The sequence below is a fragment of the Corythoichthys intestinalis genome, chromosome 20 (genome assembly GCF_030265065.1).
Source record: "Corythoichthys intestinalis isolate RoL2023-P3 chromosome 20, ASM3026506v1, whole genome shotgun sequence".
NCBI classification, from domain to species: domain Eukaryota; kingdom Metazoa; phylum Chordata; class Actinopteri; order Syngnathiformes; family Syngnathidae; genus Corythoichthys; species Corythoichthys intestinalis.
In genome coordinates, this window is record NC_080414.1 from 3,479,699 (window position 1) to 3,623,877 (window position 144,179).

Genomic DNA, 144,179 nt, shown 5'->3' on the forward strand with positions numbered 1-144,179 from the left:
GTGCAGTTGTCCCAATATATAAATGTATGTATGCATACAACAATAACAACAAACAACTCCCCTAAAAATAAAAAAAGTCTAAATACAAGAAACAGCAAAAAAAATAAATATTCATTTACATACAAATAACCAGTGACTTCAAACTCCATGTCAAAAAAAATATGACCTCAAGTATTGTATAAGAAGGATGATGAGAATGAAGACTATTGTCATAGTATTGTTTACAATGACCGCCCTCTCCGTCCCTGCAGCCGTGCATTGTGGGCCATGCGTGAGAATGCGTGTGTGTGTATTGAAGGGTGATTCGGCCAAGGCTATTCCTCTTCCTCCTGTGCCGTGCAGCCTACGCTTTTGACATGCGGATTAAAGGTTGAAAGCTTTGCTCTCGCACACAGCAACCCACCGCCACCCCCTGTCTCGACTGTGGCGCAACCACCCCCCTGACCCGGTTCCCTTTTCCTGCATTTTCAAATCTGCTCGTGTAGCGCTCGGGGCCAAAGCTTTTTCAAACGGCCAGTTTACAGGCTGGAAATACAGGGTTTGAATTGTCACTCCGGCCTCACCAAGAGGCCCTCGGCGAGCGGGGGGCTTCGCATGCTTTAATCACGGCTTAACGTTTCCCATGTGTTGTTTTAAAGCAGTTTTAAACAATCACCATTTCAATACAATCATCTGAATGAGAGCCACCTTTTTTTGCTGAGCGTAGGAGACGTCACTCAGCCCAAGGGGGCCTTGGTGCTCGCCTTTCACCGGATCTCCCTCTTTTTCTCTCAGGAGGAAAAGAAAAAAAACCCCTGCCAATTAGCAAGAGCTTGTCCTGAATTCTATCATTTTACACATTTCCCCAAAACACACACACCACGCGTGTAGGTGCAACCGCAGTCATTTACACGTGTTTCCTGGTGCTTAGCGGTGTGCGTGCTAACGCCTCAACGGCTGAAATTGAAGCTACACACAAAGAACTTGGAGTCACTACATTCATTGACGCTCAAAAGGTTACATTTAGGTTGCTTGATAAATAAAGCTACAATAAAATAGGCTGTTTTTGGTGATTTCTAACAGAACCCTGCATCTTCATGAAAGAATGGCTTCACAAGGTTAAACCTTAAAAGGGATCCACGGAGAGAAAGACTTGTAGTTCTCAAAAAATAAACGTTATTATGAGTTAAAATAATTTGATATTTTTTCGTTTTTATACAATTTGTAATATTTGTTTAACTAGTAGGTCGCCATTGTTACGCTGCCGAGCATAAAGATTATGACTTTAGCAACATAAACATGTTATCTGTTCAACCATTTCAATTTGAACCCAAGAGGATTATTAATAAGTATGACAGCACAGTCGATATTTCACAAAACGAGCAGCAAAAGCAAAATTAACAGGAAAGACGGGATGAAATGAGAGTATGACAAAACCGGTGTTCTGCCAAAACGTCCAATAAGAAGCGAATTTGACACCCAAAGTACTACCGTGCGCTTTCAGCTTGTTTTGTTTAGATGCATACAGACAGAACATGTAAAGATGCCTTAAGAAAATACTTAAATGTAGTAATAATATCAAATAAAGGTGCTTTAAATGCGCAACGTGACTAATGTGGTCAACAGATCAACAATCTGCTTTAAAGCTACCGCAAGAGAACACAATGTTTAAATGAGGTATGAGAGGGAAACACAGGCAAGAAGTATTTTGACAGCAGGGCCGAGAACCAAAAGTGGTATTTGCCATGTGGCAAAATGTATTTTGCCATGCGGCATTTTTTTTTTTTTTGCCATGCGGCAAAACTGATTTTGCCATGTGGCATTTTTTTTGCCACGTGGCATTTTTTTTTGCCATGTGGAAAAATTGATTTCGACACAGGGCTTTTTTTTTTTTTTTTTTTTTTTTTTTGGTCATGTGGCAAAATGGATTTCGAAATGTAGCATTTTTTTTTGGTATGTTGCAAAATGCATTTTGACATGTAGCATTTTGTTGGTATGTAGAAAAATGGATTTTGACATGTAGCATTTGGGGGGGTGGGGAGTTGTGTCATTTTTTGGGGGTATATGGTAGTTTTGAAGGCCATGCACGTCCATGCCATTGACGACTATACACGTCCAAATTTTCCATTCATTTTAAATCGCAGAAAAACTTGTGCCTGTGATTTTTGACCATACACTTTACATTAGAGTGCACTGAAATTCAGCGGACACCCATGTCAGGCTATGCCATTGACAGCTATGCACATCCAAATATTCCATTCATTTTAAACAGCAGAAAACCATGTGTGGCTGTCATTTTTGACCATCCACTTAGCATTACAGCACATTGACATTCAAATGGCAACCAAGTCAGGCTATGCCACTGACGCCTATGCACGTCCAAATTTTCCAAAATCCAAATCCATTTAGCCACATATCAAAAAAATGCCACATGTAAATATCCATTTTGCCACATGGCAAAATAATGCCACATGGCAGAATCCTTTTTGCCACCGGGCAAAAAAAAAGCCATATGGCAAACAAAAAATGCCACGTGTCAAAATCCATTTTGCCACATGGCAAAAAAAAGGCCATATGGCAAAACAAAAATGCCACATGGCAAAATCCTTTTTGCCACATGGCAAAAAAATGCCACGTGGCAAAATCCATTTTGCCACATGGCAAATACCACTTTTTGGTCCTCACTGTCTCTCAATTCTGAGGCAATGAAAAGGTAATAAAAGACTCAATAAAAACACAAATATTTAGTACTCGCCACTTTTAACCGATGAGCGCATGTGTTGGACGTCTTGTAGGAAGGAATTGCAGAACACCGGTAGTGTTCGTCTCGTGACAAACTACGTCATCACCCCGAGCGTCCATAAAAGGTGATGTCAAAACGTAATAAATATTATAGATTTTTTTTCTAATCAATGGCAATATTTTACGTGTTTCTAATAACATATTTTAGCAAAAGAGAACAATTGTGGCGTATTAGAGCCTACAAGTCTGAAAGGTTCCGAGGTTCCCTTTAAAGCGGAAGTTCAGAATTTTTTACATTAGGCTTAATCTTCGAGTTTTGATTGGTCGTTGGAGTTGATTTCAACAAATTCCGTGAAGTTTGTAAAGTATTTGTTCGTTTGAGGCCTCCAGAGTGGCCAAACTAGCGCGAGTCAATTGGCTTACTTAGCATGCTAATAAAAAAACGATTCAGATCTACGAACAGATCCAACATAGTCAAATAATTTCAAAATGCAGATCATTGTTCCAAAGCAATGTTACACCAAACTGCCGTGATTTCATCATTTGTCATTAAATTTTGCAGCACTATTATTTTTAGATGCGCAATACACCACTCGTGCTCACGCTGCATTTGAGGGAAGGCGGGAAGTCAGACTTATCCCGCTTGGATGGTACCATTTGCGACCTCAAAGCGTTCAGAGCGAATATAAACAGCAAAAAAGGGCAATCGGGACAATTTGTTTTTTATTTTGGCAATCAAAAGACATTTTAGCGGCGGCGCTCCAATGATATTTTTTCCAGATTGGAGGTTGGAAACTGACTTCCCACCTTCCTCCAATGCAGCATTAATCTACGAAGTTAACTGAAGGCCGGCAACATGGCGAAATGTGAAATTAGAGGCTGTGGAAACAAACAGAAGAAATGGGTAAAGTTTTTCACTAATTCCCTATGAAGAACGAGGAAATATATGACCTGGTTACTAGCTGCTAGCTACGACATAAACACATAGGTGGAAAAAATATTACCCCAGCAGAGCTGCTGGATTACAAAATGTTGCTGTTCATACCGCAATTATATACATGCAATGATAAGTTTGAATAACTTTTATCCTGAAAACATAGCCAACACTATTGATTGCATGGGTAATCGATGATTTTCATGTGTGCAGATGTTGTTTTTTATGGGCATGCTAAGTCAGCCCAATTGACTCATGCTAGCTTAGCCACTCCAGAGCCCTGAAACTAACAAATAACCAACAAATGACACGGAATTTGTTGAAATCAATTCCACCAACTAATTAAACCTTCGCTAACTCGACGATTAAGTCAAAAATGTCTGAACTTCCCTTTTAATATCAGATTGAATCCTGAATTAAAGTCATTTCAATAATAAACAAGGCTTATTAGAAACAAAACAAACAAATGTATACCCTTTGTATATCTCCTTCGAATTTTGATCAGGCAGGCCGCGGCTCACACAAGACCCCAAACAGTAACAAAGTGCATTTTTCTTTTTTTGTGCTTTGTCCGCTATCCTTCGGGGTGGCCCCTCACCACTGAGACCCCATATTCCAATGTAAACATCGTGGTGTCGTGGAGACTGAGCACTCAGCGTATCCATTGATATAAATTGGGTAGATCGCGTGATGAATTTTAGGTTGTTGTGTTTTTACCACCATGCTATTTTTGATTGTCTCTGTCTCTATATATAAGGCGTGTGTTGTGTCTCAGAACCTCGTGGGCATAATTCACAGAAATGAAAACAAATCCAGTTCACTCACATTCAAAAAAATCTCATAAACCCAGCATATTATATATGAATATTATGTCAAATCTAATAAAGGCTTAACTGTGATAGACGGACATTACGAAACCCACACGGATTCTAAAACTGTACGCTGGTGGACTGTGTTGCTGCGTCTTGAAAGGGTCCAAATGAAATAGATAATAACAGCATTTTGAAATGAATACCATTTTGATAAAGTAGAAATGACAATTTCTGGAGAAATTACGATGGGGCTTTGCTGTAGTAGGTTGATTTAGAGACATTTCGGGGACATGTCCGGTTGCATGGCTGGCAATAGCATGGATTTACTTGGCCGTCAGTTGAATGTCAATGAGCTGTCATGGTACGTTTTTGGTCAAAAAAATACAACCGCACCGGTTTTTCTGCCATTGAAAATCAACGGGAAATTTGGACGTACATGGCCGTCAATGGCATGGACGTGCATGGCTGTCAATGGCATTGACTTACTTGGGCGCCAGGTGAATGTCAATGGGCTGTCATGGTAAATGGTCAAAAACCACAGGGACAAATGTTTTCCGGCCATTGAAAATGAATGGGAAATTTGGATGTACATGGCTGTCAATGGCAAGTTTTTGTCAAATTTTGGGGGTACTGTAAGTTTTTGCCAAATTCTGTATGCATCATTTATGCCGCTTACTGTCCCTGGAACTTTTTATGTGTAAATTTTGTGATTTGGTCAAAAACTGTAGGACAAGTAGCATTTTCCAAAAAAAAAAAAACTGCGTTTACTGGTGAACAGAAAGTTTTTGGGGTTATTTGTTTTTGTTTTTTCCAAAATGCTACATGCCCTACAATTTTTGACCAGATCACATAATATACACATCAAAAAATCCAGGACGGTAAAGGGCATAAAAGTTGTATACTGAATTTGACAAAAACTTCCCCCAAAATTCGCCAAAAACCCATTTATTTCTAATGTCATGCCATCGACAGCCATGCACGTCCAAATTTCCCATTCATTTTCAATGGCAGGAAAACATAGGTTCTATTGATTTTTGACCATTTACAATGACAGGCAACTGGCACCCAAGTAAGTCGATGCCATTGACAGCCATGCACATCCAACCTATTGATGATGATGTAAGTCAAATTTTCAACAGGATCTGATACCGACAGGACGCTTTCCCAAAACATCCACAAATCAATATCATTAGTACGTGTCCCCGAAATGTCTCCAAATCAACAGTAAGTGACCTGATATCACCATGACGTGTCCCCGAAATGTCCCATAATCAACGGGAGGTGACTCCAAAACGCCCCAAAATCAACTAGGCGGTTCTTAGATCTGTTACTACCACAGCAAAGTTCCCATTTAAATTTCTCCAGAAATTTCTAGTTTCATAACGTCATTTTCCAGCACAATGAAACGTGTGCTGTCAATCAAATACATATGGCGGAGTCAGTTAAGGGATTGGCTGGATCACGGAGTCTGGCTAGCTGTGTTAGCATTTGTAACGTCACTTTCAGAGTTTCTCAGAGAAGTTGCGAACTAGTTGGATAATTAAAAAAGGCCTAACGAAAAGCCTGAGCGAGGATTTCAGCAGCAGTGTGTTTTTGATGAGATGCTTTCTGGAAGTTTACCTAATAGTTCATCAATGCTACCAAATGCTAACGACCAGACCAGGGGTCGGCAACCCAAAATGTTGAAACATACATATTGAACCAAAAACAAAAAACAAATATGTCTGGAGCTGCAAAAAATTAAAAACCTTATATAATGCAGCACATGCAGTATGTATATATATTAGCCTACTATCAAAATGACTGAGTTAGCTACAAATACATAATTAGCCTTCATGACTAAATATTTATTTTCCCTGCAGTGCATCCTGGAGAGAATAACTCTGTTGTACGATGCTGCCTCAAATTTAACTTCATTACAATATTAATAAATTAGAATCATATTTGTCCTCCTACAGAAACCATATTAAAACAAAAAATGTATTTCCCTCCCCCATCTTTTTCCATTTTCATTCTTTTTAAAAAGCTACAGCGAGCCACTAGGGCAGCGCTAAAGAGCCGTAAGCAGCTCTAGAGCCGCAAGTTGCTAACCCCTGGGCCGGACGCTACCAAATGCTAGCACAGCTAGCCAATCATTTAACTCATTGGTCCCCAACCTTATTTGCACAACGGAGCGGTGGAATGTATGCCTTTTTTACAATTTTACAAATGAGAGTAATTATAAAATAACATGTCGAGGCTAAAAACGAATATTAAGTGCAGGGAAAATTTCACTCACCTTACACTGAATCATCCTATTTTTTAACAGAGGCCTCTCCTAAAACTTGTCGGCAAACATAATGAGTTCTTCTCCAATTGTAAGAGGTTTCTTAGCTTTAGCAATACGGTTCGCCATGAGGTATGATGCTCTCAGTGCATTTGCTTTTGTTGCCTCGTTTGCTAGCTTTTAGCCACATATTATGCATAATGGAATTGGTTGTAGGAGCGTCTTCTGGCTCAGCAAGTGGCCTTTTCCCCGTAAAAAAGCTGTCCAAAGATGCAGCACACAGCCAGCAGCAGCTAAAGTTACTGTTTACATTGACTGGCGCTGGGCTGCTATAGGTGTGCAAACACCCTAGTAATTGCGGCCAACCACTGGGTGGAGATCTATACAAATCTTTACTCGGATTAGTCTATAGAGTAGACGTGGATATATTGATGTTTCAAGAGCCACAGACCAGATTGCATTTGTTAATAAATTATTCATTTCTCTGCGGCCCGGTGGCAAATGCGCCAAGGACCAGTACCGGCCCACGGCCTGTTGGTTGGGGACCACTGATTTAACTGACTCCGCCTTATATATTTGATTGATAGAAGGCAACTCATTGCGCTGAAAAACGACGTTATGAAATAAAAATGCCATTGAAGAAAAATACATTATGAAAAAAATAATTCTTTTGTGGAAAAACGCTTTTTATCCTGCTGAAAAATGACATTATGAAATGAAAAAAAGGTTATTTTGGGAAAATTATTACGAAATAAAACACTTTTACAATTTAAGGGCTATATTACACAATTTGTTTGTTATTTATGGTATTTATTTCAAAATGTTGTTTTTATCTATTTAATTTGGAACCTTTTGGGGTTCCATAGTCACCACGTCAATCATATTGGCAAACACAGCTCGAGTGTATACAGAAAACGAGTGGCACATAATGGAATAACCCTGATTTATGTGTTGTTTTTTATCAACAAAGCTCGATTAAAATATTATCCTCGTCTTAAGGAATGTCGTGATTTTTTTCAGCCTCTTTAAGACGAAGGAGCACCATACCAGAGAAACCCTGGTATATTAATACAATCCAACAGGTCGAGAAAAATAGGAAAATTGTAAGGGGGAAAAAGTCATAAAAACTTAGGGTTGGTAGCTTTTGTTCGTTTTTTGTTTGTTTTTTAAATATAAATCCACATGAATGAGCCACACAGCGGGCAACTTCAGTTGCCTTCCACTGTTGTTTTCCTCTTGTAGGCTTGAATAGAATTGCAGAAAATTTACAACAACAACAAAAAAACTCACAGGTTTTAAAATGGAGGCGTCTTTTTTTTTTTTTCGTTTTTTTTTTTTAAACGCTGCTCATTCAGTCGGTCTATTTCCCGGTCCTGTGAGCGTGTGGGGGAGGGAAAATGTGTCCGCCTGGCTGCCAACTCCACACAGGGTGAGACGGAGGGGGAGGCCCGGGACCCCTCCGAGAGTTCAGGGAGTAAGCGGGGCAAAGATCCCCGTCGTTGCCAACCACCAGCGACGGCGAAAATGGGAAATTTGCCATAAGGCTGAAAGGCATTTTGGCTCTCCGCGTGGAAGTGTTCGCCCTGCTGCATTTACGGCGGCTCGGGAAATTCTCCGCCGAGGCTTCCTCGAGGGGGTGAGAGGAGGAGGAAGAGGAGGAGGAGGACGTGGAGGAGGAGGAGGAGGCAGCCCTGGTGACCCTGGCTTGTTTTGATTGCGCCCTGGAAAGCCTGGATCTCTCTGAAGCCCCGCACTTTTTACTCCTGGTCTCCTTCTCCTCGAGTTGCTCCAAAAATCCGTGGGACGCATTCTCGGCGGATTTCACATCCCTTTGTGCGTCCGCGCTGCTGGAATATTGGTCAGTGTTGATCGATTTGACGTTTTGGTATTCAAATTCATCGCAACAGTCTTCCACTTTTAATTTCACTTTGTGGAGAGGCTCCAGCGATGGATGAGGAGACGCCGTCACGCAAAGCTCTTCGATTTCGGTCTTGATTTTCTTAAGCGGCGTGGGGAGCCTTTGTCCGGTGCATTTCGGAGGCTCAAGCACCGAGTCAGTGTTTGGACTTTCCTTGTCACATTTGAAAACATCTGAGAGGAATTTTGATCCAGAGTTATTCGTAAATTCACATTTTTCATGTTCATCTTGGCTCTGAGCTGAGTTTTCATGCTGGTTATAGTGAAAAGTGGGCTGCAGAACCAGAGGTGCCTTTATAGGGTTAAGAGTTTTGGCGAGGGTCCCTACCCGGGCCCGCCTAAAGCGGATGCTCTGGACCGAAACCCGGCTGGAAACCGAGCTGGAGTCCGAATGAGAGGAGCTTTCTTCCTCTTCTTCATCCGAGCTGATTTCAGTACTCTCAGACTGAGTGTCATCGTCCTCGGAGCTGCTGCTGGTGGAGAAGCCGGATCCGAAATCCGAGTCGGGGTAGGCCCGTTCTGAGTAGGTGCTAGATTCGGTGTCGCTGCTGTCGAAGCCCGCTTCGAAGTGATGAGGGTGAAGGTAGAAATCCCGGTTTAGTTGGAAAGCATCAAACGCAGCACGGTGCGTAATGCTGGATTTGGGTTGCACGAAGAGTACCGGCGGGATTTGCGGGTGGTGTCTGCTCTTCCAGGGGTGTTTTAGGCCGCCCCCCTCGCGCCTCCTCTTCCTTTTGTGATGAAGGTCGGCTGCAGCCACGGCAGACTGGAGCGCCGCCACGGGAGCGCCCCGAAAAAACGCGTGCCTCTGGCTTAAAGTCACTCGATTCCCTTGAAACTTGGCTGTTTCATAGTTTTTAAAGTGTCTGTGAGTTGCCTTCACGGCCGATCGGTAATCTCGTCCGTGGCTTCTGTGGTAAAAGTGAGGTAGTTTGGACTCGCAAGGCGCTCGCCGGCCCGCTTTGTCTTGCACGCCGTGCAAACTAAACCAAACTTTTTTCTGCCAAAGCTCGGCGTCTAGGATCCCCGCAGACACCAAACCGTCCCCGGTGCACGACGTGGCTTTCCTTTTGTTGTTGCCGGACTTCAACACTCGCTCCGTCTTGCAGGAGAAATAAAGCGCCTCCACGTCCTCGCGTGATATCAGCGTGCACTTGGCTGCGTGGAAAGCTATGGAGTTTATTGCTTTGAGTTTGCGCAGCTCGTCCAGGTCACAGTGGTGCTTCTTGACGTTCAGGTGGTCCATGCGCTTGTGCACGGTGGTGCGTGGAATGTTCTTGAGCAGCTCGGTGAAGACCTGAGACAAGGCGAACATCTGCTTGCCTTGGATAAGCAGGTATCCCAATCTAACTCCTTGCATTTCCTCAAAGCCACACTCCAGGTCTCCCATGTTTTATGGATCAGCTCTAATCCCGATTCATCAGGGCATCTTCGCTCATTCCTCCACGCCAACTTTTGACTGTCAGGTTGAATGAACCGGCGGCGTCCACACACACTCCGGCATGGTGCATGCAGCGGATGCACCCTGCACCAAACCGTGTTGCTACCTGCCTCTGCCGGGTTCCACTCCCCTCTGATCGGCAGCAGAGTGAGGGGAAGGTGTGCACAACTGCTTCAGCCAGACGAATAAAACAGCAAGAGAGAGAGAGGGAGAGAGAGAGTTGTGTGTAAAGGGGAGGGAGAAAGAGAGAGAGGGCAAAATGCAGCTAAAATGCAGCTGCTATTGTGCCTGCACAAATAAAATGACAGCAAAGGGGAGGTGCGCCAGTAGGGAGACACCTTCATCAATTAATGCTCATGGACTCGACGCCTATTGGATGCCCTTGACAGGTGATGCAATAAAAATGATATTCCAACCCCACCTACCGACTTCCACATCCACTTTACAATCACCCGCAGACGATAGTAAATCACTCCCAATCATTGCAAGGATATATTTAAAGGGAGAGACGCGCTAAAAATACATTCCCGCTTTGTATTTCACGATTGGACTCAAATTCTTTCCCTTTGGATTTCCCCTTAAAATATGCACATTCAACTCATGACGAGCGGAATTGCTTTCCCCCCACAATAAGATTCTCGTTGGTTTTTCATCCTTCATATCAAGGGCGTAGGTTTGCATAGGGACGGTATAGGGACATAACACCACCAACTTTTAAGGATGCTCAAATTGTTCCCACAAACTTTTAAGCAACCTTATTTGCATTATAGCATGAGTTCAGTTATATAGGTAATTTAGATTGTCTTCCCATAAATTGTAAGGATCGAATTGACCCTTCACTGTAAAAGAAAATCCCGTGAATTTTACGGGGAAAAAATGGCAGTTCAAATACAGTTCAAATGTAAATAATATCACAGAAAAATCTGTATATTTTACAGTTAAAATCTGTAAAAACAAAAAACAGTAAATCCAACAGCTTTTTACTGCTAATTCAGGATGAACGTGCTGCTTTTAAATAAATAAAAAAAATAAATAAAATTTAAATATATTTATGTTTGTTTTACATCAAATCTCATTTAATCTAATTGAAAATTGCGATTTACTGTAAATACAGCGTTAAAAAACATACATTTACTCGGTTTCAAAATATCATTGCTTTGGTAAATTTATGTTTCAAGTGATGTGTGCAAGAATATCACAGAATATGCTTTTACTTCATTCATCGCCACACTTGAAAAAGACGGATCACATCATATAACATGGACAGCCACCACTCACAGTCGTGGTTGCCTCAACTTCCCATCATGCATTTCTGTCATTACCCAATCGTGAAGGGCGTGTGGCGGAAAACACTCATGTGACTTGAAGTTCTGCTCTATTCAATTCAATTCAATTTTATTTGTATAGCCCTGGATCACAACAAGGTTGACTCAAAGGGCTTTGAGACCCCCAATTTGACCAAATTTCAAAATTGTCCGATATATGCATATGTGTGATACATCATTGGAAAGCTTAAAACCTCTATTTTCTGGGGGAAGAAAAATTTTGAACAGAAATTGTGACATAATTTGTTTAAAAGTTTCAAATATGCGAGTAAATAATTTTTTAAAGTCGTTTTTTAAAATGATATATTTGACATCAATGAATGATTCTAAGCTACAAATGACAGACATTTTGATTAATAAATATAACTAATTACCTTCGTTTTATGGCTGGGTTGAAACAAAAGCGGTTGCACGACGTCTGTAAACGGGGCTTTCCAGGGTAAAACGGACACATTAAAAATAGTTCGGGGGCTTAATGTGCCATGAATCTGCTATGGCAGCATATATTGTTCTATCAAACACAACAGTTGTTTTGGCTTAAAATACAGCAGTTTCTTTTAAAGAGGTGTGCAAGAGCAGAAACTGCTTTTTCAGCCTTGTCTGTGTTTTCCGCCATATAAAAAGGATACTACAGTATATTTACAGTGATAGCAGAGAGTTGGGGCCCGCGGAACGTTTACATCTTCCTGGGGTAAGCGTAACTTAAAATAATTGAGAAGCACTGCTGTCAGGAATAAATTATTGAACAAACTATGTGCAGTTCATGATTTCACGAGTATGGCATTCAAATGGAGCTTATTTCCGTTGAACACACACACTCACACAAACACGCATAGTTTGTATGAAAATGCTTATTTTAATTTTAAAAAGCAGATTCCTATCACAAATGAATGCAGGAATGATTTTAGGATCAGTCAACTATATACACATGAAAAAAATGGTGGAATTACTTGATAAAAATTATTCTAACAATTTGCACTTACTTTTATTAAGTAAATGGGGAGAAGGGGGTGGACCTCAGTTCACTACATTTCTCACAGTTAATTTAACATTAACAGTAGAAAACACATACAGGAGGACCCTTCTTTCTAAGCAGCTTCACTTGAGTTTTGCAGGTTCACAAACAGTTTAATGTTATGCTAAGTCTGATGCAGGTCAGACTTTCAGTAGCAAAATTAGTGGTGAGTTCCCCATTTCCACACATTGATGTATTTTTACATTTCTTACAGTGGCTGCTACTGGCTGAAAAAAAACAACTTCTAATATCCCTGATATCTAATCTCTGAGCAGCTTCCTACTCGAGTTTTGCAAGTTAGCAAACAGTTCAATATGATGCTAACTCTGATGCAGGTCAAACTTTCAGTAGCAAAATTAGTGGTGTGTTCCCCATTTCCACAACATTGATGTCTTTTTACATTTCTTACAGTGGCTTATATTAGCTGGGGGGAAAAAACTTCTAATATCCATGATATCTAATGTGTGTGTATGTGTGAGTGTGTGTTTGTTGGGGGGGGGGGGTGTCAATTCATCAGCCAATCAAATAAGCGTTTCGGAGGGGGGAAAATGGACCGGCACATTCAGCAAGTGAAAAGAGGTACATTTAAGTTTGAAAATAATGAAAATAGTTCACTTAACAATGGTGTCAATTACAACAATTAAAACATAAATGGGAAGACAATCTAAATGACATATAACTGAAGTTATTATATAACGCAAATAAGGTTGCTTCAAAGTTGGTGCATGGGGACAATTTCAGCATCCTGAAAAGTTGGTAATGTTTTGTCCCTACCGTCCCTATGTAAACCTATGCCCTTGCTTTTAATTAATTTGGTTCATATTCATGAGAGATGTAGCCCTGACTTCCGTTCTCCCAATTTGTTTGGTCTAATTAATTTACCGTCCCCAGCAAAAAGTGTACATGCAGGTTATGCTGTTATATCTGCAATGTTGAGACCAAACCTACACCCTATCTTAAAATATTTGCATTTGAATCACATTTTCCTAAACCGTGCACAAATGTCTTCACTTGTAAATGTTGTAACCAAAGGTAAAACACTTTTAATTTATAGATAAGCATTTTCACGTGGATTTGAAATCTCGCAATTGTCTGTTATTGACTTTCGCACGCCACGCAAACGCACACACACATATGGATGTGGTTTTCTCACAAACGCATGCATGCGCACTATTCATCGTGATGCACGCTGAGATATTCACGCAGGTCGAAGCCGGAAGTTGGCACTTCCAATCGGCTTTCGCCTCTTTGCGGGCCTCCGGTGTCCTCCTCACATACCCGCTTGATGTTCCCTCTTTTGTTATGCTCCAAAAACACGTGAGTTCCCTGCGGCCATGTAGTCCACATGCACGCAAAGGGATGGGGGCTATCCATGCATATGCAGTCAGGAGTGGACATATATGCATGCTCTTTGCAATTTACTGCATATCCGCGACCTTTAAATTTGCAAAGATAAATCAACGTACGTGTAGATCGCTCACGGTATAAATATAAAAAAATAAGGTAACTTAAATGCACGTATTTTCACGCATACTAACCATAGCGATATTTTTGGGGGGTGGGGGGGATAAGTGGTGCTATTCAAAACCATACAGTATTTTGGGGGGAAAAAAACTATAATAATGTAAAAATAACTACATGTGATGCTGAGAGTGGAGAACCAAAACGTTTTTTTTTTCATCGTGAAGGCATATACGTGCATGCATCTGCTTGCATTGGACTCTTATATTGTGCATCTCATGCATGCATCGCGGGCATGCATGCGGACATTCACGGATGCAGAGAAGAGTAGGATTTGGGTGCTTTGGTTGAATTTAGATCACAACCGAGCACGTTGCGCTGAACACGGCTATAGAGAGATGAGTAGGCTATACGTCTCATTCGGTGTTTTTGTAATTTGAATGGTTTTTTTTTCAGGATTAAAATCACAAATATTGAGAATATAAAAGTCTGATCCAGCAATATGTGCATTCAACGCAAATATGAAAGACCTGGGCAGACCTCGAAATAAAATCACACGTTTTTTTTTTTTTTTTTTTTTTTTTTTTTTTTTGTATATACTGCAAAAACACACATCCGAAAAACTAGTAATTCTCTGTGTTGGGGTTTAGAATTGACCCGTTTTCAAATTTTCGAACACTAAAAAAATATTTGGTGGATTTGCTTGATGGATGCTTACTTTTATGAAGTAAATTTTATTACAAGCAGTAAAATTTACTTCATAAAAGTAAGTGCAATTTACTACAAGCAGTAAAATTTACTTAAGTGAAAATTATTACAATGATTTTATTAAGTAAATCCACCAATTTTTTTCAGTGTATGCAAAAATCAATGGTACATGTTTTGACATACTCAGACTTGAAAACGGGTCAATCTCGACCTAAAAAACAATATACTGCAAAGGTTTAGTTTTTTCTGGCCACGTTAATTTACAGATCAAACTTAATTCACTAGCAAAAATATGGGCTGATTTTTAACACAAGACCAGGGTTAAATTCCCTTGTTTTCAGTGAAAATCGACTAGAAATAAGTGAAAGTGCTAAAAGAGCAAGTTATTTTAAGCAGTAAATTTGTATTTTTAATCTTAAAAAAAAAAAGCTTGTTTGCCAGAATTGTTCTTAATTCAAGAATAGATATTGTTCAAAACATGATTTGAAAGCATTTTTCTTCTTCTTGATTTTATGTGAAAAAATATATAAATTTTAGATGTATGGCTTAATAAAATCAAATAGTAATGTTTACATAAATGGAATAATCTGACGCATTAATCTGTTAACTAGTCTTTAAAACTCAAAACAAGATGAAGAAAATTATTTGACTAGATTGCAGTACACAATTTGAAACTACTGTATATTTGCTTTTTGCAAGGCACTTAATTTAAAATCATTCACATTTCATTTATTTAGTTTGTTAGTTCACTGCATCCAAAACTACACACACACACACAAAAAAACCCACCTCAAATTTCTTGCAAATGAAAAACCGAATTAAGTAATTTCTTTAAGGAGCGATGACCCTTTGTTATGCAGATTTATTGTGCACCAAATGTCACTTGCCATTGCCGCGCCTTCTCCCTCCGGTGCCTGTCACGGATGTTGGAGGAACGACTGCCCGTGAATGAGAGCTCATCCCCCCGGAGCGCAGTGCGGCGAAGCCCCCGCTGCAGGCTGCTGGAGGTCAGATAGATGCCCTGTTACCTGCAACAACAACAAACAAAAAAAGTGTTATATTTAACAGTTACATGTATTTAAATGTAATTTGAATCAGTCTTGGTCACTTCAATAATAAACCATATACGTTGTGTTTTGCAAATACTAAGTATGAGTGCGTATTTTAATTTGGAACTGAAAGTTACACTTTTCCACACTAGCGTTTCAAACATATCATTTGATAGGCAGCCTGCAGGAGCACATTTGTTTTGTATTGACTAAAATGGGGACTACTGGTCAAGGAGGTGAAGGCACTTGTAAGAGCATAGACTTTTTTATGACACAAAGCCACTGCCCCCTGCCAAAACAATGAATTCCACTCCACCCCCCACCACCCAGGGAGAATGTGATTTTACATGCAATCCGAGCCTGAAGTGTGCGCGGACAGTGGTGGGGGGAGGGTTTGCTTTCACCTTTCACCCTGTCGTGTTGGACCAGAAAAAGACCATAGGTGCATAAGATGGGCCCAGTCATGGTGGGAGCCAAAGAGACAATAAATTTTAAAGAGGAAAACTTTATTTGGAGATTTTGTAATAAAGCTGATAACCTGTTCTACACTGGACGAACTAAACGCACCACAGTTGATAAAACAAAATTCTCACAGTCTCCTAAACTAGTTATTATATAACCAGAGGTTGGTAGAGTAACCAAAAATTTTACTAAAGTAAAAGTACTGTAAAAACTGTGATCAGGGTTAAGTAATATTAGCAACAACAAAAAAAGTAAACTATACTATGCATAATAAAAAAGACCGTGTGCAGTTTTGAATCAAACTGAACTGAATTCACCAAATAGGAATGATTTATTAACTGCATTTTAATCCGGTTTTGTTTTTAAAATAAAATCAGCTAAAAGCCACTGAGTAGAGTTTAATTCACTTTATTAAGAAAGTCAAAAGTGCAGAAAATTGATACATTTTACTCATTAGCCGGTCTTAATTTTGTCAGCAATATAAATTAGACCCCCAGATATTTAGTAAATCTAAATCATTTTTGCTTACTTAGTAACTATCAGCTTTCTTTGTGGAATTGAGTTGGATTTACTTAATATGTAACTCAATATTTCCTCTGCTATTACTAAATCCAACAAATTAAAGATGTTGCTTAACTAACATGTACTTAATTGAGTTGTTTAAATTCAGTTTATTTATTCAATATTTTTTAAATCAAATTTGTAAAACTTAAATTCTATTCAATTATAGTGTCACTTTGTTGCCTCAATTTTATTTTGTTACCATTGCTTAATTTTTTCTCAGTGTAGTGGTTCTTCAAATGATATTACTCAAGTAAAAGTAGTCATCCCAAAAAATGTACTCAAGTACAAGTAAAAAACAAAAAAAATTGGTGAAAAGAACAGCTTGTCATTAGTAACATTGTGAGTAACTTCTTCCGATGTTTGATCCCCCCCACCCAACAATGGTATTTCTTTCTAAAATCTATATTAACTGTTATTATTACTTTGAAGAAGAACCAGATTAAGACTTATTACATAACCGGGGAGGGGGGGGGGGCGTAAATCATTGAATCACGGCGAGAAAATACAGTAATGAAGCATCATTCATCCAAAGCGCATTTTTGCATTCTCGTGGAGAAAACATATTTCCTATCATGGAACTAAAAGGATCATATCTCCGGATTTCCTTGGTCAATCGGTGCCAAATAAAACTGGGAGAGATGTTAACATCGGAGCTTTCGAGTTATGTTGACGGCATCGCTCTATGTCATATACTTAATTTTTTTTACGGTGCTTTAAAGACGCCACTTGATTGAACAGGTCAGCGTGATCATAGAAGGGCAAGCTTTGAGTCTGACTGGTAGTGGAGTGATGTGATTATTGTTTCGACGTCTCATTGGTGAAACTGGTAGTGCCAGATTCTGGCAAAAAACAAAAAAAGTAAAATCTATGGTACCTCTACTTAAGAACGCCTCTACATACAGAATTTTCAGGTTAAGACATGCGTCAATGGGAAAATATTGCCTCTTGTTGAGAAAGAAATTTCAGGATAAGAAAGGCAAAAATACAGTATGGCTGGTACTCACAGCTCCCAGAGTTTATTGAACATAACATACTTATAGCTGCTCTGCCATTGGCTATTGCCTAGTATTCCTGGCATCCAATTGGCTAAGAGAGACCTCTACTGTATGTGTATCTCAGAATCCTCTTCATTTGCCCTTCATGGTCCGACAGCTTTACATGAGTGTATTAACTTTTATTCTTTATTTTTCATTTTTTACATTATTCACAACTCTGATTCATGCTTATTGTACAACGATCTAATTGTAACGTACATTTGGTACACGATTTGATGCATTTTTATTCATTATAAAATATTTATGTCTGAGTTTTGGGGGGCTTGGAACGTATTCGTGCATTTAGATGGAATACATGTCTGTACTTACAGAATTTTCAAGTTAAGAAACTACTTCCAGAACCAATTAATTTCATAAGTAGAGGTACCACTGGACACTGAAAAAAGTAAACATTGGCTCAATTTGATAAATATTGGCTAATCAATCACCCCTACAATTTTACTGCTAAACAGTGTAAACAAATTCATTAACGTACAAATTAATGAATTTACATTGTATTAGCAGTACAATTGTAGGTGTAATTGGATTGTGAATTTTACTGCTTATACAATGTAAAAAAAAAACATTTATTTACATATTAGCAGTAAAATTGTAGGTGTGATTGATTTGCCAATATTTTTTAAATTAATTAATTTACAAACAAATTGATTTATTTACATTGTATTAGCAGTAAAATTGTGTGATTAATTAGCCAATATTTTTTAAATGTTCACCTTTTTCAGTGTATGTAGATTAAAGAGGAAAAACGTAACGACTAGTGTAGCCCAAAGTAGCGGAGTAAGAGTAACGTTTCTTCTTCACAAACCTACTTAAGTAAAATGATAAATATGACTTAGTAAAACTACTCTTAGAAATACATTATTCTCAAAAAGTTACTCAAACAAATTTTACGGAGTAAATGTAACGCATTACTACCCACGTGTGTATATAACCAATGCTCAACAGCCTCCCTGCAAATAGAACAATTGAAAGCAAACACACACACACACACAAAAAAATCATACACTGTATTGATAGACGATTCATTCTAAATGATATTTATATTGTTTGCTCGGCTTTATTTTAACAGACCAAAGAGCCACGGCATTTTTTTGGCATTGCATTAGCGCTACCATGAATCACTCATTAATACTAAAAGCGATTTCAAAAACAAGCACATGACATCTGTTTGTGAAGTGCAACAAACTGTCACTACTCATTTGTTGAGGCTTATGAGGTCAAACTGTGAAAACATTCCTGCTTCTTCGGCTGAGTTCTCACTGCAAACCACACTTTCACACACACCCCGTGCGCACACACACACCCCTACACTCACACGCGCACACACACACAGTAGGAAATGAAGGTGCATCCATGACTCTTTAAAAAATCTTTAAGTCAATTGAAAGGCAAGTAATGACTGAAAAAAATATTGTTTTGTTCAGAAATATTTGATTTGTAAAATGTTAATGCTCACACGCAGATACAAAGGCGTAGGTTTGGTCTCAACTAGTGCTGCAACGATTAATCGATTAACTTGAGTATTCAACTAGAAAAAAAATTTCAAATTAAATTTTGCTGCTTCCAGTATTCATTTAATTAAAGTAACATTGTAATGGTTTGTTTTGAAAGTGTTTGCCTTTAGTTTTATTGATTTGGGTGGATACACTGTCCTCTAGTCTGCCTCATTTCACATGGCTGAATCCATCTGCTCCCTGTTAAGACCAACATAAACAGAGTTTTTGTTTGAGCTAATTTTTTTTTTTTTCAAAATTATCGCATTAACGGGCGGTAATTAATTTTTTAAATTAATCACGTTAAAATATTTGACGCAATTAACGCACATGCCCCGCTAAAACCGATTAAAATCACAGCACACGGTCATATACACTTGTTACTTGTGTTTTTTGGAGTTTTGTCTCCCTCTGCTGGCGCTTGGGTGCTACTGATTTTATGGGTTCAGCACCATAAGAATTGTGTAATTATTGACATCAACAATGGTGAGCTACTAGTTTATTTTTTGACTGAAAATTTTACAAATTTTATCAAAACGAAAACATTAAGAGGGGTTTTAATATAAAATTTCTATAACTTGTACTAACATTTATCTTTTAAGAACTACAATTCTTTCTATCCATGGATCGCTTTAACAGAATGTTAATGCCATCCTGTTGATTTATTGTTATAATAAACAAATACAGTACTTATGTACAGTATGTTGAATGTATATATCCGTCTTGTGTCTTATCTTTCCATTCCAACAATAATTTACATAAAAATATGGCATATTTTATAGATGGTTTGAATTGCGATTAATTACGATTAACTAATTTTTAAGATGTGAAAATTTTAATCGCTTGACAGCCCTAGTTTAAAGGTATATTTAGTCAATTTTTGTGGGAATATGTGTCTCAACCATTTGTTCAGAACATTGTATAAACAAACAAACAAAAAAAAGTTAGTATTTTATAGCATTTAAGCTAGCGGACTTTTACTATGTAAGTGAGCCAATTGTTCTTTTGTTCTACCTAGATTCTTATCTTTTATACAGTTTGAGGCTCAGCTAAGGTATTTTAATATTTTTATGTTCCTTATCCGATTACTTGATTATTCGAACTAACTAGTTCATCGATTAATCGACTACTAAAATAATCAATAGCTGCAGCCCTAGTCTCAACATTGGAAGAGACGATAGAACAGCATACCCTGCATGTACACTTTTTGCTGGGAGATTGGGTGAACGGGGTCAGGGCTGCATTTCTCACGAATATGAACCTAATTCATTGATAGGCTAAATGATCAATACAAAATAAATCTTTATGTATTTATACTAACTTTCATGTGTATTGGTTCAGGTGATACAACGTTCGAATTAAAACCTTTGTTTTCAAGAACTACTAAGGAAACAGTTCGAAGTGCAAGAGATATGCAATAATGGGTCCACTTCTAGGGGACACTGGAGCACCCCTGGACTCAAACTAAAGTATTGTAATATTAAAGTGATTTTGAAAAAAAAAAAAGAAAAAAAAAATCAGGTATCCAAGGACCGATCTACTTGGATAGCTCCTCATTTTATTTTTTAATAAAGGGATTTGCACTCTGAATCAACCGCGTTGCCTTACCGTAATGCACATAATGCAAACAATTATCCAAATGAGGGATGGCTAGCTTGATTTCGTTTAGGGCTGCAGCTATTGATTATTTTAGTTGTCGATTAATCGATAAACTAGTTAGTTGGAATAATCGAGTAATCGGATAAAGAACATAAAAAATTTAAAATACCTGAGCTGAGCCTTAAACGGGATAAAAAAAGGATCTATGTACAACAAAAGAACAATTGGCTAACTTATGTAATAATAAAAGTCCGCTAGCTTAAATGCTATAAAATACTTTTTTTTTTTTAACAATGCGATTAACAAATGGTTCCTACACATATTTCCACAAAAATTGGCTAAATATGCCTTTAAACTAAAATACGAATGCATAAAAAGACATTAGCTCAAACAAAAACCTAGCTTATGTTGGTCTTAACAGGGAGCAGCTGGATTTGGACATGTAAAATGAGGCAAACTAGATGGCAGTGTATCCATCCAAATCAATAAAACTACATGTAAACACTTTCAAAACAAACCATTACAACGCCACTTTAATTAAACAAATACTCGAAGCAGCAAAATTTAATTCAAATATTTTTTTCAAATGGAATACTAATACTCGTGTTAATCGATTAATCGTTGCAGCACTAATTTCGTTGTTCCTTGCAGCGGCTGGCCTGAACGGAGTCGTTTTGCAGGTTAGCAAGTTCACACAGTTTAATGTTATGCAATTGCAGGTTGGACTTTCTGTAGCAAAATTAGTGGTGTTTCTCCCCCACCTCCAAAACATTGACGTCTTTTTACATCACTTATAGTGGCTGCCGCTAGCCGAAAAAAAACTAGTCATAGTCATAGACTTCATAACGATATTGACGGGTCAGATTCGACCTTCACTGCGCCACGCCTTCAAGTAGTGGGCCATCCCACAATCCGCTTCAGTTATTCGCAGTCGGTCGCAGCGACACATACAACGATCAAACACTGGATTTAGGTTTAAAAAGTACAAAAAGCTGGACCGCATACAAACAGGAAGGATTGTCTCAGGAGTGATTAGTTCAAGGATTCAAGGTAATTATTATATATATTTTCTTTTTTTCACCAGAGTTTTCAAAGTAAAAAGCTTTTTGTTGTAAGGCTGCCGCCACATTGTCTAACAGACGAGCATTGTACTTTAACATATTTACGTAAAATAAATGCGAACCGCATGTTTTTGTTGTTGTTGCTTTTAACCAAGAATCGAGACTGTTTTACGTCCATATCTATAAAGAATGCACGGATTTAAGCATTTATTCACAAGAATTTTAAACGCAAAAAGCTGTTTTCATAAGGCGGCCGCTACGTTTACATACTAGCATCATAGTTGGCAATATTCACGTAAAATAAATGCTAACTGCTCGTTTTTTTTTTGCTTTTAACCAAGAATCGAGACTGTTTTACGTCCGTATCTATGAAGAATTCACGGATTTAAGCATCTATTCATAAGAATTTCGACGGAAAAAGCTGTTTTCATAAGGCGGCCGCTACATTTGTTTACATACTAGCATCACAGTTCGCAATATTCACGTAAAATAAATGCTAACTGCTCGTTTTTTTTGTTTTGCTTTTAACCAAGAATCGAGACTGTTTTATGTCCATATCTATAAAGAATTCAGGGATTTAAGCATTTATTCATAAGAATTTCAACGGAAAAAGCTCAGTTTTCATAAGGCGGCCGCTACATTTGTTTCTGACTAGCATCATAGTTCGCAATATTTACATAAAATAAATGCTAACTGCCCGTTTTTGTTGTTGTTTTTTTTGCTTTTAACCAAGAATCGACTGTTTTACGTCCATATCTATAAAGAATTCAGGGATTTAAGCATGTATTCACAAGGACTTTTATCGGGAAAAGTCTGTTTACATATGGCGGCCGCCACATTGAATGACATACTAGCATCGTACTTCGACATATTTACATGAAATAAATGCTAACTGCCCGTTTTTGTTGTTGTTGTTGTTGCTTTTAACCAAGAATCAAGACTGTTTTACGTCCATACCTAAAAAGAATTCAGGGATTTAAGCATTTATTCAAAAGAATTTTCACTGGAAAAGCTCTGTCTGTGATTCCACTCGGTCAGCTTTGACGGCCGCGCCAGCAATGCAGGCCCCCTATTAATCGGCCCAACTTCCCGTCAATATCATTATGAAGTCTATGATGAAAATAATTCACTTTATAATGGTACGGTCAATTCTATTCTTACAACATATGGGAAGACAATCTAAATAAGTGAACTCATTATATAATGCAAATGAGCTTGCTTAAAACTGAGTGGGGACAATTTAAGAATCCTGAAAATTGTTGGTGTTATGTCCCTACCGTCCCTATGGAAACCTACGCCTATTATATTTGTTGTTTTTCCATACTCCTTGTAAGCTTCGCCAAATAATTTCACAATTCCCAGGAGGAAAAAGCTTTTATAGACCAAAGCTTTCTGCTCAGAAATTCATTTTCCTGAGCCATTTTGCAGTAGTATTAACAACAACTCTTAAAAGGACAATTTGGTGATTGTCTGCGAATCTGTCCAATTGAGAAAGAGGTCTGCTTTTTGGAGAAAAATATCCTCTCTGCAACCTGAGGAACATACGATTCGAGCGAACTTTGTACTTAATCAAGTGAAAGTTGTTAAAAAGAAACAATCATTTGCAATTTTCAATGTTTCAGTATAGTTATAGGACGCTCCACAACCACTGCTCCATCCAATGCCTCCCTTTGTTCTCTCCGACTAATAGGTTTTCCCCTGCCACACACAATTCACTTTTCCCCCTTTTTTCTCTAGCTCCCCATCCCCACCCCCAAACCCCTTTTAGTGGAGTGCCCAGTGTCGACTGGAGCATTTGAGCAATTTGAAATTAAAGCAAACAATGGCCAGGCACTCCCAGGGACCTCTCGCTCACCATATTACACCGAGGACGCTCGTGTGCTCTTGCGCATTATTGGCAAGTCATTACGTTTCTCTGGAAACGGAGAGCGGGAGCTCGCTCGGAGAAATCGGTGACGCAAGCAGCAGCTGAGTGCTTGGAATAGCATACAGTGTGTACGTGTGTGTGTGTGTTCTCGAGCATCCTTGGCAACAGCCTGGGATTGCTGTCAAAACAAAAACCGCATGTCTGACTATTTTTATGATAACTTCATGTTAGGCGCTAATAATTAAGGCTGTGTAAATTCCGTTGGCTTGTTTTTCCGTTCCTTAAGCAATCGTGCCTATAATGAAATACCATCACGTAAAATGCACATATTTGTTCTAATTGGGTAAGGCATATAAAGGGAAAAAAACAAATGTGCTATACAGTGGCGGACTTGGCAATTTTGGGGCCTAAGGCGAACATATCCAGGGGCCCTCTTCTTGGGTCAGGGGTTAAAAAGGTGAGAAGGGTGTGGAGGAAATATGTTCCGGTACACTAGGACTGTCCTAAATGACAAATTTTCTTCTGATTAGTCAGCCAACTAGTTTTACGATTAGTCGACTAATCTAATAATTTTTTTTTTTTTTTTTTTTTTTACTAATTTAGCAATGAAATTTTTGTTGACGCTTATTAATTCACTAAACCATTTTGGAACACTTAAATTATTTCATAAAGTACAAATAATCATGTAAATAACAATAATTAATCACAAATAAACAATGACGTTAAATGCTGATAGCATTTACTAGTGCAAAAGAATGGAAAGTAAACAGATTCAGAATATTGACTTTGCCTTTCCAACATTATTCAAAACAATTCTTTAAAAAAAATTCTAGCATTATTATTATAGTATACTACTATATATAATGGTAGTATAATAATTCTAATAATTATTCATTGCCAATCATATTTGTCATAAAGAGTGTCAGGTAACACTTTATAATAACTATCCGTTTTACTAGTTAATAGATCATTAGTAAACTGTTGATAAATGATTTATTGTTGATTTGTGAAGTATTTGTTAACAGTTTGTTAAGCATTTACAGGGTGTTCTTAACCTGAAACACAGTTTGTGTAGAAACGTTTCAAGTTTTTGTGTGTAACGTTTGGCATTTCTATCTTTTGAGGTTAAGAAATGCCGTTCACTTCAAAAGAAAAGGCATTTTGATAAGGCATTTTGCAGGCAGCGCTCATGTTGCACATTTATGAAAATCTGCCATAGAACAAACAAATATTTGTACTTTTCTTTGCACATTTAACCAATAAAACTTATGACCTTCAACATAAAGTGTATATAGTTTTATTAAGATCCATCAACTAGCATGGGCATTTAGAATGGGGTCAACCATATTGGAACACCCTGTAAATAAAAACTGTTAACAAATACTTCACAAATCAACAATAAATCATTTATCAACAGTTTACTAATGATCTATTAACTAGTGAAACGGATAGTTATTATAAAGTGTTACGGAGTGTCATTTGAAAGCTATTCTTAGTGAAGAATCTGTATTCTGTAGTATTTACTCAACATATTATAATATTAATTCTGAAGTATGTGGGATTAACTCCAGAAATTGTTATTTATATGACGAACATGACGTGCTTTTATTTTGAAATGTTCACCGGAGGTACGTTCGCTAAACCGCTAACCGAAAGCTTTACACTCCGTAAAAAAACATTCTTCGTCATTGCTTGTGGTGTCACTAATAGATTTATTTATTTATTTTTGTTAGCAAATGCTGTTAACCAGCTGTTGAGTGTTATAGTATGACTTATTGGAATTGTACTGCATTGTTTCGCCACAGGGAGTGCTGTCGTGTATTTTATGTTCATTTCGAAGAAGAAGAAAGTTAAAAGAGGCATTAGCGGCCTGTTCTCGACTTCTCCCTCACTGCACTTTGGCTCTCATGGAGAGCACGTTCGCTCATGTGTTCGAAATAAACGATAGCCGACGTGCAAATTAGCAAGTGAGCTGCAAAAATAGCGAGCTTAGTGGCGTGAAAAACACGGGAGAGCTAAGTGAAGCTAACGAACAGCTCAGCGGAGCTAAGCGACGCTAAACGGAGCCAAGCGAAGCTAAACGGTGCTAAATGAAGCTAAGCGAATGATACTCAGTCCGTCGTCGTGGAACAGTCCACTGTAGTGCGTGTGTGGGGGGGGGGAGATAATATAAATGCAGCATTCAAATGGCTTTCTTTTTTGTTTTGTTATTTGTTTGTTTGGTATGCTGACATAATTATACATGACGAATAGTTTGGGGTGCTGCTTGCTCTGGTGGCCCAAGCAGCCCTTGCTCGTTGGGGCATAGCCAGCTGGTTGGGGGCCCCCTACTGGTTGGGGGCCGAAGGCGATCGCCTACTTCGCCTGAATAGTAGATCCGCCTATGGTGCTATAGTAATATTTTCTGTAAAAGAAAATGCTCACAACTGTAAATTTAATAAATATATGCATCTACATTAAAGCAAATTTTGTAATGTATTTTATTTAAAGCAACACTAGGTAACTTTTCAGATTTTAGTGACGCCGGGATACAACAAAAGCAGTATTTTTTTTAGGGATGCACGATATACATTTTTGGAAACCGATACCGATATCGATAACTTCCTGCTCCTCAAGGCCGATACCAATATGATAAATATCTATAATTTTTTAATGTATATCAATCAGTCAATATCGTTGATGATGTGTTCCCCTGAACAATGAGCACTGATCTAAAACGAACATAGACTCGACAGGTATTGTGCTTTGTCAGCAGATAAAACATTTGGTACAACGGGAGAAGAGACTTTTGTGGTCTTGGTCCATGAAACAACTTTCTTAGCCTGGCAATTATAGAAAGTACTAGTTTGCCCCTGGTTTATACAGAGCCCCTAGAGGACCATTGACAGAAAATAAATAAATTTTGGCAATCTGGTGCGCACCACATTATTTCTCGCGCGCACCAGAAACTATCTAGTAAACACTAACATTAGCATTTAAGCTAGCGGACTTTTGCGATACAAGTTAGCCAATTGCTCCATTGTTGCAATTGGCCAATTGCAACAATTCAGCAATTGCAACAATGGAGCAACTGGCTAACTTGCGTAGCAAAAGTTCGCTAGCTTAAATGCTAATGTTGACTTTTGCTATACAAGTTAGTCAATTGCAATAATGCAGCAATAGCGTACCGCACGGATGCTATTTTTATACCGTGATGTTGCCATCGTAACCCGGAAGTGGGTCAATATAGACACGCCCTCGCATACAACTCATGTTATTATTTCTAGTTTTCTGCCGGTAATCTTTCAAAAAAGGACATGCCAAATAAACACTGCTGCTATGGAACTTGTAGAAATGACTCTAGACATTACGACATATGAAGGAAGTTTTCTTCATACGTGTCCCAAAGCCAAAAAGGAGGAACAAATGTGAACAATGGATTAACTTGTGCGGATGTCCAAAAGACCAATTTAATGCCAGCAAGGTGAAGCCTTTGACCTTCATATGCAGTACACATTTTTTGGGGGGCCATGGTCCTACAGAGGACAAAAAGGTAAGCCATTTTGATATTTTCACTTATTTTTTAGCGTGGCATTTTGGTGTGCTGCTTGTCTGACAATGAATGACCTGAAAAAAAAAATGGTATCTGACTGCCACTGTTGTTACATTTACTGAATGAAATCAACTTTAGAAAGGGGGGGAGTGTAAATTACTTATAGAATTAAGATTGGTTATTAATGAAAAAATTTAAAGTGTTCGTTGGCTGTCACTGAGTAGCATTTGCGATCTCTACACAAAAATAGAGACGTAAGACTACCAGAGGATATACTGTAATATATAAGAAAGACAGGGCATATGGTGGTAAAGGATAGATTGTTGAAACAGGAGAATGTAATTGTCAGTGGTGTAAGAAAATGGTGTTGATAAAAAAGCTAAGGCTAAGCTTAGGTTGGCTTGTTTCTTTTTTTCTGTCTTTTTCAGTCCTCATCACTCAAGCCATCTCTTTAATTGAACATTTGTATGTTCTTCCACATCTTTACCAGTGATTTTTGCACCAGGGACATCTTTTTTGGACAGAATTGGTAGGTTTAGCTCTGTAAACATCTCCTTCGTACACTATTTCCATTCATTTTCTATTAGGAACGAACGGCAGAATGTCCTCCCTTAGTGTCAGTAGCTATGTCATGAATATTAATGAGCGGAAGTGACGTGTGGCTTAGGGTTTAGGGTACGCCATTGGCTAACTTGCATAACAAAAGTCAGCTAGCTTAAATGCTATGTAAACGTAAATTACCCCCAAGAACGGTCAGAGACGTAAGACAACCAGAGGATATAATATATAAGAAAGAGAGGGCCTATAGTGGTGAAGTAAAGGATAGATTGTTGAAACAGGAGAATGTCATTGTCAGTGGCGTAAAGAAAATGGTGTCGATAAAAAAGCTAAAGCTAAGCTTAGGTCTGCTCGTGTTTTTTTTTTTGTGGTCTTTTTCAGCCCTCAACACTCAAGCCATCTCTTTAACTGAACATTTGTATGTTCTTCCACATCTTTACCCGTGAATTTGGCACCAGGGACATCTTTTTTGGACAGAGTTGGTCGGTTTAGCTCTGTAAACATCTCCTTCGTACATTATTTCAATTAATTTCCTATTGGAGACAAACGGGAAAATGTCCTCCCTTAGCCCATCAGCAGCCAACGTCATGAATATTAATGAGCGGAAGTGACGTATTGCTTGCGGTACGCCATTAGCTAACTTGCGTAGCAAAAGTCCGCTAGCTTAAATGCTATGTAATGTTAATGTTTACTAGATAGTTTCTGGCGCGCACTAGAAACAATCTGGTATGCATGAGAATTTATCTGTTTTTGGTGCGCACTAGATTGCTTAAATTTACAGTATTTTATTTCTGTCGATGTCCATTTAGGACAGGGGTGGGCAAACTATTCCACAAAGGGCCGTAGTGGGTGCGGGATTTTGTTCCAACCCATCATGAGGCTAGCCTTTTACCAATCTGGTGTCTTACAAATGCAATCAGTTGATTACACTCAGGTGCTTGTTGTTTCTGCTCAAACCTCATTGGTTTTAACCGTCTGTGCTGAATCAGTTGGAACAAAGACCAGGACCCACTGCGGCCCTCGAGGACCGGTTTGCCCACCCCTGCTTTAGGAGCTCCTTAGGTTTGCACGCTGTCCCTTACATTGCCTAAGTGTCTTTCACAATTCAAAGCATATCAATAAAGGCTCACAGTGAAAAGCGTCTAAATTATAACACTGATATGTAAATAACTTCATATGTTTTACTTGTTGCTGTTATTTTAGAAAATACCATGGTCCTCGTGCGAAACACGGCGACTTCCGGTCAGGAACACGTACGTAGGCGCGTCTTACGTCATGACGCATGTCCGGTTCTCCTTGGTGACACCCCCCGCCCCCCCTTTTACCTCAACATTTCGTCGTGAAGTGCTTGTTTTGGTTAAAAATATCGCTTTAGGAAAGCACGGAATTCCGTTTTAAACATGGAAATTTGGTCTACCGGGACCCAATGCGGCCAGGCGGAGGACCGAGAGGCTTGTTAAGCGAAGGATTTGACACGTCTCCTGTGCTATTGCTCCGCATGTTCAATTTCATCGTAGATGGTCTCCGGAGAGCGTTGTTTGCTGGTGGACACAGAGTTGTCGACGAGTAACATGAAGGAGATGATTGGAGGGTGTTGTGTTTGCTCAGACGAGAGAGGTTGGGCGGAAAACCCCCTGGTCTACTGCGACGGACACGGCTGTAACGTCGCCGTGCACCAAGGTAAGCTCGGGAGCTCTCTGCTAAGCTAATGTTAGCATTAGCTTGCAAGCTAGTTACCCCGGTGCAAGGTTATGGAGCGTCCAGTTCCCAAGGCCAAGATTGTGAGCACGACAACTCAGCTGTTTTAAACACAAAACCTTTAAATTCTTAGGTGTTAAATGTCTGTGATGACGTTTGGACTCAAAAACGGTCGACCCGTTAAACTGTCAAAATGTCTACACTCAAAACTAGGCGTGAGGGAATGTTTACGAAATGAAAACCAGTCAAATAAACAGCAATAATGGTAGCGTTTATTAATTGTCAATCTGGGACTCTGATCTTGTGAACACTTATCAGTTCGATGATGATTTGAGTGTAGCAAATGTTGTTACTACCATGTGGGGAGGACCTCACTTGACGTGACAAAAACAACAACTCTCACCAGCGATTTACTGATTGCACAATTGTCAGTTTGCTGCTCGCTTTGGCCTCTTTTCAATTGGGTTTAACTGTTCATGGCTGTCTCTGGATTATTGTTTTTTTTTAGGTATTTTAGGCCAGAAATCAACCGATACTGGGTATTAGTACCGTCATTTTTTAACTCTAAGCTGCTAGTTTTTCCCCACATTTTGAATCATGCGTGTTATAGTCCAGTCTTGATTAATTGAGTTAATAGGTAACACTTTATTTGACAGCGGCATCACGAGACTGCCATAAAACCATCATAATTATGACATTATCATGGACATGCCATGAATGAATACATATGACAGGTGTCATCCAGCAAATTCTGTCACTAACTCCATTTATGTCCAGTGTGGGTCTTTTACATGCATTCAATAGTAAGATAATTTGAAGGATGACACTTAATGACAAGTGTCATAAACATTTATTAATGTTCATGACAGTGTCATATTATAATAATGACTGTCTTATGACGCCACTGTCAAATAAAGGGTTACTAGTTAATATCCTTTGGTGTAAATATAGTAATCGCTTAATCTATCGACTAGTTAGTTCAAATAATCGAGTAATCCGATTAGGAACATATACAGTTATATATATATATATATATATATATATATATATGTTATATATATGTTATATATATATAATATATATAACATATATTAGGAACATTGCAGCATAAATTTTAGGAGATGTAAAACAAAGGCTTGCCAAGATTTCACTTTCAGAAGAGCATTAAATTTGAATAGTGTTTCTTCAAACTATGTTGAATTGCACTTTCATTTAAAAATAATTTAAAATACCGGAGTTTAGCTTTAGCGTAATGAATTTATGTGAAAATGTAGTGTACATACATACATATATATAATACATATATATGTATGCATATATGATGGTACAGTGGTATAAAAAGTATCTGAACCTTTTGGAATTTCTCACATTTTTGCATAAAATCACCATCAAATGTGATCTGATCTTTGTCCAAATCACACAGATGAAAAAAAGCGTCTGCTTTAACTAAAACCACCCAAACATTTATAGGTTTTCTTATCTTAATGAGGATAACATGCAAACAATGACAGAAGAGGGAAAAATAAGTAAGTGAACCCTCTGCCTCAGGAGACTTAAATAACAATTGAAATAAATTTTTACCAAACAGTTTAAGTCAGGTGTGTGCCCAATCACTAATGAGTGGTAAAAAGCTGCCCTGCCCACTAGAGCTGGGACTCTTTGGGCACCCAACGATTCGATTACGATTATGATTCAGAGGCTCCGATTCGATTATAAAACGATTATTGATGCACCCCCCTCCTTTTTTAAAATTGTTTTGTACATTAGTTCCAAAATTGTTCAAAAATACTCTCAGGCTAAACCAAACTACTATTTCAGTATCAAGTTAACATATAGCAGTAAACAAATATACAAAAATAACAGTAAATAAAAAACTCCAGTCCCCAATCTGTATCAGCAGCTTTAAACTACTTTCAATTAATTTAATGTTGTGAATCAACCGTTAAAGTTGTTAAAATTGCTCCTGTTATTCCATAATTTCTCTTTTGTCTACTTTCAACATGTGAAAATTTTAAAACTATTTTAATGATAGATTCAAGTCAATATTTTACCGATTTAGGAGTATTCTAGATAAAAAGTTAATTAGGTTTGCTTGGAAGGTTCGCTACAACAGCCTTGCAAGGAAGTGTACTGCTTTAAGATGACGGCCGTTTACTAACGCCCGCATCTAGCTTTTTGTAGATGTGCTGCTAACGATTTCGAATCTAAATTGAATCTAGTCCTATATAAATGATATCTACCGTAACATAATGTGGATGTACTTTGTAGCAGCTTTTCGGCAACAGTCAGGTATGTTGTTGTTTTTTTTATCTCGTGGCATGAGTTGAGCTAGAGCCGTGAGATGACCATTGGCGTTACCCGAGGGGCCGGTTAATGAGAAGCATGATGTTTAGCTACTCACGCTCCGTCCCTAATAGCGTACCGAAGACCGCGCGGCGCGCTGAGTGTGTTTTACTTCTGCTTTACTTGGCATTATTCAATAATCAGAATATGGATATTTGTGAATCGTTCTTGAATCTTCCACGGCCGAATCGCGAATAATCTAAGAATCGGAAATTTTGCACACCTCTACTGCCCACTATAAAACACACACCTGGGAGGAATTGTGAAGTATGCGGGATTAACTCCAGAAATCATTATCTATATGACGAACACGACGTGCTTTTATTTTTAAATGTTCACTGAAAGTACGTTTGCTAAACCGCTAACCGTAAGCTTTACACTCCACAAAAAAGCACTTTTTGTCATTGCATGTGGTGTCATTAATAGATTTTTTTCTTTCTTTCATTTTTTCGTTTGGAACCCAGCGATTTTTTTCATCTTTGAAGTGTTACCTTTTAACCGCAAGTTTGCGTTTTGGAGAAGACTGCCAATCTTTTATAGCAGTCTTAAAGTAGATTGTCTTTTTGCCCAGTAGCCTCAATGTAGCAATGCTATTGTTTACCGTGCTTATTATAGATATGTTTCCTTATTTTGTTTGTCTGAAATTTAATTTTACGACCTGTCGATGACCAATAAACATCTGTGAAAGAAACTGGAGTCTTATATGTCATCAACACGCATGCACAAATGTATGCACGCAAACACGCACGCGGCGATCAAACTAGGGCTGCAGCTATCGAATATTTTAGTAATCGAGTAATCGACTGAAACTTCTATCGATTAATCAAGTAATCGGATAAACATAATCGACTGAAAATTCTATCGATTAATCGAGTTATCGGATAAAACATATATTTTTAGGTGAAGAGCAATTATGAATATACATGAGAAAACAAGACATTTCATCTAATATTGAACCATTTTCAGTCATTCAATGTCTTTATTTTCAATGTACATTGTTGAAAACAGCCAACAATTGCATCTCAGATGTAACTAGAATTAATAAAAAGACTAATTCACTGCTTTCACTCAAAAAACTTTTAGATCTTATTGAAAAAAAAAAAAATATATATATATATATATATATTTCTTACCTAAAAATGCCATTACGCTTGATAACACATATCACTTAAAAGTTAGGATTTTTTCCCACGTGTTTCAATTGAATTTCTATTTGTGTCAAGCTATTTTTAAGTTCTAGTTAAGTTTTAGTCTAAACTGTAAGTCCTTATAGGATTTTGAGTTTTTGCAGTGTTCAAAATAAATGTATGATACAGGCTGTATTAGAGCACATTAAGGACCAGTGCTACTTGGGGTTTTATCCAACAATGACTACTGAGCTAAAATTGATAGTTGGCATTATTAAGTATTTATTTTACACACTCATCACTCCACAAGGGGTTAGGGTTAGGGTTTAGGGTTACCCTAACCCTACCTGCTACCAACGTAGCATCATGCAGGCTAGTTTTTAGCAACGTCGGCGTCTTTTGTAGCATGTGTCGGCTGGAGTAAGTTTTTTTGCTTCTTCCTCTACGTACGTCACATCAGCGCGTTGTCCCGCATTAAAAGTAGTCATAGCAAAATGTGATGCTTAGAGCTGTCAAAATAAACGATTACTCGAGGTGAATAAAATTACTCGGATCAGTTTTTAAACTCGAGTTGCTCGAGTATTCGTTTCAGCTCGAGATCAAACGCAGCTGTTAAAATTACCGCTCTCATTTTTATTTACCATGCGATAAGTGCGACTCATTGCATATCGCAACTGGCTTAGCAACTTTAATAAAACATGTCGTTAGTTAGATGGACTTCCGATCTGCCAGCCTGTCTTCTCCTGTCGTCTTCCAAAATTACAACTGGGTGACGGCGCTTTAGGTGTTCATTCACGGCCGATGTGCAGTCAAGCTTGGCATTGAAGAGGCAGAACACAACAGTGTACCCTCCTTTTTTTCGTTGAAATAAGACAATGTTTTGGCCACTCTGGTGCGCTTTTTTGGCTTTGTGCCGCTTTCCCCGCTTGCATACCGAGAGTCCGACATTCCACTTTCCACGCACATATTTTTTTAACCCTTCATTAACCGTCGACGGGATGTTGTGCTTGTCAACGCATTCACGTCATCGTTGACTACGTCGACTAGTCGAGACAGCTCTAAAAATGTGTGAAAATGACTGCGACTCAATTCGCTGACTGTGCTTTGTTCTCATCTCTCTGTAGCCTGCTATGGCATTGTACAGGTGCCCACCGGTCCGTGGTTCTGCAGAAAGTGTGAATCTCAGGAGCGAGCTGCTCGTGTGGTAAGTTTCACTACCAGCTCATTTATGCTTTAATTGCTGGAACATCAATGAAGCCGATCAATGAGGAACATAGTCAATTTTGCATTAGACAATGCAGCAATAATTTTGCAGTCAAAAAGTTAAAATTGCACATTTGGTGAAAAGCGTCAAGTCGGACAACCTAGCTAACCTGGTTAAGGCTCAAAATGCTGTAGTGCTTTATAAATGTGGTTAAAAAACTTGATTCAGATTAGATGTCAGGGAGCCTGAAACAAATCGGCTCCCAAAATAACCACATTTATTTGAAGAACACGTTTGCATGATTTTGTCATTGTCATTAACATATTTGAAGCACTACTTCTGGCAGATCCGCTCAGCACCAATTACTGTCAAGTGTCATGTGTCTAATTAAATATGTGTGACAAGCATTGATAGGGGATTATGGGCATATAACCAGGCTCCCTTGTTTCTGGATCCCATCTATGGAAGTAGAAGTTTCAACTCCATTTGACCTTGGGAAACAATGTCTTCTTCACAATCTTAAGCGTGTCTCAAGCATAGAGGGACTTAGTGTAGTTGTTGATGCAGAAAAGATACAGGTTGAAGACTGTATAGGAGTACAATAGTTGAATACGGAAAATCCACAGTTCAAACTGGTGACACTAAGGACGTCACACAAGCTGTTGAATAGAGTATCTAAATAACTACTTAGTGAGTTACCTCCGTGAAGTTGGCCCCCCATCAGACGCAAAGTTATAGAAAAATTATGTTAGTCATTTGTGCTTGTTTGTGCTGAAAAAAAAATTGTAGGTCAATCTGAGGTCCACCAGCCCCCCATTTTGATTAAAAACGGCAAAAAATTGTGTCAGTCATTTTTGCAATGTTTGTGCTGTAAAAATTTTCGTTTGTGCTGCAATAGTTTTTGCGATATTGAGATATTCATTTCGAGTGATGATGTCACGCAGCCCCTAATTTATTGCGATATGGAAATTGAAGGAATATGACCTTTTAGCCAGATTGCTGGAATCACGCCAGCCGAACCCACGCTGGCGCAGCTCCAGCGACCCGGGCCAGCAAGACTCCGACAACCTGGCCAAAAGGCCTAGGTCCGCTCGTTCACCTTAGTCTTAACCCCTTGTACTGACTCCATTTTGAAAGCTCGAAAAAGGCTTCGAAGTTGACAGTCGACAGCAATCATACAACACAGAGGGACCCAGGCGTAGCCTAGAACTCCAGACTCACCGCTGTCCAACTATTGAGTCTGGGACCCAGCTCCTTATTGGCCTCTCAAGCCCGAACAAAATCGTTTATTCGCGTGACATGTTCTTAACGAGCAACGGCACTCTTGTGCGTCGGAATTTGTCTGCACAAGAACAAGGATGGCGAACGGGAGAGCCGAGAATATATTCTTTTCCGTAGTAAATTTAGTTTTAAATGACCAAAAACACAATGAGTCGCTAAAACCAACAGTCTGTGTCACGCTAGCCATGTTGAATAAACTTCTCCGTTTGCCGCTCTCCTCGTATGTTTACGTCCTCGCGCTAGGGTTTCTTGTCGCTTTACCAACGTCACGTCTGCCTGTCGCTGATTGGTCCACTCCGCTGTCTGTTTGCTGTGGCTTGCTCTGCCCAGGGAATTTGATCCGCGGGACGGTCGCCAGACTTAATACTATGGTATTATACTTGTATAGCGCTTTTCCACCTTTCAAGGTTCTCAAAGCAGTACTCACTTTTTTCTTACTTAAGTAAAAGTAAAGATACACGTGCATAAATTACTTAAGTGAAAGTACAAGTAACCGCTTTAAAATTTACAAATAAAAATTAAAAGTATTTTCTCCCCCGGAAGAGCGGGGAGTCTGGAGTTCCAGGCTAACCCAGGCGAGGATCCAAGGTCAACAAAAGGTTACCGAGAAAAAATGACAACGCTTAGTTAAACATTCAGTGTTTTGAAGGCTCTCGCTGGGCCGGCCTTGGGCATGAAGAAGGGTGTGTTTAGGATAATCTTCTATCGCAGTTTGGGCTGTGTACTTCATGAGTCACAGTTGCTGAGTCATCGTTACTGGGGTAACCGCAGTGGGAGATTTTGCCCGCCCCAGCGTCAAAGGGGCTCTTGGAGTCTTATCAGTCGTGTTATCAGTTGGATATCGGGCGTTCTCCGGTCTTCCTTGTGTTAGGACAGGAAGTCCCGCCATTTGTTCTGGACTGTCTGGAAGAACCGACGTGGAGATGTAGGCTTGTAGATGTCTTGCCTATCACCTGGTAGTCAGCGTCAATCTTGCTCAGTCAGCTGTGTGACGCACACGTTGGGCTTCCATGATAAGAAGGCGTCATGTATCTCTTATGCCCTATATTCTGCTTGTTTTCCTTAAACTATGGTGTAAGTGCTATTCATTTTATATTGGGTGTGCTAGAGTAATACAACAGTCAAACCATAAATATGAGAAAAGATACGATTCTCTGATTCATTATATTAAGTGTGTTGGAGTAATATAAACAGTCGATCAGTAAATATGAGAAAAGATAGCATTCCCTTCAACCCAAAATGGTGCCATTTTTATATGCTACGTTTGTGCTGTTATCGTTTTATAGATATTGAGATACTAATTTTGAGAGATGACGTCAATCGGAGAACCGCTGTCACGACTAACGAAGCGTATCAACTTTCTCAATAACAGAGGGGTGTCCTAACAACTCGCGCAAACGTAGCATAAAGAAACGGCACCTACTTCGGCTCCATTTTGCAATAAATAGGGGGCTGTGTGACGTCACCACTCGAAATTCATATGTCAGTATCTCAACGATAGCAGCACAAACGAAATTTTTTACGGCACAAACCAGTGCAAACGTAGCACAAACGATTGACACCATTTTTTAATCCAACTGGGGGGCTGGTTGACCTCAGATTGACCTATAAAAGAATTATTAATATCTCAAAAACGATATCAGCATGAACAATTTTTTTTCAGCACAAACAAATGACATAATTTTTCTATAAATTTGCGTCTGATGGGGGGCCACCTTCACGGCGGTTAGTGTACGAAGCCTCTCAAGGGACAGCAACAGATATAAAATGAATTTAAACCATCTGGTGTGCACCATATAGTATGTGATGCACACTAGAAAACAAGAATAACATAGAAAGATGCTTGTCTTTGTTAAATGTTTATTAAGTGAGTCAAGTCAAATCCGCTCTCTGCTGAAAACAGCCGGGCACAAACACAGAATTAGTTGCCATAACACACTAGTGTTTAACAAGCTACATGACGATTTACACATTTGGCGACATTTTTCTCTGGCAAGATCAAAGCATCAACACCTGTCAATCATCGTTAACTCTAACAAGCAAAACTTGTGCACTAACCAAGATAGCAGCAGGAAGGAGAGTGAAGCTGTAAGAGCATGAAATAGAAAAACATATATACTTTTTAAAAGTTAAAAAACCTGATCCTTTATACCCGATTCCGATCCTCAGGAAACTGGTGTGATCGCTAGTCCCTATCCCTAGTTTTAAATGGACTTTTTTAATATCAGTCGGTAGATGAAAAAAAAAGCTGATACCAATATAGGGCTGGGCGATATGGCCTTAAGTACGTATCACGATAAAGTGAGCAGATTTACCTCGATAACGATAAATGACGACAAATTTGCCCAAGCAAACTGTTATATAATTTGAAATTTTGAATCAATGCATGGAATACAAATTAACCGTTTCTCGTTAAATTTATTTATCAGCTTTCAATTTAACAATTGCACATGCAGTCTAAACATTAAGTATTTTAAAAAAATCTTGTAAACAATAAGAATTCTTGAATTTTTTCATTAAATTCATTCCGCACTGTTATACACTAGATAGTGGCATACGTTTAGATATTTAGAATAGATACAAATACGCCACATCCACCCCCCCCCCCCCCCCCCCCCCGAAATTATACTTAATTAAAAAATAAAATGTTTCACAAACCTTTCCTTTCTTTTATTCGGCTCAATTATTTACATCTTATGATTTTGAAAATCCTTACAGTATGCAATAAATAATATTCCTGTTCCCAAGCTCTGTGCTTACTGTACTGTAATTTTTACAAAAAATAAACAATACATACTTACTTCCCGTCATCTAGGACGAGCCACTTACAAGACTAGCACTGTCGTGTATTACAAATACTGCTTTGAACACATCTTCACAGACAAAAGCAAAGACACAGGCTGAAAGAGGTCAATTTTAATTGTGTAAATCACACTTAATGACGACACGATCTCCTGGTTGAAATAGACGACATCCACTTAATTCTATTGAAGATACAGGATGTAATGCTGAGGCAATTTGTCAACTTTACTTTTAAAAAGAAACGTGCACTGTTTATCCAGTAGATGGAGCTCTTGCAGTGTGTCAAACAGTGATTCAATTTAGGGCAATTGTCTTAAAAATGGTTCATTGTTTCAGAAAGCCTCGGTTTTTCCATCCCTATCTGGAACCCGTCAAGAGTTTACTTAATGTCGGGTGAAAGTTTGGCGAAGTTAACTTAAGCCCGACTCCATCCCGTTTACTTGTAGCGTTAGCCGCTAGCTTAGCAGTTAGCGTTAGCCTACCGGACTTCTGTTTGATTGGCTTCCTGAAAACCATGTGACTCCAAACGTAAGCACACTGCCTGCTTTCTTAAAGGGGAATGAACATAGCCGAACAACACAGAGTCAAAGCGGGATGAAAAGACTATATTTTCTTCTTTTATTAAATTACCGAATTTACCGACATGGTCAAAATTACGTCGGTCATCGTGAAGAATTTCGGTAACGGTAAATTTTCGGTTTACCGCCCTGCTCTATACCAATATACGTCAAATTTCCAAATATCGGCCTGTGTCTATCTCTAATGTGCACTCCCGAAACACCAAATTCACATGATACAATCACCCTAGTCACTGTCATGTCTAACAGCGGTTTTCTCATTCATCTGCAGAGATGTGAACTGTGTCCCCACAAAGATGGCGCCCTGAAGAGGACTGACAATGGCGGTATGCGGCGTCACACGCTCGTACATATCCACGCTCGCATCTGTCCTTTGCCTCTTGTGTTGTAAATTGCGTGTCGGCGGCAAGTTAAAGGGATGTGAGTGCGCTACGAGAGCCGCTGTTTAGAGAGAGCTTGTGTGTGTGCTGCTTTCTCTGCACCTTCCTCTCCTGTCTGTCCTTTGTGCGTGTGTGCGTGCATGTGTGTGTGTTTGTATGTTTACGAGGGGGTGGGCCACAATGCTTATAGTGTATAGCTTGTGAGGAGTCTCCTTGCCGGGTTCACCGAGAGGTCAGTTTGGTGGAGAATGTAAATATTCTGTGCGTACGTGTGTGTGTGTGTTGAATCAGTTAGGGAGAGGCACAGCTGTGGGATTGTGTCCAGGCCTGCAGGGAGGCATCATGACAACACTAACATACACCGTTTTACTACTTTCTCCTTTATTTTACCCTTCCCACGACCCCACTCTTTCGTATCCTTTTCCTCTCCCCCTGTCTTTCCCTTACATTTTCATTATCTTGTCCTGTCAGCTCCTTCTTCCTCAACCTGTTGAGATGCCATGTTTTTACCACCAAGAAAAGAAAACGCAACTGTATTTTGCCAATTTGCAACAAACTCTAATGTGTATCTTTTTATGTTATATGATGTAGAGAATATGAACAAAATCGCTGGAACGTTTAACGCATCATCAGTACATACAGGTTACTTTTGAAATCTTATGCTTTACTGTACATTTGGTATAAATAAACTATTCGGGGCCGTGCTGTGTTCAAGTCAAGATTAGAGCTGAAACGATTACAGTAATTTTCGGACAACAAGCCGTTACTTTTTTCCTTCATTTTGATACCTGTGGCTTATAGTTCAGTGCGGCTTATTTATTGATTTATTTGGGTAAATAGGTAACACTTTATTAGACAGTGGCGTCATAAGACTGTCATAAGACCATCATAATTATGACATGACACTATCATGGGCATTACTGAATGCTTATGTCATTAAAGTGTCATCTGGCAAATTATGTCACTAACTCCATTTATGTTCAGCTCGGATCTTTTACATCCATTCAAAAGTGAGATCATTTGCCAGATAACACTAAATGACATCTGTTATAAGCATTCATAAATGCCCATGACAGTGTCATGTCCTAATTACGATTGTTTAATGACAGCCTTGTTGCGTGACTGTCAAATAAAGTGTTACCAAATACCATAACTAGCAATTAATGAAACAACTGGAACAGTAACTGAAGAAATAATTGACACAGACCATGAATTTTGATTGTTATTTACATCTGTAGCGTGGCAACAACAATGTTGACAGTTGACACAAATGGAAATTCAATTTAAACACGTGGGAAAAACACCTAACTTTTAAGTGATGTAAGCGTAATAACATATTTAGAAGATCTTAAGTTTTTTGAGTGAAAGCAGTAAATTTGTTTTTTTTTGTCCGAGTCACAATTGAGATGCAATTGTTGGCTGTTTTCAACCATGTACATCTAAAAGACATTGTCTGAAAATGGTTAATTATTAGGTGAAATGTCTTGCTTTCTCGTGTGTATTTATAATTGCTCCTTAACTCAAAAAAACAAACAAACATTTTTTTATCTGATTACTCGATTAATGGATGGAATTTTAAGTAGATTACTCGATTACTAAAGTATTCGATAGGTGCAGCCCTGGTCAAGATTATTTTGGGAACATTGTCACGGTTGTAGTGCTGCAACGATTAATCGATTAACTTGATTATTCGATTAGAAAAAAAGATTCGAATCTGAAATTTTGCTGCTTCGAGTATTCGTTTAATTAAAGTGGCGTTGTAATGTTTTTTTTTGCATTTGTATTTGCATTTAGTTGTATTGATTTGGATGGATACACTGCCCTCTAGTCTGCCTCATTTTTCATGGCCAAATCCATCTGCTCCCTGTTAAGACCAACATAAGTTATGTTTTTGTGTGAGCTAATGTTTTCTTTTTTTATGCATTCATCATTTAGGGTATATTTAGCCAATTTCTGTAGGAATATGTGGCTGAACCATTTGCTAAGAGCATTGTTAAAAAAAAACAAGTTAGTATTTTATAGCATTTAAGCTAGCGGACTTTTGCTATGTAAGTTAGCCAATCATTCTTTTGTTGTACTTAGAGCCTTCCTTTTTTTTTTTTTTTTTTTTTTTTTTTTTATACCGTTTGAGGCTCAGCTCAGGTATTTGATTTTTTTAATGTTCTTTACCTGATTACTCGATTATTCAAACTAACTGGTTCGTCGATTAATCGACTACTAAAATAATCGATAGCTGCAGCCCTACACAGTTCATATTTTTGCTATTGCATCTCAGATATTCCGTTCAAACCACAACACAAACATATTGACAAAAGTTCACCGTCGAAACACATTGGACTTCTTCATTGCATAGCTTGACAAAAGGGGTTTTATGGTGACTGCGAATTGTTAGCTTGAGGAGCAAGGCCGTGCCACTTTTATAGTCCTGTTTTATAGGCCTCTTCCAGATTCTTGGAGGGACCTCAAAACAACAACATGCTCCATTTCACACCCGCTGTCCTCTCCCTGTCCCACCCTCTGCCGAACTCCCTCTGTCCTGCCCGCTAGGTCAAAGGCAGGTCAGGGGTTCAACTGTAAGTTTAAGCCTGTTTTTGTTTCCTCTGTGGGCGGAAAGTCAAGACAGTTCCAACGTGGTAGAAGTCTCTCACCTCCATTTGACCTCCCGCTTACCTTCTTCTGCCTCTTCTCAATTTGTCATCAATTCTGCTGTCTGTTTGTCTTCATTGACAGGAAGCCGCGGTGCGTGCTAGGTGACGTAATAAAGAGCCTCTTAACTGAATTGCAGTATTATCAATAGTATTTGTTGTTTAATCATTTGACCTATGATTGTTTGCATATAAAATAGCACTAGACGTTCACTTATTCAAACAGTTTAATAAAAAATATCAAGAGTTGCTGGGAGAATGTGAGCTAGAGTTTGCTAGCTTTTGTCACTTTTGATGCATAATGATGTATGGGTTGAATATGGCAAGCATTGATTACCCGTTTGCAAATTTATTTATATACAGGTAGTACGACGTACCCGACTTATGTGATTTCGACTTTACAACGCCAGACACTCACCACGGAACTTGCTCGTAACCCGAGGACTACCTGTACTGTTAAATCATCAAACAGAAAAATGTTACACCCAATATGTTGCCCGCCCTGATCGTGACACAGCAATCAACACTTAATGACTTGGTGGATACGTCATAGACTTCATGATGTATTGACGGGGCACAGGGCGCGGGGCCGATAAATAAAAGGCCTGCATTGTTGGCGAGGCGGTCAAAGCTGACCTAGTGGAATCACAGACAAAGAGCTTTTTTAGTTGAAAATTCTGGTGAATAAATGCTGAAATCCCTGAATTCTTTATAGATATGGACATAAAAAAGTGTTGAGTCTTGCTTAAAAGCATGCGGTTAGCATTTATTTTACGTAAATCTGTCGAAGTACAATGCTAGTCTGTTAGTGAATTAGGGCTGCAGCTATCGAATATTTTAGTAATCGAGTAATCGACTGAAAATTCTATTGATTAATCGAGTAATCGGATAAAACATTTTTTTTTTTTAGGTAAAGAGCAATTATAAATATACATGAGAAAAAAAGACATTTAATTTGTTGAAAACAGCCAACAATTGCATCTCAGATGTGACTAGAGAAAAAAATTCACTGCTTTCACTCCAAAAACTTCTAGAACTTATAAAAAAAAAACATATTTCTTACCTAAAAATGTAATTACGCTTGATAACACACATCACTTGAAAGCTACGTGTTTTTCCCACGTGTTTCAATTTAATTTCATTTGTGTCAAGCTATTTTTAAGTACTAGTTAAGTTTTAAGTTAGTCTAAACATTAAGTACTGATACGATTTTGAGTTTTTGCAGTGTTCAAAATAAATGTATGATATCTGCTGTATTGCAGCACATTCGGGACCAGTGCTACTTGGTGTTTTATTCAGCAATGACGACTGAGCTAAAACTGACAGTTAGCTTTATTATGTTTTAGTTTTACACCCTCATCACTCTACAGCGCCTTGTTTTTACAATTTAAATAAAGCCTGTATGTAAGACACGTTAGCCACGCATCGACAGTCGTCATAATCAATAGAAACCTAGCCCTCCGAAGGGTTAAATTTATTAGCGCTGGGAAGTCTACTGCTTAAAGATGGCGGCTGTTTACTAACGCTGCCCAGACACAGCCGAGTCTGTCATTTCGCATTTAGTGTCTAGTGCGGGCGTAGTTTGTAGCAACGTCCGCGTAGTTTGTAGCGGCTGTCGGCTGCAGTAAGGTTTTTTTTCTTTTTTTCTTTCTTTTTTTTCTTTTTTTTTATTGCTGCTTCCTCTACGCTCGTGACATCAGCGCGTAGTCCCGCATTAAAAGTAGTCCGGGCAAAACGTGATGCTTAGAGTTGGCAAAATTAGCAATTCCTCGAGGTGAATAAAATTACTCAGATCAGTTTTTAAACTCAAGTTACTCGAGTTGCTCGAGTATTTCTGTTGTGAATGTAGTTGGCGGCCGCCTTTTGTAAACAGAGCTTTTCCGGTGAAAATTCTTGTGAAAAATGCTTTAATCCCCGAATTCTTTATAGATAAGGACGTAAAACAGTCTAGATTCTTGGTTTAAAGCAAAAAAAAACTTTCAGTCGTCCTACGTCGAAGTAAGATGCTAGTCTGTTACTCAATGAGGCGCCCGCCATATGTAAACAGAGCTTTTCCGGTGAAAATTCTTGTGAAAAAATGCTAAAATCCCTGACTTCTTTATAGATAGGGACGTAAAACAGTCTCGATTCTTGGATAAAAGCAAAAAAAGGAGAAATTAGCATTTATTTTACGCAACTACTAGTATGTCGAAGAATGATGCTAGTCTCTTAGCCCTTTATCGTGAGAAGGGGGCTGCCACAATGGCTTTTTCCGTGTAAAATTCTCGTGAATAAATGCTTAAATCCCTGAATTCTTTATAGATATGGACATAAAAAAGTCTTGATTCTTTGTTAAAAGCAACAAAAAAGAAAGTGCAGTTTGCATTTACTTTATGTAAATATGTTGAAGAATGATGCTAGTCCGTAGCAGTTAATTTCTCCCATTGATTTTTTTCACAACGTTTCAAAATGCATGCATGGTACCAAAAATATGATAATTACCCTGTATGCGGTACAGCTTTCATACTTTTTCAAGAATCTGACCCGTCAATCATTATGAAGTCTATGGATACGTATATTGGCTGTGAACCAGTTAAACAAATTTTTCCCCCTGCTTTGACAGGCTGGGCCCACGTGGTGTGTGCCCTGTACATACCTGAGGTGGAGTTTGCGAATGTCTCAACTATGGAGCCCATCGTGCTACAGTCTGTGCCCCATGATCGTTATAATAAGGTAACAAATCAAAATCCTTCAGAGCTGAGGAACTTTAACTGAAGTGTCTCAAGAAGTGCCTCTGAACATCTTACCTTTTAATGAACTCCAGTGTCTTGTCTTTTTGTGTGTTTCTGTGACATGTTTTTATAGACATGCTATATCTGCGAGGACCAGGGCAGAGAGAGTAAAGCGGCCACTGGAGCGTGTATGACATGTAACAAACATGGCTGCAGGCAGGCCTTCCATGTCACATGGTGAGATTCCCTCTTCACATTTTACATCACTGGCAAAGAACCACCGCTACTACTACTCACTAGTATTACAGATTGGTTCTACGAGCATCTTGAGGCATTTTCCTGGTTTTCACATGCCTTTAATTTATTTCTCTTGCCATAGTGCCCAGTTTGCAGGGTTGCTGTGTGAGGAACAAGGGTCAGATGCAGACAACGTCAAATACTGTGGTTATTGCAAATACCACCACAGCAAATTGGTAAGTGGCCATTTCTGTTTGGCACATATTCCACCAACACAACATTGACAAGTCTTGAAAATCAAGGGTGCAAATGCGAAGTGATCTGAAAGTACAAGTTAATTATATTTGATAATGTTGCATTTTGTTTGAGGCCTTTTTTCCGATTACTATGATTTTTTAAACATGTTGCTTTTGTGGTAGATTGGTCTGCCTCTGTAGTTTGCTTTGCTTGTGTTAGAATACCTTGCTTTACTCCAAACGTTGCTTAGTCTTCTCCTTCAGTAAGACGAGCTAGACCAGAGGAGCAGGGTTCTGTATTAATTGCTTCTTTATATCTGTTAGCCATGTTGCTCTATTGTAGCAGATGTGGATACATTCATTAAATAATGATGTTGGTGCATAGACTTCATAATTGTATTGACGGGTCACCTAAGTCAGCCACTGGGCAAGGCCTTCAAGTAGGGGGCCTCTTCAGTTTTTCGCAGTTAGTCAACACATGCAGGGATTCAACACCAGATTTAGGTTGAAAACCTAAGAAAGCTGTACCGCATACAAGGATTGTCTCAGGAGTGATTTGTTCGAGGATTCAAGGTAATCATTATATTTTTCATACCATGCATGCATTTTTAAAACATGAAAAAAAAAATCACTGGGAGAAATTAGCCGCTACGGACTAGCATCATTCTTCAACATATTTACATAAAATAAATGCTAACTGCACTTTTTTGTTGTTGTTTTTTTTGCTCTTTACCAAGAATCAAGACTGTTTTACGTCCATATCTATAAAAAAAATTCAGGGATTTAATCATTTTCTCACAAAAATTTTCAACGGAAAAAGCTCTGTTTACATATGGCGGCCGCCACATTGAACTACAGACTAGCATCGTACTTAGACATATTTACGTAAAATAAATGTTAACTTCACGTTTTTTTGTTGTTGTTGCTTTTAACCAAGAATCGAGACTGTTTTACCTCCATATCTATAAAGAATTCAGGGATTTAAGCATTGATTCATAAGAATTTTCACTGGAAAAAGCTCTTTGTTTACAAATGGCGGCCGCTAATTTCCTTATTGGCTCGCCTCATAGTTTGCAATATTTACGTAAAGTAAATGCTACCTGCACGTTTTTATTATTATTATTTTTTTTTTTACAAAACCAAGAATCGAGACTGTTTTACGTCCATATCTATAAAGAATTCAGGGATTTAAGCATTTATTCACAAGGATTTTCACCGGAAAAGCTCTTTTTACATGTGGCGGCTGCCACATTGACTGACAGACTAGCATCGTACTTCGACATATTTACGTAAAATAAATGCTAACTGCATGCTTTTTTTGGCTCTTAACCAAGAATCGAGACTGTTTTACGTCCATATCTATAAAGAATTCAGGGATTTCATCTATTCACAGGAACTTTCACCAGAAAAGCTCTGTTTACATCTGGCAGCCGCCTCATTGAGTAACAGACTAGCATCTTACTTCGACATATTTACGTAAAATAAATGCTAACTGCATTTTTTTTTTTTTTTTGCTTTATTCACAAGAATTTTCAACGGAAATTTGTCTGTGATTCCACTCGGTCTGCTTTGACGGCAACGCCAAAAATGCAGGCCCCCTATTAATAGGTCCTGTGTCCCATCAATATCATTATGAAGTCTATGGTTGGAGTGAGAATGATTTGACAGAAAGCGCACAAACATGTATTTTATTTTCATTTTGTACAATGTTGTGGATATTATTTCCAATGTTGCTTTCAACCTTTTCATTCATTCATTCATGCATCACTTAGCTGCCATTCTTCTTTCTTCTAACCCACTAATCCTTTGCACTGTTTAGCCAAATTTCCTAATCTTTTGTCAGAATTAGAATTTGTTAGCGCCGTGTGCACAGACAGCTCAGAAGTGCTTTATGTCTGCTGATTCCCTTCATGCATTTGTATTGTATGTTGGCTGATTTTAATCCTATTTAACTGTATCATCACACCATTACTGCATTTTCTGGACTAAAAGCCGCAGGTGTCCGCGTTTTAATACAGGATACTGTGTATAAAAAGATGCTGCGTCCTTTTCATTCACGCATATGCAGCCAGGCAGTGTCACAAGATCCATTGGTGTGTTCACACACAGTTTGAAAATGCTAACGTACTTTATGTGAATAACCAGGTCACTACAGTTTAGGGGTGTGCCATCTTGGGCACCCCATGATTCGATTCGATTACGATTCAGGGTGCTACGATTTGATTTTTCAACGATGATCGCGGTATTGACGATGATCACGGTTATCACGATAATCACGATGCATCGTACATTACAGATGAATAAAGTAGCCAAACAAATTATGTCCATTATTTATTTAATATATCCTTATGATTCAACAGGAACAATGGAAACATGCCCATACAACAAAAAGCTGCCCCAAGCTGCTTTTTTGTTTATTTATTAATTTTTTTACAAGAAAGTGCAAGAACATTTATCATTTTAAAGGGAGTACTTATTTCTCTCAACAATACAATAAAATTTACACTGGTGGAATGAATTCCACATTTTCTGGACACGAACAAAGTGTCTTTAGAAATAAGACTTCTTTTAACCATTATACTTTCTTTTCACAGTGTTACTTCCCTTGTGTAACTCTTGGAGTGACAGATGGAAATCGCAACTGCTCTTGATCACTTTTAACTTGTGGCGTTTATTGCCGAGCACATAAAAAAAGTCCGGCAGCCTCCAACATCGCCACACACACACTCATTACAAGTACGCGCACTTTCTTCTCTCCCCTGCCCGCCTACGCGCACACACGCCTGTCGGCTCCCAGGCAGCACTTGCAACAACAGATTTCTGTACTATTTTGCATGTTTGTAGTGTTACTGCTGTACTTAATCATGGTTTTACATGTTCTGCATATGAAATACACTTTAGCTAATTAGCTTAGCGCTCGGCGCTAACTATTAACATCTCAAAAACAACAACAATGAAGGCTAAACAGTACAAGAGGGTTCGTGTACTCACCTCTTATAGATGCACACAGGTCTTAGCAACACATTCAGGACATTTTTCAATTGAAATGCCTATAAACTACTGATGGACATCTGAAGGACAAGGACAACGAACTATCTCTCTTCCCCCCTCGCTCTAAAAAAATAACTTGCGCAGCCTCCCTGTCTCATACACCAATTTATTTTCCAGTCTTTTAAAAAGGAGTAAATCTCTCTCCCAGTAACTGGGAGCAGCCATCATAACGTTGCGCGTGCATCCGTTAACAGTGTCCAGGCGGCAGAGGTGCCTTTAATTTCGTTCCGCTGCGAGCAGCTGTCATAAAGTTACGAGGGAAAAATCATCGTTTTTGAAACTTTACGAATCGTAATCGAATCGTCACGTGTCATATCGTGATGCATGTAATAATTGACTTTTTTGGAACTCCTCTACTACAGTTATGAAGAAAAAAAATTTCCATTACTTTTACTTAATAGCTGGTAGTAGACAGAGCCCTTGTGGAATCCTCCTTGTTCTTGATGCGGTTGTTTTGTGGCAGCGTATGAATGTATACCACCAGTCGATGCATACAGATGTCTGACATCGTCATTTTGGAGCTTAGCTTAGTGTCTAGCTAGGACTTAGCGCCAACATCTTGGCGAGGACTGTACAGTGGTGTGTAATACATGTTTTGGGATAGTTATTTTGAGATTTAGGGTGTATTTAGGGGTGCTTAAAGGGTTAATTCCGACTTACGTCACCACCGTAGTAGCGGAACTCGTTCATAAACCGGGGACTCCCTGAATTCACCCAAAAATCCTTGGGGAAAAAAAACAGCAGAAAATTCTGTCCGTCATTTATGTGAGAATGTATGTTTCAAATTCAGTTCACCTTAGTTTTACCATCCATTTTGTCCTTCCATATAGTTGTCATAAATTCGGATATAGTGGTGGTGGTGAGGTTTAGCCACTTATGTGCCAATACCCATCCTTCAGTTCATTTCATTTCATCCAGAAACCATATCATCTGTTGATTTTGTTCATAACGGTTACCTCTGGCTTACCAACAAGCAAATTAATGTCAAAATTGCTTATTTTATGAACGTAGATTATGGAAAATATAAGGCATGTAGGGCTGCCATAAACGATTACTTTGGTAGCTCACTAAAAACCCAATATTTTGGCGATATGTCGACTCTGTCGTATTATTGCCTGTTATCGAATATGAACATTTTAGTTATTAATGTGCATTGAAAGGAGAGAAGTTGGACTATGAATACTATATAACTGTCTAATTGTTTTCCCAAGCCAAAAGCAGAGGTTTGCAAATATTTTCAATAATTACTAAATATCATTATTCTATTTCATGGAGAACTACAGAAAATATTTACTGCTAAATTATTGGCTGTCATTGATGGCGATGGACATCCAACCTATTTTCTTTTTCAAATGGATTGGACGTCTCTAGACGTCAATGGTGGTCAACGAGTCAAGTGGCTCAGTGAGGACAAATTGGATTATTTTTAGTTCGATAACATCTTTAAACGATTAATCGATTACAATTATGGGAGTATCTTATAAATGATTAGTTATTAAGTAATTGATGAATGGTGGCGGCTGGTGTACACGGTATGTATCTTTTGCTCTTTTAGTAGCCGTGGTATCATTAAAAAGATCCGAAAGGCTTTTTAATTTGAGAATACACCAATGACATGTTGTAGTTCTAACAGATGGAAAACTCATGCTGTCAAATTGATTTGGTTTTGTATGCTTCTGGAAATGATGAATTTATATGGCAAACTGTACAAGAGCGGATCACCAAACATTGCAGTATTTGTTTCATGAAACAGTCATTGAATAATGTTGAACTTTATCAAGAAAATACTTCTTGTTTTTTTTGTCTTTTTTTTTTAGTCTGCAACTAATCCTAATGTTTTAACAGTTTATTTTTGGCCACAGAAAGAGATATTTTGTGACTTTCAATAAAGCAGATCTTTCATGGCTTTATTTTTGTGAGGCTAGTATGCTATCAGTAATTTTATGGAACAAAAAATCATTCAAGAAACAAAAATCATATGTTTACATTAAATGTCTGGATTATTTTATTTTGTTCCGAATTTGTTTCCCCCAATTCATTAACATTTATCAGTTTTTATATGCTAATTTCACATACTTACGGAGCCCCGAATTGGATATCGACAGAAATTAAATAAATTTAAGTAATCTGGTGCACAACGGATATTTTCTAGTGCGCATCATAAACTATCTGGTAATCATTAGCATTATATAGAATTTAAGATAGCGGATTTTTGCTATGCAAGTTAGCCAATTGTTGCATTGTCGCAATTGGCTAGTTTGCATATCAAAGGTCCACTAGCTTAAATGCTATATAATGTTACTGTTTACAACAATTGGCTAGTTTGCACAGCAAAAGTCCGCTAGCTTAAATGCTCTATAATGTTAATGTTAACAACAATTGGCCAACTTGCATAGCAAAAGTCCACTAGCTTAAATGCTCTATAAGGTTAATGTTAACAACAATTGGCAAACTTGCACGGCAAAAGTCTGCTAGCTTAAATGCTATATAATGTTAATGTTTGCAACAATTGGCTAACTTGCATAGCAAAAGTCCACTAGCTTTGATGCTATATAATCCTAATGTTTACAACAATTGGCCAACTTGCCTAGCAAAAGTCCGGTAGCTTAAGTGCTCTTTAATGCTAATGTTAACAACAATTGGCTAAGTTGCATAGCAAAAGCCCGCTAGCTTAAATGCTATATAATGTTAATGTTCACAACAATTGGCTAACTTGCATAGCAAAAGTCCGCTAGCTTAAATGCTATATAATGTTAATGTTCACAACAATTGGCTAACTTGCATAGCAAAAGTCCGCTAGCTTAAATGCTGTATAATATTAATGTTCACAACAATTTGCTAACTTGCATAGCAAAAGTCCGCCAGCTTAAATGCTATTTAATGCTATTGTTTGCAACAATTGGCCAACTTGCATACCAAAAGCCCGCTAGCTTAAATACCATATAATGCTAATGTTTACAACAAATGGCCAACTTGCATAGCAAAAGTCCGCTAGCTTAAATGCTATATAATATCTATATAATGTCCCTTTATGTCCCTCCGTACGTACTCGTGGTTAATGTCGTCCTTCATCTACGGTGCCCTCCATAATGATTGGATTTATAATAATTATGTGTTTTTTAGCTTCTAATGTGTTTTTTTCTAAATAATATGGGACCTTAATGGAAAAAAGAGAAAAATCCAACCTTCAATACAATTTTTTACAAATTACAATTTAAAATGTCCTGGTATTTCAAAGCATTCATGATGCCATGCACCCTAACAATGTTCCCAGGGCCTTTGGAAGCGAAACAGCCCCACAGCATCGCTGACCCACCCTCATACTTCACAGTGGGTATAAGGTGCTATCTACACGCCAACAAGCTGTTTGGGAGGCATGCATGGAGAAAACCTTTCCTCACTCACAATCATAAACGCAAACGTCTGGAGCTCGCCAAGCAGTATTGGGGCTTCAACTGGGACCGTGTGCTTTGGTCAGATGAGACCAAGATTGAGCTTTTTAGCAACAAACACTCTAAGGCTACGTTCATACTACAGGTCTTAATGCACGAATCAGATTTTTTCGTGTTTTTCCGACTCGAGTGAGGCATTAACTTGACGATCTGAACGTGACAAGTCGCATAGAACTGGACCATTTCAAATCCGATCTGGGTCACTTTCGTATGTGGTTCAAATCCGATCTGGGCCACATTTTTCCAGACTGTCGCGGCGGTCTGTACTGTCCACTCTCCCAAATCGGATTTCATGCAGCAGTTACGTCATCAAATAGCGAGAGAGACATTACCGTACCGGTGCAGCTTATACGCGCCTAGCTTGCAGTGAACACGGCTTTTGGGGAAGGGCTGGGCTTGACAACAGTCATAAAAAATGAAAATGGGTTGAGGATAAGCCTGAGAATGCTCAGTTTTCTCTCTGCTCCAAGTGAGCAATATTTCAACATTGCCTACACGGCCGCCGGTATGTGTGTGTGACATGCACGGACAGTGCGTGCATGCTATCGATCCATATAAACTTTGAATATAAGCCTAAACGGGGATTATTTATGTCTGTTATTTTTGTCCTCCTTTTGAAAAGCAAAATATGATATCCCTGGAATGACGGATGACGTGTGTCAATTGTTTTGATGCTTCTGCGCATGCGGGTCTTCTTGCTCAGCGTGTGTCGGACTGCGAATTAGTGCGCATGCGTAATACTTGAACGGTCTCAATGGACAAAGGCAGTCTGAACGGGCACGCCAAAAAAACGGATATGACAAAAAATCGGATTTGTGCATTAAGACCTGTAGTATGAACGTAGCCTAAGTGGGTCTGGCGTGCTACGAAAGATGCGCATGCTGAAAAGCACCTCAGACCCATTTTGAATTATGGGGGTGGGTCAGTGATGCTGTGGGGCTGTTTCGCTTCCAAAGGCCCTGGAAACCTTGTTAGGGTGCATGGCATCATGAATGCTTTGCAATACCAGGACATTTTAAATAAAAATGTGTTGCCTTCTGCCCGAAAGCTGAAGATGGGTCGTCACTGGGTCTTTCAGCAAGACGATGACCCTAAACATATGGCCAAATCTACACAGAAATGGTTCACCAGACACAAAATCAAGCTCCTCCCATGGCCATCTCAGTCCCCAGACTTCAACCCCATTGAAAACCTGTGGGGTGAGCTGAAGAGGAGAGAGAGTACAGAGGAGAGGACCCAGGTCTCTGGATGATTTAGAGAGATTCTGCAAAGAGGAATGGCTGAAGATCGCTCTTTCTGTCTTTTCCCATCTTGTGCGACCCTCGTGAGGAATAAGCGGCATGGAAAATGAATGAATGAATGAATGAAACATTATAGGAGAAGATTAGGTGCTGTTTTGTTGGCAAAAGGGGGTTGTACAAAGTATTAACACCAGGGGTGCTAATAATTGTGATACACATTATTTGATGTCAAATAATTATTTCTTTATTTGGGATTTTTCCCCACTGAATAAATGCACTTGTATTGAAGGTTGGATTTTTCTCTTTTTTTCCATTGAGGTCCCATATTATTTAGGAAAAAAATTATTAGAAGCTAAAAAACACATAATTATTATAAATCCAATAATTATGGAGGGCACTGTATGCCTGGAGGTAATCTCACTGTTTCTAAATCACCATGGCAGCAGACACTATGTGCAATATAGCAAGCTTAGACTGAGATGGATTGCCAAGGCCGTCCAAAAGTGTCCCAGGGTACCTCATAAGATCGTACCCTTAAAAAGACACTCATCGCGACCTGTGGTGCTCAGAGATTTTAAGGAGAGTTTTAAGGAACTGCTTTCCCCAGTGCTAATTCTGCTACTTGCAAATGCGAGCAGGAAATCTGCTCCGTACTTTTTTTTTTTTTTTTTTTTTTTTAATTTGCTCAATGCAGAATACCTTTTGACATGTGGAAATGCAAAGCTAAGTTGTGGTTATTTATATCATCAAGACTAAAGTTTTTGCCTTCAAGTTACGGCCCTTGTGTATCAAAACTTGTTTTTTTGGCATACTTAAAGCAACACTAGGTAACTTTTCAACCTTTATAAAATATTTAAATAACATTTGTGATGATATGTCGACTGACAATTAGTTGAATGACACCTCTGTTATGGCTTGAGGGGGTCTGTATCGCTTATACCGGCAGTAGTAACAGCAGCCCTGCAACACAAAAAAACTACAAATGTGCTGACTGCTTTACGGAATAAGTCACTTCCCCCTTTCTACATTCGTGATATATGGTAAATGGTGTTATACTTGTATAGACGGAAGTCTATGCAAACGCTTTCGTGCGAATTCTGCAAAGATCAGAAGAAGCAGAGCAACAAAAGAGACAAAAAGTTTTGTCTGAGGAGACAAAAAAAAAAAAAAAAAAAAGGCTACCAGGATAAAAGGACACTCAAGAATAAACATTGGCCCAGCTTTCACTCGCTGGCGAGTTTGGGTGAAGCGGGGGGCGGCGGGCCGGTGGGGGGAATCAAATGTCTTTTATTTTCAACATCGTCATATGCTATTGTTTAGCCACAACTGGATTCATTACCTCATCACTATTCATCCTTCACCCAGCCGTTTGAAACTGAAATGTTATTCAATTGAACTGCAGGCGACCGGGAGATCATGATTTTATGACACTGTGCGGGTTTGCGCTGGTCCTCATGGGAAATGCAGTCTTCCTTATAGCAAAACACTACCGCTTTTGTCCACCTGCGTTGTTAAAATTCACCAAAACTGAAAGTTCCCTAGTGTTGCTTTAAGATATTTAGCATCTAATTAGAAGACAAAAACAACTCATCTTTACTAATTTAACTGCTTTTGCAGTACACAGTGTGCTCATGGAAATTTAGTTTGACAGATTTTTAAAATTATTTATACTTTATATTTTTAATTTGACTTGACCTTCCGTCATTCTTTTGTTTCCCCTCATATTTTTTAATGTAGTTATTCTAGAATCTAGTTCAAGCCTCTTTTTGTTTGAACTTCATCCAGTAACTTGGAGTTCCTCTTTACCTTTTTAGCGAAGACGCAGGGGCCGCGGTAGTAGATCTCAAAGCTTAAGTGACTCTTCCTCTCAGTGTATGGATAGACCCCCAGACCAGGAAAAGAAGGTAAGACAGCCTTCAGATCTTACCTCTCCCACTTATGACTGCGACTCCACTGTCGCGTCAATCACGCCCTACCAAGTTGCTTAGCCACTAAAACAGTAGCTCACCAATTGATTGTATTGCTATTTTTTTGTTTGAGATGAGTTTCAATGGGCTGAACTCATAATTCAAGGGCAAGATAGTGTTTTATTTGTTGTTATTTTTTAAATTATGGACTTTAGACTTTGTTTGTGTGGAACGAATTGTTGATGAATGACATTTTGAAATACTTGAATCAGCTTTGAGTTCAGAGGTCAGAAACTTAGCTGCTAGCTAACAGAGTTTTCATATAGTTTTAGTATAACAAAGAAAAACATGTCATCAACTATGGGAAGTTGAGCTACCACTAAGACCTGCTTTAATATTGTGCTCAATTTGACATTGAAATGATTGAATCATTGAACAAATTGCAGACTTATTGTTGCCTGTAAGTTCTGAGTTAGCCAGTAGTGAGCTTGCGAAGCTCTTCAGTTGTGCTTTTCATGTCTCTCAGGTGATGAGACGTTTAGGGAGCGAGCCGGGCTCTTTTTGAACTTGTTTGAATCAAAATTAATTATTGTAAGACATTAAAGATCAGTATTAATTAATTGTTCAGTGTTTTTACCTAACTGTTAACACAACTGTTATTAATGTATCAATAGCCTTAACAGCACAACATAACACATATTGCACTACCTTTTTGAATGATTAAAATATTGAAACCTTAATTTGAGATTTTTATATCATTACACATACATACATCGCCCCAAATATTACCCTGTTAACAGCATGTTGGATGACCCACATATGAGGGTTAGCTTCCAAAAGCGCTTCCACCAGCAGTGACTGATCATTTTTATGGCTCTAGGAAATTTAGCCCTCTACCGTCCTTTTCAGAAAAAAAATACAGTCTCCGTGTTACAACGTAATCGACTTACGCGATTTTGACTTTACGACACCGGAGTCTCGTCCGCCATTTTGTCTTCAGCCTTTTTTTTTTTTTTTTTTAATCTGCATAAACAGTACCTTAATGTACCTCACATTATCGTATTGTTTGCTTTACCTTATTAATTTGACATGTTTTGTCCTCATTATACGTGAAGTTGTTCAGCTTTACAGACATCAAACAAGGTAATTGTGCTTTTTGAAGCTTTTGACTTCCTTCACTTTTGGCAATTTGTAAAGCTGTAACACATATATGTACCCTTATGTTCCAAACGACACGCATTTTAAAAATTAAACACTTGACACAAAAAATTGGTGTTCAACGTCCGTCTTGTCTGATCAATATGTGAATTTAACAAAAGTTCACTAGCTTAAATGCTACCAATGCTAACGTAATTAGAATTCTCATAGCAAATCGCTCACACGTAACTCCGCAACCTGCAGCTGTATACTTAATTACAAATGCATACACAAACATATATTAGCGGAAACAACTTACAGCCATATGTGGGCCAATCCAGAGCGCAGTTGTCCTTTATCTATGTCAAACGAGAGTCCGCTCCTCAGCCATAAGGCGACAGCAAGCCAGACCCAACGCTACCACCAAAGGGCAGTGTGTCCTACAATAGTTTTGGACTCTTTGGATAGTTTTTTGGAAGGGTTAATACTGACTTACATGGAAATTCAGGTTACGTCACCAGCGTAGTAATGGAACTCGTTTGTAACCTGGGGACTACCTATACAGTGGTACCTCTACTTACAAACGTCTCGACATACGGAATTTTCGGGTTACAACACGCCTCAATGGGAAAATATTACCTCTTGTTACGAAAGAACTTTCAAGATACAAAAGGCAAAAATACAGTAGGCTGCTACTCGCAACGCTCAGATATTGCGAAATGTAACATACTCATAGCTGTTTTGCCATTGGCCATTGCCGAGTATATTCCTGGCATCCAACTGGCTAAGAGGGACCTCTACTTTATGTGTATGTGTGTATCCCAGCATCCTCCTCATTTGCCCCTCTGGCCACGAGGTGTTCTGACAGCTTTACGTGAGTCTATTAACTTTAATTTTTTACTGTATTTTTTGTATTTTTACATTATGCACAACTCTCATTTTATGGTTATTGTGCAATAATCTAATTGTAGCATGAATTTGTTACATGCATTTTTATGCTTTATAAAAAAGATTTATGTCTGAATTTGGGGGGCTTGAACCGGATTAGGGCATTTACATGAATAAGCCTCTCTACTTACAGAATGTTCAGGTTATGAAACTACTTCCAGAACCAATTACTGTATTGGCCGGAATATGAGAAGGTGTTTTTTGCATTGAAATAAGACTGAGAAAGTGGGAGTCGTCTTATATTCAGGGTCTAGAAATTACACCCATTCACGACGCTAGATGGCGCCAGACATCATTGAAGCGAATGCTGAACTTGAGGAGTAATGTTCTGTCATAACAGATCTCAGCTACTCTCAAGTTTAACCGGTTTGCATTATATTTTTGCAATGTTTTTCCTTATTTAGATTTGTTTCAAGACTACAGTTAGTTAGACCTCACTCAGTGATTGCAATTTTGTTGTTTTATCACAATAGATTGGTTTATTTACATTTCAAAAACCAGAAGCCATTCATTTACGAATGTGATTGCTTTAGTTTACATATTTAAATGTTCAGATATTAAGATTTGAATGAGGCAAAATAACATGCTTTTTCTCTCAAATATATTGTTATAATCATTTGTTTCAGATGTACTGTAATTATTTTCTGTATAAAAATTAATTTGGTGTTCAAAAAGTCTTTTTTCAAACTTGAGTCTTGAAAAAGAGGGGATCATCTTATAATCACGGCCGTCTTATATTCGGGCCAATACAGTAATTTCGTCAGTAATGGCTCCACTGTAAAAGGACTATGTAGCAACACATGCCCAGCCCCATCAGCAAATTACATTGACACTAGGGCTGCAGCTATTGATTATTTTAGTATTTGATTAATCGATTAACTAGTTAGTTCGCATAATCGGATAAGGAACATGAAAAATTAAAATACCTGAACTGAGCCTCAAATGGTATAAAAATAAATAAATAATAAAAACAATTAAGTATCTATGTACAACAAAAGAGCAATTGGCTAACTTACATAGCAGAAGTCCGCTAGCTTAAATGCTATTAAATGCTAACGTTTTTTGTTTTGTTTTGTTTGTTTAACAATGCTCTTCACAAATGGTTCAGACACATATTCCCACAAAAAATGGATAAATATATCTGTAAACGAAATTACGAATTCATTAAAAACATTAGCTCAAAAACAGCTTACGTTGTTCTTAACAGGGAACAGTTGGATTCAGCCATGTGAAATAAGGCAGACCAGAGGGCAGTGTATCCACCCTAATCAATAAAACTAAATGCAAACACTTTCAAAACAAACTATTACAACACCACTTTAATTAAACGAATATTCGAAGCAATAAAGTTTAATTGGAATATTTTTTTCTAATTGAATACTGGAGTTAATCGATTAATTGTTGCAGCACTAATTGACACTATGAAAAACAAAGCACAACTTGAGTGTCCCTCGAGGAGTCTGTGAATCAAAGTTATATTTATCTGCAAACTTTGATTGGAAACCGATTTGTTCATCAACAAGCTTATTTATGAACGAAGTTTCATTTAGTTCAAGTTGTAAAGTTGCGTGTGCTTGTGTGTAGACATTCCATTAATTCTCCTCACCTCATGTTAGACCCTCAAGTCAAAATACAGCAGGGGCTAAAAGGTCCTTCACATTGGACGCTTAGAAAACGCCTGAAGGAAATGCATACATACGCACACACAAACACACAGAAATCCTGCAGGAAACAGCACAGGGGAATTCCTGCCAGTCTAGGGCAGATTATAACCCCATACCCCTCTCACTTCCTGTTCCTCCATTTCACCCTGTCTTCCCTTACCTCCCCAGGCTTGCCTTCCTTCTGTAGCATACCCTCTCCTCTTTTTCTTCCTGAGGCCTTTGTGCAGAATGTTTACAAATGACCATAGTATAGCTCTTGTTCCTGTCCTATACATTTAGTAGAAACAATTGCTAATAACCTGACTTTTAATTATTCAATTGGTTTCAGAAATGACTCATATGAAAGCTAAGACCCTCCCACATGATGTTGAATGTACAAAAATATATTTGTTTTACTGAAAAAAGATTAGTCATTTAATGAAGACATAAAGGCAAAATTTTGGCATTTACAAAAGTTTTGTCGCCTACGGAAAGTAGTGGGGAAAATCGAACAAAAAATGTACTTCAAATACAAAAGTCTGTTACATAACATTAGCGAATTAAGTAGTGGTGCTGTGAGATCCAAATTTAATATTGTGTATGACTTCCATGGGCTTGAAGGACTGCATCCATGCGGTTCGGCAAGGATTCATACAATTTATTGATGAAGTCATCAGGAACGTCAAAGAAAGCAATCTTGTGTGCCCCCCCAGAGTTCATCAACATTCTTGGGTTTCGTCTTCCATGCTTCCTCTTTCATCATACCCCAGACATGCTCAATGATGTTCATGTCTGGTGACTGGGCTGGCCAGTCCTGGAGGATCTTGATCTTCTTTGCCTTGAGGAACTTTGAAGTATGCGATGGAGCACCATCCTGCTGCAGAATTTGTCCCTTTTTATGGTTAGGAATGTAAGGGGCAGCTAAGATTTGTTGATATTTCAGACTATTTACAGTGCCCTCCATAATTATTGGATTTATAATAATTATGTGATGCTGTGGGGCTGTTTCGCTTCCAAAGGCCCTGGGAACCTTGTAGGGTGCATGGCATCATGAATGCTTTGAAATACCAGGACATTTTAAATCAAAATCTGTTGCCCTCTGCCCAAAAGCTGAAGATGGGTCATCACTGGGTCTTTCAGCAAGACGATGACCCTAAAAATATGGCCAAATCTGCACTGAAATGGTTCACCAGACACAAAATCAAGCTCCTCCCATGGCCATATCAGTCCCCAGACCTCAACCCCATTGAAAACCTGTCTGGTCAGCTGAAGAGGAGAGTACAGAGGAGAGGACCCAGGTCTCTGGATGATTTAGAGAGATTCTGCAAAGAGGAATGGCTGAAGATCCCTCTTTCTATCTTTTCCCATCTTGTGAAACATTATAGAAGGTTAGGTGATGTTTTGTTGGCAAAAGGGGGTTGTGACACACATTATTTGATGTCAAATAATTATTTCTTTGTGGGATTTTTTCCCCACTGAATGAATGCACTTGTATTGAAGGTTGGATTTTTCTCTTTTCTTCCATTAAGGTCCCATATTATTTAGAAAAAAAAATATTAGAAGCTAAAAAAATATATAATTATAATAAATCCAATAATTATGGAGGGCACTGTATGTTGCCTTCCACCCTGCAGATCTCTTGCACACACCCATACCCCAGGTCATATATATATATATTTTTTGTGACTACGAATAAAACATTAAATTTGGGGGTTTTTTGGGCTCGGGCAAGCAAATCAGGTTAATTGATCGGGCTCGGGCCGTGTCGAACTTTAATACCCGCAGGCCGGTCGGGTCGGGCTGGATTTTTTAGGCCCGATCTAACTTCTAGCGTCATGTAATGTTAGCATACCGTACACCTATTCAGCTTTTGTTCTCTATTGTATTTTAAATTGCCTTTCAAGATGATATGTCTGTTCTTGGTGCTGGATTCTATCAAATAAATTTCCCCCCAAAAATGCGATTTATACTCCGGTGCGACTTGTATATGTTTTTTTTAGGGCTGTAAAAATTATCGCGCTAACGGGCTGTAATTCATTTTTTAAATTAATCACGTTAAAATATTTGACGCAATTAACGCACATGCCCCGCTCAGATTAAAATGACAGCAGTGTAATGTCCGCTTATTACTTGTTTTTTTTGGTGTTTGGCACCCTCTGCTGGCGCTTGGGTCCAAATGATATTATGGGTTTCAGCACAATGCGTGAGCATGGTGTAATTATTGACATCAACAATGGGGAGCTACTAGTTTGTTTTGATTGAAAATTTTACAAATTTTAGTAAAACTAACACATTAAGAGGGGTTTTAATATAAAACTTCTATAACTTGTACTAACATTAATCTTTTAAGAACTACAAGTCTTTCTATCCATGGATCGCTTTAACAGAATGTTAATGCCATCTTGTTGATTTATTGTTATAATAAACAAATACAGTACTTATGTACCGTATGTTGAATGTATATATCCATCTTGTGTCGTATCTTTCCATTCCAACAATAATTTACAGAAAAATATGGCATATTTTATAGATGATTTGAATTGCGATTAATTACGATTAATTAATTTTTAAGCTGTAATAAACTCGATTAAAATTTTTAATCGTTTGACAGCCCTAGTTTTTTTCCTTTTCATTGCGCATTTTTTGGCTGGTGCGACGTATAGTCCGAAAAATACGGTAATTGATTTTAATCGATTTAATCGATTAGTCATTGCAGCCTTAGTTGCCATCTTGTGCCCCAGACCTCTGCCGCCGTGCAACAAGTGACTATTTGATTAGCTTATTAATGTTTTGACAAATCCGCAAAACAAAATTGCCTATTTATTTCATTGCCCAAATGTACTCTTGGAGCCCAAAACATCTGTCAGCATACATTTGAGCAACTGTTTAACCTCCTAATAGGTCTTTTGAGCTTTATTCTCCACACACAGACTGAGTGAGTGTCAGTATGTCGTCATTCCTTTCATTGTCTAAGCCGTTGTTGATAAATAGATGTGGACCTTGTCCTCCACTGCACTTATATTTACCTCACACACTTTGAAAGAGCACTCGGACATGTCAAATGAGCTCGCCACTAATGGTGGCCAGTGGAGGAAAAAAGGGTTTGAGGGCAGACTGAAAGACATTGTCTCTGCCATTATAATCAATAGGCCTGATTGATAAGGGTGCAGAAGGTTATATTTTGTGTTCCCACGGCCACTACTTTGGGTTCTTGTGCTTGTGTGATATCCGATCCTAGCCGCTCCATCAAGACAAGTGTTTGGAATGTGAATGGGAAACCAACAAAAAAATGAAGAATCTATCTGGTGTTTAAAAACTTCAGAATTTACATTATTATTTTTAAATTACATCCATGGAAAACATATGATTCACACATGGTTGTTCATGAAACAATATATATGTTATGTGAAAAATATAATGCAGACTTGCTCTGTTGTAAACAGTGTTGTTAATAACGGCGTTACAATATAACGGCGTTACTAACGGCGTTATTTTTTTCAGTAGTGGGTAATCTAATTAATTACTTTTCTCATCTTGGCAACGCCGTTACCGTTACTGAGGACGGAAAGGCATGCGTTACTATGCGTTACTATATTGGTCGAAAAGTCTGAGGGAGACGGACTCACCGAGACGACAGAGCAGAGCAGGAGTGGGGAGGAGGCTAGAAAGTTGTGACGCCGAGCAAACGCGATGCTAGGTAGCTCCAATAATACATGTTGTAGCCGATAGCCTACAAACTACGCCCGCATGTTATGGTAGATATGGTAGACATGGTAGATATCACATGTACTGTATATAGATATAACTAGATGCAAAATGACAGACATGGCACTAAATGCGTTAGTAGACAGCGCCATCTTAAAGCAGTACTTTTTAGGACGGCTCTGTTGTAGAGAACCTTCCTAGCGAACCCAAGTAACTTTTTATCTAAAATACTTCTAAATCGGCAAAATCTTGACTTGAATCTATCTTTAAATGATGAAACAGTTTTAAAACTTTCATATGTCGAAAGTAGAGAGAAGGGAACTAATGCAATAATGGGAGCAATTTTAACAACTTTTAACAGTTGATTCAGGGTAAAGGGTAAATTAGGGTAAAGAATTGGGCTCGGGCCAATTTTACCAAATACCTTCACAAAAAACTTCACATAATGCGGCCAATGTTTTTTATAGAGGAAAAAAAAAAGTAATTATCACCAATTACTTTGCCAAGTAACTAATTACTCTTACATTCAGGTAATTGAGTTACTAACGCAATTACTTTTTGGGAGAAGTAATTTGTAACTATAATTAATTACTTTTTTTTCAGTAAGATTAACAACACTGGTTGTAAATAGATTAAATCTCATTTTACTATTTTAATACTACTAATACTTCTCATCTTGTTGATTTCAATGAATTGTACTTCTTTTATTTCTTTTTAGTCACCTGATTTTGAGTCCGGATCAGATCGCGAAAAAAGTTTTTGTTCGGGGAAAAAAAAAAAATCTACGTGCCTCCTTTATAATGTGAATTATTTTTAAACGAGAATAACATAGACAAATGCTTGTCGGTATTAAATGCTTCACTGAGTGAGTCCACTCAAATCTACTCTCACTCCCACAAAGAGTTGCCGCAGCACACTTATGCAAGTTTAACGATGATTGACACATTTGTGCCTTTGGGCACTTTCACACTAGCATTGTTTGGTGCATTTTAAAGGGGTTCTAATGTGGCGGTTGTGTTTTGCATGGTGTTCCTGAACGGACCCTTTGAGAGGGACAGTGGCCGAGACAGGCGGAGCCTCTTGAGTTGGCTGTTTCGTGAGTCTCGCTCTCCTGGAAGTGGTGACAATTTGTCGAAAAAGTCACGAAAATGAGAGCGATGCCACGCCTCAGTGACTTTGGGTTCGTGGTTTAATTTTCCCATAAGCATTTTTTTTTTATATACTCCAGTTCGCTCGGCTTAGAGTCGGGAGAAAGTGACCCCTTCATTTCTGCCACATTATGTGCGGCTGTGACACTGCACTCTCCCTCCCTTCCCAGGAGGGACGTATTTCCTCTTCTATTTGTCCAATCAATGAGTGCGCCTTTCGTCCACGTGTTGCTACTCGGAAAGTTTGGTTGGCGCAGTGTGAATGCTGAACCTTTTCAACAAGTCATTTGCAAGTGTTGGTGCGAGGTAGCTCTCCAACCGGACCCTGGTCCTGTTGGTCGAATGTGTAAGCGCTCTTTGGTCGTAGAGCCACCAAGCTTCACTGGCAAGATCAAAGCTACAAACCTGTCAGTCATCATTACCTTTAAGTACCAAATGCAAGCTGGACAGTTTGGCCGAAGGAGGAATAGGTAGAATGTTCTAGGTCATGTGCAGATGAATGAGGTATTGCTCGGGTCGTGTTCTAAAACTGTTCGGATTTCTAGCCATCAGCCATTGTGCTGTCGGCGACAATGTGGACCCTAGCACGTGTTCTGTACATCATTTGATCAGACTCGTCAAGTGTTGATATACACGAAAGTGTCGTTTCCATATTATCCACATGTGACGACCGTCAATCCTACCCTTGTGTTTTTTTCCAACACATTGTCAAGGACAGCAAGTTGGTTGATGGCTAGAAATCCGAGCAGTTCCTGAACGCGACACGAGCAGCTATCTATCCAGCTATCCTATCGGTGAAGACAATCGACAACCCCGCTGCCGTGTGATATGATCCGGGGTAGTTTTGTGTGATTTTTCGGTTCAAAAGGTGATAATAAGACTTGGAAACGCCACTCGGTTCGGGTTAGCATGTCAGCTAGCTGTGACGCCTCCTGGTTGGTTTACGCTCTCCGAAGCAGGGGCAGGGAAATGACTGATGAAAGATGATGAAAGACTCCAGTGACATAAAATATCATCGTGACCATACCATTTCTTTAGCAATTGGGGAAAAAAATACTTGGATAAAAAGAATAGCCTGTAAAAATATTGGAGTAGAGGGATTGAAACAATGACATTTTGCGGCTCTCTACGTCGCATTTTCCTCGTTCGGAATAATTCCCCCTCAATGGACTGATTTCAAAATCGTATGAAACCGTGATCCTGCCGATGTCATCCTCCAGCTGGGGACGCTAGACCGCTATAATGAGAGGTGGTGCTAAAGGGCAGATTAAAAGACACGTCATCTGCGCTTTGCCAAATTGTTGTAAATAGGTGAATCGTCTCAAAATATGATTCTAATTCACATAGTAATGCTTTTTTTTAATGCTGTCACAGGCACTTTGAAGACATTGCTAAAGTCCCTGTCTGATAATTCAGAGCTTTTCAAGCCTAACCGCTATAAAGAATAAAAACGGAGAGCGAGTCAGAGCTGTTGAAGATTCCTGCCGGGATATCGGCTTTGTGTTCATCTAAACAGGCTCAGATTTCACACTGAGATATTATTTTACAATCAAATTAGGGCTGTCAAACGATTAAAAATTTTAATCGAGTTAATGACAGCTTAAAAATTAATCGTAATTAATGTAATTCAAACCATCTGTAAAATATGCCATATTTTTCTGTAAATTATTGTTAGAATGGAAAGATAAGACACAAGACTGATATATACATTCAACATATGGTACATAAGTACTGTATTTGTTTATTATAACAATAAATCAACAAGATGGCATTGACATTATTAACATTCTCTTAAAGCGATCTATGGATAGAAAGACTTGTAGTTCTTAAAAGATAAAGGTTAGTACAAGTTATAGAAATTTTATATTAAAACCCCTCATAATGTTTTCGTTTTATTAAAATTTGTAAAATTTTCAATCAAAAAATAAACTAGTAGCTCGCCATTGTTGATGTCAATAATTGCACCATGCTCACTCATGGTACTAACCCATAAAATCAGTTGGACCCAAGCACCAGCAGAGGGCGCCAAACACCAAAAGCAAGTAACAAGCGGGAATTACACTGTACTGTCATTTTAATCTGTTTGGGCGGGGCATGTGCGTTAATTGCGTCAAATATTTTTAACGTGATTAATAAAAAAAATAATTACCGTCCGTTAACTTGATATTTTTGACAGCCCTAGATTAAATGCACTGTACAGAAAGTAATTTTGGAACATTTTTGGTTTGAGGTGATTTTTTTTTTTTAAATGTAAAACATGCCGTGACTCAGAAAAGGTTAATTAACACTGGTGTATTCTATGCGCCTTATGGTGAGGAAAATACATTATTTACAGTTTGTGCCAGTATTAGCTGTTAAATGTAAACAGAAGAAATACCTGACTAGAAGGGTATTTAAATATAATATATTGCCCCATTTGTTGTTGCTTTTTACAGTCACAAAACAGTTCAGTTAGAAATATGCACAGGCTGACATTAGCATTAGCGGAAGGCAATTTGCCGACAGGTTCCAGTGGAGCTGCTATCTCTTATTTTCGGCCGGCGGGGTCTGTTAACTGCCACTCAGTGCGGAAGTCTGGCTAAACTGTCACTAGCTTTCATGTGATCATTTCCCAATGAGACCCCGAGGGGAGGGACGCGGGGGAGGGGTGGTCCGCGCGGTTTTCGAGTTGTCACGACATTGAGCGTCACAAATACGTCTCTCAGGATGGATGCATATTTTCGCGGTCTGTCTTAACTGACAGTATGTGCGTAATACGCATCTGTCTGCCTCCGCGGGTGTGCAAAAAGGTGTGAGGGCGTGTTCGCCCGAGGTGTAAATGCACTAGCACCCAGCCGGTCACCACCTTACGGGTGCGAGAGGAGGGCTGACTGTGTGCAAAATGGAGAGGGTGTAAATTGAGATGTTACGGTCCGAGGAGGAGGCTACGATTGGATGAAACAATGAGATCTTGTGAACTCGGGCACGAGGCACATAGACACACCAATCTAAACTTTAGCAGAATTCCTGTTGCTCCCAATGCTTTATTTTCCCCTCATCTCTCCTCCATCACTCTTTGTGTTTGTGACGCTTTCATCTTAGAGTGATCCTTTGAAATCTAATGCTTTTTTCCTACGCGCGTGCACTCACACACACACACGGTCCTGTTCCTATGATTTAGACGCTCCTTTAAAAATAATCATTCCCAGAATGGTTACATGTTTTCAAGATGTCTACCGATATTTTTTTTTTAGTTTAGCCTTGCTTATGTGTTATTTCCTCTTTTTTCTTTTCTGTTTTTTCCCCCCGTTTTTTTTTTTTTTTTTTTTTTTACTTTTAACACTCAGAAACACAAAGAACGGGACAGACACAAACCCAAACATAAGAAGACCTCCATGGACATGTCCCCCTCCCTTGTTCTTCCAAACATCATGATCCCAGAGAAGGTGAGGGGCAGCCTTCTCTTATCTTAAGTGAACTGCTCTCAGAATTGTTTTGAGCCAAATTTTCTCTTGCTTTGGTCGTCGGTGGGTTCACTTCCCCTCGAAAGAGACATGTTTTCTTTGTAGTTAGTCAGGATTATACAAAAAAAGAAAAAAACAACAACAATAAGAAATTTGAAAATACATATCCTAGTGAATATTGCATGGTTTTAACAACACAACTACAGCACTTGCAGGAGGTTAATACCTTGTTTGGCGTTTACTTAGTTTCTGGTGTGTCATGTTTCCTATGCTCCCTCTCCTTTAACAATCTTTGTTCTTCATTCATGTTGCCTTTCCTCCTTCCACTTCCAGACCTTCAATAGCAGCAGTTCTGTAGGAGGCGTTATCCCAGCATCCTCGCAGAAGAGACTGGACGACGGTAGTGCCCGTTTTACCAATGCCAACTTTCAGGAAGTGTCGTCCACCCACTCTATCGGAAGTTCCAAGGATTGCCTTGCCGCTGATGCCGGCAAAGTCACGTCTGACATGAAGAGCAAGAAGAACTCTGGTGGAAGTCACGGGATAGGACAGAGGGGCGGCCGGAAGTCTCTCACCTCCTCAGGGAAAGCTCTACCCTCAACTGCGGTCACCATGACAACCTCTTCCACGGCTGCCTCAGCAGGGCCTTTCCACCAAGGTAAATTGATAGATGCAAGTGTTCCTGAATGTTATTTTAAACACTAATATTGCAACTTTCATCAGACGCAAATTTATACAAAAATGTCAATTTTTTTGTGCTACATTTGTGCTGTAAAAAGTTTTGTTTGTGCTGCTATAGTTTTTGAGATATTTACAATTCAACCAGCGCCCTATTTCTATTAACCGTTTAAGGTCCAGGTCTATTTTCTGCGATTTTGCATGTATTAGATGTTGCCTTTATATTTCACTGAAAAAAATGTTTACATTTACCTGTTTGGGTCCCTTTTTAGGACACTACAGTCATCCCTCGTTTTTTGCAGTTAATGGGGACCAGAACCCGCCTCAATAAGTGAAAAAGTAGCCCCCCCCCAAAACAAAACATTTTTGTGTGTTCAATGTATTTATTCAGTTTTAGCATTGGAAACATGTATATAAGCGTGTTTTTTTCCTACTTTTTCCCAAAGTATATTATTATTATATATTAAAAAATCCTTTTATCTACCGTAATTTTTGGACTATTAGCAGCTACTTTTTTTAGTGATGCATGATAATACATTTTTCAACCGATATCGATAACCGATAATTTCCTGCCCCTTCCACCCGATAACCAATAATTTCACGCCGATAATTCTATTCAAATATATATGTAAAATTTTAAAGTATACAAAGATCAAATGTTACTGTGCAAAAATGTAATTTAGTGCTATTTTTTTCCACATCAAATGTGAACAAGTAGTAAATTCCAACACCTAAACAATGGCAATGACATTGTGTAATGGTAAGCTTTTGGCAACAGTTACTTAGAGAGTAAACAACCAAGTTGCACAAAAATGCCTTTAAAAGTAAGCCATTCCTAAGATATATCACATTACTACACTGCAAAAGTACCTCCTTAAAACTAGCAGAATTGGAGAAAACTGTTGATTACACACATTTGGAGGCTAAATCAAGTCTATAATTATCGGATTGCATTATCGGTTGAATTTCGTTTTATCTGCATTATCTGTGTGACATCATAATTGCCATTATCGGCCGATAAGTATCAGTGACCGATATTATCGTGCATCTCTAAGTTTTTTCCTTCATTTTGAATCCTGCACCTGATTGTCCAGTGTGGCATATTTGTTGATTTATTTAGGTTAATAGGTAACACTTTATTTGGCAGCGGCTTCATAAGACTGTCATATGACCATCATAATTATGATATGACACTATCATGGGCATTACTGAATGCTTATGACAGATGTCATTAAGTGTCATCCAGTAAATTATGTCACTAACTCCATTTATGTCCAGCTTGGATTTTTACATCCATTCAAAAGTAAGATAATTTTCCGGATGACACTAAATGACATCTCTTATAAGCATTCATTAATGATCATGACAGTGTCATTTCATAATCATCATTGTCTTATGTCGCCACTGTCAAATTAAGCGTTACCAAATACCATAACTAGCAATTAATGAAACAACTGAAACAGTAACTGAAGAAATAATTAGTAAAGAAAATGAATTTTGATTTATATTTACATCTGTAGCACTGCAATGCATGCTAGGAGGCATGTTGGACAACAACAGTGTTGACAGCAGGTGGCAACTGAGGTTGACTGTTTCCCGCAACGGAGCAGTGATGGCCAAATTAAGCTTCTTGAAGCTTTGCAGACAATTGGTTCAAAGCTTCATGGTGGTTTATTTGGTCTTACAGTAGTATGATGACGCTGTCAAATAAAGTGTTACTGGTTAATATCTTTTGGTGTAAATATCCCATAATACAGTGAGGACAGCTGTGGCTTATAGTCAGGGGTGCACATAACCCGGAAAATGATGACGTGGAAGCCTCGCCGGTGGCCGGCGAGGCTTCCACGGCTGAATCTCGTGAGTGCTTCGGAAGTGATCCAACGTTTGGCGCACATTGCAAAAACAGGACAGACTACGGTATAAATTGGTTGCAAAACGCAATGGCGATCGCCTGTTATCTCACATTTTGTGGATTTCGGGCTCCTGTACTTGTTACATCTGTGCGCAACAGTGCAACCAGTGCAATCTTTTTTCGAGCCTTGTCCTTTGCTTGCGATGGAACCTGCGCGAAAAGAGCGATCCTCCCCTGTATGGGAACATTTTGATTTGATTGCTTTCAATAAGGTAAGGGAGAAAAACTACTTTAATATAATTGTGAGTGTGTGTGTGTACCTATCTGAACCAAACATCAACAGAATGAACAATCCATTAGTGTACTGGGAGGCACAAAAGAATACCTACCCAAATTTATATAAACTGGCACTCACATTTCTCTGCACCCCAGCTTCATCTGTGCCTTGTGAAAGAATATTTTCTAAAGCTGGTGAAATATTTTCCAAAAAAAAAGAAACTGTTTAAAGCCAGCCACTGTGGGAAAGCTATTATTTCTAAATAAAAATGAATAACAAATTACCCTTAGCACTTGTTGTATTTTGTTCACATACTAAATTACTAACACAAGCGCATTCAAATCTTTGTCTTAAGCAAATAGCCATTGAATTCTTAACAATGTTGACCTCTTGGGCTTCTAGACCACTTGATGGCGCCATAGGGTAAATGAAGCACCATGAAGCTTTGCTACATGTGCAAACCAATTGGCTGCAAAGCTTCATTGCTTCATGAGGCTTCATTTGGCCATCACTAAATTACTTCCGTGTTCCCCCACCCCCGTCAAAAGACAGACAGACGACAGAGACGTCACCGGAGCTACTGAAAAAAGGACTTTTGCTGAAAAGTGGCTACAGGAGGTACCATGGCTAGAAGCAAATGATGCTCGCACGGAAATGCGGTACAAAATGTGCCGTGAGAATCCCAATGTCGCCGATAAGAGCAGCGCATTTTATGTAGGGTCAAAGAATTTCAGCCATCCAAACTTTGAAAAGCACGAAAAAAACAGAGAGCATGTGGCAATTAAGCAAACTATCGATGTCAAACAGGACCCCACTCGCCCGATGGACAAGTGGCGGAATAAAGGTAATGAACAGCGACATGCACTGACAAACGTGTTTTTGCTCGCATTTTACAAAGCTAAACATGCACATTCAATGAGGTCTTATGAGGAGGATATCTCACTTTTAAAAAGGCTTGGAGTTAATGTGGGAGCCGCATAATGCCCTTTATTTTGAATTGGTGCTTCTTATTTCTTTACATTTCACTTCAAAGTAATGGCAATTTTGTTGTGCCAGTTGATGTCAATCAAGCATTAATTGTTAATCTAATTAATTAAAGTTAATTGGCTCTAAGTAAAGCTTGTCATAAATTTATCGCATCAGGCGGGTCGGCTCTCAAGCTCAATGAGGACCAAGTCACATCTCCAGGTCCTCCTCTGAGAACCTGGGCAAAAAAATTATGTGCACCCCTGCTTATAGTCCAATGTGGCTTATTTATGAACAAATGCCGTTTTAATGACACATTTGGTGGGTAGCAGCTTTTAGTCAGGTGCCTTATAGAGTGAAAATTACGGTAGATATTGAGATATTAGAGTGATGACGTCACTCACAGCCTTTCCGTATCCTAGACGTAGAGTACCAACTCACTCAGTAAAAGAGGGGTGTACCAACAACTAGCACAATGCTTATATGTGTGACAGGATTTTGACCAGACACCAGACTTTTTTTTTTTTTTTTTTTTTTGCATGGCCTTGATAACAATGTTTGTCTCTGGTCTGTGGCGCCTGTAATCTAGGTACTTGTCTGAGAAAAGACACACACAGACATGTGGGGAGGTCAGAGCCTGAAGGAGTCTGTGCTTACACTAAGCGCTTGTGTTTTCTATAATCAGAACCTTGAGCTCTCATCAGGTGTGTGTTTTGTCGATCGCTGGAGTAGTAAAGGGTATTCATCTGCCTGTGTGCTTCCTCTCTGGGAGGACTACATGATGAGGGAGGGCTTACTTAAGAGCAGATGGAGATGGATAAAACAATCGAATGATTATTTTAGTTATCTTGTTTCTACTGTTCCCACACGGATGGGAATGAACGTATGAAGGCCGTACATCCTTAATGTCGGCTTCTCCCATTTTCTACTGGATCTTTAAATCAGTCCACATTTACTTATCCCGTTTCCTTTTGCTTTGTCCTTTGTACACCTGTTTTACCAAGGGCTGCTGTTGACGAGTGCCAGCAAGACGGCGTCCGCCCCTACGTCTTCTGATTTCCTAAGCTTCGCCGACTCCTCCTTGCGAACGGGAGGCGTGACTTCCTTCTCGTCGCCGCCGTCTTTTAGCTGCCTCGTGAAGCCGAATTCAGAAAGTGGCGCTTCGGAGGGAACGACCAATCTTTTCGGGTCTCTTGCAGCGGGCGCTCCTGCAGGTAATATACGGAGCACAGAACAACAACAACAAAAAAGTACAATGACATTTGTTCTACTATAAAAGAAATCTAAAAAGAAAGAAAAATAAGCTGTAAAATGTACGTTTACCGAAGCACTGTACAATTTTTACATGGACAGTGGTACCTCTACTTACGAACGTCTCTACATACAGAATTTTCAGGTTAAGACATAACTCAATGGGAAAAGAATTTTAAGGATATGTGAGGCAAAAATACAGTATGGCTAGTACGCGCAGCATTTTACTGAATGTAACATACTTTTAGCTGCTTTGCCATTGGCTATTGACGAGCATTCCTGACGTCCAATTAGCTAAGAGGGTATCCCAGCATCCTCTTCATTCGCCCCTCGCATTTCGTCAGCTTTACATGAGTGTATTAACTTTTATTCTTTACTTTATTCTTGATTTTTTACATGATGCGCAACTCTGATTTGATGTTTATTGTACAATAATGTAATTGTAACATGTATTTTTGACGTTCTGATGCATTTTTTATGGATTACAAAAGATTTATGTCTCAATTGTTATTCTACAGTGGTGTCATATGACTGTCAGAAGACCATCATAATTATGACATCACACTATCATGGTCATTACTGAATGCTTATGACAGTTGTCATGAAGTGTCATCCAGCAAATTATGTAACAAACTCCATTTATGTCTACCTCGGATCTTTTACATCCATTCAAAAGTGAGATCATTTGCCGGATGACACTAAATAACATGTTATAAGCCTTCTTTAATGCTCATGGCAGTGTCATATAGAGGTTATGACAGTCTTATGGCGCCACTGTCAAAAAAAGTGTTAACAGATACCATAACTAGAAATGAATTGAAGAACTGGAACAGTAACTGAAAAAAACATTTATCACCGAACATGAATTTGATTGTTATTTACATTTGTAGTGCTGCAATGCATGCTAGGAGGCATGTTGGACAACGACAGTGTTGACAGAAGGTGGCAGCAGAGGTTAACAGTTTCCTTCAAGGGAGCAGTGATAGCCAAATGAAGCTTCCTGAAGCAATGAAGTTTGGCTGCAGCTATTGATTATTTTAGTAGTCCATAATCAATGAACTAGTTAGTTCGAATAATTGAGTAATCGGATAAGGAACATGGAAAATAAAAATACCTGAGCCTCAAACGGTATGAATCAGTAAACGAAGACGTAAGTACGAGAAAAGAACAATTGGCTAACTTACAAAGGTCCGCAGGCTTAAATGCCATATAATGGTATTTTTTTTTTTTATAACAATGTTCTGAACAAATGCTTCAAACACATATTCCCGCAAAAATGGCTAAATATACTAATAAACTAAATTATGAATGCTTTAAAAAACATTAGCCCAAACAAAAACTGTTGGTCTTAACAGGGAGCAGCTGGATTCAGCCATGTGAAATGGGTTATGTCATGTCCACTGTCGCCTTTAGAGGGCAGTGTCTCCACCCAAGTACTTCAGGGCTCTCACTGAAGGAAGGAAAACTAAATGCAAACACTTTTCAAAACAAACCATTACAACACCACTTAATTAAACGAATACTCAAAGCAGCAAAATTTAATTCGAATCTTTTTTCTAATCAAATTATTTGAGTTAATCGAATAATCGTTGCAGCACTACAATGAAGCTTTGCATCATTTAGGTTCAAAGTTCATTTGGTCTTATGACAGTCTTATGCTGCCGCTGTCAAATAAATTGTTACCGGTTAATATTTTTTGGTGTAAATATCCCATAATACAGTTTGGACAACTGCGGCTTACAGTCCAGTGTGGCTTATCTGTGAACAAATGTCGTTTTCGTGTCAAATTTTGTGGGTGGCGGCTTATAGTCAGGTGTGCCTTATAGTCCGAAAAATAGGGTATTTAAACTGGTTGGGCTAGAAGTAGAGAGCTGTCAGCTTTTCTGCTCAAAATTGATTGGACGTCTGCCAATGTCAATCGCAGTTTGAATTAATTTTGAGATGATGGGAATGATGACTTGTGTGAGACTGCATTTTAATGGTTTATATAAACTAGGGCTGCAGCTATTGATTATTTTAGTAGTCGATTAATCGATGAACTAGTTAGTTCAAATAATCGAGGAACATAAAAAATTAAAATACCTGAGCTGAGCCTCAAACGGCATAAAAAAGAAAATGTAAAAATGAGGATCTATGTACAACAAAAGAATAGTTGACTAACTTAAATAGCAAAAGTCTGCTAGCTCAAATGCTATAAAATGCTAACTTTTTTTTTTTACAATGCTCTTATCAAATGGTTCGGACACATAGTCCCTCAAAAAATGGCTAAATATGCCTTTAACTAAATTATGAAGGCATAAAAAGCATTAGCTCAAACAAAAACTTAGCTTACGTTGGTCTTATCAGGGAGCAGGTTCATTCAGCCATGTGAAATGAGGCAGACCAGAGGGCAGTGTATCCACCCTAATCAATAAAACTAAATGCAAACACTTTCAAAATAAACCATTACAACGCCACTTTAATTAAACAAATTCTCAAAGCAATAAAATGGCATTTGAATATTGATTTTCTAATTGAATACTCGAGTTAATCGATTAATCGTTGCAGCACTAATAGTATAAACATCTTGTTGATGACAGATTGTAGAACTTCTTTTATTTGTCAAAAAATAAGGCATTTCCCCCCCATTTTTCAGTTTCGTATCTAACACCAGATGTATTTCCCTGGAGTATTTTTGACTGATGTGCAACAAAATAGATAAATATTAAGTGTTGCTTTTTATTATTATTGCAGTAGGCGGAAAGCTGTACGAGAATTCCCACAGCCTGTCAGCCTGCGAGACGACAAGCCTCAGCGGCTCCGCCGCCTACAAACGGCAGCAGCCCTCCGGCACCGGACAGGGAATCACTGGAGCGACCACAGGAGGAGGGGAGGACGGCGTGAAGAAGAAAAAGAAAGGCAACTGGCGCAACAGATTTGGACCGTGCTTCACAACGGACGCCAAGCCACCGGAGTCGTCCCCCTCCCACACTCTACCCGCTACCTCCACGGCAAATGCCTCCTCTTCTCCCGCGGCCCCCCCTCCGTCATCGTCCTCGGTGCTCTCTGGCCGGTCCAGTTTAGCTTCCAGCGCTGGCTTAGGAATGGGAGGAGGAGAGAGGGGACTTGGGGTTATAGGTGTCGGCAGCGGGATTCAGAAGTCCCCCTCACTTCTCAGGAATGGGAGTCTGCAAACAAACAGCAGCCCAGGTGAGGAGAACACACAAATATAACATTTCCTTTGTGGTGCTTTGCATCTAAAATCCAGTTTTCATTCATCCACTTTTGTAAGTTTTCATACTCTACAACAAGTATTTTTCCCCAAACTTTTAAGTACTTCAATTGATTCTTCAGTGTATAGTCTCTCTCTTGTCGCTTATCCATTTTGTAGAAACAATTGCTAATAACCTGACTTTTAATTATTCAATCGGTTTCAGAAATGGCTCATATGAAAGCTAGGACCCTCCCAAATGATGTTGAATGGACAAAAATATACAGTGGAGAGAACAAGTATTTGATACACTGCCGATTCTGCTGGTTTTCAAACTTGCAAAGCATGTAGAGGTCTGTAATTTGTATCACAAGTTCTCTTCAACTGTGAGGGACGGAATCTAATACAAAAAAACAGAAAATCACGGTGTATGATTTTTAAATAATAAATTTGCATTTAATTGCATGAAATAAGTATTTGATACATCACAAAAATCAAACTTAATATTTGGTACAGAAACCTTTGTTTGCAATTACAGATACCAAACGTTCCCTGTAGTCCTTGACAAGGTTTGCGCACACTGCAGCAGGGATTTTGGCCCACTCCTCCATGCAGATCTTCTCCAGAGCCTTCAGGTTTCAGGGCTGCTGCCGGGCAACACGGGCTTTCAGTTCCCTCCATAGATTTCCTATCGGGTTCAGATCTGGTGACTGGCTAGGCCACTCCAGGACCTTAAGATGCTTCTTACGTAGCCACTCTTTAGTTGCCTTGGCTGTGTGCTTTGGGTCGTTGTCATGCTGGAAGACCCAGCCACGACCCATCTTCAGGGCTCTCACTGAAGGAAGGAGGAGGTCAGCCAAGATCTGGCGATACATAGCCCCATCCATCCTCCCCTCAATACGGTGCAGTCGTCCTGTACCCTTGGCAGAGAAGCAGCCCCAAAAAATGATGTTTCCTCCTCCATGTTTCACGGTTGGGATGGTGTTCTTGGGGTTGTACTCATCCTTTTTTCCCCCCTCCAAACACGATGAGCCAAGTTTAGACCAAAAAGTTCAATTTTGGTCTCATCCGACCACATGACCTTCTCCCATTGCTCCTCCGGATCATCCAGATGGTCAGTGGCAAACTTCAGACGTGTCTGGACATGCACTGCCTTCAGCAGCGGGGCCTTGCGTGCGCTGTAGGATTTTAATCCATCACGGCGTAATGTGTTTCCGATGGTTTTCTTAGAGACTGTGGTTCCAGCTCTCTTCAGATCATTGACCAGGTCCTGCCGTGTAGTTCTGGGCTGATCCTCATGATCAGTGATGCCCCACGAGGTGAGATCATGCATGGAGCCCCAGAACGAGGCAGCTTGACCGTCAACTTGAACTTCTTCCATTTTCTAATAATCGCTCCGACAGTTGTTACGTTCTCACCAAGTTGCTTGCTTATTTTCCTGTAGCCCATCCCAACCTTGTGCAGGTCTATTATTTTATCCCTGATGTCCTTACACAGCTCTTTGGTCTTGGCCATTGTGGAGAGGTTGGAGTTTGTTTGTTTGAGCATGTGAACAGGTGTCTTTTATACAGGTAACAAATTCAAACAGGTGCAGTTACTTCCGGTAATGAGTGGAGAACAGGAGGGGTTCTTAAAAAAGAACTAAGAGCCGAAATATTTACTAGTTGGTAATGTATCAAATACTTATTTCATGCAGTTAAATACAAATTTATTATTTAAAAATTATGCAATGTGATTTTCTGGATTTTTGTATTAGATTCCGTTCCTCGCAGTTGAAGAGAACTTATGATACAAATTACAGACCTCTACATGGCTTGCAAGTGGGAAAACCAGCAAAATCGGCAGTGTATCAAATACTTGTTCTCCCCACTGTATCTCAAAGCAACACATTTTTGAGCTGTAATGGCAATACTGTGATACCGTGAAACTGTGATATTTTGGCTAAAGGTTATTATACCGTCAGAATCTCATACCCATGCCTAGTTGTCACCTATAGGCAGGAACCCCCTCTGTCCAGATTTTGGTCAAATTAACATTTGACATTATTCATTTGATTCTTAATGCCCTAACAAATAGGAATTTTCTCTTTATATGACTGATATCTGAAGTCATTCAAATGCCTTTCAGCATGGTACTCATACTGCCATTAATGTATTACGCTACACTGTTGCATTTTTCTGTTCTTTGAACTCTCATGTCTGCTAAATTTGTCAAACTTTTATCCAAATGACAACATACAGAAACGTCAACCTATTTTATTAAGCAGAAGATCGAAATGAACAAGAACCTATAACACATAACAGTAGTTAGACAACCCTTTGTAACTGGCTTCTCGCTATGAAATTTCGGTGTGTGTGGACCTACCCAGCTTTTTTCTTCTTCTTTGTGTTCTGTTGCTTGGCAACTGCTTTGGAGTTCCCCTCTGCTGGAGGAAATTGTTTGGTACAGCTCTCTCATCCCACATTTCCACTTTCTTCCGGGATTACCACCTTTTTGTTTATCACTGCTGTCTGTCGGCTAACCCCGCTCTTACCTTTTTCTCACATCCAACCTTTTTCGAGATATTAATTATCTCATTTAACTGAAGCACCCAAGTATAACCACACTGTTGGCATTTCAGTGCTGATAAAACGATAACATTTGCTTTAACTCGACTGTTAGTCAGGTTTTGTCCACCTCACCATTTTTATTTCCTTTTTTTAGCGGTTGAAATCAATTGTTAGTAATTGCTAGTAATTGCAGTGGGTGGCAGTGGCACTCTAATTTTCAGAGTGTGCACAGTACAGGTAGTCCCCGGGTTACAATGTACTCGAATTAGAGCTGAAACGAGTACTCGAGCAACTCGAGTAACTCGAGTTTAAAAACTGATCCGAGTAATTTTATTCACCTCGAGTAATCGTTTATTTTGACAGCTCTAAGCATCACGTTTTGCTCGGACTACTTTTAACGCAGGACAACGCGCTGTCACGTGCGGAGAGGAAGAAGGGAAAAAAAAAAACTTACTGCAGCTGACAGCCGCCACAAACGACGCCGACGTTGCCAAATACTAGCCCGCACGATGCTAAGTTGGTAACAGCTAGCGTCTGATGCGTCTCATAAAGAGCACATGTATGTTGAACTAGATGCGCAATGACAGACTCGGCCGCGTCTGGGCAGCGTTATCAAACAGCCGCCATCTTAAAGCAGTAGAGCGCTAAGCGCTAATAAAGAGCGCTAAGCGCTAATAAATAAGATTAACGTTACTGTCGCTACTAGCTCACGTAAAGTTAGCCCTGCGGAGGACTAGGTTTCAATTAATTATGACCACTGTCGTTGCGTGGCTAACGTGTCTTACATACAGGCTTTAACATAACATAGCATTGTGGAGTGATGAGGGTGTAAAATAAAAACTTAATCATGCTAACTATCAAATTTAGCTCAGCAGTCATTGCTGGATAAAACACGAAGTAGCACTGGTCCCTAATGTGCTCTAGTACAGCCTGTATCATACATTTATTTTAAACACTGCAAAAACTCAAAATCCTATCAGGACTTACAGTTTAGACTAACTTAAAACTTAACTAGAACTTAAAAATGGCTTGACACAAAGAGAAATTCAATTGAAACACGTGGGAAAAAATCCTAACTTTTAAGTGATGTGTGTTATCAAGCGTAACGGCATTCATTCATTCATTCATTTTCCATGCCGCTGTTTCCTCACGAGGGTCGCGGAGGTGCTGGAGCCTATCCCAGCTAACTATGGGCAGTAGGCAGGGGACACCCTGAACTGGTTGCCAGCCAATCACAGGGCGCGTAACGGCATTTTTAGGTAATATATATATATATATATTATTATTATTATTATTTTTTTAAATAAGATCTAAAAGTTTTTTGAGTGAAAGCAGTGAATTAGTCTTTTTTTTTAATTCTAGCTACAATATACATCGAAAATAAAGACATTGATTGACTGAAAATGGTTCAAGATTAGATGAAATGTCTTGTTTTCTCATGTATATTTATAATTGCTCTTCACCTAAAAATATATTTGTTTTATCCGATTACTCGATTAATCGATAGAATTTTCAGTCGATTACTCGATGACTAAAATATTCGATAGCTGCAGCCCTAACTCGAATTAAGTGATTTCGACTTTACAACGCTGGAATCTCTTACACACAACTCTACAAATTATAGCTGTAAACTTAATTACAAATGCATACACAAACATATTAGCTGAAACAACTTACAGCTGTATGTGGGCCAAACGAGAGGGTAGCCATCCCATATCCATGTCAGACGAGAGTCTGTTCCTCAATCATAGAAGCCAAGACGACAGCCCAGCCATACCCAATTCTGACACCAGAGGGCAGTGTATCCTCCATTATTAAACAAAATACAATACTGTTCCACGAATTAACCCTTTAAGTATCTCCACAAAATAACTATCCAAAAAGTCCAAAAGTAGTGTCTTTTGTCTTTTTTTATGTCAGACAGAAGCATAACGGCAAAACCCTACCCTAAAAAATAAGTAAAAATATCAAAACGGCTTACCTCTTCGTCCTCTGTAGGACCATGGCCCCCAACAAAATGTTTTGAATGGCTTCACCTTGCTGTCGTTAAACTGGTCTTTTGGATGTCCGTGTACGTTGATCCATTCTTCAGTTTTTCCTCCGAGTTTTTGGTTTCGGGAAACGTATGAAGAAAACATCCTTCATATGGCGTAATGTCTAGAGGCGTTTCCACAAATTCCATAGCTGAAGTGTTTGATCGGCATGTTCTTTTTTTTTTAAAGATTACCGGGGGAAAAAGCAGAAATAACATGGATTGTAAATGAGGGCGTGTCTATAATGACCCACTTCAGCGTTACGTTGGAGATGTCACGGTCTAAAAAAGCATTCGTGTTACACTATTGTAAATATGTTAGCATTTAAACTAATAGGCGTTTGTTGGGAAACCTAGGCGAAATCAATCTCGTATATTTACATATTGATCAGACTAGATGGACGTTTCAACACCAATTGTTTTATGTCAAGTGTTTTATTGTTGAAATACGTGTTGTTTTGAACATAACTGTACATATGTGTGATACAGCTTTAAAAAATGTCTAGGTGAAGGAAGTAAAAAGCTTCAAAAAGCACAATTGCTTTTTTTGCTGTCGGTCAAGCTGAACAGCTTCACGTTTAGTGAGGACAGAACACTTCAAGTTAATAAAATTAAAGTTAAGAGACTGTGTGGTACAATAAGGCACTGTTTACGCAGCTGAAAAAAATGACTGGAGACAAAATGGTGGCCGAGACTCCGGCATCGTAAGGTCATAATTGCGCAAGTCGAAAAATGAGGTCTGTTTTTCCTTCATAATATTTGCAATGTTTGCATTTATTTTTTACTTTCTGACTTAAGATCAAGAGGCATTGAGTTGGTTCTGCGCTGTCACAGAAAAAGTAGTTTGTGATTCAATGTGTATGGCACATTTTTTGCTTTTCCTCATATCACAGCGCTACGCTAGCCCTTTCGTTTATAAGCAAGACTGGTGTGAAAGAGTACTGATATGGCTTTGCGATATTTAATCATTTGTTCATCTTCGCACTGTAAATATTTAGCTGAGGGGTTAATACAGGGCAGTAAAGGGGAGAATCCTGCCCTTCCTCCACCATCATTCTGCTTACTCCACCGTGCTGATGGGTAGATAGTTAGCTTGATAGATATGTGCCGGTGGGTGGTGAGAGTTGAGACATTCGTTTTTTGCTTAGGTTAATGTTTGACGGCGGGGGTGCAGGAATTGGAATGGTGTGTGTTTTTTTTGTAAGTGGAAAATACGGGGTGGACCTGAATTTATTGTTTTTTGTGTACATGTGAAAAAAGAAGAAAACAGAAGAGGCATGATTGATTTTTTTCCCCCTTAACAATTTATTTTTATAGAATAGCTTTTATTGTCTTCGTGCAATCTACAATAGAGGTTAAATGTTGTGCCCGAACCCGAACCCGAACCCGACCCGACCCGGGGTCGGGCCCACATTTTAAGCATTCACGTTCGGGTCAGTTCGGGTCGGGCCGCCATGCCGGACTAATAAATTATTTAAAAAAAAAAAAAAAAAAATTGGAGAGCAGGCTCTCTGTATTGCGCTTCTGCTTGTGCGTGTGCACGAACGCCGTGGCGCCGGCCGCTTTTTCATTTCCTTGTCAGAGAGGCGCGTCCATGTGAGAACAATATCCCACACACTCAGAAATATGTTTAACAAACTTTCCCAGCGTTATTTCGTTGTGTGAATGCTTTGATAATTCTCAAAAAAATATGTAGATTATTTAAACATTAAGAAAACTTGCGTTTTTTTCTGCCAACTCGAAGAAATGAAAATAAATTGCTGCTGCTGCGTTTTTTCCGCGTCACTCAAAAAAAAAAAAAAAAAAAAAAAAAAAATCGGGTTTTTCGGGCTCGGGCCTGCAAATCTAGTTAAGTGATCGAACTCGGGCCGGGTCGGGCCTCAATACCAGCGGGCCGTGTCGGGTCGGGCTGGATTTTTTAGGCCCGAACTAGGCTCTAATCTACAACAAGATTGGGGGGAGCTTCTCCTTTACAGTGCAGTCTTAACAAATTGTACCAACGCATATTTCCACAAAAACTGCTAAATATACCTATAAACTAAATTACGAATGCATAAAAATAACATATTTGCTCTAAAAAAAAAGTAACCTTAGGTTGGTCTTAACAGGGATCGGCTGGATTCAGCCATGCTAAATTAGTTGTCATATTCACTGTTGCCACTAGAAGGCATTGCAACCAACTAAATCAATAAAACTAAATGCAAACACTTTCAAAACAAACCACAACATCGCCACGCTAACTAAACGGATTTTGAAAGCAGCATAATTTGATTCGAAGCTTCTTTTCTAATGGAATTACTCCAGTTAATCGATTAGCAGCGCTAATTCCCAACATTAAATATTGAAGTCAATGTGTCAGTTTAGCTTTTCTATAAACAAATTTTTCCCGGACGGAATGGCAAAATCAGAAACTACCATTTGGCTTAATAAACAAACATTAATGTTTGAATGAACCTTGAGCTGTTCACACTTTGGCACAATGTCATCTTTTTTTAGTGCTTCAATGCACGCAAAAAGCTTTTCATAGTTGACGTGAAGAAAACTAATAAATTGTCGGTTTGGCCTCTCATCCAGCGGCTGAACATCTCGCAGGAGAACATGCCCTCTGAGTGACTGCAGCCCATCTTTTGCGTATCCATTTTTCTATTGCATATTACAAAGTGTTATAAATAGTATGTAGGCCCATGTAGTGTATAGATAGCGCTCCGCACCCCCTCATCATCTCTCTTCTTCCCTCTTGGCACAAAGATCTCTTGTTCCTCCAGTGAATGTATGCTGCCCTGAGCCATTCAGGCTTTTGTGGGACTGAGGGGCCCTCTCCCCCCCCCCCCTACCAGCACCTCTGCTGGGGTCAGAGGGGGCTGGGGCATGGTTTATCCCCGGTTAGTGGCTGAGCGCTGGTGTTTGCGTGCGAGCATGTGTGGGAGTGGCAAGTAGAGGTGGGAATCTTTGGGCACCTAATGATTCGATTACGATTCAGAGGCTACGATTCAATTATAAATGGATTATTGATTACCCCCCCCCCCCCCGCTATTAGCTGATTTTAATGTTTTGTACATTAATTACAAAAACTGTATAACAAAAAACAAGCCTCGCAGGCTTAAATAAACTACTATTTCAGTATCAAGTTAACAGTTAAAAACAATAAATAATATACTCAAATCCCCATTCTGTATCAGCAGCTTTAAACTACATTCAATTAATTTAATGTGGTGAATCAACCGTTAAAGTTGTTAAAATTGCCCCCGTTATTCCATAATTTCCCTGTTGTCTACTTTCGACATGTGAAAGTTTTAAAACTTTCAAAGATAGATTCAAGTCAATATTTTACCGATTTAGGAGTATTTTAGCTAAAAAGTTCATTAGGTTCGCTCGGAAGGTTCGCTACAACAGCCTTGCAGGGAAGTCTACTGCTTTAAGATGGCGGCCGTTTACTAACGCCCTCATCTAGATTACTGTACATGTGCTGCTAACGACACCGAGTCTATTTTGCATCTATTCCTATATAAATATGATATCTACCGTACCATTATGTGGACATACTTTGTAGCAGCTGTCGGCAGAAGTCAGGTATGTTGTTGTTTTTTTATCTCGCGGCATGAGTTGAGCTAGAGCCGTGAGTTGAGCATTGGCATTACTCGAGGGGCCGGGTAATGAGAAGCATGATGTTTAGCTACTCTCGCTCCGTTCCTCATTGCGTCCCGAAGACTGCACGGCGAGCTGAGTGTGTTTTACTTCCGCTCTACTTGACATATTTCAATAATCGGAATATGGATGTTTGTGAATCGTTCTCGAATCTTCCACGGCCGAATCGCGAATAACGTAAGAATCGGAAATTTCGCACACCTCTAGTGGCAAGGTAGGCTGAGATAAACGAATGAGGGTTGTAGAGGTATAGTTTATTTGAATTTTTTTTTTTTTTTTTAATGTTGTGACATGACTTTAAAAAAATGGGAATCAGGTGGGGCTGCAGCTATCGATTATTTAAAGTAATCGATTAATTTATCAATTAGTTATTTGAATAATCGAGTAATCTTATTAGGAACATTTAATGTGATGCGGAATATATTCTAGGACATATAAAACTATTCCTACATACTATTAGGTCTGGGCGATAACGATAAATGACGATAAATAACGATAAATTTGCCCAAGCGGCCTGTTATATGATTTGAAAATCTGAATCAATGCGTAAAATACAAATAAAAAATTCTTGTAAACCATAAGAATTCAAGTATAAACATTTATAACAGCTTGCATGACTTGAACAATGTACAACATTATCAATACGACGACTGTGCAAACATGTTGTATAGTTTGAACAAAACACTTCAAACAGACAGCCTATTGTTAATGGCTGATGTGATATAATTACTCAACGCAAGTGTTTACTTCAAGGTTTCAGGTTTTTTTTTTTACCCAGAGCATTTTTTAATACATGCACGCTCACATCCACCCCCCACACGGACACACACACATTAAAGCTATATTGCTCTTTTGCCAATGAAACGTTTAAGATTTTATCATGGCAGTAATGACACAGAATGAAGCAAGCACATACAGAAAAATATCTGTGGCCGTTGAACGGTCATATTATAGGCTTCACTGCTGCATTATAATTTATGCTGAATTCTTTACCCTCATAAAATATATCAAAGAAATCACACACACACACAAAGATACAAAATAACGCGACATACTAATTGCTACATGCAGTCCATGCTCAATGCCGCTATCTGACTCCGTAACGTTAATTTTATAGCATCAGCTAGCGTTAGCCTGTGGCCTGGCTACCAGTAGAAAGCACCCTCTCCTAAAATTGTGAGAACCTGGGAGGAAAGCAGGTGAAAGCCCGTCTGGATGCCGCCAAGAGTCTACTTAATGTCAGGTGAAAGTTTGGTGTAGCTCCCTTAAGCCACACTCCATCACAATTGCTTGTAGCGTTAGCCGCTAGCGTTAGCCTACCGGGCTTCTGTTTGATATCCTGATAACCACTTAAAGGGGAATAAACATATCCAAACAACACAGAGTCAAAGTGGGATGAAAAGACTATAGTTTTTTGTTTTATTAAATTACCGAATTTACCGACATGGTTAAACTTATGTCGGTCATCGTGAAGAATTTCGGTAACAGTAAATTTTCGGTATACCACCTGGCTCTACTTACTATTACTTTTGATCAAGTTTCCATTTAATAAAAACTAGAATATCACATATTCATAAGAGAATTTGTATAAATTTCATAAATAATAATGTGTATAAAGTCAGTGTCCAGTGTAAAGGATGAATACAAATGTTAACTGTGTCAGCTGTGAAAAAAAAAAGCTTTTTCCTGGCTGTTCACAGGTGTTTTCTCCTGTGGCGACGGGTCGTCATTATCGGGGCCCGGAGCCATCGCCATGGGCGGCGTCACCTCTGACCAACCGCAGCCCACGCCTTCACTGGCCCCTCCTTCACCCTTCACCGCCACCGCACCCCTGACCAGCACGGCCGCCACACACGTGAGTTCGAACACAAGAGCCGCACCGACGACACCCGAGCGCACTTATCCTTCTTTTTGGCTCTTGGGCATTCAAAAACACGCAGGCGGAGTTTATTCACCACCCTCTGTCGGGCCAACATCTTCACCATGAAGTGTAGATTAACTGCAGAAATGCAAATAAACCACCACTCACTAATTAAATGTCTTAAAGAGTAAATCTCTCTGTACGGTACGTTAGTTACGTGAGGCACACGCGTGCTGACCTTGTGTGAATTGTCTATTCTCAGTGAGTTATCGGGCAGCTGATAGCAGAGGTCTTCGCATTTAAACAGAATTTCTTTTAGCACCTATGTTGCTTGCCAGTCAATTTCCCTTGGCCTTCATGGGGAAAATTCTTGTAATGTAAAGTGATGCTTTTTTAAAATCCTGACTAAAGTGAAGGAATGCTTAGTACTCTTGTAGAAAAATTATTTAATCATCAAACAACCTTTTGTCGCTAGCTGGGCTACATACTTTCATAAGTAATTGGCGCATTGGTGATTGCAGTAAGTGCAAAATTCTGTGTTAGGAATTTTATTTGAAGTTTTTTTTAAATTACAAGTTGTCCATTGAAACCTACGGAGGCCCTAAAGATATCGACAGATATAGAATAAATTTAAGCAATCGGATGTGCACCACATTGTTTCTCGTGCACAATACATAGTTTCTGGTGCGCACTAGAAACAATCTTGTAAACTTTTGCTATGAAAGTTAGCCAATTGTTGTAAACATTAGCATTATATTCCATTTAAGCTAGTGGACTTTTGCCATGCAAGTTTGCCAATTGCAGCAATGCAACAATTAGCCAGTTGCTATGCAAGTTAGCCAATTGTTATATAGCAATTAAGCTAGCGGATTTTTGCTATGCAAGTTAGCCAAGTCTATTTGACACATCAGCATTATATGGCATTTAGGCTAGCGGACATTTGCCTTTCAAGTTAGTCAGTTGTTGTAAACATTAGCATTATATAGCATTTAAGCTAGCGGTCTTTTGCTATGCAAGTTAGCCAGTTGTAACAATTGGCCAATTGCAATGCAGGTTAGCCATTTTTTTTTTTTTATGTGGCATTTAAGCTCGGCAACTTTTGCTATGCAAATTAACCACTTGTTGTAAACATTAGCATTATGTAGCATTTAAGCTAGCGGACTTTTGCTATCCAAGTTAGCCAGTTGTTATATAGCATTTAAGATAGTGGACTTTTGCTATGCAAGTTAGCCAATTGTTGTAAACATTAGCATTATATAGCATTTAAACTAGCAGACTTTTGCTAGGCAAATTAGCCAATTGTTGTAAACATTAGCATTATATAGCATATAAGGTAGTGGACATATGCTATGGAAGTTAGCCAATTGCAACAATGCAACAATTAGCCAATTGCTATGCAAGTTAGTTTAAATGCTATATAACAATCAGCTAACGGACTTTTGCTATGCAACTTAGCCAATTGTTGTAAACATTAGCATTACATAGCATTATAGCGAGCGGACTTTTGCTACGCAAGCGAGTCAATTGCAACAAAGCAAAAATTAGCCAATTGCTATGCAAATTAGCCAATTGTTATATAACATTTAAGCTAGTGGACTTTTGCTATGCAAGTTGGCCAATTGTTGTAAACATTAGAATTCTATAGCATTTAAGCTAGCGCACAATAATTAGCCCCCACACTAGAATGACTGAATAACAGACGTCTTTGGACAGACTTTTTACGGGGAAAAGGGAACCTGACGAGCCAGAAGATGTGCCTACAACCTCAAAGAAAACAAAATTTATTCTACTTCCCAATCACTAAAGACCCACGAACTGCAAAGGAGTGAATTCGTGACCCGTATGAGAATAAATCGAGTGATTCGAGCATGTCTGTGGAACAGGAATATCAGCTTGTAGAGATCGCAAATCACGGCAACTTAAATGTACATTTGAGACAACAACTCTACCGAAGTTCTGGATTAAAGTCATTTAGAAATATCCTGACATCGCTAGGAGCGCGCTGAAAACTGTGCTACAATTTCCAACATCGTGTATTTGTGATGCTAGCTTCTCTCACTCTCCCATTTCGGGACCATCTCGTCTCAACGAAACAAACTCAGGCCTCCCACTGATTCAGCCGGGTGAGTTGTATTTTTTCCCTGCACTTAACAGGACGGGGCTAAAAACAAATGCTATTTTATATTTGCTGTATTTTTCTGCCGCACACTGCCGGTGTTCTGACAAAGTTGGCATGCGCGTAATGGTAAAAAGGACCGCGAATGCAGCGATTCCTAAGTACACACTACAAACTTTCTTTAAAGAAAGGAATATTAACTTACGTTTGCCATGTTAGGCGCACACAACAGCTGCACGTAGCCCTCTCACTTAACGACTTCGCCGTGTCGTTAAGCATTAATTTACGCCATTTCCGTGTTGCACATGTATGTTTGTGATGTAAATAGTTTTTTAGCACCATTGGATAACATTGAGAGTCCAACTGAATATAAAAGAGGGCTTTTTTTCACCGCCACAAAAGCTTTGGGAGCAAAATTTTATAAGGGTGCAAAATTTGACAGGACACCGGTCCGTGAAAAAAAGACCCAAATCACACCGGTCCGTGGTGCAAAAAAGGTTGGGGACCCCTGGTCTAAAGGACCAATTTGTATTTGACATGCTATTTCAGATGACTTCTGGCAAATAGTGCGCAAATAATGAGCTATTTCTATATTCATTTAGATATATTGTTAAATTCTAAATTAAAATGTATCTTTAAATATTTAAAATATATATTTTGGTGTGGCAGTGCACCACAATCTTTTATTTGTAGGGGAAACCCTATGTATTATCAACGTTTTTTTTCCATTCAAAAATTGAGCTCATGTTGTTTTGGTAACTTTTTTTGAAGCACCATTTAATTGCCCAATAAAGGAGGAAAAGGGAGTGCCGAGGGGGGGCTAATCTGTAGTCACTGACCTCAGTGTCCTTCTTTTCAAAATGTCCTCCGAGAGAATTTTCTGTCAGTTTCCACCCAAATCCATTTTTCTCCCGTGTCCCCTCACCACCTCTCTTTTGCTCGCTGCCGCTCGTTCACACATCAACCCTTTCTCCCCCTCCACCTTCCCTTTTACCCCCTCCCGATTCATCTGTCTCTCTCGCTCGCGAACTCTCCCTCTCTTGTCCTGTGATGTAATGACATCTGACAAGCACTACAGTAGGGATGGAAGGGGCACTAGAAAGTGCGTGCGTGTTGAGGCTGACTTGGGTTTTTCAGGCCTGACATATATCTTAGCCAGTACCTTGCTGCTCCTTCCGAAAAGGACAGGAGGCCTCGGGAAGCATTGGAGACTACGGTTATTTGCTATGTCTACATGGTGGAAGAATTGAGTAAAGAGATAGGGAAAACTGTGCATTTGCCACACACACATTCAAAAAGTGAACTTAAGAATTCCAACAGCAGTAAAGATGGGCCAAGGCCATTTGTTATTTTCAGTCCACTAGATCGTTCCTGACTGCCTGCTATTGGCTGTCGGCCTGGGATAGAAAGAAGGAGAGTATCTTTGAATGAAAAATGAATGTCAATGAAAAATGAATGTCGGTGGGAAGGAGGAAGGAATATAGGAAGAGGAGGATGGGTCGTGAGGAAAAAAATCTGTATTAATTTCAGTGAAAGCAAAATGGATTGAGGAATGGGATTTTTCCAGCTTGTTTTCCATATTTCATGTTAAATTAGTAATAGGAGATAATGGCATTCTCCTCTCAAACGACATTATGAATGTGAGCAGATGTATAGTGCCGTGAAAAATGAGTCTTTGCATAGTTTCCTCACTTTAATGTTCAAGATCATCGAAAAGATGGAAATATCAGACCAGTGTTGTTTTTGGCAGCCCTTTTAAATTTTCTTCTTAGATTTTTGGACGATAATGCCTATTAGTGTAAGTCATATTTTAGTCATCTCAAAACATGTTTGTCTTTGTCTAGATTTAGTCGAGGTTTACTAAAAATGTTAAATTATATATCAAATTAAAGTAGGGCTGCAGCTATCGATTATTTTTGTAGTCGATTAATCGATGAACTAGTTAGTTCGAATAAACGAGTAATTGGATAAGGAACATGAAAAATGAGCTGAGCTGGCCCATTCCTCTATGCAGATCTCCTCTAGAGCAGTGATGTTTTGGGGCTGTCGTTGGGCAACACGGACTTTCAATGTGATTTTCTGGGTTATTTTTCCACATTCTGTCTCTAATGGTTGAGGTTTACATATGTTGACAATTACAGGCCTCTCTAATATTTTCAAGTGGGAGAATTTGCACAATTAGTGGTTGACTAAATACTTATTTTCCCCACTGTATACCGATATCATGGTCTTTTAAATAATAAAAAGAACAGAATTTACGACATGCTGGTGAACTACATTGTTTTATTAATTAGAAAAATGCATCCATTCAAAATGACATTAATTTCACTGTATTTTAAATTGCAGCGTTATTGATTTAATAGGCCTAACGCAGTTGGGTAAGTGAGTAAAGCGGATATAAAAAGTCTTCACACCCCTGTTTAAATGAAAATAAATCATTCAAATTTTTTTCCATCATCCTTGTTTAAATTGAAACAATCCAGAATCTGATATTCCACTTCATCCTAAAATTTAATCCTAATATCATCCAACTTTCATGACGACGCAAATAAAAACAATATCCCGACACCGCGTCTTTATGTTCTATTCCACACATGAGACCAAAGCCCATCGGAGAACTGACACAATGCTGACAAAGTTTTTCTGATGCATAGTTTAATCCAATTAAGGTATTTCCCAAATAAGGTCCATGGAGCAAAAGGGTGGGGTTTTGTGCAAGAGGGCGGAGAATGACAAGAGGGGAGGGAACCTCGCAATGGCTCCAACAAACACTATTGGTCCTATCAGAGAGGGAAATAAACACCATCACTTCACTGATTATGGTCATCAAACAAATGTTCATATCAGCCAATGATAATGCATGAGCATTATGCATTTAATGCAATTTTAAAATACTGATACAAAACAATTTAGCCCTGTGTGAAAAAGAAATTGCCCCTTCTTGGTAAATTGTGAATAGCCCGATTACCTCCAGCCCTGGGGGAAAAAAAAAAAAAAAGAAGTAAAATTGGTCTGTAGATCTCCAAAATGTGCACCTAGATCCTACTTTCCAGAAAACTGTCAAACATGGTGCATGGTGGTAGTGTGACACTCTGGTGCTGCTTTGCTACTTTAGGACTTGGACAGCTTAATACAGGCAGTCCCAAGGTTACGACGTACTCTACTCGCGCAATGTCGACTTTACGACGCCGGAGTCTCTTCCGCCATTTTGTCTCCAGTCATTAAAAAAAAAAAAATAATTGTCGTATAAACAGTACCTTATTGTACCTCACAGTATCTTATTTTTTTACTTTTCTGTTATGACGTGTTCTGTACTCACTAAACGTAAAGTTGTTCAGCTTTACAGACACTAAAACAAGGCAATTGTGCTTTATGAAGCTTTTAACTTCACTTTTGACAATTTGTAAAGCTGTAACACATATGTACACTTATGTTGAAAACGACACGCATTTTACCAATAAAACACTTGACACAGAACAATTTGTATTCAAACGTCCATCTAGTCTAATCAATATGTCAATTTAGTGGATTAAATTTGCCAAACAAAAATCTGCTATCTTAAATGCTACAACTGCTAACGTAGTTACGATTCTCATAGCAAATTGCTCACACGAAACTCCACAAACTGTAGCTGTGAACTTAATTACAAATGCATACACAAACATATATTTGCTGAAACAACTTACAACTTTATGTGGGGCAAACATAGAGCGCAGCAGTTCTTTATCCATGTCACCAGGCCTAACACTGCCACCAGAGGGAAGTGTATCTTCCATCATTAAACAAAATGCAATACTTTTGGACTTTTGAAGTTATTTTGTAGGGGTAATTTTGACTTTCGCGGAAATTCAGTTCACATCCCTAGCATAGGAACGGAATTTGTTCATTTTCCGGGGACTACCTGTAGACACATTGAACACACACACAATTTTTTTTTTTTTTTTTTATGTAAATATGCTCTGCGTCTAGCTTCACAGATTTTCGCTTTTCGCAGGTGTGAGGGTCACCATTAACCGTGGAAAAACAAGGGATCACTGTATATTAAGGGTGTAACGGTACATGTATTTGTATTGAACCATTTCGGTACGGGGTGCTCGGTTCGGAACGGAGGCGTACCGAACGAGTTTCTGACATAATGTAACCCTTACTTTTCGAGACTGTGAGTCGATCGTGTTACAGTTTCTTTGTGTAGATTATCTTTACTCTGTCTTCTCTACTATAATGAGGACCAACACGGTAGGACAGTATATAACCCAGAAAGGTCAACGGCACGACAACGTGGCCGCCGCGAGAACGCAGTGAAACGCGGGCGTTAAAGTCAATCAGCCAATGCACACCAGTCGCAGTGCGGCCGTGTGTTAGACGCGTCCCAGAAGCGACTCAACGCGACGCACGCAATGAGCTAAGACACCTGTAATTAATTAATAAGAATAATACACAGATCCTGCTTACACAATTAAATTTATTAATTTCTGTGTGGCGCTTTAACTTGAGAAAATCCACCAATAAAGCTTTTGAAAACCGTTCATAAGAAAAAAAAATGATTCATTGAGGCATTTCATTTGTAAAATACATGTTAAAATCTTTTTCTTCTTTCTTTCAGAAAGAAAACTGACCAATACGCGGGGTCTGAAAGGCAAATTGTTGTTGGATTATTATCTTTAAATACCCGCTACTTTTTGAGCAGAATTCTAGCTTTGTATAGGCTAATGTTCCTATTGTTGAAAGCACAAAAGTGTGTACTAAACAACTAGCACATTTATATTTTGCATTTTGTTTTCTTACTGTCCCGAAAATGAACCGAACCGTGAACTCAAAACCAAGGTACGTACCGAACCGAGACTTTTGTGTAGCGTTACACCCCTACTGTATATTGATATAAACATTTTACCATGAGTTTAAAATAATTTTGTAGAGGGTTTAGGTTTTGAAACGTCGCTCTGGAGTTTGTTGAACACCTACTGCTTGTCATCCTTCCCACTTTTTACCCCAAGCAGACGCTGCATTATTGTTTAATTACCTTGTCAGAAACATGATTGTTAATGATTAACTAAACTGTTTGATTTGTAGATAAGTGTTTGTAATGTGACACATGCTGGTGTCTAGCTACGGTGAATAGGTTTCCTCCTGCTCTAGTCCAAGTAGCCCTACTGTCTGTCAAAAGCCCAGGCTGTTGGCCAAGTTGTCAAAATCATTTCAGATAACGCGGCGTGTGTATTGTTTCTTCAAGAGGATTGGGAGGTCTGTAGGAGCATGAGAATTTGTAGCAATTTCTGTAGCCACTCTGAAGAAACTGTATTACAAAAGAAAAACATGGGTAAGCATTGATTTTGCCGCTGATATTGCTGTTTCTGTTCCTCTCGTCATCAGGTAAGCGGCCTTCCAGGGTCGGTATTCAACTTGGCCCCCTCACATATGTTTGGGAACCGTCTGAATCCAAACTCCGCCATGGCAGCGCTCATCGCCCAGTCGGAGGCCTCGCCCGCAGGTACGGAGCTGACCCATGTGACACAATCACGTGTGAGTGAATCGGAGGGGGATAATGGATTGTCACCACCCACTTGCGGAAAGGTCAGGGGTCAATGCTGGTGAAATTTTCAGGCTCCTCCCTGCCAGCTCTGGTGAACATGCCCCCTCCCAAACACACACACACAGCACCCTCCTGCTCAGGAACAATCAAATGAAAACATTGACAGTTTTTCTGAAGGAGTAAGTTTTACACACTTCCAGTCATGCATGTGGTTCGTTGTGCTTTCTTGAAGAGCTGAACGATATTGGAAAAAATTTGCATCGCGACATTTTGGAGGATTGCCATGTATTGTCTTCTCCAAAATGCAAAATTGCGGTTAAAAGGTGACACTTCAAAAATCATTACAGACACCACATGCATGACAAAAGTGGAACACTACATTAGTACTTGAATTGGTTAATAAAAATGGACAATAATATCGCATATCGGCAATAATTTGAGACAATATATCACCTACTAAAATTTATTGCGACAGGCCTACGCATACATAAATCTTCCACCTTTGTAGATATATTTTTTTAACAATATGTTCAAAATGCTGTACACACTACAATGTATATAAACTTCAAATTTACACACACCCACGACACCAGAAATGGGCTAAATGGGTAAAAAAAATGCATCAGACTGTTGAAAAAGCAAATTTTTCATCTTCTCATTTCTGTGACCAGTAAATTTGCCCTTTTAAAAAAAAAATCCTAGTTGACAAAATTCTGCTCTACTTTTATGTCCAGTTGTTTATAATAATTCCGAAATGAGTTGTCGTATCTATGCGTAATGCATTGAAAAGCGAGAAAAAAATGTGAAAATAACCCCGTAAATCAATTTTGCCTTTTAGGGCCCTATATTTGAGTTTTTGAAAATGTGTGTTTTTCCATTAGCAATTGCCTCGGACCCCAAGATTTTTAAAGGGCCCTCAGGGGGTCTAATATATGTTAATGAAAATAAAAGATATGTATTGTTTTTGGAAGCTATTAGTTTAATTTTAGAGTAGAGGAAGAAGCAATCATACCTGACTGCAGCTGACAGCCGCTACAAACTATGCCGGCGTTGCCAAAAACTACACCCACAAGATGCTACCTTGGTAGCAGGTAGCGTCTGATGCGTCTCATAGATATCACATGTATATAGAACTAGATGCGAAATGACAAACTCGGCGGCGTTAGTAAACACCACCATCTTAAAGCGGCAGACTTCTCAGCGCACATTACTGTCACTTGCTCAAGTAAAGTTAGCACTACGGAGGGTTACGTTTCTATTAATTATGACTACTGTCAATGCGTGGCTAACGTGTCTTACATACAGGTTTTATTTAATCCGTAAAAACATAGCGCTGTAGAGTGATGATGGTGTAAAATAAAAACATAATAAAGCTAACAGTCAATTTTAGCTCATTAGTCATTGATGGATAAAACACTTAAGTGGCACTGGTGCCTAATCTGCTCCATTATCATACATTTACTTTGAACAAATTGAATGAATGAAAAAATTCCAAATCCTATCAGGACTTCAGACTAACTTAAAACTTAACTAGAACTTGAAAATAGCTTGACACAAATGGAAATTCAATTGAAACACATGGGAAAAACACCTAACTTTTAAGTGATGTGTATCAAGTGTAATGACATTTTTAGGTAATAAATATATATACTGTATATATATACTGTATATTTTATGAGATCTGGATGTTTTTTGCGTGAAAGCAGTGAATTAGTCTTTTATTTATGTAGTCACATCTGAGTCACATCTGAGATGGCTGTTTTCAACAATGTATATCGAAAATAAAGACATTGATTGACTGAAAATGGTTCAATATTAGATTAAATGTTTGTTTTGTCATGTATATTCATAATTGCGCTTTACCTAATACAAAAAATGTTTTATCCGATTACTCGATAGAATTTTCAGTCGAATACTCGTTTGCTAAAATATTCGATAGCTGCAGCCCTAATGGAAAGTCTTTTTATGCAGATAATTATTAAAAACCAAAAAATAGAATCCTTGTACAAAACATCCTATTTTAAGCACAGATTCCAGCAATTTTGGGGTTCATATTATACTTATGATTTTGGTTCATACTATGAAGCACAATTATAGCAGTATGCAAATATGAGGCACCCATTTATTTTAAAAATGTTAAGATATATACATGTCTACATATACAAATAATTGTTTTCTTTTTATATATAATTATTACATTTGCAGTGCTTAAAACCACCTATAAAAATATACATATAGTATTTTTTTAAATTATACTTTGTGGAAAAAATATGTATGTAGATATGTAATTTATATGTATCTCTTTCCAATGCTGTTAAATCTGAATAAATACATTGAACACCCCTCCAAAAACAAAACAAAAAATTGTTGTTTTTTTTTTTTGTAAATGTAATTAACCCTTCTAGCCTAGTGTATCACATTTGATACAGTCAGAGTTTCATTATTTTGAGACTAATTTAGAATTTTGAAATTGGGGGAAAAAAAAAAAAATGATGGATGCAAGTCAACACATGCAGCTGCAGGTTCTATGAGGGGAAAAAAATCTGGATTTAACTAGGGTTATAGATATTAGAGCGCTTATTACACATATTCATTTTGATTTTTCTTTTTCTACAAATTTGAAAAAAGTACAACTAGGACCTTATTTTTTAAGTTTTGGGATTCTCTGACAATTGCTTCATGTTGCAGGCATTAAGGGGATAAGCGTCGCCTCTACTTTGCGGAGATGGGGCGGTCCCCATTCACCGCGAAAAACGAGGGCTCACTGAAAAATTATATCAATGTCCAGCGATCTCCCCACTGAATTGTATATCTACAAGGGTAACTAAAAATGCAAATATATGAAATTTTCAATATTTGGTAGATAATCAAAAGACCAGAAATAGGCCTAATAAAAAAAAAATAGTTGATGTACAGTAGTAGCACATTAGTGTTGATTGTTTTGTCTTTTTATCATCAAATCATTATTGTGCATTTTTTTCCCAAAGCTACTTTTACCTATTTTGGCAGTATTCAAAATGTATAAACTGTATATGAATCAGTTAAACTAGTATTCATTATTTTCCCATTATGAACGTGTGTGTGTTTCTGTGCGGTACGGGTTCATCATCCCGTCATTTGTGTGTGTGTGTTAGCGCGCACGTTTACTTTGGCAGCTGTCTCTCGCCGCTTTTTGTGTGCGTGCGGTGGGAGGCGACAGGATGCAAAGGGTTGCGAAGGGATTGCACGTTCGAACAAAAAGTTGAGCCAAGAACTATGCCGCTGACCCACTAGGGTAAATGCTTAGATTGACTGTCTTAAGTAGAGGGGAGTTTAGTGCAAGCATGTAAATGCAAAAGTGTGCGTTAGCGTGTGTGCGCATGTGTGATTCATTACTCTCTCTGGGGGAAATGAAAAGAAGCGTCTGGCCAGCGGCCCAGAATCGGGCGGATACATAAGAGGGTGAGCGGGCGAGGCCCACTGGACACACAGGGGAAAGAGTGGGGCTTTTCAATGAAGCGTCATGTGTAATTGTAACAAAGAGAAACTGAGTTTTGCAGTGGGTTTTGCATTTAGATGATGATGATGTCGTTCTCTCTGCTGACATTAACACAAAAAGGCTTAAATTCACACATCGTTTTGATTGAAAATTATATTGAATCAAAGCTTGTCGCGATATGCAATAAGTCAATTTAATCGCACGGTGCGCGTGTGTGTTGATGGCAAATGAGACTCCAGTTGCTTTCACAGATGTTTATCGGTCATCAACACGCCGTAAAAAGTTCAGACATACAAAATAAGGAAAGACATCTATATTAATCATTGTAAAATTTTGCTACATTGAGGCTATTGGAAAAAAGTAGGGCTGTCAAACGATTAAAATTTTTAATCGAGTTAATTGCAGCTTAAAAATTAATGAATCGTAATTAAGCACAATTCAAACCATCGATAAAATATGCTATATTTTTCTGTAAATTATTGTTGGAATGAAGAGATAAGACACAAGACGGATATATACTTTCAATATACGGTACATAAGTACTGTATTTGTTTATTATAACAATAAATCAACAAGATGGCATTAACATTATTAACATTCTGTTAAAGCGATCCATGGATAGAAAGACTTGTAGTTCTTAAAAGATAAATGTTAATACAAGTTATAGAAATGTTATATTAAAACCTCTCTTAATGTTTTCGTTTTAATAGAATTTGTAAAATTTTCAATCAAAAAATAAACTAGTAGGTCGCCATTGTTGATGTCAATAATTACACAATGGTCATGGGGTGTTGAAACCCATAAAATCAGTCGCACCCAAGCGCCAGCAAAGGGCGACAAAACACCGAAAAACACAAGTAACAAGTGAACGTTACACTGTGCTGTCATTTTAATCTGTTTGAGTGGGGCATGTGCGTTAAATGCGTCAAATATTTTAACGTGATTAATTCAAAAAATTAATTACCGACGGTTAACGCGATAATTTTGACAGCCCTAGAAAAAAGGCAATGTACCAACCACTTTAATCTGCTTTAACACATTGGCAGTCTTCTCTAAAGTGCAAATTTTGCGATTAAAAGGTGACCTTCTTACATGAAATCATTTCCAAACAAAAAAAAAAAAAAAGAATAAAACTTACTGACACCACATGCATTTTTTTTTTAATGGAGTGTAATGCATACGGTTAGCTAGCAAACGTATTTCCGGTGAACATTTCTAAAATAAAAGCATGCCATGTTCACCATGTAAATAAAGATTTCTGGAGTTAATCTCACGTACTTCAGACTGTACACTAAGAATAACTTTAAAATGACACCCATTATGATAAATCTAATTGGCAATGCATAATTTGGCTTCAAATTTGCTAACATGTGCACTTTGCAGGACAATATGGCAGTCATTTTGGATCAAATAAATACTTTTGATAGGCTCTAATTGGCAGAGAACAAAAATATGCTAGCTTTCAAGGGACTCGCTTTTCATTGTGTGTGGGTTTTTTTTGTTTTAAATATTGATTATTTTTAATATAGTTTGTGTTTTGTTTAAGAATAACAATTTGTTGCATTTGAAAGGGTGCTTTATTTGGATGTATTGTCCCTACGTTAGTGGTTGAATTGGTCAAAAAAAACAACAACAACAACAACAAAAATATCGCATATCGGCAATAATTTATGGAACAATATGTCGCCTACTAAAAATTTTTATAGCAACTGGCCGAACTGAATCTGCTCTATATTTGTGTACGTTTAATAAAGCATGGTTTGCAAGTTAAATTTCAGAATTGGAGGACATTTTTCATCCCACCCTTCAAGTTTTAAATCATCCACATGCAGTTTTTGAGTAAATGTACTTGTCCTGAGACTAAATCTAAAAAACAAAATGGAAAAACAGCGAGAACCAAAAGTGATATTTGCCATGTGGCAAAATGGATTTTGCCAGGTGGCATCTTTTTTTTGACATGTGGCAAAATAGATTTTGCCATGTGGCATATTTTTGCCATGTGGCAACATGGATTTTGCCATGTGGCATCTTTTTTTTTTTTGACATGTGGCAAAATCTATTTTGAGATTAAGATATTACTACGGGGTTTCAACCCCATTACTGTGGGCAACGAAATGCCACATTGCAAAATAGATTTTGTCATGTGGCATTTTTTTGCCATGTGGCAACATGGATTTTGCCATGTGGCATCTTTTTTTTGACATGTGGCAAAATCTATTTTGAGATTAAGATAATATTACTAAGGGTTTTCAACCCCATTACTGTGGGCAACGAAATGCCACATGGCACAAAAAAAGCCACATGGCAACCACGTAGCATCTTTTTTTGCCATGTGGCATTTTTTTTGCTATGTGGCAATATGGATTTTGCCATGTGGCATCTTTTTTTTGACATGTGGCAAAATCTATTTTGAGATTAAGATAATATTACTACGGGTTTTCAACCCCATTACTATGGGCAAGAAAATGCCACTTGACAAAAAAATGCCACATGGCAATCATGTGGCATCTTTTTTTGCCAAGTGGCAAAATAGATTTTGTCATGTGGCATTTTTTTTGCCATGTGGCAACATGGATTTTGCCATGTGGCATTTTTTTGCCATGTGGCAACATGGATTTTGCCATGTGGCATCTTTTTTTTTTGACATGTGGCAAAATCTATTTTGAGATTAAGATAGTATGACAACGGGTTTTCAACCCCATTACTATGGGCAACGAAATGCCACATAGCAAAAAAAATGCCACATGGCAACCATGTGGCATCTTTTTTTGCCAAGTGGCAAAATAGATTTTGTCATGTGGCATTTTTTTGCCATGTGGCAACATGGATTTTGCCATGTGGCATCTTTTTTTTTGACGTGGCAAAATCTATTTTGAGATTAGGATAATATCACTACGGGTTTTCAACCCCATTACTGCGATTAGTATTCCAAGTATTGTTTAAAAAAAGAAAAAAAGTTACTATCGATCTGTAAACTGAGATAATCAAGCCAATAATAAATGTTGTTTTTTTAAAACGTATTAATACGGTGGCAGAAAATCCGAAACGCGAATGCTTATTTTTCCACAATTTTGATATCCAAATGCCCTCCAAATCTGGAATGAGCCAAAATTTTCATTAAGAAGCACCATGTGTAGCTTTTGCTTCTTTGTTACCGTGACAACAGGAAAACAAAAAAATGCCTCATCTTTTACAGTTAACAATTAACTAGTGGCGAATCGACAAAGCAAGTCTGGCTGTTTGTTTTCATGAGAGTTTGTGTTTTCTAAATATTGTTTTTCTGTTTGTATTTTTTTAATTTATGCACATTATAATGGAAAATATATATATATTGTGTGTGTGTATTTGCGCACATAGATCCGGAGGCCGGAGACAGCAGCGTCGGTGTGCAGGGTTTCTCGATAAGGGCTTCTCCCAAGACCACGCCGCGGTAAGTATACACACACACACAGATGCTCTCCTTCCATTCATCCCCATTTACATTCCAAACTGACCCCCAACGTCACCCATCCCCCTCTCTGCTTTTCCCTCTGCTGGCCCCCCATCTCCTCTTTCTTCCTTTTGCACGCACAAACACACACACACACACACACTCCCATTTAGCTCCTACACGCCTACAGGCAGTTCTCGCTCTGTCAGCCAACGATAACCTGTGTTTTTGAAGCTGCTAACCATCCTTCTTCCGCGGTTGCATTTTTCTTATTTCAATCACACAATGACTTGATTTTTCTTCATTTTCCTCCTTTTGGGGATGTTTGAAAGCTTCAGTCGAGATGGGAATATGAATGACTGGAGTCTTTTTATTTTTTGCTTTATATTTTTGTTGGATGGACGATAACAGTTGAAGGTCTGTGGTATTGACATTTTAGTATTTTATCAAAACAATTTGTGTATATGTGAAGTTTTTGTAGAATGTTTGACAGTTTTAAATAACACTTAGAAATGTTTATGAATTATTTTGTTGACTCATGCTCTGATAGAGGAACTTAAAGAGTGTGTTAGGAAGGATGTATATGCGCATAACCACACTAGAGATAGACGGGTTATCGACCAGGCTGATTATCGGCGCCGATATTTGGAAATTCGAGGTGTATCGGCGTTTAAAAAAAAAAAAAAAATTATCCGACCGGCCGATATGAAAACATCTGGGTTATTCCGGCTCAGATGCAGCCGTGCCTCCCTCTCCTGCACTAGTACTCACCCTGTCCTCTGATTGGTTAAATGGTAAATGGAGTTCCACTTGTACTGCGGCTTTTTAAGGCCTTCAAAGCGCTTCACGCTATATTCTCATCTACCTACTGTTGATGCAACACAAAGAGCAACGTGGGGTTTAGTATCTTGCTGAAGGATACTTAGACGTGGTCATCAGGGCGGAGAATCGAACCCTCAACTTCTGGGTTAGGGAATGACATTTAGCAGAAGCAAATGAAGACACTATTCTGCAATTAACCTTCACTTCCGAGTCCAGTTCCCAACTCCTCCTTGGCCGTTGTGGAATAACCTGTTGGTGCTCAACCATGCAAATGCTTCCATGTTGCAGATTACACTTTTGTTTAGGAATAATTTATTTTTCCAAAACTTCTGGGTTAAGGAATGACTACTCTACCAATGAATTTCAGAGAGCTATTTATTTAACCTTTTATTCAATTTGATAAGAGATGTTTCTGAGTTGAGGAAATTCAGGCACTTCTAAAGCTATTATTTTCTATTTGTGTGATTCAGTAAACATAATTTCACGGCACACCACAGACCAAAAATTTTCCAAAATGACTTTCTGTGCAGTATATTTAATTATGAAATAATATCTCAATACTTACTGAGTTTGAAACTTGAACCTGTTTAGATGAACACAATGCCGATAGCCTGGCAGGAATCATCTTCAGCAGCTCCCAGTCGCTCTGTTTTTCTTATAGCAGTTAGGCTTGAAAAGCTCAGAATTATCAGACAGGGACTTTAGCAATGTCTTTAACCACATTTGGGCCGAACATCTCGCCGACAGTGGCTTTGCTGGCAAATACAGTGGTATGAAAAAGTATCTGAACCTTTTGATATTTCTCACATTTCTGCATAAAATCACCATCAAATGTGATCTGATCTTTGTCAAAATCACACAGATGAAAAAACAGTGTCTGCTTCAACTGAAACCACCCAAACATTTATTGGTTTTCATATTTTAATGAGGATAGCATGCAAACAATGACATTGGGGAAAAATAAGTAAGTGAACCATCACATCTAATATTTTGTCCCCCAGACGCTTCCTGTAGCTGCAGGTCAGTCCGGCACATCGATCAGGACTAATCTTGGCCCATTCTTTTCTACAAAACTGCTATAGTTCAGTAAGATTCCTGGTATGTCTGGCATGAATCGCTGTCTTTAGGTCATGCCACAGTATCTCAATGGGGTTCAAGTCTAGAATTTGATTTGGCCACTCCAGAACATGTATTTTGTTCTTCTGAAACCATTCTGAAGTTGATTTACTTCTGTGTTTTGGATCAGTGTCTTGTTGCAGCATCCATCCTCGTTTTAGGTTTTTCTGCAAGGCAAGGCAAATTTATTTATATAGCACAATTCAACACAACGCAATTCAAAGTGCTTTACATCACATGAAGATCATAAAAATCACATTTAAATCAATACAACGTAAAAACCAAGACAAAAGACCGCATTTAATCACAAATAGAATAAAAATAAATAAATAAAAATAAAACAAAAATAAAAATAAAACAAAAACTACTACTAATAATAATAATTGAAATCAGCAAAGGAGATAAGCACAAGAGGAATAGAAAGCAGGTAGATTGAAATATATAGCCAGTCATGGAAAACATGCAAAACATCCTGATAAACTTTTGAATTCATTCTTCCATTAAGGATCGCAAGTTGTCCAGGCTCTGAGGTAGCAAAACAGCCCCAAATCATGATGCTCCCTCCACCATGCTTCACTGTTCCATTTTTCCTCCACACCAGGGGTCGCGTTAACCGGAAATTTTCCGTCGTTGACCGTTTTTTTAAAACGGTGACGGAAAAAACTGAAGTCCGTCAGTCATTTTGACAGGTTGCAATTCACACCCCAGACCACAGGGTGGCGAGTTAGCATATTAATTAGCTATTGTCTCTCTTAATGCATGACGTCGTTGGCTATTCTATCAGAATATTGTAGCGTAACCGGGGTCTGGCGGCGGCACCGTGATTGACACATCAACGCGAGGTTCTTATTGGTGCACCCGGTGTGCTAGCGCGTCATCCAATTGATGGACAAGATTGCCGCCTGTGTATAGACTCCAATCACATGACGTCACAACTCCGCCCCCCTGACCGGAGCCGCCATATTGTGTGTCAGCCCGTCATGTTTATACATTACCACTACGTACATGCCTCCTATTACGGCGTGTTTTTCTGCTCGTTAATATTAATAATCGAAATGGTGAAGGCGTGTGTGGCGGTTGGTTGCTGTAACAGAGAAGATAGACGGAGAGACTTGAAGTTCTACCGTATTCTGAGAGACGCGAAGATGAGAGCGAGATGGACTGCTGTAATTCGACAAGAAGTCTGGGCACCAAATGATCACCACAGACTATGTTGTAGTCTTTTTATATCTGGTAAGATGCATTTAATATATATTTAGAAGATTTTGGGCTGACAACCACAATTAAGATCATTGTGTGACGTTGGTGATTGGGGTCTATATCGTTGCCTCCTTTTCTTTGGGGGCGGTGTTGTTGGCGGTAAGCAGAGTAAAAAGGGAGAAAAATACCACGACTTCCGTGTCTAATTTTTCGCCGCCAAGCAAGCGTTACAATATTAATTAAAAATGAATGAAAACTAAATACTATTGAATATGTCATCATTATCATTTTAAAAATTTAAGTGACGGGTAAAAATAGACTATGACCGGATTTTTATGACCCTGTCAGTCAAAATGACAGACAACGAAAATGTCTAGCGCAACCTCTGCTCCACACATGACGTTGTTAGTCCCAAAAAAATAAAACTTTGGTTTCATCAGTCCACAAAATATTTTGCCAAAACTTCTGTAGAGTGTCCAAGTGCCTTTTTGCAAACATTAAACAAGCAACAATGTTGTTGTTTTTTCGACACCAGTGGAGTCCTCCCATGAACACCATTCTTGGCCATAGTTTTACATATAGTTGATGTGTGCACAGAGATATTGGACTGTGTTAGTGATTTCTCTAAGTCTTTAGCAGTCACTCTAGGGTTCTTTTTTTTTTTTTTACCACTCTGAGTATTCTGCGCTGAACTCTTGGTCTCATCTTTGGTGGACGGACACTCCTTGGGAGAGAAGTGACAATGCCAAACTCCCTCCATTTCTAGACAACTTCTCTGACTGTCGATTGATGAACATCCGGACTTTTAGAGATTGTTTTGTATCCTTTCCCAAAAGTAAAAATTGGTATTGATTGCTCTTTGTCTCCGTAAGCATGGGGTTCACTTACTTATTTTCCCCCCATCTGTCATTGTTTGCATGCTATCCTAATTAAAATATAAAAACCTATAAATGTTTGGGTGATTTTAGTTAAAGCAGACACTGTATTTTCATCTCTGGGATTTTGACAAACATCAGATCACATTTGATCGGGATTTTATGCAGAAATGTGAGAAATTCTAAAAGGTTCAGATACTTTTTCATACCACTGTAGTATTAATGTCTGCCTTCGTGTAGGACTTTTTGGCTTTAGCAACAAGTTCAGCAATAATGTAACTGTCTTTGAGAGCTTTCTCATTAACCTTTGTAGTTTTTCTCAAAACTCAGTTTTTTTACGAAGGCTAACATAATAGTCCAGCCACCTGTTTTGAAGCGACGGGTGTTTCGTTTGGAGATGACGTTTAAGCTTGCTTGGGACCATAGCGCTGTTTTATAGTTGCTCGTGTCACGTTCAAGAACTGCTCGGATTTCTAGCCATCAGCCGTAAAACACAGGAGGAGGATTGACGGTTGTCACATATGGCTTGGAAAGGACACTTTCGTGTATATCGACACTTGAAGAGTCTCATCAAATGATGTACAGTAGAAGTCGTGGACAGCAAGGTGGCTAACGGCTAGATATCCGAGCAGTTCTTGAACGCGACACGGGCAATAGAGCGCTCATCTGCACACGACCGCAACCTTATACCTACTCCTTCCTTCCTACTGCAACTCCGCTCGACGACGTAAAAAAAAAAACGATACACTGGTTGAAAAACACTGATTTAGGCATTTAAGTGAAGTTCAGTGTTTGTGTTATTCAATTTTTTAAACGCCAATTTTTACATTTTTTACTGCAAATGAATATCTGCTCCAAAAGTCTGTTATGGAGCCCTCTAACTACTAATAATCTGTATCGGTCCTGAAAAACGCATATCGGTCCATCTCTATTTTAAATACACTGATATTCAACTGGTCAACATAGTTCAATTCCATCATATGTCCTGGTTCTCCTGCCCTGTCTCCCTCTCTCTCAACCCACCCACACAGAGCAAAGCCTGGCCCCTGTTCATTAGAGGGCACTGTAACAGCAAATTGATGTAGTTTTATAGCCGGCAGTGTCTATGTTTGTCTGACATTTATGTTTAGTCGTTAATCTCCCTATTGACCTCTCAATCGCTCCTTCTCTATCCACGCTCGCATTCTCCGGCTCTCCCTCTATTCAGCTCGCCAATTGGCGGCCTGCAGATCCGCTACGACTCGTCAGGGTCGTTGCCAGGACCGGGGTTGGGGTTGCTAGGGGCCGGGGGAGGCGGCGAGACGCTGCCCCCGGTGGCCACCACCATCGAGCAGCTCCTGGAGAGACAGTGGAACGAGGGACAGAGCTTCCTGCTGCAGCAGGGCGCGCAAGGAGATGGTAAGAAGCCATCAATTCTGGGACCCCAGTCTTGTTTTTGTCAACGAAGACAATAACAAAAATATTTTTTTGTCCTCCCTTTATTTAAATCGAATTTCCGCGTAAGTCAGAATTAACCTTTGAAGTATCCCAAAATAACTATCCAAAAAGTCCAAAAGTATTGTGTATTTTTTAAATTTTTTTATCACAGACAATTGTTTTAGGTTGTTTTATTGACCTGACATGTTTCGCCGACTACTTCCCCCTTCATCAGAGAATTACTGGTGTTGGTGTAATGTATCTTTACCAGCTCTTGGATGAAGGACATGTCTCCCGCCTTCATCCATCAGCTGATAAAATGCGTCACACGGACACTAGTTCCGTTCCTACGCTGGCGACATAAACCAAATTTCAGCGTAAATTGGAATTAATCTTTGAAGTACCCCAAAATAACTGTCCAAAAAGTCCAAAAGTATTGTATTTTAGCTTTAGCTTTTTTCCCCTTTTATCATAGACAATTGTTTTAGGTTGTTTTATTTACCTGACATTTGTCGGCGACTACTTCCGCCTTAATCAGAGTGTCACTTTATCAACCAGTACAATACTTTTGGACTTTTTGGATAGTTGTTTTGGGGTTCCTCAAAGGTTTAGTCCGACTTACGCGGAAAAGTTATGTCGCCAGCATAGGAATGGACCTCGTTCGTAACCTGGGGACTACCAGTATTGGAAAAATTAAGTATGTACTCTAAATGTTGAACCTAAATAGGTGAAAATCCTTTTTTTCCTTTTTTTTTTTAAAACTAAAACTACAACATACAGTATATTTACCTTTACTGACTAAACCTTATTGAGTATTTATTGACTAAAACTAGACTAACAAATTTAGAAATGACTAAAACTCAAACGCATGCCAAAAAAACACTAGGTCAAGCTTGATCTGGCTCATTCAGATTTAAGTTCTTATTTGGCAAGTCCCACCCCTGAGTCAGGCAGCTTGGCCTCTGACCTCCCTCTAGAGTTGATATGTCAAGTCTGCGCAGCGTGGCGTTATTTTACCGTCACCGGTGCCAGTTTGAAGGCTCTGCCCGCCGTAAAAACGTAAACCCGGACGATCCGGCTGCTTACCGTCAAATGTCTGTTTGCTCTCGTATTCGTTCTCAGTGGTGGGCATGCTGAAGTCTCTCCATCAGCTGCAAGAGGAGAACAGGAGGCTGGAGGAGCAGATTAAAACGCTCAGCATGAAAAGAGAGCGACTGCAGCTTCTTAGCGCTCAGCTATCAGTGCCTTTCACACCCACCTCAACCTCCTCCGGTACAAATCCACACGTACACACACATACGGAGCTTGATAAGACAAGATTAAGAAAAAAATCTGAATGAACAGAACATCTGCTCTCTGGTTTCATTCATGGATTCTGATAACATTGTGTTGCAGATATAAAGGGAGGAAGCACTGACTCATCTTTACCTGTGGCAGCTCAGGTAAATCAATCAATCAATATTTGGTGTTTTTAACAATATACTGTATATGAGACGCTTACTTTACCACAGTACGATTCCCAGACATAGCCATGTTACAAAGCAGCGGTGTGAGAATGTTGTCATAAAGCAAGGGCGTAGGTTTTCATAGGGACGGTAGGGACTTTACACCACCAACTTTTAAGCAACCTCATTTGCATTATATAGTGAGTTAATTTATATAGGTAATTTAGATTGCGTCCCATAAGTTGTAAGGATCGAATTGACCCGACATTATGTTCAGATTTACATTTACCCCTTTTCACTTGCTGAATGTGCTGGTCCATTTTTCCCCCCCTTCAAATGCACGTTTGATTGGCTGATGACGAGAACCATCACATTCACACAATCCCCACAGAAATACACGTCAACATGCCGCCTCCTCCGCCCCCTTTGAAGAGGAGGGATATTAGAAGGTTTTTTTCTGCCAGCAGCAGCTATTTTAAGTAATGTAAAAAGACGTCAATGTTGTGAAGGTGGGGAACACACCACTAATTTTGCAACTGAAAGTCCGACCTGCATCAGAGTTAGCATAACATTAAACTGTGAACTTGCTAACTGTAAAACTCTAGTAGAAAGCTGTTTAGTGACGTGTCTTCCTGTACTTTTTCTACTTTTAACGTTAATTCAACAGTGCATTTTGTGTATTTATTTCCTAATGAAAATGTATTTTCTACATCATTTAAAAAAATATTTTTATTTGCAGCTGATGCATATTTTTTTAAAACCCCACACCCCCCAAAAAAATAACAACCACTCTAAATTTCCTTTATATGAAGCAAGCGTTTTGAAAAATGACTTTCTCCCATTAAAATAATTTTACTGTAACTTTTTTCATTTCTACATAAGAACCAGCTTTTTTTGAGAAATGTACCCACTCTGTTTGGTCCTATTAATGTCACGTCCCCAGCAAAAAGTGTACATGCAGGTTATGGTGTTATAGCGTCCCTACCAATGTGGACCAAACCTACGCCTTTGTCATAAAGCGTATTATTTTATGCATGTACAGTTATGACTGTTATTGCATAAGTACATTTGTCATTCGCAAATGAGAGCTTTTATTTTGGCTCATACGTCTTTGATCCTATCTCTGTCACTTAGCCTTTTGTACAAAATTATTAATAATTTACTTTTTTTTTTTGTCTTTGTTGTGGATAATTCTTGCTTTTAGTCGCAGTGATGTGTGCTCACCACCAGAGGATGTATTCATTTTCATTAACTGTTTAATGTCATAAGTAGGGCTACAGCTATCGATTATTTTAGTAGACAATCAATCGATGAACTAGTTAGTTCGAATAATCGAGTAATCGGATAAGGAACATGAAAAATTAAAATACCTGAGCTGAGCCTCAAACAGTATGAGGATCTATGTACATCAAAAGAACAAACGTACGCTAGCTTAAATGCTATAAAAAAGCTAACTTTTTTTTTTTTTTTTTTTTTTTTTACAATGCTCTTAACAAATGTTATAGACATATATTCCCACAAAAACAGCTAAATGTACCTATACACTAAATTACAAATGCATTGAAAAAAACACATTAGCTCAAAACAAAAACCTAGCTTATGTTGGTCTTAACAGGGAGCAGTTGGATTCAGCCAAGTGAAATGAGGCAGACCAGAGTGTAGTGTATTCACCCAAATCAAAACTAAATGCAAGCACTTCCAAAATAAACCATTACAACGCCACTTTAATTAAACGAATACTCGAAGCAGCAAAATTTCATTCAAATCTTCTTTTTCTCATCAAATACTCGTGTTAATCGATTAATCGTCTCAGCACTAGTCATAAGCGACAAATGTATGGCGAGTAATGGTACCCTCGATTTGCTGCAGATATATTGTGCGACCATGATGTTGCCACACAGTAAAATAAACCTACATGTCTAAATGTCAGGACATTGTTAGCAGTGTGGTTATTAAAGTTTTTCAACTGCTGTCATTGGTAACAACATTGTTATCAATAAGGTTATTAGTTTTTCAAGTATTGGCATTGGTAACTGTTTATGATAAAAATCTAGATACCCTAGCGTTTCAACAGGGGTGATGGTAGTACAAAGTTAAAGACTAGGAAACATCTTTGTAGTCAAAGGAGGATAAAGCTGGGTGTTTGAAAAACTCTACTTGAGATTAAAAAAAAATTTTTTTAAAAAGAACATTTGTATTGGCGCCCTTTTAAACGTGTGGGGGCCCGAAGCGTGGAACATTTCTTTGTTATGTGTTAGAGCGGCTCTGGGTCATTTTAGATTTGGTGCGTGCAGTTTTCAAAATTCTTGTGGACATACCATCAATGATGTCACCAACAGAGGTGCTGTCATGTGTTAGTTCATTCAATATTTGTTTTCCTTCTAGGACAGCGTGTCATGTGGTGGTCACAGCAGTAGTGGCTCCACCTCTTCCCTGTCGACACCCCCCTCTCTTTCCCAAAGTCCACCTCAGCCACAGCTGAACGGCGTCATCGCCGCGGGGACCTCCCCAGCCGGGTTAGGCGGTATGTCAGGACTGATGGGCACCTTTGGAGCCGGCGGTACGCTCGGCATGGGGGGTATCGGCGGCGGTCTGAACGGAGTCATCCAGACGCCGGCAGTGACCGGAAGCCCGCACGCGACGGGAGCCGTCACCTTACCCGTCAATAACAGGTAGCGTATGGTTGTTGATGTTGACTTAAGGTTGTATGTGCATTCCAGCCGGTTCCCTCTACATTAATCAAAGCATTACTTGGTTACTCAGACAAACCAACAGAGAGAGAACAAACATTCTTTTTGGATTTAATATTGTTGACAAGTTGGCTGCGACCAGAAACAATCTGGTGCGTACCAGATAGTTTCTCGTGTGCGCTAGAAACAATCTGGTAAACATTAGCATTATATAGCATTAAAGCTAGCGAACTTTTGCTATGCAAATTGGCCAATTGTTGTAAACATAAGCATTAGATAGCACTTAAGCTAGCGGAATTTTGCCATGCAAGTTAGCCAATTGTTGCAAAATTAGCATTATATAGCATTTAAGCTAGCGGAATTTTGCCATGCAAGTTAGCCAATTGTTGTAAAATTAGCATTATATAGCATTTAAACTAGCGGAATTTTGCGATGCAAGTTAGCCAATGGTTGTAAACATTAGCATTATATAGCATTTAAGCTAGTGGACTTTTGCTATGCAAGTAAGCCAATTGTTGTAAAACATTATCATTGTATAGCGTTTGAGCTAGTGGACTTTTGCTATGCAAGTTAGCCAATTGTTGCAAACAATAACATTATATAGCAGTTAAGCTAGCAGACTTTTGCTATGCGAGTTAGCCAATTGCAACAATGCAACAGTAAACCAATTGCGATGCAAGTTAGCCAATTGTAGTAAGCATTTGCATTATGTAGCATTTAAGCTAGCGGAATTTTGCTATGCAAGTTAGCCAATTGTTGTAAACATTAGCAACATATAGCATTTAAGCTAGTGGAATTTTTCTATGCAAGTTAGCCTATTGTTGTAAAAATTAGCATTATATAGCATTAAAGCTAGTGAAATTTTGCTATGCGAGTTAGCCAATTGCAACAGTGCAACAGTAAACCACTTGCTATGCAAGTTAGCCAATTGTAGTAAACATTCGCATTATCTAGCATTTAAGCAAGCGGAATTTTGCTATGCAGGTTAGCCAATTGTTGTAAACATTAGCATTATCTAGCATTTAAGCCAGCGGAATTTTGCTATGCAAGTTAGCCAATTGTTGTAAACATTAGCAACATATAGCACTTAAGCTAGTGGAATTTTGCTATGCAAGTTAACCAATTGTTGTAAACATTAGCAACATATAGCATTTAAGCTAGTGGAATTTTGCTATGCAAGTTAGCCAATTGTTGTAAACATTAGCAACATATAGCATTTAAGCTAGTGGAATTTTGCTATGCAAGTTAGCCAATTGTTGCATAACTTGCATAGCAAAAGTCTGCTAGCTTAAATGCGATATAATGCCAATCTTTACCAGATAGTTTCTGGTTAGGGTTAGATTGCTTAAATTTATTTTATTTCTGTGTATGTCCCTTTACGGGCTCCATATTTTCATCAACGACGACAATAATGAAAATATTTCATGACAATGACGACATGATAATGAGCTAAAAACGTGTTTTGGGAGACTAATACAAAACGATACAAATTCCAGTTTTCGTCTGACAAGACAAAAATGCGCAATAGTTTTCGTCACATGTTCACAATACGGGACATTTTATGTGTAGTAAGCCTGAAGAGTAGCAGTGTCTGGTTGTGTCACTCATGTGACTTGCTGCGCACGCCCCCCAACTCACCCAATTGTGTCCTCTCCAGTCTCCCCATTGCTTGTTTTGAGACATACACGCTAAGATTTGTCTTCTTATCTTGGCAAGAAAGAATATGCAATGTTGGTTTAGCCTTTAAAGATCCGTGCTGAGTGATCACTACACACTAAATGTAACTCGTACCGTTGGCATAGCATTCACATTAGCATTAGGCTATCGCTGGCCGTCCATCGCTCACTTTTGCCGAGAAGTCCGCTCCCACATTCACAACGAATGGGTTGCCGCTAGTTTGAAGCGGCCTTAAGACTAATAAGTATCATCATCTCAAAGACTTAAAAGGACGGCCAAAAACAACACTGGACTCAAGAAAAATGTTCAAGTTTGCTCCATTAAGAACAATTTCTAATGAAAATCTAACTTTTTTTTTTTTTTTTTTTTGATAGTGCTGTCCGGCTCAGCTTGGCAGACCAGCAGAGGCTCCTTCAGCAGCATCAGCTCCAACAGATGCTGACATCACAGCCCTCAGCAGTATGACACCCACACAGTTAGTTACTATTACGCTCCATTCCAACGATTAAATCTTGGCACTGTCTTTGTCATCTTTCTAGGAGCACTTGCATTGACTTCACTCCTCGGACTCTGAATCCTGTCTTGAAATATTTTTCTGATCCGGACAACTTCCATCACATCATTCATTCCCCGTGCCACCTTATCACATCTTGCCCACACCGGTATAAGTAACGCGGTAACATCAGGACCAGCTGCTGGCCACATTTCCTTCATCGCTGGCCGTCAAACCCTTCCAGGTGCTCTTGTACGCGCAAGAGAAGAGTCAAATTTCAATATGCCTACAATTAATGGACAGTTACATCTTTTTTTTAAATTCCTGCCTCACCCATCCCCAGTCACCTCTGAAGTTGGCCTCCCATGAAACGCAAATTTATTGAAAAAATTGTCATTCATTTGTGCTGAATTTTTTTTTTTGTTTGTGCTGCTATGGTTTTTGAGATATTAACAATTCTTTAATTGGTCAATCTGAGGTCAACCAGCCACCCCATTTTGATTAAAAATGATGTCAATTGTTTGTGCTGTAAAAGTTTTCATTTGTGCTGCTATCATTTTTGAAATATGAATTTCGAGTGATCACGTAACGCAGCCAACCATTTATTGCAAAACGGGCCCGAAATGGAGCCATTCCATTCGTTTATGCCACCTTTGTACTGCTATCATTTCACAGATATTGAGATATTAATATTGAGTCATGGCGTCACTTGCTAACATCCGCGACTGATGGAGCGTACCAACTTTCTCAGTAAGAGGGGTGTCCCAACAACTAGCTTTGTCACCCCTTCCAGTCCATTATGCAGTAAATGGGGGGTTTGTGATATTAATTTCAAGTGATGACATCACTCGCAGGCCTTCCGTCTCCTAAATTCCGCAACTGATGGAGCGTACCAACTCTCTCAGTAATAGAGGGGTGTCCCAACAACTAGCTTTGGCACCCCTTCCGGTGCATTTTGCAGTAAATGGGGGGTTTGTGATAATTATTTCGAGTGATGACGTCACTCCCAACTTTTCCGTATCCAACTCCAAATAACTGAGGGGTGTCCCGACTAATTTTGCCACCCCTTCTGGTCCATTTTGCAGTAAATGGGGGGCTTGTGATATTAACTTTGAGTCACACTGTCACTCGCAGCCATTCTGTGTCCAAATCCCACAGCAAACAGAGTGTACCAACTCTCAATAACAGAGGGGTTTCCCACCAACTAGCTTAAACATAGCATAAACAAACACCCCTTCCGATCCAGTCTGCAGTAAACTGGGGCTTGTCATATTAATTTCGAGTGATGAGGTCACTCGCAATTTTTCCGTATCCAACTTCCGCGGTTGACGGAGCATACCAACACTCTCAATAACAGAGGGGTGTCCCAACAACTAGCTTTGTCACCCCTTCCGGTCCATTTTGCAGTAAACGGGTGGGGCTTGTGATATTAGTTTCGAGTGATGACGTCACTTTTCCGTGTCCAACTCCCGCAGCTGATGGAGCGTACCAATTCTCTCAATAACAGAGGGGTTTCCCAACACCTAGCTTAAACGTAGCACGGACAAATCACACTTCTTTTGAGATCCATTTTGCATTAAATGAGGGGCTTGTGATTAAAATTTTGAGTGATGACGTCACTTGCAGCCCTTCTGTCTGTCCGCTGACAGAGCATACAAACTCTCTCAATAACAGAGGGGTTTCCCAACAACTAGCTTAAACATAGCACAAACAAACGGCACTCCCTCGGGTCCATTTTACAGTAAAGTGTGGGCTTGTGGTATAAATTTAGAGTGATGACGTCATTTGCAGCCCTTCTGTCCGGCGGCTGACGGAGCGTACCAACTGTTTCAGTGACAGAGGGATGTCCCAACAACTAGCGCAAACGTAGCACAAACAAATGGCACTCCTTTGGGTCCATTTTGCAGTAAATTGCAGGCTTATCTAAATTTCGAGTGATGACATAGCTTGCAGCCCTTCCATCTCCTAACTCCAGCGGCTGACGGAGCGTACCAACTCTCTCCATAACAGAGGGGTGTCCCAACAACTAACTTAAATTCAGCACAAACAAATGGCACTCCTTCCGGTCCATTTTGCAGTAAACGGAAGGGCTTTTGATGTTCATTTCTAGTGATGACGTCACTCCTAACTCCAGCAGCTGACTGGGTGTACCAACTCTCTCAACAACAAAAGGGTGTCCCAACAACTAGCTGTGACACCCCTTCCGGTCCATTTTGCAGTAAATGGGCGGCTTGTGATATTAATATCGAGTGATGATGTCACTCGCAACTTTTCCGTATCTAACTTCCACGGCTGACGGAGCGTACCAACTCTCTCAATAACAGAGGCGTGTCCCGACAACTAGCTTCAACGTAGCACAACCAAAATGAGGGGCTTGTGATATTAATTTTGAGGAATGACATAGCTCGCGGCCCTTCCGTGTCCTAACTCCAGCGGCTGATGGAGCGTACCAACTCAATAACAGGGATGTCCCGACAACTAGCACAAATGGCACCTCTTTGTGTCCATTTTGCAATAAATGGGGGGCTGCGTGACGTCATCACTCAAAATTAATATCTCAAAAACGATTACAGTACAAACTATTGACACCATTTTTAATCCAAATGGGGGGCTGGTTGACCTCAGATTGACCTATAAAAGAATTGTTTATGTCTCAAAAACGATAGGAGAACAAACAAATGACATAAACTAATCTATAAATTTGTGTCTACCAACTTCACGGAGGTTCTCCAGTCCGGTCTTTCTGCTGTGTCACTCTCTCAGGGGCCTCTCTGCACGATAGCACGTGCGCTAGCATTCAAGGCTGCTAACAAAAAAGGGCACAACACTATGTTTTGTTAAAAATACCATTTAAAAAAAAAAGACTTTCTACAGTAGCGGATGGATTTCTGTCATCTCTCTGGAAGTGTCTACGAAAAGACAAAGCTATCTCAGCAATTCCACTATCAGCCTTCTTTTCGGTCACAAAGCCGGACACGAGAAAGCTAACTTAAGAGGGGACGCGTGTCGACGAGAGAAACTACTATGAAATGGGAAGGCACGTGGAAGCGGTCATCCCTTTCGAATGAACAGCTACCTCTTCAGCACACAGGACCTAAACGGCCGACACGAGTCGGCAAGAGTAGGGACCGGCCAATCAGCGTCCACGCCCAAAGTGCCTGAGGCCAAGCGTTGATTTGATATTCCTATTTTTTTCCTCCGTCTTTTACTCTGCTCTCACCTACTGCTGCTGGCAATTAAGCTGTGTTGCCAAGGCAACAGATTACTAAACTCTCTGATGTCACTTAAAACCAGGAAATGTTTCTGTGCTGTTATCTGCTAAAGCTAACTTTCATATTTTTTCTTAATTTATTTGTTCATGTAATGGGTTTCAGATGATTTTATCATCCAAGCCCACAGATGTTCCTATTTAACATCACCCTCTACTACTGTGTAAAGTTTGTTTTTTTTCCTACTTTGATTTATTGTAAACATTTTGATTTGAGGTTTTTTTTTTTGTTGTTGCTTCAAATGATTGAAGGTGTATGCAGCTACATCTGTTCCATTGACGGCGATACGAATGTTCATTCGCTGTTAGGCCTTCCAGTTCAAACGGATTGGAAGTCTATTAGAGACTCACTTAAAGGGGAAGTTCAGAATTTTTGACATTAGGCTTAATCAAAAAGTTAGTGGAGGTTTAATTAGTCGGTGGATTTCAACAAATTCCATGCAGTTTCTTAGTTTTTTGTTAGTTTCAAGGTTCCAGAGTGGCTAAGCTAGCGCGAGTCAATGGTCCCTTAGCATGCCAATACAAAACATGTGCACGCATGAAAATCGAAAGACAGCGAGAACCAAAAGTGGTATTTAGTATGTGGCAAAAATGATCTTGCAATGTGGCATTTTTTGCCATGTGGCAAAATGGGTTTTACTGTGGGGCACTTTTTTTTGCCATGTGGCATTTTTTGGCCATGTGGCAAAATGTATGTTGCCATGTGGCATTTCATTTTTGCCTGTGGCATTTAATTTTTGCCATGTAAAAAATGCATTTTGCAATGTGGCATATAGTTTTTGCCATGTGAAAAATGCATTTTGCCATGTGGCATTTTTTGCCAAGTGGCAAAATGGATTTTTCCATGTGGCATTTTTTTTTATTATTTTTTTTTTTGCAATGTTGCATTTTTTTGCCATGTGGCAAAATGGATTTTGCCATGTGGCATTTCATTTTTGCCATGTAAAAAATGCTTTTTGCCATGTGGTATTGTTTTTGCCATGTGGCAAAATGGATGTTGACATGTGGCATTTCATTTTTGCCATGTGCAAAATGGATTTTGCCATGTGGCATTTTTTTTTTTTTTTTGCCATGTTGCATTCCTGCCATTTAAAATGAATGGAAAATTTAGACGTTCATAGCCGTCAATGGCATAGCCTTATTTGGTTGCCAGTCGAATGTCAATGTGCTGTAACGTAAAGTGTATGGTCCAAAATCACAACCACGCGGTTTTCTGCCATTCAAAATGAATTTAAAAAATTGGACGTGCATAGCCGTTAATGGCATAGCCTGACTTGGGTGCCAGTTGAATGTCAATGCACTGTAATGATAAGTGTATAGTCAAAAATCACAGCCACACATGTTTTTCTGCCATTTAAAATGAGTGTAAAATTTGGATGCGCATAGCCGTCAATGGCATGGACGTGCATGGCCTGCAAAAATGCTACACGGTCGAGTGTCTGACGTCACTCGACAAAATGGCAAATAAATAACAAACAAACTGCACGGAATTTGTTGAAATCAGTTAAACCTACGCTAACTCGAAGATTAACCCTAATGTAAAAAATTCTGAACTTTAACCGCTTTAAGGATGAAAAGAAACCACATGATTGGACGTCTATCATCGTCAATGGCACTGAGAGTTGAAAAGTTTTTTGAGGTCGTGTCTGTTTTTACCTCGTTCAGTGTAAATAATCTTCTTCCTCATTGGCCGTTGGTGTACATAAGCGTTGTGTGATGAAAAGCCAATGAAACCTCAGTTTGTATGTTGTAATTTTTCAAGGGGGGAGACGATAAGGTTGAAGGTTTACTGAACACACAAAGTATTAATTTATTTTTATATGTGCAGGGACATTGTGTGTGTGTGGTTATTTTTTTTAAAGGTTTCACACTGTTTTTCTTGACATTTTCTACTCCAGGGCACCATTTGTTTTCCCCATCCGTGCACAAAATGTTTTTATGCGTTTGTACAATTGATAAATTTATGGTGTGCAGGGAATTGACATTGTATTTCAGATCACAAATTAAAGAAACACTTTGGATTAAGTGATTTGCGTATTTGTCTTTTCAAGGTGATGGTTTTTAAAATCAGTCATTTTGTAGGAGAATTGTATGAAATGTGCAAATTTATTTGAAATAATTGAAAAAAAATGCTGCTTCAAACTTTGCAAACGCCCTCAGTCCATCGCAATTTTTTTTTCAATTGAAAAAAAAAAATTTAACCTCAAACTTTTTTTTTTTTCTTTGTTTGGCTTCTCTAAAATATCGGGGAAAATGCGACTAACAAAAAAAAAATACAATTAAGCGATAGTTATGAGCAGAAACTGCTTTTTCAGTCTTGTCTGTGTTTTCTGTCATATATAAATAAAAATACAGTATGTAAAAATGTTAAAATATATGCATGTATACATGTACAAAGCATTTTTGTCTTTTATATATATTTCATATAGGGCTGCAGCCATCGATTATTTTAGTAGTTGATTAATCAATGAATTAGTTATTTCGAATAATCGAGTAATTGGATAAGGAACATAAAAAAAAAATACCTGAGCTGAGCCTCAAACGGTATAAAAAAATAAATGGAGATAGAAGTACAGCAAAAGAACAATTGGCTAACTTACATAGCAAAAGTCCACTAGGTAAATGCTATAAAATGCTTTTTTAAAATTTAAACAACGCTCTTAACAAATGGTTCAAACACACATTCCCACAAAAATGGCTAAATATACTTATAAACTAAATTATGAATGCATTAAAAAAAATAATTGGCTCAAACAAAAACTTAGCTTATGTTGGTCTTAACAGGGAGTAGATGGATTTAGCCATGTGAAATGAGATGTCATATTTACTGTTGCCAGTAGAGGGCAGCGTATCCACCTAAATCAAAACTAGATGCAACACTTTCAAAACAAACCATTACAACGCCACTTCAATTAAACAAATACTCAAAGCAGCAAAATTTAATTCCAATATTTTTTTCTAATCGAATTAGTCGAGTTAATCGATTAATCGTTGCAGCACTAATATCATAATTACATTTGCAGTGCTTAAAAACCATTTACAGTAATTTTCGGACTATAAGTCGCTACTTTTTTCCTTCATTTTGAATCCTCGACTTATAGTCCAGTGCGGCTTATTTGTAGATTTTTTGGGGGGTTAATAGGTAAAACTTTATTTGACAGTGGTGTCAAAATTCTGACATGACACTATCATGGGCATTACTGAAAGCTTATGACAGATGTCATGAAGTGTCATCCGGCAAATTATGTCACTACCTCTAATTATGCCCAGCTTGGATTTTTTTCATCCATTCAAATGTGAGGTAATTTTCCGGATAACACAAAATAAGATCTGTTATAAGCATTTATTAATGGTCATGACAGTGTCATGTCATAATTATGATTGTCTAATGACAGTCTTATGGCGCCACTGTCAAATAAAGTGTTACCAAATAGCATAACTAGTAATTAATGAAACAACTGCAATGGTAACTGAAGAAATAATTGGCACAGAACATGAATTTTGATTGTTATTTACCTCTGTAGCGCTGTAATGCATGCTAGGAGGCACATTGGACTCCATGTAGCATGTATCACTAAGTGTCAAGACACAGCTGTGAATGGCAACAGGTGGATTTTTCTGGGATTTTATGGGTGAAACATGGTAATATAGCAAGGGTCGCGATGCAGACATCAAGGAGTGGTCGAGATTTTCATATATTTACCCTTTAAAAATTTTTTTTTCAATTTTTCTTTGTTTGGATCGATTATCATCCAACATATCGGGGAAAATGGGACGGTAAAAAAAAAATATACATAATTTAGCGATAGTTATGAGGTAGATATCCGTGACTTTTTTACAGACGCCATTTTTTTGTGATGTAATTTGTTTAAAAGTTTAAAATATGTGAGTGAATAATTTTTTAAAGTCGTTTTTGTATTTTTAAACAAAATATTAGACATCAATGAATGATTCTAAGATAAAAATGCCATTTTGAATAATAAATATAATTACTTACCTTGTTTACATGGCTGGGTATACACAAAAACGGTTGCGTGACGTCTGTAAACGAAGGTTTGCAGGATAAAACGGGCAAATTAAAATGACTTCGGAGGCTTCATTCGCCATGAATCTGCTATGGCAGCATCTAGAGACATATTGTTCTATCAAATTGTTTTGGCTGAAAATACAGCAGTTTCTTTCGAAGAGGAGCGCAAAAGCAGAAACGGCTTTTTCAGTCTTGTCTGTGTTTTCCACTATATACATTTTAATGTTGGTTTTTTAAATTATACTTTTATGTAAAATGTATAAAAATAAAAATTATATTTTTCCTTTGCTGTTAAATCCTAAATAAAATCTGGAATTTTTTGTTTTGTTTTTTTTAACATGGAGGATTGACAGTTGCCGTCATATTTTCGGGATCCAAGCACCGTTCCGGCCCACTTTAACCCCTCGTTAAGATGTCCGCACAAAGAACACCGATGGTGTTATATTCCCTTTTTTTCTTTAATTCATACGCTAATTAATGGAGCCCAGCAAGCAAACATGTCACCAATGCGACTCTCTGACATCCAGAACATATTAAAAACCTGTGAAAATATTTAACGCAAGCCACGCAGTCTCCGGAGAGCACGTAACCACCGTTTGATTTAAAGACGGTTGACACCGGCGCAGATGATACGGAATGACTCCATGGTATTTATGTTGCAGGCCATTAACTGAGCGGGGAATGAAAATCCAGCGGCGGTAACAAAATAGATGAGGAAATTGAATTGTATTTAAAACACACACACACACGTAATGTGAAAGCCAAGAAGTGGCACTAGCGTGAACATCTCCGCATTTAAACAATGCTTCAAGGCTGCTGTCCTTAAAAAAATGCACACACTTGATGACTTCCAGCTGCTTAACAGGAACGTGTGTGTGTGTGTAGGGGTGGGGGTACCACTCTGCTACATCTGCTTTTACCCTGGTAATTAAAAGCTCACTTTCCTCCTCCACCAACCCCAGATAGCCCCCTCCCCACCATACATACATTCATGACACACACAAAGTAACCTGAATTCAACAACAATCCCTCCTTTTCTCTTTTTACCGAGCTTTTGCTCACTCACCCCAAAACCCCCCCATCCCCCTCTCCTTTACACAGCATCGGACCTGTCAGTCAAAGCCGGCCTGTTTAAATAACACGCACACACAGCAGCACCACCTAGGACCTTCTCTTTTATAAGCTGCTTCCCAACACAGCAGAGCCACTGTGTCCATCATCAACCTTCCCTACCCCCTCATCCCTAGGGTTAGGCTGGTGGAGTATTTGGGGGTGGGTTCCAACCAGCTGACGGAGGACCCCCGTGCGGCCTAACCAGGTGCCTGTCGGCAAAGTCAAAACATTACTAAGCCCCGGTGTAGGAAAAGGGTTAAGCCCCGAATGATTAGATTAATGTAGGCCACATAGCTGAGCTGATACAGCATGGAATGCTCCACTTCCGTTGCTCAAGCTAATTCATGGATAAATATGCATTTCCTCAAAAATGAGACACTCGGACGCAATCACATTAGCTACGCCGGCATCAAGTTATATCCAACTCTGCCTATACAAATACAGTCGTAACCATAAGCGGATTTTAAGGGGGGCAGGCCCCCACTGGTTGCCGAAAAGTGTCTTTGCGTGATATTGACTCTCCTATATATATAAAAGTTGTAAAGCAATAATACTGCAACAAAAATGAATGAAATGAACATAAAAAATATACAGTGCCCTCTAGAGGAGGGAATCTTTGGGCACCTAACGATTCGATTACGATTCAGAGGCTACGATTCGATTATAAATCGATTATTGATGCCCCCCCTCCCCCCAGTATTAGCTGATTTTAATGTTTTGTACATTAGTTACAAAAACTATTAAAAAAAAAAAAAAAAAAAAAAAAGCCTCGCAGGCTTGAATAAACAACTATTTCAGTATCAAGTTTACAGTTAAAGACAATAAATAATATACTCAAATCCCCATTCTGTATCAGCAGCTTTAAACTACATTCAGTTTAATGTTGTGAATCAACCGTTAAAGTAGTTGAAATTGCTCCCGTTATTCCATAATTTCCCTTTTGTCTACTTTCGACACGTGAAAGTTTTAAAACTGTTAGATTCAATTCAAGATTTTGCCGATTTAGGAGTATTTTAGATCAAAAGTTAATTAGGTTCGCTTGGAAGGTTCGCTACAACAGCCTTGCAGGGAAGTCTACTGCTTTAAGATGGCGGCCGTTTACTAACGCCCGCATCTAGCTTTCAGTACATGTGCTGCTAACGCCACAGAGTCTCTTTTGCATCTAGTCATGTATAAATATGATATCTACCGTACCATTATGTGGACGTACTTTGTAGCAGCAGTCAGGTATGTTGTTGTTTTTTTATCTCGCGGCATGAGTTGAGCTAGAGCCGTGAGTTGAGTATTGGCATTATCCACGGGGCCGGGTAATGACCACCATGATGTTTAGCTACTCTCGCTCCGTTCCTCATTGCGTCTCGAACGCCGCGCGGCGCACTGAGTGTGTTTTACTTCAGCTTTGCTTGACATATTTCAAAAATCGGAATTTGGATGTTTGTGAATCGTTCTCGAATCTTTCACGGCCGAATCGCAAATAATGTAAGAATCGGAAATTTCACACACCTCTAGTGCCCTCCGTAATTATTGGCACCCCTGGTTAAGATGTGTTTTTTAGCTTCTAATATTTTTTTAAAATTCAAATCATATGGGACCTTAATGGAAAAAAGAGAAAAATCCAACCTTCAATACAAGTGCATTTATTCAGTGGGGAAAAAATCCCACGTAAAGAAAAAAATATTTGACATCAAATAATGTGTGTCACAATTATTAGCACCCCTGGTGTTAATACTTTGTACAACCCCCTTTTGCCAACAAAACAAGGTCTGGGGACTGAGATGGCCATGGGAGGAGCTTGATTTTGTGTCTGGTGAACCATTTCTGTGTAGATTTGGCCATATGTTTAGGGTCATTGTCTTGCTGAAAGACCCAGTGACGACCTATCTTCAGCTTTCGGGCAGAGGGCAACAGATTTTGATTTAAAATTACCTGGTATTTCAAAGCATTCATGATGCCATGCACCCTAACAAGGTTCCCTGGGCCTTTGGAAGCGAAACAGCCCCACAGCATCACTGACCCACCCCCATACTTCACAGTGGGTATGAGGTGCTGTCTACACGCCAACAAGCTGTTTGGGAGGCATGCATGGAGAAAACCTTTCCTCACTCACAATCATAAATGCAAATATCTAGAGTTCGCCAAGCGGTATTAGGGCTTCAACTGGGACGGTGTGCTTTGGTCAGATGAGACCAAGATTGAGCTTTTTGGCAACAAACACTCTATGTCGGTCTGGCGTGCCACGAAAGATGCACATGCTGAAAATTTATTGAAGATTTAACCACAGCCATCTCCCCAGGGCCTTTGACTGACAGGCAGCCCCATATCATCAGGGACTGAGGGAATTTTGATGTCTTCTTCAGGCAAACATCTTTGTAAATCTCACTGGAACGGCACCAAACAAAAGTTCCAGCATCATCACCTTGTGTAGAGTCAAGAATCTGCATTAGACAAGGTGTCAAGAGTCAAGAATCTGCATTGCACAAGGTGATGATGCTGGAACTTTTGTTTGGTGCTGTTCCAGTGAGACCTTAAATGGCCCAAATTTACCTAATTGCCAGGCATTGACTGCCACTGACAGCCATAGACGTTCAATCTGTTTGAAATGGGAGGGGTGGCAGCGAATGAATGAATCTACTAGCTCAAGTAACGTTAGCCCTGCGGAGGGCTAGGTTTCTATTAATTATGACCACTTTCGATGCGTGGCTAACGTGTCTTACATAGAGGCTTTAACATAACATAGCGTTGCAGAGTGATGAGGGTGTAAAATAAAAACTTAATAATGCTAACTATCAATTTTAGCTCAGTAGTCGTTGCTGGATAAAACACCAAGTAGCACTGGTGCCTAATGTGCTCCAATACAGCATAGCATTTATTTTGAACACTGCAAAAACTCAAAATCCTATCAGGACTTACAGTTTAGACTAGGGCTGTCAAACGATTAAAATTTTTAATCGAGTTAATTACAGCTTAAAAATTAATTAATCGTAATTAATCGCAATTAATCGCAGTTCAAACCATCTATAAAATATGCCATATTTTTCTGTAAATTATTGTTGGAATGGAAAGATAAGACACAAGATGGATATATACATTCAACATACGGTACATAAGGACTGTATTTGTTTATTATAACAATAAATCAACAAGATGGCATTAACATTATTAACATTCTGTTAAAGCGATCCATGGATAGAGGGACTTGTAGTTCTTAAAAGAAAAATGTTATAGAAATTTTATATTAAAACCCCTCTTAATGTTTTCGTTTTAATAAAATTTGTAAAATTTTCAATCAAAAAATAAACTAGTAGCCCGCCATTGTTGATGTCAATAATTACTTACACAATGTAATGGGTGCTGAAGCCTATAAAATCAGTCGCACCCAAGCGCCAGCAGAGGGCAGCAAAACTCCATAAAACACAAGTGAGCGTTTCACTGTAATGTCATTTAAATCTGTCTGAGCGGGACATCTGCGTTAGTTGCGTCAAATATTTTAACGTGATTACTTAAAAAAAAAAAAAAAAAAACGCCCGTTAACGCGATAATTTTGACAGCCCTAGTTTAGACTAACTTAAAACTTAACTAGAACTTGAAATGGCTTGACACAAGTAGAAATTCAATTGAAACACGTGGGAAAAACCCCTAACTTTTAAGTGATATGTGTTATCAAGTGTAACGGCATTTATATATATATATTTTATTATTATTTTTTTAAAATAAGATCTAAAGGTTTTTGAATGAAAGCAGTGAATTAGTCTTTTTTTTATTCTAGTTACATCTGAGATGCAATTGTTGGCTGTTTTCAACAATATACATAGAAAATAAAGACATTGATTGACTGAAAATGGTTCAAGATTAGATGAAATGTCTTGTTTTCTCATGTATATTTATAATTGCTCTTAACCTAAAAATTTATTTGTTTTATCCGATTACTTGATTACTAAAATATTCGATAGCTGCAGCCCTAGTTAATTGCGATAAATATTTTCACGTGATTAAATAAATTAATTTCCACCAGTTAACGCGATAAATTTGACAGCCCTACATTTAACAAAAGAAAACAAATGCATTCATCTGGGATGAAATGCATAACTGATGATACAGCAATCTAACGATATACTGGCAAGCGGGGTGGCCAGTGAGGTGGCCAAATAATTTATAGGGGTGGCCACGGCCACCCCACTGGTGGCGCCACTGATGACATTAAACTGTGAACACGCTAACCTGCAAAACTCGAGTGGGAAGCTGCTTAAAATGTCCTGTGTTTTCTGTTGTTAACTGTTGAGTTAATTATCAAGGTTGATTGAATATTTGCTTGATTGATTGAATATTTGCTTGTGCTCATATATGCCTAATACATACATAATACATATTGCCATATTTTTTCTTATTTGATATAACCAGTAAATGATTATTGCTTGCTATACTAGGTATAATGTTTAAGTGTTACAAAGTGTTAAAAAGGGTCGGGGTGACAACTGCCTTGCTTCATGGCCGCAACATTGCGTAACTAGACCTTCTAGGACATCTTCAGCATCTTACGTCTGGACTTTCGTCTAGACTTTCGAGGACAATCTTCCATTCGAGGACATCTTCCATGGCCGCAGCGTTGCATAACTGAAGTGTCTGGGTCATTCTGACCACTTTACCTAAGTGCCCTTGCTTACACACGTGTATTTAGTTAGTTCCACCTACATGCTCACACATAGCCAACCAAAATCACATGGGTGTCTCCAGCTTGCTCTCCCCCTCCCTTAAGGGCGGCACCCTTCTGTGTTAGGACAAACCCCTAATAAAAGAAAGAGCAAGGAGGGTTTTATTAGATCAATTTTGGTGACTATACAGCGTAATCTAGCATTTCTCTGTCTAGTCCAGGGGTCGCGTTAACCGAATATTTTCCGTCGCTGACCGATTTTTTAAAACGGTGACGGAAAAAACTGAAGTCCATCTGTCATTTTGACAGGTTGCAATTCACACCCCAGACCACAGGGTGGCGAGTGAGCATATTTATTAGCTATTGTCTCTCTTGATGCATGACGTCGTTGGCCTTACTCTGAAAAATGTCAAGGCAACTGAGTGTCCGAAGTTTCTTCAAAAAGCCCCAAAACGACGATGGTGTTGATAAAAGAGGTGAAAAAACAGGGACTGCACAAGCGGGCACACAATTCAAGTCCATGCGCACCAGGAGGAAGGTGTAAGACTCCGTTCAGGCCACAGCAGGTGAACTGTTAATTTCATTGTTCCATATGTAGCCTACCTACTGGGGCCACAGTCAGCTGTTTTTGTCACTGCGGAGAAAAAGTTACATATTCATCTGCTTGATATGTGATGGCACCGTGTGGATTCTCTGTTAAGCTTGTTCGGACAGAATATTAATTTAAAATGAATGAAAACATAACACTATTGAATATGTTGAAGCGGTATGCAATGTTAAGAGTCTTGTTAGCTCGAATTGCTGTGTCCAGCCGCTGTAGCTCTGCTGCTCTCTGTGAACTCTCTATTCAAGCCGGTGTTGTGCCGAAAAATAGCCGCCCCGCGTGAAATGTCCCCCCTGACAGGAACGCGCATTTATAACGCTTTATTGAGGTGAAAACATCAAATGTTTTCATGGACGCATGACAGCAATGGATTTAGGACTGTAAAATCAGTTTTAAATAAATAAATTAGACTAGTGCTGCAACGATTAATCGATTAACTCGAGTATTCGATTAGAAAAAAAGATTCGAATTCAATTTTGCTGCTTCGAGTATTCGTTTAATTTAAGTGGCGTTCTAATGGTTTATTTTGAAAGTGTTTGCATTTACTTTTATTGATTTGGGTGGATACACTGCCTTCTAGTCTTCCTCATTCCACATGGCTGAATCCAGGTGCTCCCTGTTGAGACCAACATAAGCAACATAAGTTTTTGTTTGAGCTAATGTTTTTTTTTTTTTTAATGCATTCGTAATTTAGTTTATAGGTATATTTAGCCTACTTTTGTGGGAATACGTGTCTGAACCATTTGTTAAGAGCATTGTAAAAAAGTTAGCATTTTATAGCATTTAAACTAGCGGACTTTTGCTATGTAAGTTAGCCAATTTTTCTTTTGCTGTACGTAGATCCTCATTTATTTATTTATTTATTACACTGTTTGAGGCTCAGCTCAGGTAATTTAAGTTTTCATGTTCCTTATCCGATTACTCGATTATTCGAACTAATGGTTCATCGATTAATCGACTACTAAAATAATCGATAGCTGCAGCCCTAAATTAGACAAAATACTAGTATTTTATTTTAGTAACAAATCGTGGACTGGGCCACATAACCCATCTTTGAACAGAAATGTATTAGTCTACAGGTTTTCACGAACATATCTCAATGACAATCACACAGGTATGACATTTATTTGTTCAAGCAGAGTAAAATAATACATATATTCACGGTACAAGAAAATCGTTTCCATGTCCATCGATTGGTAAGAAAAAGCTGTACGAGTGACGTGTGGGCACTCAGCACTCAATAATAAAATAAATAAACAAATAAATCAAATAAACACTCAATGAAGCGTTATAAATAAGCGTTCCCTTCAGGGGGGACATTTCACGCGGGGCGGCTATTTTTCGGCACAACACCGGAACGCGCGCGGCTCTTAAGTATCTCTGTCACGTGACTGTGTCGTAGCCGGTAACGCGCTCGGCCAAATGGACACACAAGTACGGAAGGTGAATTATGCCAAACAAAGGGTCACCACAATGTCATTATCGTCATTTTAAAAATTTAAGTGACGGGTAAAAATAGATTATGACCGTATTTTTATGACCCTGTCAGTCAAAATGACAGACAACGAAAAAGTCTAGCGCAACCTCTGGTCTAGTCCCTCCTTGCTCTCCTTGGCCAAGAAAACTGAGTGTCTTCTCTCCTTATTTTTGGGTAATTTTACAAATGTCTACCTAAGGGTCTGTTTTTGAACTTGACATTAACGTTATGAATTTTTTTCAGTTATATTTATCAATTTAGACGGACAATGTTGGATGGTCTAAAGAAAAATGTTTATTTTTTTGGCATTCCTGGACGGTTAAGAGATTATTAATAAGTTTGTATTTATTGTGTATGTTGAATTTGCTAATAAAGTAGTTTAGTAGTTTTGGAAAACAAAGGTTTGAATCAAACGTTGTATCACTGAACCAATACACATGAAAGTTAATACAAGTCAAAACAGATTTATTTTGCATTGATCATTTGGCCCATCAATTAATTAGGTTCATATTCATGAGAAATGTTGCCCTGACCCCCGTTCACCCAATCTGTTTGGGTTAATAATGTCCCTTCCTAAGCAAAAACTGTACACGCAGGTTATGCTGTTATATCGTCCCTACCAATGTTCAGACTAAACCTACGCCCTTGTCGTCAGATCATCGTTATCGTGAGCTTTTTATCGCAAATTGTATCATATCGTCAGGTACCAAGAGGTTCCCACTCCTAGAGATCACCTCAAAAAGAGGCAGCAAAAACAATAAAACGCATAGGGTGGCGGGCTCAAGAGTAAGAAACCATTAGGAAGACGATGCGTCTGTTGGTGTGTACAGTAATGCAGTGTAAATCATCACAGAGTGGCTGTCATTAAGAGGCTTAATCCTGGCTGGGAACCTGCAGTCAGCTGCCAGGGGGGGCCCGGTACAGTGCCTTGAGGAACCGGAGCTGCCAGATAAAGCTTTAGGGCAGAGGCAGGAGGACTCGGACAAGCTCAGCATTGGAGGGAACAGCTGAGGCAATTCCCAGGGAGCACTATATGTGTGTGTATGTGTGTGCGCGTACCCCCGCACAGGTTCCTCTCCTGTAGGATAATGGCGGCGAAAAGAAGCAGCAGGATTCTGCTTCATCCCTCTTCAATGTCAGACAGCTTGTATTCTTCTGCAAAATGACACTCTGCCACACACACGCATACACACAAGTACATTTAGCAGGTTTTTCTTTAACGTGTCTAGTCAAATGTATTTTCTCTTTGATGTCAAACACACAAAAATTGTTCCACAAAAACGTGCGGCAAAAGAAAATATCTTAAAATAATAACATTAAAGCAAGCACAAATAAGGGTCTACAAAATATTTGTGTTTGACAATAACACTGAGAAACAGTTTTCATTAGTGCTGCAACGACTAAACACGTGGTTTTTCTTTTCTTTTTAAATTTATTTTTCTTTATAGCAAATGTGAAGGTGAACAAATATGAATCTATTCAAATTGTTTGCCCTTTGATTAATGCTGCCTTCATGTGGTGTCGAAATTATGGTAAATGCAATTTGTCCAGTCGAAAATTGCATGTGAACGCCCTCTCAAATCGTATTTTCTACTGGAGAACTGGAAATTTATTTTGATACCCGGGTTTCCGAGATGAGACAACTAGTGCTGCAACAATTAATCGATTAACTCGAGTAATTCAATTAGAAAAAACCTTAGAATCAAATTTTGCTGCTTTGAGGATTAGCATTTGGTTGTATTGATTTAGGTGGATATAGTGGCAACAGTGAATATGACATAACTCATTTAAAATAGCTGAGTCCAGCTGCTCCCTGTTAAGACCAACATAAGTTGTTTTTGTTTGTGCTTATATTAGAGCGTTTAGCTGTTTTTTTTGTGGGAATATGTGCTTGAATGATTTGTTAAGAGCTTTGTTTTGAAAAAAAATATATATATATATATATATATAAAATGTTAGCCTTTTATAGCAATTAAGCTAGTGGATATTTTCCATGCAAGTTAGCCAATTGTTCTTTTCTTGTACTTCGAGTCTCATTTAAGTATGTTTTTATATTGTTTGAGGCTAAGCTCAGGTATTTAAATTAAATTTGGAATGCATTTATTGCTCTTGTGGAATGAAAGTGCAATTCTGCATTGTTTACAGAAAAATCAGAAATTTTATTTTGTATTTTAATTTATTTTTATTTGATTTTAATGCTTTTCTGAAAGTGTAGCCAGAATAAATATTATTGCGAACATAAACTTGTTTTACATAGCCTAAAATTTATTCTGCAACGCATTAAATGTTTGTAATCAGATTATTCAAATGAACTAATTGATAGATTAATCGATTACCTACATAATCGATAGCTGCAGCTCTAGTTTTCATTGAGTTAGGTCCGACAGCTGTTTTGAACTCATTTTGGGGTGCAGAATCAAAAACTGATCTCAGTTGACCATTATCACATTGTTTGTGAACTACATAATATCCCAAATTTCTGGGGGGAAAAAAGACGATTCTGTATTTAGTATGTGTTACTTTTATATTTACTGACATACAATCAAATATGAGAAAAACGGGTATGACTGCAATATTTATGTAACCCTATTATAATTTTACAAATGCTGTTAACTATTCGTATATGTAATTGCAAGTATTGACAACATTGAAAGTAGGTAAGCTGCGGAAAAAAATACAAAAACTAACTGCAATTTTGGTACCAGCATCCCAATTTTAATTTTAAACTGCATGAAAATCTAACTCAGCAGTATTTTTACCCCTAAAATGTAGTGTAATTTATATTTTAATGTATTTTTTTCATGTATAATTTTAATATATTTTCTTCCATGTTTTATTTTGCGCAAAGCGTACCAACTCACACACACACACGCACGCGACGTTTCAAAAACGTTTCACATTAAAAAAAAAAAAAAAATTTGTAATGTTAGTGTTTTGTGTGAAAAACCGCTATTATAAATATCATTTAGTTTACTAGGATTGACGTGAAGCCTCTCAATTGTTCCCGAGAGGCAGCGGCGTCCTCCGGCGGACTCGGCGGTGTGTCTTCCGCACGCCTGCCGACAGAGTGAAGCCCTGCTCGGCATAGGTTGCCGTCTCCCCCCGCTGACCGGCTCGCATTCCCGCCTCGAGAAAATGCGCGGAAAAAAACAGTGAGTTGGACACCAGTGGTTTCGAAAACTTATTTCGGGTTAATTCGGGAGTTAATTGTATTTATATGAAAACAAAAATTAAAATTAAAACAAGACTTCGTAGTGTGCTTTTGAGTCGTCTGCTTTTCCCCCTCTGAGAGGGAAATACAGCTTCACAGCTGAAAGCAAACCTCTTCCTTGTTAACGTCGTCCAGCAAAAAGGTCAAATAAATTGCACTCGTGTCTCCATCTAAAAAATACTAACCTTATTAACGCGAAGCATATTTTTTTATGTTTAAAAATAAATTCATAAATAAATAAAACAATCGCCGTTTGCTAGCATGTTTGACTGTGATGTGTTCAGGGGGAAAAAATAAAAGAAGAATCGCCGTTTGCTAGCGTGTTTGTGATGAGTTCAGGGTAAACCAAAAATACTCGCGTGACCTCGACTCATCTTTAGCAGCCTCTGCAAATTGCATAATGCTTGTGTTTGTGTACAGTATTCTAAATGTACCGTGGCAGTTTGAATAAGACGTATGTGTACTTGTCTGTCATGGCGACCTGCTGTTTCAGGGTTCTTGCGCCGTTTTTAAAGTCAAATGTAATGCTTTTCAAGACATTTTAAGACAAATTAAGACCTAAACACGTAGCTACAATTAATAAAACAAATTTTATTTCTCTGTAACTGGTGTTTTTCCTCCTCTCATGTGCAATTATCGATACATAGGTCAGGAAATCATTCTACAAAACCACTAATAAACTGAAAAACAAGCTTTTTTCATCCTTCTGCTGTGAGTTTATCAATAGTGGACGTCTAATCCGTTTGAGCTGGGAGGTTGGCAGCGAATGAACGAATGTTATATATATGAATATATATAATATATATAAAATATATATTTATTTTTTAAAAAGTTAGCGAGAGAGAAGCCTGACCCGACCCAAACGTAATAATTGACGCGGACTCAGGCTTAAGATCTTATCTCTAAGAGTGGCTGCTGAGGAGGAAATACCTCCAAGATGATTTCCTGAATATGATTTCACATTTATACAAATTAAAGGTTAGGAAACACTCTCATGAACGTTTTCCACCAGTTAAGAAAGTTAACTCCAGTGTGTTTAGTGTGTCTAGCGGTGGTCAAATATGTTTTTTTCTCTCTGGCAACTATCTGTGTTGAGAGTGTGTTTATAATGTAAACACAATACGAGTCATAAACACGTGATTTTAATGGAAATTAATTAAATTATTCGTGTTCTGATGATAATAATGTTGAGCTGTGGGTTTAGGCTCACCTATATGACTGCATTTGTTTTAATATTATTTAAAATATATATATATTTTTATTTTAACTTAACATTATGCTAACATTTTCTAACATGTTTTGAAATGTAAAAATCCTATTGAATCGGAAAAAATTAAACCCAGGAATCTCAAAGTAACACATTTTGGAGCTGTAAAAAAAATACTGTGATACTGTGAAACTGATATTTTGGTTCAAGCTTATCATACAGTCAGAATATCATACTGCCACTGGCCCTATTTGACTAATGTTATATTTCTGTGTTTCTCGCATCTTAGTGAATGGAGCGGTGAGGAGCTTCGCGCATTGACGGAGATGAATGTAAGCAGGCGGCTCTGTAATGAATGTGACGGGATATAGATGTGAGATGAGCTGCGGTTTTGATCATCAGGTAAAAATAGATCAGTCACGGGCGGATCATTACTGATAATTACTTCCAAGTGATTGGCCGTCCGTGGGCTCCGTTCTCATTATGAACTCTTCCAGGCCTCGCGTGCTGAGGGACTATCACGTGTACGTGTTCACGTCACGGCCGCCGACATGAACAATGGCTGGATGTGTTATTAATTATTCTCCCTTTTTGCTGGTGTTGTCAGGTTGAGAAATTTGAGTTTAGTATTCATCAAACAGCAGTGGCCGCCACATGCATATTATATTATTAAGAAATCCTCTCATTTGATTCCACGCGCTCACCTGCGCGTGTGTGCATGTGTGCCCTTTTCTGATTATCTAATAAAAAAAACACGGAAGGCGGGAGGATTTTTTTTACAGTTCTTAGATTAGCGCATATACATCCTATGAATGAATGTGCTTAGTGTCACAGAAGGAGGTAGTGACGACAATTTTCAATAAACGTATATAAATTGCTCATTGTTTGCGAATATTGAGAATTATTTTCTTCTTTACTACAGTCGGATGTGTAACTGACTCGCACTCTGTTGTCTGTTGGCCTTAATCATCCTTAAAATGTAGTGATAATCTAAAAATATGATGTTCAAAGGTCATAATAAACAATGAACGGATGTATAGAGGGAGGAGAAATTGAGGGTGTATTGAGTTTTCACTAGTGTTGCACCGATACCATTTTTTGGGCCCGATACCGATACACATACCTGGCTGTGTAGTATCGGCCGATACCGATACCATTCTGATACTACTCTGCATTCAAAAAAATATATATATGTACGTATAAGGGATGCGATGCAAGGATACAGTTAAGTCATGGTTCGGTACGATTTTCGATACAATTCAATACATTTAATGCTCTGAAACAGAAAATGCAACTGTTATTATTATTATTATTATTTTTTTTTTTTTTTTTGCTAACAAGCAAAAATAACAGTGCCATCAAATAAACAAGCATTTTAGTTCATAATATTTATGTGCTTACTTCTTACTGATCTGAAGAAATTTTGTATATAAGTGCTGAGAACAATCTTTACTGTTTGTAAAGTGGGGCACACTTGATTGCTGCAGCTCTCTTAGCAGCTATATTTACCATATGGGCAAAACATCCTATTTGTGGTCTGAGTCCATCTGAAACATGTGCTGAATTAACAGTATTTGCAGCATTGTCTATAGTCACTGATATGGATTGATTTGGCCTGCTTAACTTCCATTCAGTCATGGCGGTTTCTAGAGGTGTGCAAAATTTCCGATTCTTAGATTATTCGCGATTCGGCCGTGGAAGATTCGAGAACGATTCACAAACATCCAAATTCCTATTATTGAAATATGCCAAGTAAAGCGGAAGTACAACACACTCAGCAGGCCGCGCGGTCTTCGGATTGAGGAACGGAGCGAGAGTAGCTAAACATCATGCTTCTCATTACCCGGCCCCTCGGGTAATGCCAATGCTCAACTCATGGCTCTAGCTCAACTCATGCCACGAGATTAAAAAAAAAAACACAACAACATACCTGACTGCTGCTGAAAAGCTGCTACAAAGTACATCCACATAATGTTACGGTAGATATCATTGATATAGGACTAGATGCATTATAGATTCGGTAGCCTTAGCAGCACATCTACGAAAAGCTAGATGCGGGCGTTAGTAAACGGCCGCCATCTTAAAGCAGTAAACTTCCCTGCAAGGCTGTTGTAGCTAACCTTCCAAGCAAACCTAATTAACTTTTTATCTAAAATACTCCTAAATCGGTAAAATATTGACTTGAATCTATCTTTAAAATAGTTTTAAAACTTTCACATGTCGAAAGTAGACAAAAGGGAAATTATGGAATAACGGGAGCAATTTTAACAACTTTAACGGTTGATTCACAACATTAAATTAATTGAATGTAGTTTAAAGCTGCTGATACAGAATGGGGACTGGAGTTTTATATATACTGTTATTTTTGTATATTTGTTTACTGCTATATGTTAACTTGATACTGAAATAGTAGTTTGGTTTAGACTGAGAGTATTTTTGAACAATTTTGGAACTAATGTACAAAACATTTAAAAAAAAAAAAAGGGGGGGGGGTGCATCAATAATCGTTTTATAATCGAATCGGAGCCTCTAAATCGTAATCGTAATCGAATCGTTAGGTGCCCAAAGATTCCCAGCTCTAGTGGTTTCTAATTCATCAATGTAGTAAACGGACTACGCGTCGCTCTTGGCTCACGCAGCTAATGACATGGGATCTAATGTAGCAAATCTAGGTAGCTATTTGATGATATCTAGTGTGTGCGCGAGAGAGTTGGCCTGGGATCTACCATAGTACATCTAGGTTGCTATTTGATGATATCTAGTGTGCGCGCTGCGCCGCTTGAATGTTTTCTGGCCACAGAAGTCACTTCTGCTCATTACTGCACAACATCGGCATATGACAATCGACTTTCAAAAACAGGACGAGTTTGAAGTACGGCGCTCTTAATTTGCCACTCATTGTTCATCATGAAACCATCATGAGTTTGCTTATTCTCCCACGGTCATAACCTTTCTGATCCCATTGGCTCAACAACAGCAGGCGTTAGCTTGCGCATGCTAATCGTTTGTGAATGCCATGTGAGAAAAGCAGCGTAACATCGCGGATATGCGTTTTAGTGAACATCCTTAATATTGAAGACGATGGTGTTAAATTCGTTTGGTAATTTCGAGACATAGACATACGAATGTCATGCATCGGGATTTGGGAAATTAGCTCACGTGGGGAGGACAGAACATTTGCGTTCAAGTGATGCCAGTAGATGGTATCGGCGCCCTAAATGTTGGTACTCGTCGATACCGATACCACCAATTCGGGCCGGATCGGCGCCCCCTGCCGATACTGGTATCAGTATCGGTGCAACTTTAGTTTTCACAGCAGCTATAGTTACTCAAATACAGCGGTAAACCTCTAGTTACGAACGTCTCTACATACAGAATTTTCAGGTTAAGACATACGCCTCAACAGGGAAAATATTGCCTCTTGTTACGAAAGAAATTTCAGGATACGAAAGGCGAAAGAAAATACAGGATGGCTGGTACTCGCAGCTCCCAGAGTTTACTGAACATAACATAGTTATAACTGCTCTGCCATTGGCTGTTCTAGCCTAGCATTCCTGGTTAGGGGTGTGACAAAATATCAAAATGGTGGTATATCGTGATACTTTGTATCCCAAAAGGTTATCGATATGCTCCTGCTAAGAATCGAGATATCGTTCTAAAAAGGTTTTATCATGTAGAAGAAACTCAGATAAAAAACTTGAAAAAGAAGTTGCTGGGGAGAGGGAAGTCTGGGCTTCCCTGTTAAAGCTGCCTCCCCGCGACCCAACCCCGGAACAAGCAGATGATGGATGGATGGATCATCATGGATATTTTCAATTGAAGGGATAAGAAAGCTGTCTAAAATTTCCATGTAAACTTGTGCATTTATTGAAGATTTAACCACAGCCATCTCCCCAGTGCCTTTGCCTGACAAGCAGCCCCATATCATCAAGGACTGAGGGAATTTTGATGTCTTCTTCAGGCAATTTGTAAATCTCACTGGAACGGCACCAAACAAAAGGTCCAGCATCATCAACCTTGTCTAGAGTCAAGAATCTGCATCGTACAAGGTGTCAAGAGTCAAGAATCTGCATTGCACAAGGTGATGATGCTGGACCTTTTGTTTGGTGCTGTTCCAGTGAGACCTTAAATGGCCCAAAATTACCTAATTGCTTGGCTTTGACTGCCACTGACAGCCATAGACGTTTAATCCATTTGAAGTGGGAGGGATGGCAGCGAATGAACGAATGTTCATTCGCTGCCACCCTCCCAGTTCAAACGGATTGGACGTCTACTAGTGATAAACTAATTCCAATTCACACTAGAAACTTGTTTTTCTGTTAATTAGTTGTTTGTAGAATATCCTAAAATAATTTCCTGACCAATGCATCGATAATCATTGAATCGCCATATCGTCAGATCATCGTTATCGTGAGCTTTTTATCGCAAATTGTATCGTATCGTGAGGTACCAAAAGTTTCCACTCCTATTCCTGGTACCCAATTGGCTAAGAGGGACCTCTACTATATGTGTATTTGTGTATCCAGACTTCCTCTTCATTCACCCCTCGTGTTCAGACAGCTTTACATGAGTGTATTAACTTTTATTCTTTACTGTATTCTTGGTTTTTTACATGATGCACAACTCTCATTTTATTATTGTGCAATAATCTAATTGTAACATGGATGTATGAATTTATGCATTATAAAAGATTTATGTCGGAATTTTGGGGTGCTTGGAACAGATTAGGGCATTTACATGGAAAACGTGTCTCTACTTACGGAATTTTCAAGTTACGAAACTACTTCCAGAACCAATTAATTTTATAAGGAGAAGTACCACTGAATTTGACAAATTTGAAAGGACTGTTTTGCATTTTAGCATAACAGAGAATTTATAGTTATTATCATTATTTTTACCAATTAAAAGTTTCATGTGTGTAACATTGTGCACATAACTACTCCTGAAATTCATATTTAGTGAAAATAGGTCTTATTTGAAGTGGCTTTTGAACTACATTATTTTGATAGATATTACTATAGACTGTAAACAAAGTTAAAAGACATTTAGGCCAGGGTTATACTGGCTTTAATAATACACAATTGCGATTTTTTTGTCATATGTGTTTTCTTGGCGTTCGTGCTCAGACTGCCTTTGTCCATTGAGCCCGCGTAAGTATTACGCACAAGCCCATCGACAGTGGGGGGCAACCGGGTATGGTCCCGGGCCTCAGGACCATAATGAAAACTGTTTGAGGGCTTGACAACTGGAGGGATGTGGAAGGGGCAGGCACAGGATGTGTAGTTATACTGTTTTGTTGCTTAGCAGGCAGGCATAGCACTCTCAGTTGTATTGTACTGTAGCCTACATGGGACAAGACATGAAAATTTTGTTTTTTTATATTGTGTCACATCACATTACGGTCTGTTAAATTTAACTGTCCATCTGAAATTAAATAATTTGAAAATTTACACTGTCATTGCTTGCAAAGCGTAAAGGACTGCCTATGTTGTCGTGACAAGCCGGTGGCAGGGGTGAGGTTTGGGGAGGGGGGGCTCTCTTGTCCCTGGGCCCAATTTGAGAGACTTGACAGTTCAGACCGCCACCACATTCTGGAAAAATGTGGCCCAGATCGAATTTGAAATGGTCCACTTCGATGCAACTTGTCCCGTTCAGACCGTCATCTTAATGCCTCACTCGAGTTGAAAAACACGAAAAAAACGGATTTGTGCATTAAGAATTACGGTCTGAACTAGTGCTCCAACAATTAATTGATTAACTCGAGTAATTCGATTAGGAAAAAAGCTTCGAATCAAATTTTTCCGCTTCGAGTAATGGTTTAATTAGTGTGGCGTAGTAATGTTTTGTTTTAAAAGTGTTTGCATTTAGTTTTATTGATTTGGGTGGATACACTGCCCTCTTGTGGCAACAGTGAATATGACATGACTCATTTAACATAGCTGAATCCAGCTGCTCCCTGTCAAGACCAACATAAGTTAATTTTTTTGTTTGAGCTAATGTTTTTTATGCCTTCATAATTGAGTTTATAGTTATGTTTATCCATTTTTTGTGGGAATATGTGTTTAAACGATATGTTAAGAGCATTGTTGTAACAATGTATAGGCCTACACTCATAATGGTTCGAGCCTTCATAGTCGCGTAGTACTTGAAAAGCTACTGAGATAGATACAGTACATGAATATAGATCCGAACAACAAGCATGAGAGTGGATTTTTTTTTCATTGCTACCGACCCCGGATGAATATAATGGTTCGGTCCGTCATCATGTTTGTAAGAGAGCGAGAGGGAACGAGAGAGAGAGTGAGAAAGAGACCCCTCTTCCACCTATCCATAGGCCTCATTTATTATGCAGGCAGAGACCACTGGGCTGGAGGGGAAGGTTGCTGCGTGTATTTTGGAAGTTGGGACAAGAAGGGAAGGGAGAGTGTGTGTGGGGGAGTCACCCATTAGATGCCAACATGAGCATGAATGCACAAAGAAACATACACAAAGCTGCAAACATGCACACACAGATCTACGAAGAGCTACGGAATCATGAATCCTTGAAATATTAGAATAATTAGTTACTTTTTTAGTGGTTCACAACACGTGTGTTTATGTGAGTGTTGCATGTATGTGTCATGTGACATTTAATTGAAATGAGTGTGCTAAGGAACACATAGTTAAATTTTTTGTCACATCAGTACCTTCTGAGTTGTGCTCCTATTCCTATTATTTCACACAATTTGGCCCTCCCAATCTCTTGATATGAAAGTTGCATACAACTACTGAAGAAAATATTTTCACTTTCTAAGCTAGTGTAGCACCAGTGGGATTTCTATGATGATCTATAGTGACATTTTGCATCAAAATATTTATGCTTATTTTTTTTAAGTCCGATTTGAACTTCTGTCATCTTACTATTCTACAAACAGTTGAAAAGTATTGTATTGTTTTATTGTTTTTGAGGTTTTATTTTACACTCTGAGGGTCCATCACAACTGATAAAACATAACGCCTCAGATCCGAGTTCCACTACACTCGACTATGATCAAAAACTACCCATACACATAAAGATAACATGTAGTTGCCACCTACACTGTCTGAAGGGGGGAAGTTTTTCATATGAACTGTCTCCATCAGTCTCCTTCCTTTCCAAGCTGTTGACACCTATTAGCGGCGCGGTTCTTCAAGCTAATCTTTTAAAAGTCCCACAGTCACGTCGGAAATGGCCGGAGGAGACGCAGAGAGGGGGATGGAAGTGAAGGGGGGAGAGAAACTCAATCTAAAGCACCAGGTGCACCTTTTGTCTGCATAATCTCCTAACCCTTGAGACCATGCGCGTACCGGCCAATATATATGGCTTCTCATGCATACACATGCCACTTTGGACCCTACGTGGGTTGCGGAACCACACCTTAGCGATCAGACTTTAGCTTTACCTGCACAAAAATGCACACGTTGCAGCATCTACGTCGTGTGAACGATCACAGTGCATGTGTGAAGCACATAGCATGTTTGTTGCACTCCTGCCACACAGGTCCACCTCACCGTGACCTCCACTTTGCACTCACAAGCAAGCTAATGTATACAATGTAGGGCTGTCAAACGATTAAATTTTTTAAACAGCTTAAAAATTAATTAATCGTAAATAATCGCAATTCAAACCATCTCTAAAATATGCCATATTTTTCTGTAAATTATTGTTGGAATGGAAAGATAAGCCACAAGACGGACATAAACATTCAACACACTGTACATAAGTACTGTATTTGTTTATTATAACAATAAATCCGCAAGATGGCATTAACATTATTAACATTCTTTCTGTTAAAGGGATCCAGGGATAGAAAGACTTTTAGTTCTTAAAAGATAATTTGAATACAAGTACTTTTATATTAAAACCCCTCTTAATGTTTTCATTTTAATAAAATTTGTAAAATTTTCAATCAAAAAATTAACTAATAGCTCGCCATTGTTGACGTCGCTGAGCGGGACGTCACATGGTCTCCCCACCGTTCTTCCACAGTGTCTTTAACTATGTATGGTAGTGATTGAAATACACCACAAGGTGTCAATGGCGAGTTTTAAATTAATTAGAGATCTAGCCAAGGCAAAGTCTGAGTAAGTTTTATGTGTATTTTGCATAGCTATTTCAATTCAATTCAATTCAATAAACTTTATTTATCTCTTCGGAGAATTCCCTCAGGGAAATTAGTTTCCAGTGCCCATAACAACACAACAGCAAGAATAAAAAGTATAAGGTGCAAAATGGTTTAAAAAGTGCTAGAATAAAAGGAATTGAGAAATGTAATATTAAATTCAAAATGAAATAAGTACAGATGCTACTAAAAAAAATTAAATTACATTTTTAATTGGGAATGCCGGTTCTCTTTGCATTGAGCGCTTCTCTTTTTGTGAATATTATTTTTCTGAGGGATAGGAATATTATTTTTGTTGTGCTTTCACTAAATGATACTGTAGCGACTTCACTGTTCCGCCCAAATGCGTGATGGGAAGTTGGACAACCATGACTGTCAGTGGCGGCTGCAAATGGTATGTGGTGCTATAAACACACCAAAAAATCCTGCTGCCCTATTGGTCAGAATCTTTCCCGTTATGCTCAGCTCATGCTTGGTATCACTTTCGTTTTCGGACATCGCCTCACTCTAAAGGTACATAATGTTCCACATTTTCGTTTTATTATTATTATTATTTTTGCATTATGTTCTGTTTAGTGCTGCAACAATAAATCGATTAACTCGACTAATTCGATTAGAAAAAAGATTCGAATTTAAATTTTGCTGCTTCGAGTATTTGTTTAATCAAAGTGCCGTTGTAATGGTTTGTTTTGAAAGTGTTTGCATTTAGTTTTATTGATTTGGGTAGATACACTACCCTCTAGTGCACAGGTGTCAAACCGATTCCAGAAAGGGCCAAGTGGGTGCTGGATTTTGTTATAACTGATACCGTGCAGAGAGTTTAACCAATGAACATCCTACTGAAACAAGCAGCACCTGACAAAGTTTAACTGATTACACATGTAAAAGATCTGATTGGTGAAAAGGTGTCCTCTTCATTGGTTGGAAAGCAAACCTGCACCCACTTGGCCCTTTCTGGAATCGGTTTGACACCTGTGCTCTAGTGGGAACAGTGAATATGACATAACTCATTTCACATGGCTGAATCCAGCTGCTCCCTGTTAAGACCAACATAAGGTATGTTTTTGTTTGAGCTAATGTTTTTTTTAATTCTTGCGTAATTTAGTTTAGAGGTATATTTAGCTATTTTTCGTGGGAATATGTGTTTGAACCATTTGTGAAGAGTATTGTAAAAAAAAAAAAATGTTTAAGAATTTTATAGCATTTAAGCTAGCAGACGTCTGCTATGTAAGTTAGCCAATTGTTCTTTTGTTTTACTTAGATCCTCATTTATTCTTTTATACCATTTGAGGCTCAGCTCAGGTATTTTAATTTTTTATGTTCCTTATCTGATTGCGATTTTTCGAACTAACTAGTTCATCGATTAACCGACTACTAAAATATTAATTTAATTAGAAGCCTATCCCATCTAACTATGGACGGTAGGAGGGGTACATCCTGAAACGGTTGCTAACCCTATTGCAGGTGACTGTGCACCAGATCCGGCGTTAGCTTGTCAGGTTCACATAGCAATCACGTCTGCTGAACGCCTCAGTGCGCCAGATGCGGCCGGGATTATCATTTCGACGGTCCAAATGATAGGTTAAACACTGGTCCGGGGTGGACCTTGCAGACCGGACGAGCTAAAAACCTGAAATTTAACGTTCGGCGTGTAACGTCACAACAGCACGCAAAGGCGGTCATCCGCTGTGACATAGCGGAGCGACGGCGTAGACCCGACCCTACGCCGTCATTGCGCATAAGGGAACGCGTTGCTCTGTAATTCACCGCCATGCCACTAGAGAAGTGTGGCCTCGAGCCTATCGTCCCTATGCAAACCTATGCCCTTGGGTACCCGGCATATCTAAATCAAGATTTTTTTTCCATGTCACCATGCACTATAGAGATTGTTAGAAACTTAAAAGAACTAATTAGGGGCTATGTTAATCAGTGGCTCTTCCAGAGGCCAGACCGGGCACCGCTTGTCTGTCCTCATCGCTAAGGCTGGTGTCCTAAACTTGTGCAAAGCCTGAAATGGCGACAGAGCCAAGGACAGGGGAGACTGCTCATTGTGATTTAATCTTACTTCTTGCTCTAGAACAAACATCAAATGTAGCCTTCTTATCAGGCACCGCCCCTCTCTATCTATCACCAATCAATATCTCCCCTCTGTGTATAAATGTGTCCCAAACAGGTCCGTGGGCTGTGCTAACTAAGGTCAAAGGTTAGGTATAACTCCAGCATGGAATGACAGACGTGGCCTGAGGTAAGAGTAGATAAAAAGGGAGAGGTAAACAAAGCAAAGGGTGGGATATTTGTGTTGACAGTATGTGTCCAAAATGGCTGATCTCAGATAGGCAAGGGAGAGTTATTATTATCACTGTCCTTGTTCTTCTTTCGGAAAAGGTTTGAAGCATGGCTCCAATCGGGCAAATATGGGAACAAAGCATACTGGTCAAATATTAGGTATGCCTGCACTAGGGTGACCAAACATCCTCTTTAACCCGGACATGTCCACTTTTTTACATCTTTTCTGGGATGTCCGGCAGGGTTTTATAAATTCACGAAAATATGGATCTTTTTCATCATAATTTCATTCCAGTTTTTTATGGTATAATTATTCTATTGTTATAGGGATATTAAAGCCGATATATCGGGCCGATATATGGGCTTTTTTTTCAACATCGGCCATCGGCCGATTAACAAACGAAAAAGTAAGGCAATAAAAAAAAGGATTTTGATTTTTGATTTTAATATAATTTGAGTTGTGTTCAAATATTGAAATATAAATTTGCTATTTATACCAAGACATTTATTGTGGAAGTTTTCAAACTGTCTTTAGTAGTTTTTGAAAACAAAGGTTTGAATGGAATGGTGTATCACCTGAACCAATAAATATGAAGTTAGTACAAGTCAATACAAATTTATTTTGCATTGCTCATTAGGTTGATATTGATGAGAAATGTAGCCCTGACCAGTGTTGTTAATCTTGCTTTAAAAAAGTAATTAATTACAGTTACAAATTACTTATTCCAAAAAGTAATTGAGTTAGTAACTCATTTACCTGAATGTAAGAGTAATTAGTTACTTGGCAAAGTAATTGGTAGGGTTGTTCCGATCATGTTTTTTTTTGCTCCCGATCCGATCCCGATCGTTTTAGTTTGAGTACTTGCCGATCCCGATATTTCCCGATCCGATTGCTTTATTTTTGCTCCCGATTCAATTCCAATCATTCCCGATAATTTTTCCCTATCATATATATTTTGGCAATGCATTAAGAAAAAAATGAATACAACTCGGACGAATATATACATTCAACATACAGTACATAAGTACTGTATTTGTTTATTATGACAATAAATCCTCGTTATTAACAACACTGCCCCTGACCCTCGTTCACCCAATCTGCTTGGTCTTATTAAAGGGTATTAAAACACTAAGGGACTGTGAGATATCAATAGAACCGTTATGTGGCAAGATAACAAATATAAATAAAGTTAACAAAAAAAATAAATCGCATTCATGAGCGATTATCGAAAATAGATCGAAAATTACGAACATTTCCAAAAGTATTCCGGAAACAGCCGAATGAGGCGGAGACGTCATAACAAGGAAACGAAAGGTCGAGCCAGGTGCAATCGTTGTTTATCGACGAGAGAGTTGCGTTCGTGTTTTATCAAAAAATCGCTAAAATGGTTCAAACATGTCATGCTATGTGGTCTACGAATAGCCATTTGTCGCAATGTAGTACCCATGAGTTCCCGAACGCGAGAAAAAGAGCTGGACTACGCAGACAATGAGTACAGTTCGTCCGTGCTAAGAGGGCTAATTTTGCAGACCCAGCCTCCGGCACGGTTTTGGGTAATGCGCATTTTACACCTGAAAGCTATTCGAACTATGGACAAATGAAATCAGGTTTTGCTAAGAAATTGCTGATGAAAGCAGCCACCATACATGCGCAGCCACCTAAAAGAGGACGACTGGCTCTGATGAGACCACCCCAGACTAATCAAAAGAGCGGAGCGGCCAAGCTCGAAATGGCCAGAGTGAGTACTCTTTTATAATAAAAACATATCACGCATTGGATATAGGACTGGACACACGTATAAATTATCGCTTGTAAAATATATAGAACAAATCCTCAAATCCCATTCATATTTGTGTCTGTTGGCAGAGTGAAAACCTATGATAGCACAATAAATGTTAATTATTCTATACATTACATCATTTTGCGTTCACGGTGTATCAGCTTCACAAAAAGAAATGCAAAACAAACCATTCGGTGTTTCCCACACGATGTTGCCGGTGTTTCATCAGTGTGATTGCTCCTCTCAATGATCCTTTCATTAGGCTGCATTGGCTTTCGTTTGGGCTCAAATTGATAACCCAAAACACCAAAGAAAGTTTCATAACTCTCCTCGTCACCATTAGAAGAATGTTCGTTACGTCGGATTCGTCGCTGCAACTAGAAACTAAATTGTCCGCTATCATCGCCGCCATTCAGTACTAAGCACTGAGCCGGTTGTTTCCTTGTAGTGACGTCACGCACACAATATGCTAGATTTCCGTGATCTCGTGGGCGGGTCCTTTTAGCTTGACAATCGATCCAAATTTCTATCATTTTCTTGGTGTGGCGATGAGTGTAATTACACGAAGTGGCAAGATATGAATCCAAAAGGCATGCGTTTATGGATAAATGAGGGAATATTAGCAATTTCCCAGGTGTTGTCATACCCTTTAATGTCCCGCCCCCAGCAAAAAGTGTTCATGCAGATTATGCTGTTGTATCGTCCCTACCAATGTTGAGGCCAAACCTACGCCCTAGTAAGGAAGTGTTATCAGCACTTCCGGTTGTAGGCAAGGAAGGATTCACAGGTTAGATATACGTCTTCTGATCTTGAAAACGGCTACAATGTCTAGAAGAGCGAGAGAAAGGGAGTGAGAGAAGGGGGTGGCAGTCCTTTGTTCTGTCAAGGACTTAACACAATCAGAGAGTACAGTGTGTCAGGAGCGCACAGGCATATATCAACTTCAATCTCTTTTTAATGAAAAATCCTGGCCTCTTTAATATGTGCAAATTAACCTCTCTCGTACTCTTACTTTTCCCCCCCTTTTTTGTTCCCTTTTTTCCCCCAAAACGCGCCAACCCTCGGTAAGT

The 144,179-nt window shown here is 38.8% G+C and overlaps 2 protein-coding genes and 2 long non-coding RNA genes across 8 annotated transcripts; 2 read left to right on the plus strand and 2 right to left on the minus strand.

The window, feature by feature from the left end:
* Positions 1–5,231: 5,231 nt before the first annotated feature.
* Positions 5,232–10,238, minus strand: skida1 (SKI/DACH domain containing 1). The gene has a single exon (XM_057824580.1). The coding sequence runs from the start codon at positions 10,038–10,040 to the stop codon at positions 8,094–8,096; it is 1,947 nt and encodes a 648-aa protein (XP_057680563.1). The 5' UTR covers positions 10,041–10,238; the 3' UTR covers positions 5,232–8,093.
* Positions 10,239–29,159: 18,921 nt separating this feature from the next.
* mllt10 (MLLT10 histone lysine methyltransferase DOT1L cofactor) lies at positions 29,160–116,710 on the plus strand. 4 transcript variants are annotated; one of them, XM_057824239.1, is made up of 19 exons: positions 29,160–29,520; positions 34,133–34,212; positions 39,145–39,199; positions 44,501–44,610; positions 44,743–44,846; positions 44,989–45,082; positions 54,641–54,730; positions 67,091–67,415; positions 71,535–71,744; positions 74,515–74,970; positions 84,898–85,052; positions 92,545–92,662; positions 99,540–99,612; positions 104,833–105,023; positions 106,164–106,313; positions 106,437–106,483; positions 108,872–109,158; positions 111,228–111,312; positions 111,393–116,710. In XM_057824239.1, the coding sequence occupies exons 1-19, from the start codon at positions 29,358–29,360 to the stop codon at positions 111,405–111,407; spliced, it is 2,808 nt and encodes a 935-aa protein (XP_057680222.1). In that variant the 5' UTR covers positions 29,160–29,357; the 3' UTR covers positions 111,408–116,710. The 4 variants fall into 4 exon arrangements, with proteins under 4 accessions (XP_057680222.1, XP_057680221.1, XP_057680224.1 ...); XM_057824238.1 differs by lacking the exon at positions 54,641–54,730 and adding an exon at positions 66,641–66,739; XM_057824241.1 differs by lacking the exon at positions 54,641–54,730 and having other exon boundaries at positions 111,393–116,707.
* Positions 101,258–106,577, minus strand: LOC130908618 (uncharacterized). Of its 2 annotated transcripts, XR_009061625.1 has the most exons (4): positions 106,543–106,577; positions 106,300–106,345; positions 106,128–106,213; positions 101,258–101,717 (listed from the first exon to the last, which is right to left on the minus strand). It is a non-coding gene; the product is annotated as an uncharacterized LOC130908618 (long non-coding RNA). The 2 variants fall into 2 exon arrangements; XR_009061624.1 differs by having other exon boundaries at positions 106,300–106,559.
* A 12,776-nt stretch (positions 116,711–129,486) lies between the features above and the next one.
* Positions 129,487–131,952, plus strand: LOC130908415 (uncharacterized). The gene is made up of 3 exons (XR_009061596.1): positions 129,487–129,635; positions 131,191–131,303; positions 131,399–131,952. It is a non-coding gene; the product is annotated as an uncharacterized LOC130908415 (long non-coding RNA).
* Positions 131,953–144,179: the final 12,227 nt, after the last annotated feature.

Coding starts and splice junctions, on each gene's coding strand:
- skida1 (XM_057824580.1), bottom strand. CDS start 10,040: ATGGGAGACCTGGAGTGTGGCTTTGAGGAAATGCAAGGAGTTAGATTG.
- mllt10 (XM_057824238.1), top strand. CDS start 29,358: ATGGTCTCCGGAGAGCGTTGTTTGCTGGTGGACACAGAGTTGTCGACG. Junction 34,213..39,144: donor AGGAGCGAGCTGCTCGTGTG/GTAAGTTTCACT, acceptor ATTCATCTGCAG/AGATGTGAACTGTGTCCCCA. Junction 44,611..44,742: donor CCCATGATCGTTATAATAAG/GTAACAAATCAA, acceptor ATGTTTTTATAG/ACATGCTATATCTGCGAGGA.